Source organism: Corvus moneduloides, chromosome 16 (genome assembly GCF_009650955.1).
Source record: "Corvus moneduloides isolate bCorMon1 chromosome 16, bCorMon1.pri, whole genome shotgun sequence".
Lineage (NCBI taxonomy): Eukaryota > Metazoa > Chordata > Aves > Passeriformes > Corvidae > Corvus > Corvus moneduloides.
The window spans coordinates 5,280,004-5,417,708 of record NC_045491.1 but is presented as its reverse complement, the minus strand read 5'-3'; the positions used below and the strand labels follow the sequence as shown (position 1 = coordinate 5,417,708).

The 137,705-nt window shown below is 49.4% G+C and overlaps 2 protein-coding genes and 1 long non-coding RNA gene across 11 annotated transcripts; 2 read left to right on the top strand and 1 right to left on the bottom strand.

The window, feature by feature from the left end:
• Nucleotides 1-16,232: 16,232 nt before the first annotated feature.
• LOC116452176 lies at nucleotides 16,233-82,422 on the bottom strand. 3 transcript variants are annotated; one of them, XR_004243425.1, is made up of 4 exons: nucleotides 82,274-82,422; nucleotides 59,888-60,000; nucleotides 24,664-24,798; nucleotides 16,233-16,499 (listed from the first exon to the last, which is right to left on the bottom strand). It is a non-coding gene; the product is annotated as an uncharacterized LOC116452176 (long non-coding RNA). The 3 variants fall into 3 exon arrangements; XR_004243423.1 differs by lacking the exon at nucleotides 82,274-82,422 and adding an exon at nucleotides 79,148-79,405; XR_004243424.1 differs by lacking the exons at nucleotides 16,233-16,499; nucleotides 82,274-82,422 and adding exons at nucleotides 16,517-18,476; nucleotides 79,148-79,405.
• A 39,908-nt stretch (nucleotides 82,423-122,330) lies between these two features.
• On the top strand, nucleotides 122,331-125,929 carry PSMG3 (proteasome assembly chaperone 3). Of its 3 annotated transcripts, none has more exons than XM_032126518.1 (3): nucleotides 122,331-122,498; nucleotides 123,061-123,278; nucleotides 125,289-125,839. In XM_032126518.1, the coding sequence occupies exons 2-3, from the start codon at nucleotides 123,063-123,065 to the stop codon at nucleotides 125,439-125,441; spliced, it is 369 nt and encodes a 122-aa protein (XP_031982409.1). In that variant the 5' UTR covers nucleotides 122,331-122,498; nucleotides 123,061-123,062; the 3' UTR covers nucleotides 125,442-125,839. The 3 variants fall into 3 exon arrangements, with proteins under 3 accessions (XP_031982409.1, XP_031982407.1, XP_031982408.1); XM_032126516.1 differs by lacking the exon at nucleotides 122,331-122,498 and adding an exon at nucleotides 122,616-122,685 and having other exon boundaries at nucleotides 125,289-125,929; XM_032126517.1 differs by lacking the exon at nucleotides 122,331-122,498 and adding an exon at nucleotides 122,715-122,951.
• Nucleotides 125,930-126,308: 379 nt separating this feature from the next.
• On the top strand, nucleotides 126,309-137,591 carry TMEM184A (transmembrane protein 184A). Of its 5 annotated transcripts, none has more exons than XM_032126508.1 (9): nucleotides 126,309-127,509; nucleotides 130,950-131,174; nucleotides 131,819-131,984; nucleotides 132,829-132,919; nucleotides 133,007-133,082; nucleotides 133,637-133,728; nucleotides 134,121-134,290; nucleotides 134,390-134,587; nucleotides 135,014-137,591. In XM_032126508.1, the coding sequence occupies exons 2-9, from the start codon at nucleotides 130,950-130,952 to the stop codon at nucleotides 135,262-135,264; spliced, it is 1,269 nt and encodes a 422-aa protein (XP_031982399.1). In that variant the 5' UTR covers nucleotides 126,309-127,509; the 3' UTR covers nucleotides 135,265-137,591. The 5 variants fall into 5 exon arrangements, with proteins under 5 accessions (XP_031982399.1, XP_031982401.1, XP_031982400.1 ...); XM_032126510.1 differs by lacking the exon at nucleotides 126,309-127,509 and adding an exon at nucleotides 127,530-127,627; XM_032126509.1 differs by lacking the exon at nucleotides 126,309-127,509 and adding an exon at nucleotides 127,665-127,754.
• The last annotated feature ends 114 nt before the right edge of the window (nucleotides 137,592-137,705 follow it).

The window sequence follows — 137,705 nt, the reverse complement described above, 5'->3', positions numbered from 1 at the left end:
AAGAGATTCTGTGCCCTCCTGAGGAATTATTATTATCCCTGGGTTCCAAGAGCAATCCTTTCTTTTAAAAACCTGCCTTCTAATTCATTTTATATTTACCCATAGAATCTTGGCCGGGGTTTCTGAGAGTTGCGGGTTTTTGGAAAGGCCAAGTTTTAAATGGAGCTGACTCAGCAGAAGCTAACTTGATTGAAACAGTGCCTGTTTGAGTTTATTCCATTCCTGGGCAGGATTGGAAACAAAGCAGCAGAAAATGGACTCTTCCCAGCTTTGTTTTCTCCACAGGCTCTTGGCTGTGTGCAGCAAATGTTGTTGCTGACCCACAGGGCTGGGACTGAAGTGGAGGAGAACAGAAGAGAGCTGGCAGAATCCCTGCTGTATATCCCATATTCTGTTGATTTAAAGTTTAATACAGTTGAGATGAGAATCAAATAAAAAGAAGAAAAAGGAAGAAATAATGAAAAAAATTACAACCCTGTAAGCAATTAATTTTCAGCCTCACTGCCCAGTATCAGTCTCAAGGAGGGGACTGGGGATGCAACTAATACTTAGATTATTAAAATATCTCTCCAGTTTCCCCCAGGATGCTCTGGTACAGGCAAGCCCTGCCATGGGGAACATGGTGCCAGTTCTTTTCCACACTATAACGGGAGCAGGCTGGCACTTGGAATCATTTTAACACAGCCCATGGAGCCAAGCCTGCTTCTGCCTTCCTTTTCCCACGTTGTGAATCCTTGGTTGTGCCTGTGGCACAGTCTGACTTCTGGACACGATGGCAGCACCCCTTGCTTGTTCATGTTCATGGGGCAGTGCTGTCCCAAGCAGGTCTTTTTTGGGAGATGAGTGTCTCCTCCACAGCCTGGCCTTTTTCTCAGGTTCTCCTCCTCACTCAAGAGCTGGAGCTGGAAGAAGATGGATTATGGAGGATGGCCAAGCTGCCATGCCAATGTAGCACCAGGGACCGCATTTGGATCTTGTCGCAGGTCCTTCAAGGAAAAATTCATTTTAGGCTCAAGAAAAACATAAAAGTGCTGAAAGTTGAGTTGACCATCTTCTCATACCTTGGAGAGTGCCTGCTTCTGATGTCGTCACTGTGATGAGGTGCCTGAGTGACAGCCAGGCTATGAAATATGGCCAAGAGTTTTTGAGCTGACAGCTCATTCCATGTACAAGCAAAGCCTGAAAGACAGTCCAGAGCTGCTTAGCAAGAGCAGGCTAATAGCTCAGCACACAGCAGAGACCTAATGAGAACACCAGTATCTCCTAACTCCAGCTTCATTCAGAAAGCCAAGAATATGGAAGCTGTCACTTGGTGTCCAATAGCCATAACGAATGTGCCAGTGGAGATGCCCAGAAAGAATAATACCATAAATTGGCAAGGTGGCAGCTGCATTCATCATCTCAAACAAGAGCTGGTCATCCATAAAATCCAGCAGGATCAAAGACCATTTCTTCAACTCCAATGGTATTTCCACCCTTAGAGTGTGGACAGAAACATGCCTGCTATTTGCCAGCAGCCCCAACAGATGTGTCACTTCTGCTGAGAGCCAATGCTGGATGGTGATCCAGGCTATAAAATGCTATTAATTTATTACAGCAAATGCTGAGAATCATCAGGGCATTCAAAACTCCTCAACCCCAAGTCCTCTGGAGAAGGCAGCGAGCGTGTGCCCGGGACGTGTATCAGTAACGATGACCGATGGCCTGGTGAAGCTGTGTGCCCCACACCTGGGCTGGAGCTGGGAAGCAGCCTGCCCTGGGCAGTGATTTGGAGACACCTCCAGCACACGCTGAAATGTGGTGCCTGCTGAGCTTGTGCTGCAGGGACAACACACAGGACCCCACTGTCCCCTCCTCGGTGACAGCGTTGGTCTCCAACCCGCAACACGAGCATGAAGCTGCAAGGCAGCCTGCCAGCTGACACCCTTCCCCTGGGAGCTGGGAAGGAGAGTGAGAAACGTGCTGCAAGTCCCCAGTAACTCATGCCCCCCCTGGGCCGCCTGTGACCGCGATGGGGATCGCCACCACCGCGGCCATCCCGGGAGAGCGAGCGCGCTGTTATCTGCACCGCTGCTGCTGTGTTTGCCAGGCAGCGACTGGTGCAGGGAGGTAACTTCCCTCCAGGATCGCATCCTGCCTTCCCCTGGGCAAAGTGGTGGGACTCTGCTTTGATATCCTTGGCCAGGGGGAACTGCAGGGTGCAGTCGCTTGCTCCAGGGTGGCTCACAGTGCTGGGAGAGGAGCAGAGTCCCTGGTGAGGATTTTCTGGAGTTTCTTCCCCTTTGCAGGGAATACGGGTGATTTAAAGCCCCTGGGCCACCAAGAGTTGTGTGGTGTTATCCATGTGACAGCTAATGAAGATCACTCAACCCATAAAGATTTTAAGTCAAGGGTTTGATGTTAATTATGGACCAAAACATTTAATAGCCCGTTTCACTTCCACAAGGCATTTTTTTAATTAAAAAATGATATATTGCACAAAAGGGGGCAAAAAAAAAGGAGAGAAATAATTGAAGATTGTTTTATTCCAGAACAACCTGAGGCAGGGAAGGCAGTAAAGAGAAAACGTGTTGAGGAGTGTGATGGCAGCACCACAAGCCATCACACTGGGGGAGGAAGCCAGGGAGGGAGCAGTCTCATCACACTCAGAGAAGGTGCCCAGGGAAAGGGAGAACAGCCAGAGGCAGCTAGGTGGAAATCCAGGTCAATCTTTTGGCCATCACATTGGTCTACCCTTACCCGTGGAATCTTCAGTTTGTGCTGCTGAGGACTTGGTTTCAAATCCCTCTTTCTGACTCTCTATCCGCTGTCTCTCAAGAAAAACAGCTAAACCCCCAGGGTGGAAATTAGTCTGGAATAGGTCAGGGATGAAGAAAATCTGACATGCCTGGCTCTGACGTTACTCTGTTTTTCATTCAATATTTAAAGATGCATTTGAACAGGGGGTTGGCCTGAGACGCATTCAAATAGTCTGTGCAAAGGAAAAGTCTTCAGCAGAGAAAACCAACACTTCCCTTGCCTTGGGCAGTGCCCATCAGCTGCTGGTGCACAGGGCAAAGGGGCAGCAGGAGGGAGCAGCTCCAGGTGGGAGGCTGGTATTGGACTAACTCAAGGAAGGAGGAAGAGAAGAGGGATGGAAATGTGGCCCGTGGCTGACATGGGAAAGTTAGTGTGACTGCTTAAAACTGGAAGTAGCAGGAGTATGACACCCCAGTCCCTGGCCATGGATGGACTCAAGTCCTCCTGTGTCTGCAGCTCTGAGCCTTGCTGTTCTCTTCCCTCAACTCTACAAGGGGAATAATATTATTCCCTCCTCACAGGGTTTTGAGATGCTCAGTTACTATGGTGATGGGGCCATAAAAGTACCAAAGATAGCAAGAACAATAATAATATCAGACATGGTAGGAGCCAAATAATTGCATTTAGGGCACACACACAACACAAAAGGGAGAGCCACCTCCATTCACCATGGCTCTCAAACCCTGAAGACAAAACTTTTGTTGTACCAATGGGCTCTCAGCCTACTTAAAGGGCTAATTCCCAATTCCTGCAATATCCCCTCAATGCTAGGAGTGGTCACCAAAGGCTGCAGCTCCAGGACTGGTCCTACCTCTCCACAACTCCAGCCAGGGAGAGGGGAGAGCAGCGGGGCCGGGCAGCCTTTGCCAGTGGAGAAATCAAATGTTCCTCGCACCACTTGTGTAACACGAAGTCCCCACAGGTGTTTGGCCACTGCACTGTGTGACCAGCTGAGCATTCTTTGCCCAGAGTGGCAAGTGTGCCCAGCACAATGCCACTGACAGCTTGTTCCTTTGTCTGTGCTGAGCACAAAGCCTGCCTCATTATTTTTTTTAATTTATGGGGTTTTAATTGAAAAAATTGTATAACATCTGTGGCTGCTTCATAACACCTGTGCGCGACAAGGCTGATTTCCAGCAGCGATTGTCACAGCGTTCTCATCTGGGCAATGCTGAGTCAGTGCTGTGTGGCCTCCTCTGAACTGCTCAGGCAAGAACGATCCTTGGACAGCACGTAATTAACATGTGATGGCAAACAAGATTCCGAGGAAAAAAGGTGAAAGACATCCCTTTTAAAAGGGGAAAGCTTGGGATGAGCAGGTGATGAGTTTGCAATGGTTCACCTGAACAAATGCTGCTGACACTCAGATGGAGACCTGGGCTGCCAACCCAGCTCTGGTGTTGGGTAAGAGGAGGTGGCAGAGGGGATTTGGCCTTTCCATCAGCATTTTGGGCAGCGTTTGCACCCCAGTTCTTGCTGAGCATCCACCTTGTGGCTGCCCCCAGCTCTAGCCCAGGAGCTGCCTGCTCCCTGAGGGGGGCACGGGCAAGGCTTGTCCTCCTCTTACAGCAGCACTTTACAGCAGCGTGTGCCACAGCAGGGACTTACTGCTGCGGGATTTGCTGAGCCCGAGGGGGCTGCTGGCAGCGGGAATACAAACTGCCCTTCTGCCACTTACACAGCCACCGTGGGACCTGCCCTGCTCATCGCTGCTCTGACAAACATGTGCACATTTGCAGCATCCCAGATGTGGCTGGGAAATGCCACCACCTGTGCTGTGGCACGAGGCACGAGGAGCTGCTGCAGCCCTGGCCTTGCCAGCTGTGGACAGTGAACCCAGAAGGCAACGAACACCCCCAGATGGCTGAAAGCCCAGAATCCTTCTCCTTCATCATTAGGTCTGGAGGCCCAGCACCACCCAGGTAGTTTTTATCAGGAGTAAAAGGATCCTGAAGCTCACTGCTGGTGTTGCCACCCAAATCCTCGTGGTTTTGACAGCCTTGAGTGCTCCCTACCGAAAGCTGCCTGCTTGCAGCATCTCCCAGGGCTTGCTGTGCAGGTGCTGGCTGTAACAGTCGGGCTGTTCAGGAAGCACAGAGCAGCCTGGGAAGCTTACAGGTGCCTCTCACATTTCTACATGCTCATGACAGAGCTGCTTGGTAGCACAAGTGAGCAAGGAGCAGCAGGGACACAGCTCCGGCTGTGCACAGGCTGAGGTTTCTTCCTTGCAGGAGCCTTCCTGTACAAAGCTGGAGGAGGTTTTATCCACTACTCACAGCTCTGGGAAGCTCAGGCTGCCCTGAAATCCCTCTTCCCACTGTGACTTGGTAAATAAATAAAACCCTGTTCCCTGCTGAGCTCGGTAATGGCAACAAGGCTGCCAGGGCTGCAGACAACCAGGGCCGGCAGGTAGAAAGCAGGGGCTGGCTGAGCGGTTTGGGCAGGGAATAAAGGAGCAGCAGTGCAAACATTTCCGTGCCCTTGCCCCTTGTCACTGCAGCTTGGCAACACCCCCGTGTAATATGGGCTTTTTGAGCAGATTCCCCCTTGCACATCCTCGGAGCAGCCCCCGCTGCTCTCCCCTTCAGCACAGCGTCAGCGTCACGCCCCCTCCTCCCTCACATGTTCGGGCTAAGAATTCCCCTCGTCTCTCAGAGCACATTAAAAAAATCAATGTAATCACACAGGAAACATTAGCTATGTTCAGAAAACGCAACTGAGAGAGATTGATCTGGAGGAGGGTGGCAGCAAGCCACCAAATTACCAAACACCAAATCAGTGAGGCTGGTCCGGACAGTGAAGCATCCTTAGTGGCATGTGGCTTGACCATCTCAGTCTCTGGTTTCTTTTATTGGCTCTTCCAGTTTGTGGTGTAAGGCAACCAGAGAAGTGAATAAATGTATATATATATATTATACATATATATATGTATATATATCTAGGTGCCCCTGGTATGGCTGCTAAAAGGATATGAGACAAGAGAAAGCAAATTGTCTCAACCTGGTAATCCCAAGGACATGGCTGATCCTGCTTGGGGTGAAACTTCATCCCTGCTGTGGAGGTGACCTCCACACAGATGCTTCCTCAGTTGGTTGTTGAAGCTCTCCTGGGTACAGGGCTCCTACAACACCCCATTTACAGCCTGTACAGGCTCTCAGCCAACCTTGTCCTTAGGAAGTTTTTCCTGAGCATCTAACCCAAGACCTCTTGGCTGCAGTTTAAGCCTATTACAGCTTGTCCAACCCTTGACCAATTGATCAGCATCATTTTTATAACTGCTTTTTTCTGCACTGATGAATGTTACACATCCTACCTCCAGTTGTCTCAGTCCTGGAGCACAAGCCAGCTCTCTCAGTCCATCTTCCCTGGGGCATGTTTTCAAAACTCTGTGAACTCACTCAATTTGTCTGAATCTTTCTTAGAGTTATGATGCCAAAGCCTGGAGATATGTGTCTCCAGCTGATGCATCACTAGCACTAAACAGAGCCAAATAAATTACCTCTCTGCCTTCTATCTGAAGCTATTAATACATCTGTGGGCAACATGAGCCTTTGCTCTCCTTTTCTCAAGCACCAGGTTATTGTCTGATGCTCAGTTTGAGGGCTACTCCACTGCTTGAGCCACTCTCCTGCTGGCTTACCAGTCCTTCCTCATCTTGTATCTGCGATTTTGGTATCACTTTCGTAAGTGCAACACTTTGCACTTGACTTTATTGAATTTCAGTGTATTGATTTCAGGCCATTTCTCCAATTTATCAAGATCATTTTGCTCTGAGGAATCTGGCAGCAGCTTGTCTTATATCTGCTCTGTCGACAAAAGGTCTTTAGACCTCAGGGCTATCAAGCCAGAGCTTTGCATTAGTCCTGAAAACAGTCAGAAAGAACCACATGGGAGGCATGGGGACAGTGGCAGGTGGAGGTGACAGCCTGCCTCACCCAGAAACACCCCCACGCTGCCATCTCAGCCAGGCAAGGAGCAGAAGCAAGAGGAGGAGACAGAAGGAGCGAGACGGAAATGCTAATGGGTCCCCACGGGTGAGAGCAGGGATACCTGCTGAGAGATGCTGGGACCCTGCTGCAGCCCTGGGGACAGCCCTGGAGCAGGAGGATGGAGGGGAGATGAGCACTGGGATTTAATGGTCCCTCTTTCAGGTCAGCGTGTGAAGAGCTGCCCTGTTCCCACCTGAGGGCTCGCCAGCAGACCAGGAGAAGCCCTGCAGCACCAGGCATTAATGGCATTATTTGGGGACAGCAAAACTGGAGTAAGATGGAGAAAGAAACCCACCCTGGTGCGCACAAACCAGGTCAGATGCTTTTATTGTTATTCCTATTATTGCTATTATTATTATTACTATTATTATTATTGTTACTATTATTACCCAGAGGTTGAGTTCTCCATTCTTTAAGGTAGAGAAACAGTCTTGGGGAGCTGCTGCTTGTCCTGGGGTGGAAGGAGCAGCTCCCAACCCTTCTGCTTGGGCACACTGCAGGAGCACGAGGCTTTGGACAAACATTATGGAAATACAACAGCATCCACCTTCCCACCACACTGTCCTCCCTCTGCTTCTCCCACCAGCTTGCCAACAGCCCCTTCCTCTGCCTCCTCTTCCTGCCCCTTAGGAGGGCTGAAGTTCAGTCAACAATTACCCACATGCTGGCAGGAATTTCCTAGAAAACTCTGCAAAAAAGTACCTCCTGCAGAGCTGCTTCCTGATAAGTCCCCATTCTCCTGTGGAGGGCAGGTGAAACAGCTGCTGGCACAGTGGGAAGGCTGGGAAAGCATCGGGAGAGAGCTGCCAACAACCCTGGGGAGGAGGCAAAGCAGAGGCGTAATGGAGGGACTGGAACAGCTTGGGAGAGGGCAGTGGAAATGGTTTCCTTGGGAAAAGGCTGGCAAGCCTCAACTGGAAAAAGGATAGCAAGGAAGAGATAGGAGAGCTCCTCTGAGTGCAGAGGTCATGAGGACAGAAGAGGAGCAAGGTTTGGGTGAAGCCCTGGCAGCCACAGGAGCTCACCTTGGCTCTTGCCATGGTAATGATGCAGACACAGACGTGTGATAAGCCCTACTCTGCACACACGTTAAAATCTAAGTAGCTTATGAATAAGTAATTATCCCTCATTTCCAGAGCCATAATCTATATTTAATTAAGAAAATAACTAAATGGTGGCAGTAAGAGGGGCAGTGTGGGGAAATGGAGAGAGGAACACTGTCAGATAAGCTGCAGTATGAAAGGGAACAAACAGCGGCCTCAGCATGGTGGAGGCAGCAGAGCCGTGGCCTCCAGCTTGGCTGCAAACCCAAGGTAACCTGGCCTTCAGAACACCTGTCTGCAGCAAAGTCTGCCTCAAGAGGCTTCTTGGCTCAACAGGTGAGCTGCAGTTGGCCAAGAGGGACTCAGTCATTCACATGCAGGGGTGAAATTTCCTGCTGTTCAGTGATGCTGGATTGTGCACAGAGAGCAGGGCACCAAAGCAGCCCTCACGTCCTGTACGGGAGCATTCAACAGACACCTTCAACACTGCCACAACAAACTGTCTTACAACAGTGTCCAATGTCCCCTAATGTCTGGCACTGGCAAACCCAAGCAAGCCCTGCAGCTGAGTAGCACGCAGGGCTGGCGAGCTGTTAGCCTGGAAGGGGCCATGCCAGCCCAATGCTGGGCCAATGCCCAAAGCACGTAGAGGTGCTCATATAATGTCTGCAGGAGCTTGTCAGCCCAGGCCAGAGCTCATGACAGTGCTCTGCTGGATCCCTTAATGCACCCCTGGGACCACCATCCTTCTCAGTATCACCCCAGCACCCACAGGCATTGGCTACTTTTCAGGGGTCTCTGCCAACTTGGAGCCAGTGCCAGGCCAAGGCTGGAGCTTGGCTTTTCCCCCGGTCTCTGTGCTGCGAGCGCTGGGGATGGTGCTGATGTCAGCTTTGATCACTCCTGCTCTGGGCAAGAGAGATAAAGATGGACAGCAATGTGGCCGTAAGATAGTCCAAATACTCAGCACCTGTGTCCAGAGCTCTTCCAACCCCACCAAAAGCACATCCCAGCTACATCCGAGACCTTTCCCTCCTGGCACCTGTCACCGGTTCCCCAAAGCATTGCCACAGCCTTGCTCTGTTAGCTATGTTTTACTTCTCATTCCACTCATGGGGTCTGCAGGTGACAGATACCCCTCTGCTTCCTTGGATTGTAGCAGTGGAAATGACAGCACGTTTTAAAGGCTGGGTTAAAGAGAAGAAAAAAATCTCAGTCCACATACTATGCATTATAAATAGACCGTCTGGTTTCTAAATTGAAAAACAACAATAATCACTGCTAAGAGCCTGCTGAACAAAACCAGCCTTATTACCACTGGGACAAATTCATATTTACTAAAAGAACACAAGTATTTTTTTAGCTACTCTTGAGCTCCTTATGTTGCTAATGTCCTGCTGCTTCCCCTCGCTGAGCTCCCTGGGAGTGGTAACAGAGAGCCACAGCAGGGACCCGTGGGCAGTGCAAAGTGGGGACAATCCTTTCAGCTGTGGGCAAGAGAGAGGAAGGTGATTTGAGGCAGGCTCAGCTATGCCAGGCTACAAAGAGAGATGCCATCAGGTTTTTTAGCTGCACTCTTTAACTGCTGTTTTATGGCAGGGAGACGGGAGGTCTGGAGAAACGTGGGCGGAGAAACCTGGTTACGCCTGGGTGGAGATGAGGCGCAGGCATGGGACAGGCTGTGTTTCAAGGGGCACAGCCATTCAGGCAAGCCTGTCTTTCTGTTCCTTTAAGGAACAGAGGAAAGCACAACTTTCAGAGGACATGGTGTGCACAGAGCCCACCAGCACACAGTGGGCCGCTGTCCCTGTGAAGGCACTGCTGAAAGGTGAAGGAATGGTCCAGGGCAGCTGGGTGGGCAGGTGTATGAGCTGCAGGGACTCCTTGGATTTGGATTAGCAAGGGGGATAACAGAGATAACTACCTCACTTTTCCATCACAGCTGTCACACTGCTGATAGCAAGGTCAGGAGGAGGGCAATGAATGCACTGAGGGAAGTGACGGGATGGGATCCCCAAAACTTCCTGTCCTCCACTCCTTGACCAGAACTAGTGACCGGGGCAGGGAGGTGGGTCTGCAGAAACTGTGCCATCGGGAACAGGGTGCATCTCAGTGGGATGAAGGGCACTGCTGCCAGGCATCCCTGATGGGACGTCCTGAGGGTGCGGAGCAGGCTGAGTTCTCATACAGCACAGACACAGGAAAGGAAAACTAAAGCAGCCCCATGCCAAGGTCCTGAGATTTTCCCTTCCTCTCTTCCCAGGCCATAGTACAGTGAGATCACTAGAAGCTGGCTGCTAAATCTGACCTGTGCTGTACGTTGGGAACAGCATGGTACCACAGAAATCATCAATGAGCTGCAAAGGTGGCTGCCAACCCAGAGCCAGGAGCATGGCTCAAGCAAGTGGAGGACTGGAACTGGTGGAGGCAACGCTCTTCCATCTGGGTTCTGGTCCCTGAATCAGAGGGCTGGACAGCATTAGCCATCACTGATCTGGAGCCAGCGTCTGAATGACTGCAGAAGAAACTGACCCTTGCTGGAGCCCTGCCTGGGCACTGTTTCAGGCACAGCTGCCAGCGGGCTCAGGCAGTTGGCCTGTCCTGTGTACTGATCAGCACAAGTGATGTGGGACTGACAGCGTTCCACAGCCCTGGCCACAGCAGCAGCTACCCTGAGCAGAGCTCTGGAGCAGCCATTCCCTGGGAGATGGGGCTAAGTGGGGCTCTCTGCTGGAGCCTGACTGTGGCCACTGGTGAGGAAGCACAGACTTGTAAGGCTGATCTACCAAGTGATGCCAACTGCTCCAAGTTGTCTTTCTGAGTGCAGAATGCAGGTTCAAATGTTACAGAGAAATAAGAAAGGTGTAGCCTTGGAGGTGGAGGAGAAAGGAAAGGAACAAAACCACTTTAATAATGAATATATTATGTAGACATGTCATGCCTCTTGCCTGCTGGCATGGCTTAATATCCATAAAGCAAAGAGGAAGGAACTGCTTTTAATGCTGGAGATGGATGCTGGTCCTCAGAAAATTGCTAAGGGGGCATTAATGAGGAGAGATATCTGGGAAAGGCTCCAGGTGCATTGGCTGCATGCACAGGAAATGCTGCAGTAGTGCTGTAAGCTAAATATTATTCCTGTGTTGTGGACACATGTGGTCCATGAGGACAAAAGCTTGGGAACCACGGGTCCCCATGTGGAGGCATCAGCCAACCTTAGGAGGAAGGTGGATGATCCCTTGGTTCTCTGCTCCACAAGGCAGCTCCTTCCCTCCTCTTGCACCCCAGGACAGTTGGCCCCATCCTTTGACTTTGCTCAGCAGCTCCACACAGTCTAAGGGATGGGACAGTCTTGGTCTGTGGAAGCCAGGAGCCAAAACTGCGGTGGGACGTGCCATTACATCCATCCTGCCTCTGCTGGGCATGCTGTCACCAGAGACAGGAGTCAGGGACAGTGTCACCTCACAGCCACCACCACTGCCATGACACAGATAGCACCTCTTCCTGCTGTTCTGTGAAGCATTGGATCAAGCAGAAATAAGGATTGCCCTTTGGGGCTAGAAGGAGCCCTCCATTGTGAAAGAAGGAGCTCTGAGGTTACATGGAAAGGACAGAGGGCAGAGGCTCAAAGCATGGAGCATCTCTCTGCAGTGTTTCCCGAGCCCACCCTGAGGTGGCTGCTGGGTGTCTGGGCAGGAGGCACAAGCCCTAATGCATTGATCAGGGATGACCTCCTTGGGATGTTTCCCTTTCAGCAGCACAAGGCCCCTCCCAGGACTTCAGAGGGGTGTTAAACCCAGGGGGGATGGCACAGTGAGACCTTTCACATCCCCAGGAGGGCTCTGTGTGCTGGGGGCTGCTATTGGGAAAGGGGGGGGTCACTTCTGCTGTCACCACTTTTTCCTAAGGAGAGGGTATTGAGTGCCAGGATTTAGTTAATCACATTTTATGTGCATTTTAAAAACCCTTGAAATCTTCACTTTTTAAGAGCATCTGCTCCTCTCCCACCCGCCCTCTAATCTGTCAGGGGCTGCCTCTCATGTCTGCTCTCCCTCTGCCCTTCCCGGGACCACCTCCTTCCACTTGCACTGACCCACTTTAGGCATCAGATTTGCAGCCCAGCAGCTCACCCGGGGGAAGAGGCTGAATTCACAGAATAAATTTGCAGAGCCAGGGAGCCAGCCAGGGCCAGGTGAGCAGGAACAGGCTCTCCAGGAGAGAGAGAGACACCCACAGCCACACACACGTGGAGAGGCGAGAAACCTGCCAGGGAGAAGGCTGGGAGCAAAGGATGCTAAGAAAGCATAAGTTCACAGTATGAACGGATTAGAGGGGAAAAGGGGGAAGAAAAGGCAGGAAGGAGGTGAGTGAGGGGAAGGCAGGACAGAGAGGGGCACGGAGCAAGCCGTGGAAGGGAAGCTCACCAGGGGCAAAGCCCTGCACAGCACAGCTGCTACTTTCCAGGTTGCACTGCAAAGGAAAGGTGTGATGTGGGAGAAAGCCTGGTCCTAGCATAGGGGGAATCTGCCACCCCAGAGGGGTAGGGCAGGATGGGGGGTAGGGAATTTGCTGGCTTGGTGGATCTTGAGGGCTGCCAGGACTGAGCTGTAGAGAGAGAAAGGAGGGATGGAGGAGGCTGAGTATTTGGAGATGCCTCAGCATTTCAGGGCTTATTTAAAATGAACAGTCGGCTCCTTCAAGGTTCACCTCATGTGATGGAGCAGCCCTAGCTCCTGACAGCACAGCAGAAGCAGCTGCTGTCCCAGGGTCCCGGCAGAGGGATGGAAACCCCGAGCATGAGATCCAGAGAGCTGCTACAAGCAAATCCATGTGGCAACATCAGAAAGCCATGCTGGGGCCGAGCTCACAGGCAGACAAGCTTAGCCCTCAGAGAGCAGGGAATTGCTATCTGTCTGTGTCTCCCTCTGTTTTCCCTGATTTTATTGTGTTTTCCTTAATTGAATCACACACACACATGCACACAAAGCCCCAACTCGTGGTGTAAAGTCTGTAAGGAAATGAGCAGCAAATTAACGTTCCAGGAGGAGCGATGCTGAGCAAACACATGACACCCAGCACGAGCTGCGAGCAGGAGCGAGGCAGCAGGAGGAGACAACACAAACTGGCAGAGAGGGAAGAGGGAGCTGCAAAAAGGGTTTTCCAAGGGGAAATGGGGCCCAAAGAAAGCAGAACAAAGGAAGGAGGAAAACCTGGGAGGAAGAGGGAGAGGACAGCGTGGATGATGCTTGTAAGATGGTTCCTATAAGGTCACTGTGCCCAAACTGTCAGTGATCCCTGTGTGGAGCAGTTCAGAGCACAGGGAGAGAAAGCTCACACAGCTTGTGGCCAGGGGATGTCTGGGCTGAAGGGACATGGTTCAAAGTCCAAGGGGTCCTTCACTGCCCCAGGGCTCTCCTGCCCAAATATGAACAAAACGCTCCTCTGGACCCAGTATCCAAGTCCACCAGGGCCACTGTCACGACCATCTCAGCCTCTCTCCTCTGGCCCGGCAATCACACCCCTCCCTCAGCTCTGAGCTCAGCCAGGACCCCCACTCCCCTTCCTCTTGTACCATCTGGTGTACCTGCAGCTCCACACAAGATGCACATCCTCAGGAAAATATTGGATACTGAGGAATGATGGACACATGGGGTGAGACCATCATATGCTGGGGCATCTGCTCCAGCACTCCCCAGGCTCCTCATCCCCACAGAGCTGCACCCCAATGGCACCATCCAAACCCTGGATGAGCAGTGCAACCCTCAGCAGTCTGTGACCACAGTGCAGAGGGCAGGGACACAGAGGGGAAGGAACATCTCCCAGACAGAGGGGTGTCTGTGCAGTCAGGCAGCACTCTGGCCCCTCCTCACCTCCCAGATCACCCCTGCTCATGAGGGGCTGGGAGGCAGCGCAGCACTGATCAGCCACTCCATAAGATGAGGTGCTCTTCAGAACTGGAGAAGTGCAGGGTTAAAGGATGTTGATTATCCTGCCCAGGCTCGCTGTGACAGGCCTCACATGTGTTCAGTCACATCCAGATATGAAGCCACTCTGGAAACCAAGACATTTATTCAAAGGAGCAGCAGCACTGCACACACATCTGCCTGTGTAAAGGAGAACTTCAAAAGGGCTGACAGTCAGAGAGCCCAGCAGTAACCTTTGGCTAATTAGCTGTCTTGATTTTCTTGCAGTTTATTTTTATACTTCTTGGGCTCTGAAATGCATTTACTGTAATGTCAGAAAGGCCATAGTAAATATAAAGCTTTCTAGCAATAAGTATATCCACCCCACTGAGCTTTTGGGACTGACAGCTCCAACTTGGCATGGGCCAGCTGGAGTGACAACGCTTTGCTGAGGTTTTTGTCTTGCACATGATTTACTGAGACCGTGCTGGTGGAAATGATAAAGGCACCTGGGGCAAAGCAGGTATGGGCATGGAGCACAATGAGCACAGAGCAGAGGGCACCTGTAACGGTGCTTTCCTGAGGTCAAATCACAAATGAGCAGAAAAGACAGAGGGGTGAGGAAGTCTGCAGGATGCAAAGCCATGAGCCAGATCAGCAAGGAGAGGTGAGGTCAAGAAAAGCAGGCAGCCAGAAAGCTGGGAGTTATGCTGAACCTGCAGAGAGAAGCAGGTGGGACCGATTCTAAGCATTAAGGATATCCTCAATGGGAGCTGCACTGCTCAGAGAGCCTGTAGGAGCCACAGAGCCTTCCTACTCCTGGGCAGAGGAGAAAGAAGCCTGGAGAGATGCTCTGGTTAGATCTCAGTCAAGAAGGGATTCTCAAGTCCCACCGGGCTGGAAGATGACAGTGCCTATTGAAGCAGGTCACTCTGCTCCCCACCCCAGCAGCGCTCCCCGTATCACTGCACAGTGCCACAGACACCCTGTGACCTTTGTCAGAGGGGCTGTGACTCTCACTGACACCCCAGGGCTTCCCTAACAAAGCCAACCTCTCCATTCCTGGCTGACACCCCCTCCATCCCAGCAGCTCCTGCACTCCACAGACTCTGCATGTCAGCACTGCTGAATTCCACTTGGCCAAGGTGCTGGGGTTAAGGTGAGGGTGTGCACAGCCTGAGATGCTCCTGCTTCTCTCTGTAGGGACATGCAGCCCACTCTTGCAGGGCATCTGCCTCCTGCAGCCCTGGGGCTGGGCACAGAGATGGGACTGGGTTGAGCCGCGCTGTGAGGAAACACGAAGGGTAAGAAAACAGCTTCGTTATCTCCACGCTGTGATCTCCAGCACAAACCACTCAACATGTGGCTCTCCCTGGAACTGTGCACAGAGAAGATCAGTGGGAAGAACACAGAAAAGAGACCAATGCATTAATGATCAGAAATGAAGCAGCGCTCCTCTTCCCCCAGATCTAGCAAGGAGACTTCTGAGTCCCTGCAGATGGGTGGCAGGCACCCAGGACTTCAAACAGCCTCCCCCCCTCGGCTGCTGCTCCTCCTGCCTGGCTGGGTGTCAGTCTCAGGACTGCCCTGTGTACCAGCTGGGGGAACTTGCTGCCAATTAAAAACCAGGCCCTTCTATCCTTTGAACTGCAGAGAAACAAAATGCGTGAATTCAACCTTTGCCTTTTTTTTTTTCCCCAAATGATGTCAGGAGTTGAGGAGACAGGACAGTGCTGAGTGCAGTTGCTGTTGAAAGCTGCTGGCTGTTTCAGTGTGGTTCTTGAACTCCACCAGCGCAGCTGTGCTGGAGTTGGTAACTGCAAATCTTTAAGGGTCAAATCATTATAGACTCTCTCAGGGAAGTTAATAGGAAGTTTACCTTTGACTCAGCTATGTAAAATCAACAAGAAATTCCCAGCTGATCATAGTGACACATGGTTCCATCTCCAGTCCCAAGCATCCCTTCCTACAAGTCAAACTCATATTTTCATTTTTAAACCCATCCTTACAATTAGAGCTTGTGCTGCCTGATCAGAACCAAAATGTCTTAGATGGCTGGGCTGGATTTTGGGACTGACTTCAGCCAGCACTCTAATCTGAGTCTCCTCACTTCTGCTGAGGTCCAAGTGTTTCAGGACTGAGCTCTCAGCTGGGATAATGCATCTGCAAGGCACAGCACAGCTCTGTTCAGGCCGTTGGTATGCAGTTGGTTGGGCCCTGGCTGCTCCTGAAAATCCCTTTGGCCTCACCCAGGCACTTTAAAAGCCCTTAGTACCAACAACCTGCACCTGGGTTGCTTTAAATGATGAATTCCATAGGGGCAGTTTCAAAGCATCTTAATTAGCATCAGGTTTGTGAGCAGAGCAAGGCACTGTGGTACCCACAGTCCTAAAACCCCACACAGGGTGATGGTGAGCAGCAAGCACTGAAGGTTTCAATGACAAGGAAGGAGTTATTTCATTGCTCCAAGTGGAAAAGGAGAGACATGCAGCACCAAGCCCTCACCCCTATGAGCCCTTTTATTGCCCATTTACCTCGGATCCAGGTAAATGGATCCAGCCCTCTGGCATGGCCAGGGCATGGTGCAGGGATCTTTTAAAGGAGTTGGTACCATTCAGGGAGGGAAGGTCCTGAGCTCGTGGGTCATGCATATATACCTGCATATACATTATTAATGCCCTCCACATGACAGCTGCTGGCTGCATCTACAGACTCTCTCCACTGATGCCTCTCTCTGAGCCACGGCTGCGTAAAGCTCCTTGACAGACCTGGAGGATGAGAGATGTGGTAAAATCCCAAACATGAGTATTGCATCAAAGGTTCTGTGGTTATCAGAGCACAAACAACATCTCCCTCACAATTTCAGGGGCAGGGTAGTGCTAGGGCTGTCTAACCATCCTCCCAGAGCACAGAGTCCATACTCAGGGGCACAGTGAGTCAGGGCCAGTCCGAGATGCTCCACGGGGGTGCAGTGAGGTGGTCTGTCCATGCTGCTGGCAGAGGAGCTGGGGAACTCAGTGAGCATCTGGTGGGTGGACTTGAGTGGGATTTCTCCTGCATGGAGAGCTCGGCAGTCCTCCACGCATGCCTGGCTGTGTCAGTCACTCTTGGTTTAGCTGACACACAGGAGAGAGCCTCATGTGAGACTTTCAGAGGATGCTGCACACTAATGGTGGGAGATTGCCCCACGTACCTTCAGGGGTGGGCAGAACCCGAGGCACTATGTAGTGCAAAATGAAGAGGGATGGCTGGGACAGTCTCCCCTCTCCCAAAGATCTTTCTTTTCTCATTACCATCTTTCTTATTCTCCCCAGGCCTTTCACCTGCTCTGAAGCTGCTGCTGCCTCAGCTACCCAAGATGAGTGAAGGACACGTGAGCATCCTGATGGACACAACAGCCACTTCCAGGTACCCTGCACTGCCACGGGCATTCATTTACAGACACTATTCCAACCAATCCTTGAGGCTGGGCAGGAGGTTTTCCACACATATCTTGCTGAAGCTCTGCTCTGGGGGATAGCTGTGGCACTGAGGAGTCAGCACTGAGCTCCAAGGCAGGGGGACCTGCATGGGGAAAAGACCCCGTCCCACTCTGGGAACAGACAAGAAGCGAGACATCAGGGAGGATCACTACTTCTGTAGTGGGTTTATTAGCAGAGAACTCTGCTCCTTCCACCTCCATCTCTCTGCAGAGTCAGTGACTCCCCCACCATGTATTACATTTTATTCTATAAGTGCAAAGCAATTTCCATTGACGGTAGGGACAGTGAAGCACAGAGAAAGAGGAGAATAATAACTCATCTTTCTTTAATCCCTACCATCCCAAAGGATCCTGGTGCCGTTTGCTTTACTTTCTATATGTATGCACAGTTAATTAGCATTACCACAGAACTGCAGGTATTCTCAGACTTAGTAGAGGGAATATCTTGTAATAGAAGGGTAAGCAAATTGTTTCTGCTGTTTCCATTACAGCCAACTTTGATTATCCAGGGTAATGGGATAACAGGGACAAAGCAAAAACATAGATAACATGAGACCGATGCAAATTAAGCTGGTGGGGGAAAAAAAGTGATGCTGAGAGTAATGCAGGAAAGAAAGGTCAGTGATACTGATTAAGGAGCATGGAGATCCCTGCGTTAGCACTGCCCTCAACTCACAGATCCATACACAGTGGTACCTGGGCACAGCAGTTAGGGAGCAAATCTATAGGGCCTGTCACTGTGAGAGGGAAGCAGAGACATCTTCTGCACAGCAAAGCCAAGCTGCAGCAGAGGGAGGCAAATTGCATTAATGCCGAGCATTTCAAAGCCTCTCTGTGAGGGATTTGCCATTAAAAGGAATAAGATTTGGGCACTCAACCCACCTCCTCCCTACACGAGCAGGAAGAAGCCCAATTTAAAGGTCAGCATCTTAATGGTTTTCGCTGTGTATATACCAGGATAATTCCTCTCCAAACAGAAATCCAGCACCTCCTTGGTGAGCCACAGCCTCTGTTTGAAGGAGCACAAGAGCATCCATAGCTGAGAAGGTACAGGAGTACAGACAGCTACATCTTCTATGTTAAAACAGGAGGGAAGAGGCTCCAACTTCATCTCCTTGCAATACAGCCCAAGATGAGGAAAGGGAACAGCGCTGGAGTTCCTCTGTAGTCCCTCATCTCAGCAAAGATCGGATTCACTCCACTCTGTCAAAGGGGATGTTCAAATCCTTGGCACCAACATCGTGGAGGCAGCTCTGAAAAATCTCTGGTGGTGGGTGGATAAAAAGGGCACCAGTGGAGATGAGAAAGAAAGAAGAGAGGGAGGAATCTTAGAGGAAGAAGAATCTTCTTAATAGGTTTTATTGATTTAACCCAAAGAGAGAACAGTAGGGGGAAATATATGCCATTTAAATGTAAACCAGTAATAAAAATAATCATTAGAGTCATAATCTCAATCTGTTAGCATTTTATGTAGAAATGATCTTAGTGGGAAATATTTTCTGAGTAAACTACTTGCATTTACTTAGTATGAAGGAGACTTAAATATAACTCAATCATTATCATGGACTTTTTTTCAGGGGTTGTTTTCAGTACTCAGTTCTTGCAAGTGCTTGATGATTTCACAGCCCTGGCAGAGCCTGACTTGGAGAAGCTGCTGGCCCACCCCAGTTGGGATCTCCTGTCCATATCCCTGTGGATGTTCCTGTTTCCATACTGGAAATACCTGTGGATTTCAATGGCAGCTAGAATCATCACTCTCCACCCACACGATGATGAGACTTTGTGAATGGCCAAGGAGGCTGCATCACTTGCTCAGATCTTTTGAGCTGTAACTGAGGAACAGTAACTTCAGAGCATGTCTCCAGGCCCTGCATATTCCAGAAGAAGCGAGAACCACCTGACCATCTCTTTCAGCTTTCTCTCTTGTAAAAGAAGAGGAAAATTAGGGATTTTCCCTTTGCGGAGGAGCTGCAGGGCTGGCAGTGAAGATCCAGGGCAGGGAGCCCTTTCCTGGTGCAGGAGGGGAGATCGGATGTGTCCACCCATATCTCAGAAGGAGCTTTTCCAGTCAGGGCCTTGTCCCCAAGATCAGTCCCCGTGGGGACACGGCGCTGCCCACGTGCAGCTGCTCCGGGGAGGTCACTGTCCCCATGACTCCCACGCCATGCACATCTCAGCCACAAAGAAAGGAATAAATACCCTCTTCTGCCTGGGGACACCTTTTAATCTTCTTGCTAGATTTTCATACCCTAGTCCAGACTCCCAGCTGGGCCAGGCGTGATCTCATTTAGCATTCCATGCACAGAGGCAGCTAAACCAAAGCTGCTGTTTTATCCCATGCACTGGTAGGGGCTGGGGATGCTCTCACTGATGGCACTGGGGGTTCTCACCACCCTGCAGCAGCCATACCTTGCCCCAGAAGGGAGAACATCCCATGGAGGTAGGCAACTGGGCCAGCATCCCCAGTGCTGAGAAGCTCATCAGCCCCTTGCAGACCTGCTGGTGGCAGGACACTTGTGGGTAGCAGGTGCCAGAGCAGCAGCTCTCCAGGGGCCAGACAACTGCCAGGGTGCCATGCCAGCAGCTGCCACTGGCAGAAGCCACTGCAGCTCCTCGAGTGGGTCTGGCCCTGTGTCCACAGCCTGTGGAGCTGGTCTGGCCTTGTGTCCACAGCCTGGGGAGCTGGTCTGGCCCCAGACCTCTCCAGGTCTCCAAATTCACAGTGGCCCTCACGCTGTGTGGGTAATTCAGGCTCGTAAGGGGGTTATTAAAATCCATTCAAAGCTAATGTCAGCCAGTTCAGTGTTAATGTCAGTGGCTGAGAGGCACAGCAGGAGTGGGTGGAGAAGGACTTTGATTTCCCCACTCTAATTTCCAAGCGGGGTGGGCTTGGCAGGCAGTGACGGGGAACGGGGACGGTGGCGGGTGGGAGCATGCCGTGCCGCGTGTCACACAGCAGACAGGTGGGACTCGCAGTTTAATCCCAGCAGCCAAACATTTCACTCCATGTTTTGCTTGACAGCATCCCTCCCTGGCTGGCCATTTCAGAGGCATGTTATCTGCCAGGATCCCAGCAGGTGAGTCTGCCTGAGCAATCAGCTCTGCACAGAGGCTGGGAAGGGGCTGTTGGTGCTGCTCCACACGGGGCTCCATCAGGTATTTCAGGACTGGGCATCACACCCAGGCACTTCCCATCTGGTGCATTTGGAGGTTGAAACTACATGACCCAACTTCTGCACTGACCCACAGCCCCTCAAACCTGCCAGGGCTGAAAGCAGGGCTGGAGTTTGCTCACGTCGCTCGGGTGAGTCCAAACCATCCCCTGGGTTTTGAAAAAATCAGGGTAATTTCAGGATGTGGCTAGCATCATGCAGGCTAAGATAAGAGTAATCGGAGCTCCAGGCCATAAGCTGATTCCTTGCATATGACAGGAAGGAATTAGCCCTGTGTCTCCACCTGGCAGCATTTGTACACATGGGCACACACCTGGTGGGATCTGAGCCACGGGGACACGTGTGTCCTGATGCTTGCCAGGGACAGGGTGACAAGGATCCAGTGCAGAAGTCCCATGGGCAGAAGAAGGGGCATGGACAGCAGAGGAAATCTGCTCCAAGCATCGTTCACAGGCCAGGTATTGCCCCACCTCCTCGCACTGGCACAGCAGTGCTGGGAACCCCCAGGTCTCCTTCCCAAGAGGTCCTGCCCTGGTTCTCCCCCAGTTTCAGCATCTGTTTGCAGCGGGGATTCCTCCACGTTGGCTGGGAAATGCATTGCAGTCTCTTTAATAGCTCATCCTGGCTTTTCCTCGTATGTAAATACAAAGTGTAGAACAGTGGCCTCATTTCACACTATAGGAGTGCATCAGATGCAGATAAAGGTACTGAAGATGCCTTAAATGATCCAAATTTAACATTTGGTTATGTAGGCTGAATATTTCAGTGAGTTTTTAGGGCAGAAGGTGCTGTAAATGGAGCCTGACCTCCTAGACAGTGAATTTTACCCTGGGATTTAAATCAAGTCTGACCATTAAGCTTCATCCTTCTGACAAACAAAAATTAGTCTGGCTCATAAGCAAGGGGGGCAGCTGCTGGAGGCAGACTGGTCACAAGCCACAAGATCAAAGAGTCGAACAACATCTCTGAAGGTCAGCAGGTCCTGCCTGATGATATGGCCACAATCCAGGTTATTTTGCTTTAGCTTGTCTGATGTGTGAAATGAGGGTAACGAACAGTTCTGGGGTCAAAGCCAGGGTTCAAAAGCAGTATTTGGTGCTGCTGTTTTCACCTAGAAAATAGCTGCCATTCAAAAATCAACGGTATTAGAGAAAAGTGAAACTCTAGTGGTTGCCAGCAATCGGCCAGATGGGTCAATGAGGTGGTTTAGGGTGGCAGGACCATCGAGGAGATGTGTGGCACTAGCAGACCCAAGTCCCATCCCGTGTCCCTGGGGAGAGAGGCCAGGGAGGTGGGAAGGAGCTGCACCTCCCTGCAGCCGGCATCCCATGCCACATGGCAGGTTACCAAGCAGCTGAGAGATGATTTCTTTTGCCAGTTTTCTAATTTATCTAATGAGCAAGAAAATAAATCAAGCTGACAGTCACCCAGGTGGTTTTGAGCCTCAGCTCCTCACAGTCCCCTTGTTCTCCCAGCCCATTTTATAACAGGGGTACAACCCGAGGACACAGCACTAACTCCTGCTATAATCTTTTCTTTACCAACATCACTTAGCAGATGGAGTCATTTAGATGTGCTCACGTTTAAATGAGTGGCTTGCCCTGAAAGGGACAGAGCTGGGGCTGCTGGCAAGGTTTTCGGGATCGTTAGCCTAGAAAATGCTTAGCAGGGGAAGCAGTTGGCAGGCAGATTTCACGGACATGGCACCGCTGTCCTCTGCCAGCAAAATTACAAGGCTGAAATCCTGGAGCTGGATGAGGCCAAAACGTTCACAGCAAACAATTTAATTGATGAATGAAGTGAATTGCCCAGGAGACGGGTTTTAGTCATCTGCTCACCACATGAAGCTGCTTGGAGAAGGGTTTGCACAGTCGAGTGTCGCCTGGGATGGGCTGGCTGGGGCTCCCCATGGTGGGAACCCTCACCAGAGCCCCCTGGGCGCCTCTTCCCTGGCTGAGCAGCCCAGTGCTGCGAGCCTGGCTACCTCCAGGCTTGCCAATCCAAGGTGCTTACAGATGCTACTGCTCCTAAGCCTTCGTGGCTGGACCAGTGCTGGGACCACTCGGATCTCAGCACTCGGTGCTGGAAACAGAGCCAGCACAATGTAAGGAGGAACAGCACCAATCTAAACAGCAAAAGCTACTTTTCAGCTCCTGCAAGAAATTCCATAGCAGTCTCAGAGGTCTTTCCTCTCCAGCTCCCTGACCTCCTACACCAGGTTACCTCCATAAGCTCCTTTCATTTGGTCTAATAAAGTAAATTAGTTCTTGAGCTCTTCCAAGGAGAATAGGCATAAAAACGTACATTGAGATGAATGCTTACAACCCTTGAAAATACCTCTTGCTTGTGAAAAGGCTCCTGAAGAATGAATAGAAGGGACAATGATTACCAAAAAAGGAGGAAATATTGTTCATGCTGCCCGGGCAGCATTTGACCCAGTCCTTGCAAAGGCTGGAGAGAAAAAGGAGGAAGAAGGCAGGGAGCTGAGACACTAATGGCAATCATTGCTCTGTTGGGAGCAATATCTCACAGTGTCCATGGAGATCAATTGCAAATTATTCAGCCTAATAGTTCTCAAAACAAACTCTTATTCTGCTCCTTTGTGGCAGGCATGAAGCTTTCTCTGCAAAGGCCCATTTTACATCTTAGGTAACTCAGTGCTGGATGGTGTAACGCTCCATTGTGAAATCCCTGCAGGAGCCTTTGATGCCGGCATCTTCCAGACGAGACGCAGAGCTTATCAGCTCAAATAACAGAACTGTCTTTTATCCTTTGTGTCCCAAGCCTGCTGTTTTGGCACTTATATTTGTAATTCATTGCCTGGCTCTGGGTCTGGATTCATCTGGACAGGCAAACTGTCTATCTGTCTGCATTGCTGAGTTATTTGTGTCTGCCCCGAGGGACCTGAGCACCTAAGCTTTGCTTATCTTCATTGATGTTTAGGTTCCTAATTGGTTAAAAGTCATTTTGGAAAGGTGGTCTTAAGGGCTGTAGGCTTGAAGATGCTTTCAAAATGACTACCCCCAGGCCAGGCTGTCCATCTTTCCCTGGGACTGCAACCCCAGTCTGGTCTGGTCTGGCTTCCAGAGATGCCCGTGCACCTCCAGCTCTGCTATCCCTCCATTCCAGATCAGTGCCAGCCCATGGACCTGCCCGCCTTTCACCAGCACTACATTTTCTTCAAAAAAGGACAAATGAGATGGAAGAAGAAAAGGTGAAAACATGATAATGGCTGTGGGAAAAGGCCGCCGCTAAAGATTTGACAATGCTGGAAATAGAGGCTCAGAGAAAAGTTTTTCTCCAAAAATTATTCTTTTCAATCTCAACAGCACACTGAAGAGAAGTTTAAGCACACTTTTTAGCACCTTTTGTACTCAAATTCGAAATTCACCTGTCTAACCAAGCAATAACAGAAATAATCTTTTTTTATCCAGCTGCACATTTTGCTACAGAAATTTGTTTCCATTAAGCTTTTCCCTTTTGTCCTCTTAGAAAGCATATTTTAAATAATAACAGTGTAAAAAAAAAAATTACATACTACCCAAAAAACTCAACCCTGTCAACCGCGCACTTTTATACAAAAGTTATCTCCTTCTTTCAATGGATTGATGAAAACCCTTTTCATAATGTCAAGGTGGAGATGAGGAAGAGGGAGAAAATTTCTAAGTGCCCAGCACAGCTAGTCATTTGAACAGGGAACACGAGGCAAAATCTGGTCTTAGAAAACTGAGCTACAGCTCCAACATGAACTCGATGTTCTTTTTCTGCTTTGTAAAACAGAATTTTGTAGAAGTTGGGGTGGAGGCACACACTGCACTTCTCATCTGCGGGGAAGAAATAATGTCCTCTTTCCACACTCCTTAAATCTCAATAGAAGAATGTGAATTCAGTCTTTAAAAAAATAAAAATTAAAGACGCAACCATGATAACTTTCATTGCTACCACACTTTCAGGAGTGCAGCAGCCGCAGCTCAGCCACTCAGGGATTCCCCAGGAAGGTCAGCACTCTGAGATGAGTGCCACCAGGAGCCACCCTAAGAACAGCAGCGGGAGAAACACAACCCTGGCTCGCTCTCCATGTCTGCACCAGACTCTTTCCTACTGGCAATGAATGCCATGAGGCTCCCCTTCACCATCCACTCCTGGGGAGGATTCCCAGCACTGGAGCCCTCTCCAGAAAAACTTGCCCTGTCCCTGCCAGCTCTCTCCCATGGGCAGCTGTTTCACACCAGCTGCTCCTCCCACTCCAGAGATGCCATGGACAAGGCCACCCCTCACCTCTGAGCCTCAGTGTCACTGCTGGTTCCAGCCACAGTCCTGAATGTCTCCTAGTTGTTGTCCTCAGGGGCCGGGAGGCACACTGGACACGGCATTCGGGATCCCACGAGGAGGTCACCAAGCCCAGTATTTGAACTGCAAGGATAAAAGAGAAAGCATAAGAGGGAGTTTCATCAGAGGGGATAAAAGCCTGACTGATGGCTTGACTAACACCAAGCCATCCCAGGGACAGAACAGCTGCTTAAGCCATGGATCAAACACAGAGACACAGGGACCAAAGGGGAAGGGGAAGAAGACCACAGGGAGGTCCAAATGACAGCAGCTGCTCAACAGAGTAACTAAAAGGGAAAAGAAATCCACTTGCCAGTGGAAGAGGGACTGTGAGAAATGCTGGAAGGGGACCTGGGACTGAAGTAGAAAGAATGGGACAAATGCCAGACAGGGATGGAAAAAGATGCAAGGAAGATGGACAGCTCTGGGCATGCCCAGGGCAGATGGTACAAAACATCAATGCAGAGCTCCTGGAGGAGTGAGGAGCCACTGCCACCAGCAGCACCAGCCACCCAGCACGTGCAGGTTTTAACAAGCTTAATAATCCTTTTTACACCTGAAGATTGGTCTCATAAACGTCTTTTTAAATCTTAGGTGCGATTTTATTGCTCTCAGTGGTCAGTTCCCACACCCTTGTTGTTTTTCTATTACTTTTGGATGCCTGGCTGGCCAAGGCTCTCTCTGCTTCCCACTGCTGTCAGTTCCTGCTCACCTGTGCTGCCAAACAACCAGTACAGCAAGAAGAAGTGACACTGAGTGTAACAGTGCTCATCTTTATGATATTCAATGTCTTGTTTTATTATCATCTACACAGTAACAATAATAGCAATATTAGTGACAACCATTTTGTTACTCCTCCTGTTAGTAATATTCAGACATGACCTAAGAGGTATTTCAGAAAGACAGCACAAATCCAGTGCAAGATCCAGGAGAATGGGGCAGTTAATTAAATGTCAGAGTGATGGGCAGAGCTGGGACAAGCCTGGAACAATATCAGAGAGCTGGACAACCTCTGACAAGCACAGGGAGATGGATGGATCTGGGACATGTCCCAGACCTCTCCCTCAGCAGAGGCAGAACCCTCCTACCCACACACATCTTTAAACACAACATTGTTCCCTCTCTGTCACTGCTTCATTGACTTATGCAGGTGAGGAAATTTGCTGGGGAAAGCTGCCTTCCAAGCCATCACTGATCACAGCCTGATCTAGTGACATTTTAATACCTCCAAATGGTGCAAAGGGAATAAAGAGCCCCATTGAAAACGACAGTGTCTTAGAAGTGTGTTTTACCAGCATATGTGTGAACTCACAGAAGGTAGGGGTTTATTTTGCAAAAGATTTCTTCTCCTTTTTCCAAACTAGACATTCATAAGAGAGGCAGGTGGTGGCCAGGGAATATGGAGAGAGAATGGCAGCCGGAGGGTGTTCCAAAACTCCAAGAATATTAGAGAAAAAAAGGAAGCCTGTGACAGATACCGGGCAATCTGTAAGCCATCAGGAAGAGTGGAGAGCATAACAGACTAATCAATCAGGCAGACAAGGGTGAAGTGTCACAGGGAGGCAATAGGTAGCTGGAGGTCAGTTATGAAATATAATCTCTAAATTGGAAGGAGAAGGGCAGCAGCACAAGAACAGTGACAGGTGTTTGAACGCAGGTAGGTGAACGTTGGATTGGTGATTTCAAGGAGAGTGAATGTCGGATGGGAATATTATGGGAGTAAGGAAAAATAACCTGGTATTTTAGAGACAGGCACATATTCTGTGAAGTGAAAGGCTGAGCTGGCGAGACTTTAAAGTGTTGTTCGATTTCAGAAAATGCTGCTGGAAGACAGACGGTGGGGCTCCCTGGTGCTTGTTTCTCTGGGTTTCCAGACAAAGTTTGTCAGGTTAGAAGCAAAAAAAAAAAAAAAAAAAAGTAATGCTTTTCCTAAACCTAAGTCCTGCAAATAACAGCTGGGATCTGAAAGCCAGGCCAGATCCTTTCTAGTTGATGCTTTCTCATCAGCATGCGTAATCTCTAATCTAGTTAGCAGAGATGCAGGGAAGTTGCACACTGCCACGCATGAGAAGACGGGGATTCTGCAGGTGAATTTAATTACTCCTTCCACAGAGAAAGTGGGAGTCAATAAGGCACCACTCACCCTCCATTAGCTACCTGGGCTGCACAGGCCCGACAGGAAACCAGACAGCATCATTTACTGCTCTTTCTAAGCAAAGCAGGAACAGCAGCATTACACCCAAACATGAAGTAATTTCTACCAACACTTTTCTGACATTACAAAGATGTCACGAAGTCCTTCTAAGAACAGTTAGACCCAAGCAATTAGAGCTAAATGAACAATTTCTAATGAATAATCGTTTGACAAACTTCACCTCATTTTATGCTCACAAAACATTCACACACAGATTGCAAAGTCCTCACATTTCTTTGTCAATGGATATAACTTGCTGGTTTTTTCCACTGAGCAAATAGCAACGTAACAGTTCATTGAAAAATCAACGTTCAAGCACAGGCTGGGTGGATGGGTTGTGCCAGACGTGTGGTGCCGTTCCTCCAGTTCTTCCACTGGGTGAGGGATTGGAGCAGCTCCAAAAAATGCAAATCAGGACTGTTCCCTCTCGTGTTTGAAATTCCCTTTTGTCAAATCTGTCAGTGCTGGAGCACATTGACTGGACTGAGCCATGGATATGGGCAGTGTGGGAAGGGAGCCAGCTGCGGTTCCTCTACAACTGATGGCGAGGGCCAGGTATCATCAAAGCCACTGGAGAGGTAGACACCAAGGGCACACTGGAGAAGCTGGAGACCTTAAGATGATGACCCCAACTCCCTTAAACCCTTAAAACCACCTGCTTAACTCTCCACGCCCAGTGCTGGCCAGGGCACAGGTGAGCAGCCCAGGAGGTGGAAGCACCGGTGAGGCTGGACCAAGGCTGGCAGCTGAGCTGCTGGTGGGCTGGAGAAGCTGAGAACAATGTGTGCTGTAACATGCAGGGGCATAAGAGAATGTGGGGCAATAAATCAGGCTCTCAAAGCAGAGCATATTAAGAGATCAATGGGACAGACATTAGACCAAAGGAGCAAACTCCAGAGAGACAGGAGCAATTCTTTTCCTCCTCCTTCTCCTCCATCGCTAAGGACTTTTTTTCCCCATTTAATACCATTCTCATTGTTTTTAAATGAACAGCAAAGACGGTGGGTTCCACGTGGCATTAGCAATGTGTTTGTGAAAAGAAAAATGACTGGCTCCTAGCAGGATTTGATAAAAGCCTCTCCAAGTTCTGAGTGATTTACAGCTGGAGAAAACAAACACGGACTGATACAAATGCAGAGAGAGGCAGAGCCGGCACCGACATCCAGGTACACTCAATTACCAATTCATCAGCCCAAGTGAACTTGAAGGGCTTTTCAAACTCTACACGGCTCGAAATTAAAGGAAATCTTTAGATGGATAACGTTCTGCAGTGGGGGAGAAGAAGACTAATTTGTTGATCCTCAGCTCAGGAGCCCTGGCCTTTCATGGGCAAAGGGCCACGGGAAAGGGGTGCAGGTGGCAGCTCCCACTCCCCACGTGGGACCAGGGAATGGTCCAAACATCAGGATGATCTTCACACACTGTTGCAAAGCTGTCAGCACACAGCTCTACCTCTCTCCTTACCGTGCCAGTCCCCAAACACCCTTTTTTTCCTTGTCTCTACTAAAAACTTTGCTTTCACCTGCCCTGGGGGGTAATCATGGCAAAGCTGTGAAAGAAACCAGTTTTTTGTTCACTGGCTGAACTAAAAAAAAAAAAGGAAAAAAATCACAGTGACCCCAAACTGGAATTGTCCAGGCTTTCCACAGGAGAAAAAAAAAAAAATCTATATATAAAAAGATAAATATCTATGGTCAAACAATAGTTTAATTCAATCTGAAACTAAGTCATAGGGATTGTCAGTTTTCCCTCCATCCCCTGCCCAGAAACCCGTCTTTTCACAAGAAGAGATGATTTACAGCTTCCCAGCTCCATGCTCCAGCAGCACTGACACAGCCACAGTGTTTGATATCCTCCCCTGTTCCATGAAGCTCCTCCGTGCTGGGGCACGGGGCCCTTCAGTGCTATTCTGATACAAACTCCGAGGCAGCTGGGGGTAGGAACAGAGGGAGTCTGGCTGCTGAGAGACTGCAGGGATCTCTTTGTTAGTTGTTCATGCAGAAACTGTTTTGATTTCAGTGTCTAATTGATATCTTGGGGAAATCTTAGCAAAAGACAGTGCAGCCTGCCCAGACCCCACCTGTGTGTGCTCAGTTGAGGGGCCCCGCGCTGCCAGTGCTGATGGAGCCCCAAGGCTGTGGGGCTGTCCCTGTTCCCATGCTCCACATCCTCGTCCCACAGGTTTGGAGAGCTGAACCAGCATGGGAGCCCTGGGGCAGCTGGAAGGGTGGGTGCTGAGCTCCACTGCTGCTCAAATTTTTGGCAGAGAGGAGACTTTGGAGAGTTCTGTGCCGTGATATCTGCTCATCAGCAAGGAGAGCTGTGTCAGCCTCCAGTCTCACTGGGGAGTAGGGACTGCCTGCATCCCTGTGGAAGCTGCCAGCATCATGCCTCCTCCTGCCAGAAGCAGCACCAAGCCCTTAATTTTCCACTGGATATCAGCCCTCCTCTTTCCTCTGGCCTCCTCCAAAGACAGCAGCCATCGCTCACACACGCAGCTCCAAGGCTGGCTCTGCACTATTTAAAAGCACAGCAGGTATTTTAATTATTCACGTCAAGCGCGCCTTGCTTGCTAACGACTCTCTGAAGCTGTCATAGCTGCACGGGCTGGAGCAGAGCCCTGCCAGCAGCTTCCCATGGCCTGGCCTTGGGGCAAAGCCTGGGTCTGCAAAACAACCAGGATCCAGTGCTGTCACTGAGGGCAGAGGTGGCACGGGGACGCTTGGGTGAGGAGCACCCTGGCAGACCTGTCCGGTCCCATGGGCACTTGCCCACTCAGGCCATTGTCCAACCTCCTGCCCGGCACCTTGCATCCTCCAGACCAGGGGTATCAGCCAAATGCTTTGCTATTACTGTGAGCTGCTGTGCCCCACAGTGATAGATTAGCTCTTGTCATATTTTAAGGGCACTGGAATTACCAAAATGCAAGGAAACTGAGGGGTACTTGTACAGCACAGCTGGGAGGCTTCAGATGAAGACACTGGAGGGGATGACACACTTCCTTGTTGCCTTGAGCTGCTCCCAGGGTTTGATGCAAGGAGCTGCTTTGGAAATCAAGCCCTTGCCACCCTGCAGCAATGTCTTTATTTGCTTCTTCCTTCCCAGTACCACCAAAATTATTTGCTGCAATAGCATCACTCTAATTCTTAGAGACATTAGGAAAAGGTTCTTTGCCTGGAGGGTGTTTGGGCACTGGAACAGGCTCCCCCAGGGAAGTGATTGCAGCTCCAAGCCTACCAGAGTTCAAGAAAAGTTTGGACGATGCACTCAGGTGCCTGGTGTGATTCTTGGGGTTGGTTGTCTTTAGCAGGGCCAGGAGCTGGACTCAATGACCCTTTTGGACCCCTGCCAACTCAGGATATTCTATGATTCTGTGATTCTGACCCACCTCCCTCCTTGGCAGAACAAGCTCAGCTTTTTCGAGGTAAATAGGTGCAGAAAGAAGGATGGTGTCCCACCCTCACAGCTGGAAGGAAGATAACTTGTGTTGAAGGAAGCCAGGTTCACCCCAGGCTCACAGAGGCTTTTCTCAGCTCTAGAGTGCAGGTGAGGGGCAGAGACAGGCATCCCACGTGCAGAAGCATCAGGGCTGTGGGTCCCTTCATTTCTACCCCACTGAGTCTCAATTAAATGTGAGCTTCCTTTAGGGACCTCAGGATTTCTATCTGAAGTTGATCTGTTTTCTTGGATGTTCCTCTCAGTTATTTCTCTTATTTCTGGTAATTAAGAGGCTTTTCTTCCCTGCCTTTGCTCACCATTACCTCAAGGCAAATTTGGAGGATTTCCAGGAATATTCAGGACCTGCTTTCCCCCACCTCAAGGTGAGCAAGAGCCTCATCATGGGTAACCCTGAGCTCCAAGACTCTTCTCTAGCAGGAACTCCCCATGGGCAAAGCCTGAGAGCAGAGAGGGCCCCACAAAAGCACATCCCCTGGCTGAAGAGCCGGGCTCTTCAAGCCTTCTGGACCATCAGAACCAGCCCCTCTCTTTTAAACTGTGTTTTTTAATGCTAATTTCCACCACATGCCCAATTCGAAGCTCTAATAATGAACAACTGCTTTCTTCCTTTCCTTCTGATTTCATATTCATGAGTCAGGGTTTCCTGGCACTAAACGTAAATGCTAAACGGAAATCGCAGCACAGTGACACGTCTGTGTAGCTTCACTGTCCATTTATTTGCCTTTTCAAAGAGCTGCTGTGTTAAGCAAACATCTCTGCCTGGATTCTATCTGGAGGAGTTTGTCTGGTACGGCATGGTGCCTGCCGGGGTGGGGGAAGCGACTCGGTGTGATGGTGTCTCACAGCTCTGTTTTTGCTTCAGGGTACTTCTCGTACAATGGTTTGAGCTCGGTGAATATCTCAACCTTTTCTGGAATATTTGCTTGAATCTTGGCAGGATGTGTTCAGCTCTGACACAGCGAGGGATGAAGCAGGGAACTCCCCGAGAGAAACACATCCATTGCTTTGGCTTGGACTCCACCAAGGGCTCCTGCAGGCAGCAGTGGGCAGATGTCTTGGCAGGGGAAGCAAAGAGGCACCTGTAACATCACTGGGCAAATTATTTTTTCTGGCAACTGGAAAATCCACATACAAATGAAAAAAAAAACCTAAAACCCAAACATTTCAGGATTCATCCAAACTTACTGCCGTCTTCCAAAAGACATCTTGAAAAAGGGAATGTTTTCTATTAGCAATATTGGTCACTCTGTTTTTCAAGAACTTTCCTTGAAGACTGTGCTTCCATGTTGAATTGAATTTTTAAAACCGCAAGGTCAAAAATAATCTAAAAAAAGTCAAAGGAATTGAATCTTTATCTATTTCAAGGCAAGCAGAGATGTTCTTCTCTGCAGAGATGCCAAAGGTGTGTCATTTCCAAACTTTTTAACCTGCTTGGGATGGAAGCTTTAGGCACACACATTGGCACCCTGAAGTCTCCTCTCCACCAGCTCACCCTGTCCGTGGAGTAACACATCTGCCCACCTCTGCCAGGGAACCATTTGTCCCCTTGGAGACATCATCATCCCCACATATCTGCTCTGCAATCAAATAGGAACAGGAATCACTGTCCCTGGAGCAAGGACAACCACTTGGGGCTGGAGCTGGGCTATGCTGGCCACTGCTCACTGTCTGGTCTCTTCATGGGAACACCAGCTGAAAGTGGCTTTGCCCTAAGTTCTGGGCTGGGAAGTGGAGCAGCCAATATCCAAGTACTCTGGATTGTTCTGCCAGCTTTGCTCCTGCATTGGTCACCTCCATGGGGCAAGGTGGGCAGTGAGGAACTGCAGCAGTGGATGTGGGAACTGGCAACTCCAGCTCTTTGGTTGTCCAATGCTAGAAGCTTTCCCTCCTCTCAGCTGCCTCCACTGTGGTTTCCTTCTCCAAGGCTCTGTGGATGCTCCTTATGGTCTTGGTGCTCTGTTGCCTTCTGCAGTCATCCATTGCCTTTCCATGTCTGCCTTTCCCCAAATGCTTTAACAAATGAGCTCACAGGAAGGCAAGGGAGAAGAGAGATGAATTTCAGACCATGACAAATGAACTCACAAATGGGAGTGTTTGCAACCACCATCTGAAGAGCTGTGCTCCTGCTCATGGAGAATATCATGTGTGGCATATGTTCAATCAAAGTAATCAATGGGGACCACATTTTGAATATTATCTACATGCAACAGACTCCTTGGGAGGAAATTATGCAGCAATATTTAATGGTGGCAATGATTCAGCAAGTAATAGAAAGAAATATTCCTCAAAACACCATCAACTTCTCATGGATAACTCCCAGATGGGACTGAGGGTAAAAACCCTTTCATTAAAAAGCTATTCAGTTATGGTAAAACTGCCATATGTGGCTCACTGAGATTCTGATTGTCAGTGACTTCAGCTTGAAAGCTGCTGTGAAATCAGAAAACTACTTCCCATTTGAACAGGGGGGTGGAAATCGGTCCTTAGGGACCTGAAAGCACGGCTCGATCTCACGCAGCTGAAGGTGTCTTACAGCTGGATGTCTAGGTTAAGGTAATTGTCTAGACTTCTTTTATCATCAGTGAACAGAGAGACGTGCACCAACCCCCAGAGAGTGATTCATTCTTCCTGTCTTAAACATCTATTTTTGGATGGGATGAATTACACTCTGGAGGTGTTCAACTTTCTCCACTGACTGTGGAGTCCAGATGATGAACTTGGCCAGGACACTTCACCTTTCTAGTGCTAAAACAGGGAGTGCTCCACCAGAGAAGACAACTCAAGTTGTGCCAGTAGTGGTGGTAGGTTGGGAGCACTTAACACCTTGTGAACAGACACAAGAGAAGCAGTTCCCTCAGCAGACAGGAGATGGAGGAGGAGAAATCATCATAAGCACAGTTATGGTAGTGATCTCAGTATTTGAAAAAGACCTGAGGACATGAGGGTGCCTGATTATCTCATCTAGTTCTTTTACGTCATGTAAAAGGTACAGATTACATCCAATTGCTTTCTAAGTGTGACCTGAAAGTTGTAATTTTGCAGCCCTGGGAGGAAAGCAGGGACTGGTGTCTCAACTGAGAGCAGCCTTTCTAAAAGACCAAGCCTTTTAGTGATCTTGGGTTTTCCTGAGATTAGCAATTCCAAACTTCTACAAACCAACAATTTATTTCTGAGACATCAGCTGTATCCTTGTACCCACCTTCCCAGTTTTGAACAGCCATGTCTTGCAATTTTAAGTGTTTGGTTACAACCTTGAGAGCTATTTTGCGGACAGAAGGTTTCATGTCTCTGTTTTGCTGTAGTCCAGGGTCAACGCTAATAACCTGCACTGCAAAAATAATCCTACTGTGTTCTAGGAGGCTTCTTGCCATATGTCTTCCATAAATAAATGAGATTATTACCTTCCATGACTTCACTGGGAGCCAGTTTTGGTCCTCTCAGAAGACCAAGTTCTTAGTGCCATCTAAGCTTTTAGATTTTAGAGCCATCTAAGCCACCACTTCGAGCCATCCTGCCAAAACCTCTCCAGATTCCACCTCTGCTATATAACATGGGGCAGGTTATCTGTGCAAAACCCAGGACTCGGGATCCAGCAACTCTACAGAAAAACCAGACACTGCCATTTCAAAGATCAACATGAGAAAACCAAACAGGGAACTAAATGGCAGGAGAAGTCACCAGAGGAAGGCCAGGCTGCCATCCGTAAACAGCTTTCCAAAGGAAATGTTTGCAAATGGTTCTGAGCGGGGCACACAAATTGCAAAAAGCATATCAGAACCCTACTCCAAAGCCATCCAGTGTGGGGGAAGAGTTGGGAGTGCTAATTCACCAGGAGAAAGAGATTTGTGCTCTTTCCTGGGGCGTGCTACTGCAGGAATAGGATGCAGCTGATGGCAAAAAGCCAATGGCCAGAAGCCAAAGGGTTCCTTGGGGGCCAGGGAAATGCCTTGGAGACTTCAGTTCCCTGCAACAATTGGCTTACACCTGTCAAAAAAAAATTCCCAGTATTTTTTCCTGACTCATCTGGAAAATCAAGATGGATCATCCATATTTAGCAGGCTATTCACTGTGCTCATGGGAACGTGTTCAAGGCAAGGTAGAGTAGGACCTTCAGTTCACAGTGTGATACCAAAAGTAACGCAGACATGTGAAGGGAGCATCCATCTGTCTATCCAGAAACATGGAACACACAGGATTCTTAGAGCCTAAGAGATATAAATTAGCCTCCTGTCAATTGAACAGATTCACTTAACAATATCAGTCCAGCAGGACAGATACCAATGCTTGGTTTCTCCTTTTTGACTTGTTTTCTCTTTTCCTGCCTGCTTCAACCACTGAGTTTCCTGGGGCAAATCTCTACATCTCTGCCTCAATTTTCCTCTACTTAAGAACAGATTAATGTGACAGCAAAGTGTTGGAGATCTCTTAAGGAAAGCCACTGCATGAGAGATTTTTCTATTTTAAATTGTGAAAAGTGCTAGCCAAATGCTGGTTCTTAAATACAGCTGGTGAATATATAAGGAAAATTGATTTTTGCAGAAGACTACATCATTTAAGTGAAAAATCAATAATCATTTTCCATACTAGCATTTAAATATCAGAGCAAAAACAATCAAATAATGGCATCTTTTGGGTTCAGATTGTTCACTGGAAAGAAGGGAACACAAAATATTAGACTCAATATTATGTTGACAGAGAACACAAATGTCAGTTTGACCATCTTAGATAAGACATTTTAAAAGATATGAAATTAAATGACTCAGGATTACTCATGATGAAATCTTACATTAAGCAGTGAAAACTCTTATTTCAGGAGAATGTTTGGGATTGCTAACAATGCAAAGAAAATGCAGTTATAAAAAACCTGCCTCCCTTGATAAAGAAACACAGAGACAACAGGCTCCAAAGATGAACACTGTAACCCAAAAGCAGGACAGAATGCTAAAGAGTCTAACAGAAATCTCAATACATAATCAAGGGAAAAGGCAAAATCACAAATAAAAGTGGCCAAAGGAGACTTCCATGAAAGGGACAGCAACATAAAAGGGTTTGTCTTGCCTTATTACAAGGGAGTTTATACAAAGTACAAAAATATGGAAATTTTTCAGAACAAATGCAAAATTATTTTAATAAGAAGATGTAGCTCAGTTTGGAAAAAGACAAAAACAAAAAAGCCCAGCATTACAGTATCATACCAATGGTCAGTGGGTTAAAACCCATGTAATTTCTGACAAAGGAATTAAATCTAACAGCAGGCTCTATAGTCAAGCAGCCCTGGTCAGGTGTTGGTTCACTTTCCCAGCAGAAAATTAAATTTCAACAAAGCTGAAATTTCTCATTACATGAATTAGTTCTGGGAAAATCACATTTTAAAAGAATTAGGAAATGTTTTGATGAATCAAACATTTCATTTGCAAGACTTCAGGAGAATTTTTCATTTCTATTTTTGTCATATAACAAAATCTTTAAACATTCATATCTAAATGACATTTATATTAACCTGAATTATATTTTAATAATAACTTAATATTCTATCTCGAATGCAACCAAATGTCAAAATCTTGTATTTTCCTGCAAGGTACAAATTTTTCTATTACTTCATTGCTAAATTTTCAGCCTTTCCAGCTATTTATTCCAGAACTTGTACTGTAACATACCAAAAAGGCAGACTCTTGAAACCCTTAGGAAAGCTGTTGTTATTCTAATGTGAAACAAAAGGAAATCTGTAAGCAAACATATCTGCAGCCCACAGCATCAGACCAAAATATGAGCATCAGGACTGTAAGTCTGCTAAACACCCTCCGAGTGCAGTGAACTGCATTCACTCAGCTTAGGTGAAGAAACAGCAATTTAAAAATACTTTTGGGTACAGGGACAGCACCTGACCTTGTAGAGCAGCCATTCTTTGTGAACCTTCCTCCTTTTCACCTCAGTTTGGTTTATATTTAGAAATGCTATAAATATCATCTGTTCAATCGAATGAAAAAAAATGTTTTGATAGATCATTCACTCATTTATTCTCCCCAAAAGAAAGGCTGCCGATAAGACTCTCTGTTTTCACTGCATCTGTTCACTTGGCAGGAGAAAACAATTTCAATGGAAACATTGCAAAAACCTACCCTTTCTACCCAGATGCTCTATTTCCATATTTCTGATGCCATCCTGCCTGCAACCACTTCTTTAGATTTACATGAATTAACCAGCGTAGGACAGATAGCAGACTACAAAGTGTTCACGGAGTAACGATCGCTTTTGATGATGACTTTGGAAGTTCAATGGAAAAGCTGTAATCTCTTGTCCATATACAAAAATAAACATTATGGGATGGGTTTAATACACCTAAAAGTTTCATCCCATACGGCGCTTTTACATAAGTTTCAGAATGAAACTGCAATGTAGAACAAAGTACACAGGTTCCAGCCAGGCAGCATTTGTATGAACTTCTTTCTTCATCATTTCCACTCATCCTCTTGGTTACTTCTGCGGCTATCCAACATTATTTTGGCACTTTAAAAAAATAGTGCAACCATAGCTACACAGGCCTTTTTTAATAATAAAACTTAATGAGTTAAAAATCAACCTCTCAACTCTATTTTTAGAGAAAACCAATATTAAGCTTCATGTGAAAGTATGGACCAGAAGAACAACAGATATCTGGGAGGTAAATTAGGAATAATTTGTATCTAATGCAAACTGGAGATTCTTTCAACTTCTTTAGGTCTTTCCACAACCAAGCTAAAGGAATAAACCCACAAGGAAAATCTGCAGTACAAGCCCTGTTCTGGTTCATCAGAGTTAATTGTACAGATTCAAAGTTTGTACAAAGCAAGGGAAATTAACCCTTTTGATCTCAGGGAACTGGCAAAAGATGCAACAAAATGCAATTTTCCACAATTATGATCCGTCTATTTTCTCCTAAAGCACAGTACTAGGAACACAGTCTTGAAGATTACACAAAGTACTTCAGATTTGTAAGATAATAATGATTATATGGTGCAGCCAGGGAGTAGGATTTTACCTATTATTACCGAGCTTAAAAGAGAGGTTCCAGCTCTGCAGATGTTTGATGGTAAATTCACAGTCTTCTGGAGCACAGTGGCAGGCAGGAGAGCAAAAAAAAAATATTTGTCGTTGTTTCTAGCCTGTTTTATAGCATCAAGTTCTAACTGCTGTCAAGATTTTTATAGACATCAAGGAATAGACGTAAAAGACAAAAAAAAAAAAAAATCAGAAAAACAATGAAAATTAACTACAGTGAGAGTGTCCTTTTTGCCAATACCCCTTACCATGCAACTGTGCACTAACAGTCATGCTGTACTAAACCATGTGACCAGGAGAATTCTGCAGTCACTAGATAAAAACTCCTGGTAAAATCCTTGCAAGATCTGAATTTAAAAATAAGCCATCAAGACAAAAGCAATTGCTTTCCAAATGGCCAGGCAAAAACGGATTGATACAACGTGATCAAGTAGCTATTGCATGTAATTTGATGGCAAGTCTGTATAAAACTTAATATAGCCTCTATTGTGCCTCCTCCAGATTGTGGTCTTGATGTAACTGGCTTGTGAGTAGTGCTGGAGAAACTGCAGTGGGGAAAGGAGCTCCCAACATGTAATTTGGTTTTGTCCTAAAATACAGACATATTGTCAGGAAATAGTAACTGTTACCAAAAATACTGCTGGAATGAAAAAGACTGTGTTTTTTCCAGTGGAAATAATCTTAGGAGAAGAAAATACCAAAATAGCCCACACTAAAGCACAAAGTCCCTGTAAGAAGAACGTGCCCTGATTCAGCAAAACAGGTAAGAATGTGTTCACGTCAAGGGAGTTCTGCCTTGAAATCACTCATCTGTTACAATTTGAAGTATGTTTATGTCCCCTTGAAGTCAGCTCAATGCAAAATGCTCCACTAAATTGGGTTGTAGCAGGGAACCTTCCCCTTCCCATGGCAGTTTGGAAGCTATGGCACCAAGTATTGGGAAAACAAAGACCTGAAAACGTAGTTCATCTGCAAAAAAACCCAAACTGAAGAGCTGTAAAGCTCTGCAACACCTTTTCCCTGCATAATTCACAGCAAGAGAGGAGCAGAGGAATGGATCATTTAAGATGGATCTGCTCTCTTGCGTATGTTGATAACCCAAAGGGATGTTTTGGGTTTTTCCTTGTCCTGGAGCCAGCAGGGGGGACCAGAACCTCTTTGGACCCTCCTAGACACGGAAAACTGAAGTGTAGGGGCAGAATTAAAGGAATCAATTCTACTCCAACTCATGATCTTGTGTAGCCTTGACGCAGTTTGGAGGTCCCATGCACTTTGTGTCATTCAGGTCTGAACTTCCACCAGTGGCCTCAGTGTGAGTGACTCTCCTGCCTCAAGGCAGCAGTTTGTGACCCTTCCTCAAACAGAAGTAGAACTGCTCTCACTGCGAGTCTTTAAAGACAGGTCCTTAAATATTTACCTCAGAATCTGGATTTTCATTTTTGGCTCTTTGATCTTTTCGTTCCTTTTTTTTTTCCCCTCTTTACTCATTCTGGAGTATTTAGTCTCATCCCACAACTCCTGAGTGGATGTGTTAAGAACAAAATAACAACAAGGGGTGGGATTTTCCAAAGCACTCCGAATCGGCCTGACTCTATTCTCTTTGAAGTCAGCAGGAGTTTTATTACCAACTTCAGTGGGAGCAGTTAAGCCAATGCTACACATTGTGAACGTGCATATTCATGAAGCAAGTAGGATTTGCTAATGGGACATGGATTCAAAGGGCTGATAAGATTTTAGTGAAAAAGCTACTTGAAAAAGAAAACAAGTAGTTCCATGAGCACCAGAACTATGAAATCCTGCTTTCCTTGAGTTTGATTGACTTGGGCACCGAGAAGGGGCATGTGCTGATTGAAGTCCTTCCTGTGGGTGGGGTGCTGAGATTTGTGCTCTCTCCCAGATGGATTCACCGGCACCAAATAAAGGCTCAGTACAACATGGCAGCTTTTTCCTCAGTAGAAGTAGGGCATCTCTCGTCTACCTCTGCCTGCCTGCTCAAACCTTGAGGGAACTTGCTATTTTTGAGACTGCTACCCTCTATCAAATTCAGCTGGAGTTGGATAATGCACTTAAAAGTTGTGAGGCATATACACACAGGTATAAATACACTCCATGTGAGCATGAAATCCACGCTTTTGCAGGATCTGCAGGAAGGCATGTTAAGACTGCTCAGAATCAAGTTCTGAGGGAATGAAAAGATGGGTTCAGAGCAGCTGGTCAGCAAACAGCCTCAGATGGATGAACCACAACCCTCTGAGAATCTCAGCTATGGAGAAGGTGCTAAGAGAAGGGCAATCCTTGAGAAAAGAAGGAGAGAACAATATGGTCCTTCAGAGGAATTAGAAAAATGGTTGCTGAGATAAAAATACCTTCCAGATAAGAAATTGACATATATAAATGTGACCAATTTGCTCAAAGTACTCAAAACGTCTCAAAAAATACAGAACTTGAAAGGGTGTCGAGTTTTTGAGCAATGGAGGCACTGCACTTCTGGAATGCCAGGGCGTTTCCATTCTGGAAAGCCAAAGCAGCTCTGACTGCACAAAGAAGATGAAAGGAAGCGGCAACACTGACTGGTCCCTTTGGCATCTGGGCTAAAACAACCCAAGAGGAAGACAGGGAGAGTTGGATACAGTCCCCAAACTCCTTTCATATGGGAATCCAGACTCCCAGGAACAAAGCCTGGCAATGGACCTTCCCTGCCAAGAGCAGCCCGTTGCCAGCCCAGGTGCTCACATGCACTGTCATTGCCTTTGGCACCAGGGATGTCCAAAGAAGAGGATCAATTCTCTCTCCACCCCACAATTTCCACACCGCTGACAACTCAGAAAACAATTCAAAAGGGAATTCAAAGGATCTGTTGAAATTCCAACGAGGAAATCTGAGTGAGTGAGCATATGTAAATAGAAAGAATGAGTAGCACATAATTACATCAAATTGTTACTTAGCAAGGGAAGTAAATAACCCAAAATATGCAGAGCAAAAAATGGCAATGAATTAGAACTAATTACTTAAGGCTAATTAAAATAAGAATGACTTGAATTGAAATATGGTAATAGCGTTGAACCTGCCTTCTACCAGGGAATTTCAATAAAAGTGATAATGTCACTTCAACCTTCACCTGATGGGGGGTGGAAATTTGGGATTTGGAGCTCATGGCTGCTTGGGGGTACTGACCACAGCAATGCATTATTTATGATGGAATGGGCTGGATTTTTCTGGCAGGTGCAGGTGTCCTGGTCATGGGAAGAAAGAGGTTTTCTTGGATAATGGATGTGAAGTGGAGAAAATACTGTGACAGGCAAAAGCTAAATCCCTCAAAGACGAATAGATCCTGAGGTACCTCTCCATGCTGGGATATGCTACGGTTGAAGAGAGTAAAAGAGAAAGGCATGGAGATAATGAGATCACAAAGAAGGAAAGAGAAAGAGGGAACAAGAGAGACGGAGGGAGCGAGGAATGAAATAGATAGGGAAAGCTTAGAGCCATGACAAATCATCACCAGCTTCAATTACACGAGCCTGCTGGGCTATGAAATCTGCCGAAGGTCACTGGGTTCCTGTCTTTGCAACTAAAAACCAAGTGGCTTCGCTGGTTCCACCCCACGGCCCGACTGTCTGGTGGGAATGCCCAGGGACCAGCGGCCTTGCTGATGGCTGAAAATACCTGCACAGCCTGCAGGGCACTAACAAGCTGGTCCAGAGGGCACAGACAGCCCCAGTTAGGAGATTAACATGTCAGAGCCATGCACCGAGTCCCAGCACTTTGCCAGCACGCCAAAGTGCTCCTGTGCCAGCAACTCAAGCCCTGCCAGAGAGCAAAGGGAAACCTCAAGCAGCAGCAAAGCCTGGTTCAGCATCTTCTTGCCACGCCACAGAGCCCAGTTTGTGCTCCACCACCACCTTGTGCAGGCTTATGCCCCAAGACCCCCTCAACCACAGCCACTGACCCCAGTAGGCTTGGATCCCTGCTGGGCACAGACACAACTGGTTCAGTGGCAGCGTCTACACATGGAGAAATCCTGATCTTCTGCCACAAGCAGAGAGTGCCCTGGCTGTGCACCACGCTCTGGGCTCATCCCCTGGTGCTGAGCTGGGCACAAAGCTCCCCCTGCTCCTCCAGGAGCCAAGCTGTTAGTTGTGTTTACTGCCTCATTCTTTCCAGTCCCTCTGGTTCACACTGGAGATGAAAACCTCTTCACCCTCTCACGGCCCTGGGATTCCCATAAAAACCATGAGCTCCTCATCCCAGCACTCTGCATGAACAGGCATCACAGAGAGGATGGAGGATGGGATACAGCAGCAATGCAGCCTTTCCACTCTCATTCCATCTCCTGGGCCAGCTTTTGAGCCTTTGTGCCAGGCTTGCTGCCAGCTGATGAATCCAACTGGATTCATCTTGGAGCTGTGCATCTGAGAAAACTCTAAAGCCAAAGCACGGCTGGGTTCTGCCCAGCAGGTATGGGATGCTGTGAAATATCAGAGAGGTGCTGCAGCTCCAGAGGGGCTGCTCCATCCGTGACAGCCTTCCCAGCATGGACCAGCTTCTGAGACTGGACAGCAAAGCCAGTCAGTACCAAGAGTACAGACTGACTCTGAGGTGATGGTAACGAGCCTTGGATTGACTGCCTGAACTACAGGCTGTGACCAACTGATGACCACCTCCTCAGAGCTCCATTTATACCGAATGCCAGCTGGGATGGGTGACAGTGGGACACACCCTCAGAAAATGTCACTGTACTGAGTACCAGGGCTCTACTTTAAGCATGCTGGTGGCTGTAATGTTATTTCTATTTCTCCAGTCTCCTTCAGAAGGAAAAACATCCCTTAGAAAACCAGAGTTCAGACTTGCTGCTCCTCCTGTGCATGGAGGAGCTGTGGCAGGCCAGGAACAGGTTCCCAGAGCCTGCTGCCAAGATCCTGGCATCACTGTCACTGCCCTGCCTGACCGTCCGCCTTCCAGGGAGGGAAGCCCTGGCACTGGTGAGGATGCTGCCTCGGCAGACACAAGCAGTCGGCTGAAAGACATTTCCTCTTTGTTCCTCTGCTCGGTGTAATGAATCCTGCCTCCCACTCAGATCTGCTAAGTAAGAGGAGTTACTGTGAGTAATCCCCACTTCGGCATCTTCGGCTGTAATCGCAGAGAAATCACATTAGCTTTTTTTTCTAGGACAAGGAGAAATTCATCAAATTGCAATCCGGGAAGAGCACACACAGGAGAGAGAGAAAGCCAACAACACACACATACCCTGCAAAAAAATCCCAAAGTTGACATTTACATTTCAAACACTTATAACAGCTAAACAAATAACAGTAATTATACTATTTGCATACTTTGTTAAATAATTGTTTGTTAGGTAAAGGCAGCGTGTGTGGTGTGTGTGTGTGTGTGCAAGGAGCAGATGCCTGAAACCCCGGGAAGCAGAACAGCTGCTGCTTCCCTTCCCAGGTGACCTGTTTGCTTTACAAAACGGTGACAAGTGACCCAAAGCTCTGGCTGAGGGGGTTGGATGTGCTGATATATGGGGCACAGAGGCATGGGGCAGCAGAGGCTTGGCTGAAGAGGATGAGGACCATGAGCTGTAATCCTGCTGCTCAGCACCCACATCACCCTCCTGGGCACACAGACATGAGTGTCCCGGACATGAGCACCAGCACTTGACGAGGTGAAGCTCCCCTGCTCTGAGCACGAATCTAGGATTGCAGAAACACTGCCAAGAAGGAGAGCTGTGGAAGAAACCAGGGGAAGGCACAAAAGCTGGACAGAGAGAGGCTCCCCAGTTTGCAGCACCACATGCTGAACACCCCTCTGACGATGATGCCTGACTCAGAGCCCACAAATCATCTCCTGGCTGGCGATTTCCCATTGCTCCTGCAAAAGCATCTCAGCTTTCATCCCTTTCTGCTCAGCTCCTCGGGCAGACAGCTAATTGAAGGGTTTTTCTTTCATTTCTAGTACAGAAAACCCAGTAAATGCCTTTTAATCTACCCAGCTTTCCCCATGATTGGCTCTGTCTATCTGCTCACCATCCCTATCCTGTTTTGTTGTTTCGTTTTTTTTAAATAGACTTGAATGATGCAAACTGGTGGAGAGAGGAGAAGCCTTCTGCCTCTCCTCACATGGTCAGAAAAGGTGGAGCCGAGCCAGAGCCACTGCATCTTTTCACACCTGGCTGGAACCAGGTCAGGCAGCTAATGCATTTCTCAGGCTCAGTGGCTACTTGTTGGAGACACACAAATGCCACTCGGCTGCTTGAGTGCTGGAGGCTGGGAGAAAAATTCCAGCAAGAGACATATGTGTCGGAAGGCTGAGAGGGATGTGGTGCTGGGAAAGAGAAAAGTGATGCATCCACAGAGCTCGGCTCTGTGCAACAGAAAGAGATGCAGGTTGAATAAAAGGCTCCATGACTTTGAGACTGCCCCTCACAGCACCAGTTAAGAGTGGAGGGTTCATTAACCATAAGAGCGAGTGCTCGCGCCCTGTTCATGGGTGAAATCCCAGCTCCAGAGGTTAAAACCATCCATGCAGGTCCCCTAGTCTGGGAGCAAACCCGTGCTCACTCTGAGCCCCCCACCCAGCTTATCCCCCCAAGCAACAGCAGGAAAGTCACAGTCCCAAGGAGGAACCCAGGCATTCGCTGGCTCTGATGTGTGCAGCTCAGATTTTTAAGTGTAAAACTAAGGGCATCCCATGGGGCTGGGGAAGAGAAATGCTCCAAAATAACCATTCTCCCCTCAGAACATTTTCACTGGAAACGTTTATATTTACCCTTCAGAAAAAAACTTTTTCCTGATTTTTTTCTTTAAGTTGAAAGAACGTTTTCCAGTTCAACTCTTGTTCTTTCAAGTAGAAATGTTCAGTTTTCTTTAATGACTCCTTTCTCCCCCACTACTCTGCTTTTTACTTCGAGTTTAAAAAAAAAGGAGATGAGGAAAGGAAAACTAATAAAACCAGAGTGAAATTTTTTACATGAGTTTCAAATAACTTGAAAAATATTACTTTTTTTTTTAAGTTTTATGAGTGAATTTGAAGGATGCAAGAGCTTTAAGCAAACTTTTTTATGTAGGTCAAAAGAACTTTTTCCCAGGATTAAAAAAAAAAGCCTAAACAAAAACCCTTAATGTGGGTGAAACACTGTGGACCAGCTCTATATAAAACCTTTGCCCCAACTGCCTGTGCAAAAAGCCCATAGAATTATAAAATCATAGAAGACTTTGGGTTGCAAGGGACCTTTAAAGGTCACCTCATCCAAACCCCCTGTCACAGGCAGGGACACCTTCCACTGTCCCAGGTTGCTCAAAGCCCCTCCAGCCTGGCCTTGGACACTTCCAACAATGGGGCAGCCACAGCTGCTCTGGGCAAGCTGTGCCAGGGCCTCACCACCCTCATTCTAAAAAACTTCCTTTTATCTAATCCAAATTGACCCTCTTTTAGTTTAAAACCATCACCCCTTGCCCTATCTCAACAGATCCTGCTAAAACATTTGTCCCCATCTTTCCCATAAAAAATACCAATGAGCCACTAAGGTAATTTTTTTTTTTTTTTAAGCTTTTTGCCTCGATGGACTTGCTGGGCAACGCTGCCCTCAGCATGAGACAAGGTCCCCGTGAAGGCAGCAGCAGGTGGAGAGGATTTAGGCTGCCAGGGACAGCGAGGCAGAGCTCAGAGCTGCTCGGGCGGCTGAGCGCGGCGCTGACCGAAGGCAGCCGGCTGCAGCCATGGTTTGACAGCAGGACCCTGTGTGTGCCTGCTGCTCTGGGATGCCACCACCACAGCTGGGGGAAGCAAGGGAGCCCAAGCTGACAAAAACACAAGGAGCAGCGTTGGGAGCTGAGTGGGGACACGGCTGCAGGTCACTGATGCTGCAGAGAGCAGGGCTGGCCTCAAGCAGGGCTAGAAGTGTTGATCCTGATGCTTGGCCCCAACACCATCGCCTCGAGGGAGATTTGGCAAGGTGAGCTTGGTCAAGGCAAGAGTAAGAACCATTCCCACAGTGCACAGCATAAGGGGCATGTGTCAGCCAGGGCAGAGCAGGGAGCCTGGGGAAGCATGCTTGATTTAGGACAAAATGGCAAAAAATCAGAGAGAAAAGAAGCGCGATTCCTGTCTCCTTTTAAATAATAATTACAAAAAAGAGCTCATGGAAACGGACACATTTTCCCTCAAAAGATATTTAACACTTCATTTTGCTTTGTCCTTTTTTGAATACTTCTTACAAAACACAAAGGCTTTAAACAAAAGGTCATTAAGAGATAAAGAACTGAAGCTCTTCTTGCAAGAATGAAAGGAGAAGGCATCGTGACATTTTTAACGGGTTTTTTCCCCCCTCTTTTCCAAACTGAAAATTAATCAACATTGATTTGATTTCACACACATAAGCCTGTTTCGTGGAAGTGGCATTTGCTGATAGAGAGCTGTTTCGACAAGAAAATTCCAGCCAGAGGAGCACACAATATGCTGCACACCATTAGGGTACACAAGCTGCAAGGACACTGGTCTCCCAGGGTTCATAACAAATCCTATCCTTTTTCTGGGTCAAGAAACTCATAGCTGTCTGGAGGCTATGCTAACACACCAGGGTCTGGAGACTGATGTTGAGATCTGAGGAATTCCTGTTGCCTGGAATAGAAACAATGAAATTGTTCCAAGGCACCATTTATTCCCAGGTGCCTGCAAGCTATCATTCCTGGGGAAGATGAACAATTTGAGAAGATCTAATGTCTTCAGAAATAATTCAGGGAGACAGAATTCATTCAGGTCTCCGGGTCAGTAATGAATGGGACTCGTGTGAGTCAGACGAGGACAGAGGGGACCTGACCAGCAGCTCTCCAAAACCAGGTGAGCTTGTGCAGAGACAAAGGCTTTGAGCAGCTGGGACTGGAGGCCACACGTGCTCCAGAGGGGCTGGGTGGGAGCAGTGAGTTCCAAGGGATGCAGTAGCCCTGGGGCTGGCAGGTACAGGCCAACAGTGCCATATGGCTGCTCTGCCAGCACATTAAGGACCAACACAGTCTTGAGCCTTGTGCTGCTCCAGCACCCCAGTTCCTCCCAGTAAATGCCTGGTTTATCTTGCCTCCTTTCGCCTGTCAGTCAGTTCCAGTCTAAGGACTAGATGGGAATTCTCTAACTGGGAACAAACGAGCAATGCTATGAACAGCAGGGTATTGCCCCTGAGGGATTTGACAAAGAGCTGTGAGACATCCTGAATGTGCCACAGCCTCCACCTACAATGAAGGGTCAGAAGTGGGATGAGGAAGGTACAGCATGGAAAGAATCACAGGATTATTAAGGCTGGAAAAGACCACCAGGCCCACTAAGCAATATCCCAAAGAAGCTACCCACTTCCCCATATGACACAGTAAGCCTGCTTCCCTGCAGCACTGCCCTGCATCCTGTCCTGGCTGGCATTCACTTTCCTGCTGGCATTCCACCACTTTGGAATGCTGTGGGTCCCTGTGTCTGTGTCAGGGAGCAGAGAAAATGGCAAGGGAAAAGCAAACAAAGTGAATGAGAAAAGCATAACAAACCCAGCAGAAAAGTCTTCCCACGCCACTCTGTGCTTTCAAGTAAATGAGGCTAATTAACTAATTGCCTAAATTATTAGGGCTATTTTTACCCTTGTATGAAAGCTTGGCATTATTGCCAACTTCTTAAGACTCAGCACTCTCAACTTAACAGGAAGTTAATGAAGCAAAGCCCCTGGAGAGGGGACCCTCAGGGCAGAGCAGCTGCCAGGCCAGGGCTGGGTCTGGGCTCAGGTGGGCACCTCTGCAGCGGGGAGGGAGCATCTGCAGCAAAAAATGGTGCTGTTTAACACAGAGGTTCAGAGCTATTTGCTGAAATCTCACCTGCACCTGAATCTGCCCCCAGTAAAGGATTTCTCTCCATCAGTTTCCCACTGCAATCAAGATGATAGAGGCTGATTTGGAAAGGGTTTCACAACTGGGTGAGAGAAGGGGAAGACTGATGGCTGCATGCCAGTCCTGGCTCCATGGAAGTCCATCAGATCTCCTGGGCAGATCCAGAGTAACCCTGGACAACTGGACCACCCTCCAAAAAACGAAAGGGCTGATCCACCTACTGTCATCTTGACTGACCACACTCATCACCCCAGACCTGCAGCCTCCAGGAAGGAATCTGATGTGGCAGGAGCTCCTTCCTTCTGCTTTGAGAAAATGCTATTTTCCTGGGGTTTGAGGGATTTTCTCTGCAAAGAAAACTAGATGTTTTCTCCTCTTCAGCTAAATGCCAACATCTTAGCTCCCTGGTGGCAGTCTCAGTTAACTCCATTACAACCCCCCAGCCATTCTGGCTGAAGGACTCATCCCCTCAGGAGCCAGGAGATGGATAGCCCTCCTTTTCTGTAACAAATCTCACCTATCAGCTCTAATGAGGTGACATTTCAAGCCTGGCTCTTCTCTCAGCACACAAGTACACAACAGTTTGGGGTGCCAAGTCTCTTCCAGGCATGTCACTGAGGAGAAGGGCAGGTGACATTTTGCTGTCCTTTGGATGCAGAAGTGAGCTCCCTTCTGAGTTATCTCCAAGATTATCTTCAATGCTGGATCAGCCACCGCTTGGTGTGGCTGAGACCTTCAAGGATGGAGAGCTCATGGCCTCTCTGGCCATCTGTTGTGGAGCTGTGCCACATTCTTAGCGCACATCTCCTTCCAAGTGCCCAGCCTGAGCCTCCCAAGCTGCCTGTATGCCCTCTGCCCTCCTGTGAGGCTGCCTGCTGCTCTTGGGAAGAGTTTGGCTCTATCACCTTTGCAAGCTCTGCCCAAGCAGCTGTAGTTGTTTGATGCTGCCTTTCCAACCTGGATCCTGAGGTCTGGCAGGGTGAGGAGTCTTTGGATGCCCTGAAATGCTGGTCTGACAGTGCTGGTGAAGGGAGCCAGCAGTTCACACCAAACCATATCAAGTAAGCCACAGACTTCCTTGGGTCAGCTCCACCAGCACTTGTGCCTCCAAACAGGGCTCCTGGGCCCCTCACAACTGTTTTGGTCAGGGTCAGTAAGATGATGAAGGAGGACCAGATGGCAGCCACTGCTCTGCTCAGCAATGCACGAAGGGCACCTCACAACTCTGTTTTCAAGGAAAACTCGTCACAATTTTTTTTGTATCTGTCCTTCTACCTGCAGGCCCTCTCCCCAAACTCTGGTCACCTTTCTTGCTGAAAATCCCATTCTGGTTGGAGCTAGCCAGCTTTTGCTGTTGAAAAATACCATGTTTGCCTAGTCCAGAGTGGGACCTCTGTTAGATCAGGCTCTTTTCTCTTAGAAAAGATGAATACTTTCTCCTGTCTTGTCAGGGAAGCACAGAGAGCCATTGTCCCAATGTTTTGTAAATATAAAACAAAGATTGTGGCCCCTGGGGTGACTTGGCAGGAAACTTCATCATTTTCGAGGGCCTTCCTGCATGTGAAATGGAAAAAGCAGTGCTGCCCTGTAGCTCCCTGTTTGCAACGTACTTAGAAATTCTTGAATATCTGGCACAAGACACGCTGTATTATCTCCTACCTCATCTCCTGTGTACAAAGCTGGCAGCCTGGTCAGGGGAATTGTTCCAGGTTTGTGCTGTCCAGAAAACAGCCTGGCAGGAAGATTTGCAAGTCACATCTCCCTGCTCAGTGCCATCTCCTGCCCCACTGCTCGGGAACCCACTAGGGATGATGAAATTTGGGCTCTCCACCCTGGGAGAGGGTTGGCAATCCCAAACCAGGAGCTGGCAGGCAGTTCTCACTGCCTGCTGCCAGCTCCAAGGGCTGCTCACTGCCTGTTCCCATCACCCTCAATGTTCCCATCAAGACCTCAGCCACTACTGAAGAGAAACCAAATGCTGCCCATTCCACCCACACTTAGGGACCAGCAGGGAAACTGGGAGCCCAAGAGAGGTCAGTCCTGCTGCAATATTTACAATACAGGAGAATATCCTGGTTTCTTCATTACCCCCAAGCCCATATAACAGTGCAGAGGATGTTAGGACACAGCTATTTCCCTACTGCTCTAGGGCAGGTCCTGCTGGAGGTGTAGGGACAAAAGCAGTGAAAGTCTGATTTCAATTTACCAAGTGCCTCTTCCCAGCACATTTGTGAGTCAGATTAAATTTCCCAGGTTTGCCTTCTGCATATTTTATCCACTAACATATTTGCATCGATTTAAATACAATACAAAGCTGCAGGCACCATCAAAAGAGGCTAGAGAGGAAAGGGTAGGAGAAGCTTGTCCTTTTTCTTTAGGCTTATGAAAGATTCTGTTCTGAGAGGTTGGAGAAGGGGCACTGCCAGGCTGGAGCTGTGCCAGTCCTTCACTTGAGCAAGCACAGCCTGGAGGGAAAGGCAGGAGCCATGGGAGACTTCCACAGGTGGGTTCAGGGCAGTGATTGGCACTGGTGATGCTGGGACAGAGCATTCAGTGACCTCAACCCATGCCAGCAGCACCTGAGAGAGCAGGATGTCAGCTCCAAACTTGCTACCTGGCATCTCTCCACAAAGTGGAGAAATCCCTTGGAAAATGCAAAGGTTTCATGGGAATGCCCCACTGGTGAAAGAGGGCATTCCCCAGGAGGTCTCTGCACAGATACAGGTAAGGCACAGTTTAAACACACTCTGGACAAAGAGAAGCACCACGTTGGATGATTAAATCCGCCATGTACCCGCAGGAAGTGGAGAATAGATCCTGCTCACCAGAGCTATGAAACATACTCACCTGTTGCAGGAATTAATCCTTTTTTTTTTTTTTTTAATAACAGAGAGGGGCAGAGCTGCGCACACAGAAATCCCATCTGAAGTGAATCCCTGATAAAGAGGAAGCCAAGCTAAAAGGTGAGTTTTACTAGCTGCCAAGGCTTTAGGTTTCTAAAGGGTCTCTTGTGGAATTACTGTATTAGGAGGCTATTACAGGTATAGATACCAAACTGCTATGCACAGCAAGAAAAATCATGAAAGTTTTGAGATGGGAAGGAAACACACGGAAAAAATGAGGCAGAAGAGGGCAAGAGGGGGAGAGAGGAGAAGCAGTGACCTGCAGAGAGGAGGAAGGCTGGTAAATGATGGAGGAGATAGTGGAAAGGGGGTGAAGAAGACAGCAATGAGCAGTAGTGGTGGAAGAATAGAGCAAGATAAAAAGAGGAGGAGAAAGGAAAAAAGAGATAAATGAGGGCAAAGACCAACTCATCATTTTGCAATTCCACCCTGGTGGAGAGGAAAATTGATGTCTGGAGCTTTTTTATGGCCAACCTCCTGGGCATGGGACAAAAGACAAGTTATTACCCAGCCCCAGGTCAGGTCTGTAGCCTGCCAGCTGCCTGACACATTCAGAGAGCCCAGGAGAGCTGTAAATCAAGGGTGCCAAAGAGATCACAGGGAAGCTGGGACCAGGCACAGCAGTGAGCTCAATACAGCCACAGGAGAGGAGCAAACCCAGGAGCAACAGGGGCAGACAAGGAGTGCCCAGCTCAGAGGGCTTTGCTCATCTCTCCTTCATGCCATTCCTAAGGACAGCGCTCCTCCAGAGATGCAAGTCCCCCTGCACTTCCTCCTGATTTCTCTTCCTATTGATTTCCAAGCCCTGAATACCATTTATTTTTGCTTGCTTGATTCACTCATTCATTGAATAAAGGCTTCATCACTATTATTATTATTATCCCCGTCATTGGGCTCCTCATCACACATTATATTATTTGCATTGCAGAGCTGGAAGATTTCAGGTTGAGGCAGGAAATTTGTGCGAGTTGTTATTACTGCAATCAGATGAAGTGAGAATTGGATCGGCGGAGGCTGCCAGAGCACAGCTCTCCCAGCAGGACACCGAGGCTCTGCCCAATCAGGGGAAGCTGCTGTCTCAATGTGCAGGTCCCACCAGCAATTTTGGACTTGCCTTTGGTGTCCCACCTCTCCCTCCCACCCCACCTCCCAGCCCCACCAGCTGCCAGCAGAGAACGGGGAAACGCATCAGTACAGGAGGGCGAGGAATCAGAAAGGACTTGGCGAGATTGCACATTTTCTGCCTTGCTGATGGTATTTATTAGACAACAGAAAATAGCTATTTTACCATCTGCCTCGTAAAAAAAAAAAAAAAAAATTCCTCATTAAATTAATGGAATGTGCAGCTGCTGAACAGAGTGTTCCTCTCACGGCCGCCTCCCCATCAGCCCAGCACTTGCTGGAGCAGGGAATCGGGCTGCCAAACGGAGCTGTGGCTAACTCGGGCTCGTGTGGTGGGGGAGGACGGACAGACAGACAGCCCCCTGCTCCTCCCAGCCCTGAGGCTGTGCCAGGGGACCTACAAGTGCCCTGTTGCTGCAGACAAGGTGCGAGGGCTGCTTTGCTTGTCATGTTATGGAGCAGAGGGTCTACCCCCTTCCTGCACACACCCCTGCTGGGCCTCAGCCTGTGAAGGGAACTAAAGGGGTCTGCTCAGCAGGCTCAAAATGCCTCCTTTTGCCTAAACAGAGCATGATCCAGACTCCAGCTTGAGGAGGTCAGTGTTGCCCAATGTCATTTGTAGAGCATGGCAGGGTTTGCAGGCAAGTAAAGTCCCAATTTCCCGGCCTCTGCCACCTCAACATGACCTCGTCAGTCCATCCCCATCATCCATCTCTACACCTCAGAGTTCCACTCAGCTGATGTTTGCCCTGTGGAGATGTTCAGCTGGGTTCACCAAACCAAGGAAGCCTCAAGCCTGGCTGACTGCACAGCCCAGAGGAGCTCCTACACATAAGCCTTTGTTTTGGCCCAGAACAGACCAAAAATCATGAGCCCAGTCCCTTCCCAATCCCAGCAAGACAGGCACACCATAAACCCAAGGTCCTGAATGATTTTAGTGATGCTGACGGAGAGAGAACAGCAGGCAGTGTTACCCATTCACTTCTACTGAACAGCAACTGCAGGGATTTACGTGAACCTTTTCCTCTGATACTTGGTGGAGCCTGGGCAGTGTTTGATAGCGAAGTGATTTCCAAAATCCAATATTACATGGCGCTTTGAGGAGCAGATCCACCAGTCTGCATTGCCAAAGTATCCCAGAGGTACCAGACACCAAAACTCGCTGCCTTGGCTCACCACTTCACCCCGAGTAACACCTGAAGAGTTTTATCTACGACTGCTTTGGGCCCAGCAGTTCTTCTCCTAGGGAAATCAAGTCCTTCGTTGGTTGCCTCAGCACTGACAATGTTTCAGGATCGCTGCAGCATAATCCACATTTAATCCTCAGCTGTGTTTTCTGCTGCTAACCCTTCTGCTAATGCCAGGGAGCTCCCGGTGCCTGCACTGCTCCTCTGAAGCTGCAATCCCTTCCCTGTTGCCCTCTTCTCCTCTTTCTAGGAGGATTTTCTATCTAGATTTTTCACCTAGGTGAGTTTTCACCTGTCTTTTGCAGGAAATTTGTTCTCTTAAACTTGCTCCTTCAGCATTTACAAAGCAACTGGGGGAAAGCTGACCTTGGGAGACAGGTCCAGCTGCAAAGAGGTTGCCCCCATTGTGTCTGTGGTGGGAGCAGGAGATGGCCCCCTGAATTTCAGCATGCAAAGGGAAGTTACAGGACTGCAGCATGTCGAATCACCTCACGCCAAAATAAATCCTGACATAATAAGCCCTAATGCTGCCAAAGAAACTCTTACAGTCAGTTACAGAAATAATCCACATTGAAAATCAGTGAAAATACCTCTCCCTGGTGGAATAACATGGCTCTAGAGGATCAGTTCCAGTCAAAGATGATCATTTCATGTTTACCCAACAGATGAGGGCAGCTCCAAAAGTCAAATGTTGCCGAAAAAGCTCTGCTTAAGTGAGATTTGCCACCTCTCATCAGAGTTGCTTTTAAAAGTGATGAGCAAGTACAAAAGGGAAGACCATGAAAGGCAGAGATCAAATCAAAGTCCAGAAGGCTGCTGTGACTCTCTCTTATATCTCTGCCTTCAGTCCTATCAATCCAATCAATTCGCAGCAGCAAGGGCAGAACAAACACCCACCTGATTGCTTCTCCAGCAAAAATTTTCAGATTTTCAGAGCCTAATGGCAAAATTTCCCCTAGCCTTTGCCTGTGTTGCTGCTGGTCTTGGGGATTTTAAGGCAGAACCATGTCTGCAAGTCACTGATTTTATCTACAGCTTCAGTTGGTTGTGTTTTCAGGGCTGTAGGTGTCTTGACACGTGTGGATCTGGCCAGTGGTGTGTGCACGCTGCCTCGGGCAATCATGGCAGTGCTACTCTCTAAGAGGAACCTCTGAGACAGGACTGCCAGGCTGCTGAGCTTCCTGCTGGAGAGGCTGGTTTAGAAAGCAGGTTAGCCAGAAAGACATGGCAGATTAGCAAAAAAAACAGGGGCTGTCATTTTTTCCTTGGAAAAACATTAGCTTTCTTAGAAAAAAAACCACACTAATTTCATGGAAACAAACAAACAAACAAACAAACATACACCCCCAAGTTCCTTTAATTAAAACTTGAAGCCTGTCACAGGGAATTTCGATAAAAACGTTGACATTTTGCAAAGTTGCCCTTGGACAAATCATGAGCACTGAAAGCTCTGAGACAGGGACACTGTGGGAAGCGACTCTGCGCATGCCAGAGCGTTTTGGGAAGGACATTCATCTTCCTGCAGTCAGGTGTGCTGGTAATTCCGTGATGTTCCTCATGTGTTTGTCCTTCCCGTATCCACGTGCAATCTGCATTGCATGGGGGCTGTGGCAGCACCATGAGAAGGCCAAGAGAAGGTCGTGTGGTTGCACACAGGGAAAATGCAGCGCGCCCCGGGCAGGGCTGCGCACACACGGCTCTGCAGGCTCCGGGTGCTGTTCGGAAAGGAGGGACTTTGTGCCCGTGTGTCTCCTGCTGCTGGCACAGACACGGAGCTGCATCACTTCACAGAGCCCAGCACACATTTTTGCAGTGGCCCAGGGTCAGGGATGCTGGCTGGGACAGCGAGGGGTGAAGCACAGCTCCAAGATTTCGGGTTGCTGGTTTGTTCCATGGGAATTTGTGGAGCCACAGGTTGATGCAGCGCCCACAGGTCTCCAGGACACCTCCAGTGCTCAGGGCCTCACACAGCAGGATGCTTCCACCTCGTGAGTCAGAAATGCGGGTGCTGAGGCTCTCTCCTGTGTATGAACATTTTGATACATCACCCCTGGCTCAGGTCTCAGCTGCAGACAGCAGCCCTTCCGCGGGCCCTGCTCATGCACACACGGACCCAGGGCCACCTCCATCATCCACGGAGGAAAACCTGAAGAGACAGATGGGGAGGAAGGACCTCACCCTCCAGGTCTGCCCTGGGGCTGATGCACGTGTGAGAGGAGTCGCTGCTTTTGAATACCATAGGTCTCATCTCAGCATCATTTCCCGTTGCTCCGTCCCCCTGCTTCTCCCGGGCTTACGGGAGCACTCAGCTCACACTAACAGATCTGAGCATCCCCGGATGATTAAAGGAAGCGCTGCCTTTTAAATCGCTCTGATTGGGGTTGACGGCTGTATGGAATTGGACACTTGGCTCTAACGATGTGTGAAAATCTCCCTGCTGTGACCTGTCGTTCCAGCTGTGGAAAATAAGGAGAAAGGCGGAGGAGGGGCATTAAAAAACCCCTTCAGTGGGAGTTCAAGATCAGACAGAGGTTTGTCACTCAGGACAGTCTCTCTGGGGCTCTGCTCAATGCCTGTATGTGGCTGGGAGAGGTGGCCCTGCTTCACAGAACTGTGGGGATGTGTGTATATGTGGCACCAGTGGCAGCAGACAAACTGGGGACCTGCTCTGGTGCAGGCCAGCATGACCAAAGCATCTGAGCCACATCGGAAACTCACTCTCAGGCAAGGAATGCCTGCCAGTTTCATGGGTGGGCTCCATCCTGGCTCCGGCTGGTCCCCCAATATTCCCATGATGGCGCTGGGGGGTATTATCCGAGACTGAGGTGCTGCTGGTGTGTGCAGGCTGCCACAGCACAGCTGTGCTGCTGGAGCGTTGCTCTGGGCTGTGGCTCCTCTGCATGAGACTGTGGCGAGCTGGCTCCAGCCCCAGGGGCAGGCAGGCATGGCCCAGCCTGTAGCACAGCACGGTGGCTTCACTTGAGTCCCACGAGCATGGTAAGAATCGCCTCAGCGAGCAAACCCCGCTGTCCCTGACGCACAGGAGACACCAGCTGACACCTTCTGGGGTTGGTCTCCAGCACTGCTGCTGCCAGGGGACCAGCCAGCAGATCTCTGCACCAAGGCAATGTCAGCCCAGCCCGTTCAATGCCTTCTGTCCCCACCACCTTCCCCCGTTATTAAATCCCTAATGACACCTGAATTCAAAGCAAATCTGGCCATACGCAGTGTAATCCTTCCTCTCCAGACAAATTGGCTTCTTAGAGGCCCTCCTCACTGAGATTCACTGTTCTGTGGCAGAGGGGAATGTCTAAGTGGGCTCTGAAACAAAGGATGAGTTTCCTCAGGCTCGGCTGGGGCTAAACAGAGGCACTGGGGGAGGCTGGGCACCGGCTGGAGGTGTCCTGCAGCGAGTGACCCTCAATGTGACATTGATGGCTCTTAATTCCTAAGCCTGCTTTGGAAGGATTTCAGTAGATCCTATTTAATCACTGCAGCCTCTTCATCTCCCCTGTTCTCAGCTCAGGGTAATGTTATGCATTCTCCTCCACCAGTTTCCTCCAAGAACTGGCCACCCTCCTCTCCCTCTGGGGATCCCCAGCACGGGGCCACCGAGCCCTTCACCTGCTGCACGGTGCGGGGCTGCCAAAGCCACAGCTGCCCTTGGCCTGTTTGCTGCCACACAGCTCAAGCAGCATTTGCTTCATTTCCTGTGTCCGTGGGAGGACTCGCTGTCGCGCTGACGAGGGGCACAGCTCCCTGCAGGTGCACTCACCACCTCCCCACAACTGGGCTACGCCGTGCATAGCATTAAACATTTAAGCACTTGTCAAAATGTTGTAACTGTTTTTTTGTCTTGTTCCATTAGCTCCATTTCCAAAGGCCACCACCGGAACTACTGAACATTTATTTCTATTGAATCCAGCTTAGAAGTTATGATCTGAGAAAGCAGGAGACAGGACAGTATGTTCCGTGGCACCGGCTCTTCCCCACCAGCGCTCAGCTGAGACACGCTGGCCTTTGAAATATCATCTTTATTCCTATCTTAGAAGAACTAAAATAAAGAGATTGACTCTTCCACCTGCTTGATTTGCTTCTGCTGTTTAAATAAGGTACATAAATATCAGTCAGGTGGCTGCCCTGTGTAAGTTTTGGGGCTGTGTGTTTAAACACCCTGCACTGTTTGTGCTACCGGCTGTGGGAGCTGAATTTCCTCCCCAGGTGCAAAATAAAGTGCTGCTATTACATGATTTTCCTGTTGCTAGAGAGGCACACACATGAATCTTCCTCCCTCGCTGCCTGTGCATGAACACTGTCTTATTATGCAAATACTATGAGTATTAGACAAAAAGCACTGAAGAAAGCCAGTGGAGCCAGCAGTCTAGATGGAGTGAAGCATATGCAGCAGGGGCTGTGGGGATTGATGGTCCCCAGGTTTGCTTTAGGTTCACTTTATCAGCAAGAAGTACCGAGCAAGAGGGAGTTGCATGGGGCTGGGGACAGCTGCAGCCCCCAGGGACATCGGGGAGATGCCCAACACACCAGCCCTTGGCTACAGAATCCTGCACCAGGGTCACTGCACAGCTGAGCTCCCCCAAGCAAACCCCAAGCTTGCACAAGGGAGCTGGGCTTGCTCCGGGACAGGGGACGGGACTGCTGGTGGCAGCCCTGCAGCCAACAGCCTCCCCTCCTTCAGGGTAAAAAAAGGGAAATCTAAAGCCTTCTTAAAAGACTTCCCTGCGTTTTAGTTCCTTGCTATTTAAAGACATGTGAAAGCCCAAGAGTTCCAGCCCGGCTGCCTGTGCCTGGATGCTTTGCAAAGTTGTAATCCCCGCTAGTGACATCACGGGCCGTTGCCATGGGGATGTCACAAACTCAGAGCTGTGACTTCACCACGGCAGAGATGGGCAGCAAGGGAGGCAGTGCTTCCCAGCCACCAGTGCCTCTGGTAATCAGCAAACTGGCATGGAAAATGAGGATGAAACACACAGGATAGGGACATAAAACCATTTTGCAAGTATGATCTATTGGAAAGCATTCCCTCATGAGAAAGCGCCTCCTTAATGTACCCTACGCTCTTAAATAACCCGCAAAAGGCAGGGAATAAAATAGAAATTATAGTGATTTGTTTTATTGGGCAATTCATTGAGTAATTAAGAGGATAATTATGAGAAGGAACATTAAAAGGCATTACTCCTAGCCTTCATCCTGCTTTAGAGGAGCATCCTCATATTGAATGTGCAGCGTCATCCGACGTTGTCCTGTGCCAACGCGGGTTTCCCTGCAGGGAGGAAGGCGTGCATGGATGTGGGAAGGGGTGAAAAACATCTCCCCCGTGGCCTGACAGGACGCCAGAGTTCTGCCAACGAATGCAGGGTGGGAACAGCTTGCAGGGAGCAAACCCCACCTTCATGGTGTCTCTTGGCACGTGGTGTCAGGCCCCTGTGCATGGCATGTCATGCAGAGGAGGCTAAAGCAAAAACTGAGGAGAGATCAGTGTGGTGCAAAGTACTGCTGGAGCACCACAGCCAAGGCAGAAGCTGGAAAACCAGCTGGAAGCTCAGCACAATGGTCACCCTGTGATGGGAGGGCAGCTCTCACCCACCCCCCTTCTAACACCTATCCCCCATTTTGTCTCCTCACCTTTGCAAAGTCCATATGGAACTACCTGTTTAACTAATCCAGATGCAGACAGGACCCAGCACCATTCCAGGAGCCCTCCACAGTTACAACTCAGTCCAAGCTGCCTCTCTAAGATTGCCAGTATTTCCCACAGATGAGGAAGCCTTGGTGCTGGCCAACACATCCATGAAACACATCAGTGAAACAAAGGCCTACTCAAGTCCCGAAATCTGCAGCTCCTTTCTGACCCCAGCACATCTCACTCCACCCCATTTACCCACTGGCATAGACACACTCCAACAGAAATGTCAGGACATCAGGTCCCACCACAGGCTTCCTCTGGAGCCCACATCACGTGCTGGGGACCCCAATGCTCACATACTGCCACCTCCTGAGAGGCCCCAGTCGAAAGCCAGCCCCAGTGATGGCAATTTGTCCACTGCAAGTCCCCAGTGATCACTGCAGGGAGCAAACGTGGCTATAGGGAAATGCAAACAGGAGTGATGGACACGATGAAGAGAAAGAACTTTACTGGAAGCAACGAGTCCCACTGGACAAGCATCTATAAACACTGAGATGAGCTAATTCCCATTATTTCCTCAAACCACTTGCACAGGTGGCAAAACAAGCAACCAGCCCACCCAGAAAAAGGAGAAGCTCCAACCTGCAACGTGACAGTGCTGACCAGTTGCCAAGAATTAAGTAGCTCTTAGGTCCTTGTTTGCTGCAAAACATATATTTGGGGAAGCACACTGGAGAAGGCTGGCATGTTTTAAACTGGCCTCTGTGGCTGGAAACCCCTTTTGTCTCCCTAGGGAGATGGATGTGACAGCTATAATCCAGTTGCTATGCTGGATTTCAGTGACAGTGGCTCATCCATGTTGAGCTCAAAGCATCAGACAACTGCCAGAAAAACCCACGTTCAGAAAGTCACCAACCCTCCTTTTTCTTGTCCTGGGAACCACAACTCCCCTCCGTACTCCCCTGCTCAGGGAGAGCAACTTCCATCCTCTTCAAAAGAGACTAAAACTGGCTCTTTGGCTTCTGGCTGGCCCTTCTGGGCACGAGAGCAGCTTGCTGGGAGACTCGAGCGCTCAGCACAGTCCTAAAACAAGGCTCCTATTTGAAGTGCATGGATTGAGGCTGGATTAAGAAAACCCAGGAGGAGTGCTTAGCTCTGCTCCTGCTCTAAAAGGGCTGCTCGGCAGCAGCAGCCAGCGCAGCTTCATCCTCCTCAGCGCTTCGTGTGATCCCCACGAAGCGCCGGGGAAGCGGCGATTTCGTATGCGCTGTTCGAGATCCGGGAGCAAGGAATGGCAGGGCATGTGCTCTGCTTCCCGACGCTGCGGGAGCACCCAGAGGGGAGCTGATCCTCCCTGAACCGGGAGCAGGGAATGGCCGAGCCCGTGCTCTGCTTCCCAGTGCTGCAGGAGCACCCAGAGCGCAGCTGCTCCTGCCGGGGGCTGCGGGAGCACCCAGCGCTGCGCTGATCTGGTTCTCACCAAGAGGAGCAGGATCAGTAACCTCCACAGGGGCAGGAAAAGAACAACAGCAAACGCAGGACAAAACGCCACCCTTAAACCCCAGAAAAGCCTGGAGAGCCTTGCACTGCTCGGGTGCAGAGCGGGTCCCAGGCAGACACCTATCTGTGGCTGAGACAAGTTTAGAGAATCCCTTCTGAAGTTTGCCTCTTGCAAACGCCTTTATTTCCCCCCCTCTAATCAATGCAGCGAGCAGGCTTAGTGCAACACAAATAGGGAACAGAGGATGAAACGATTTTCCAGCCCATACCTGAAGGTGCATCCTTCTTTTCTCACCAAGCAGCGGGGAGGACGTTGCTGTCTCTCGGTAATTTTCCAACATCCTGTGTTGCAGGTAGATTTATGCACTGATCATAGTTGAAGCTGTTAATAAAAAAGTGCAAAGAAAACGGATTTTACTGTGAAGTGTAGGGCTGCTTTTCTCCCGGCTTTGCATTATCATGACTTCCTCCTTTTTTAATCTTTTTTTCTATGATTGACCATGTTTGGGGTTCAAAGCTTTAAAAATAAATCGCGGATCGTCTTTCATCTACTATGCATGAGAGAGTCAGAATCATTACATGGTTTAAATGGATATTTTGGGAGCAACTCTGGACCAAGCAGTTCCTGCTTTAACTGGAAGCCAGAGGGATGAAGCTAATTTGCAAATAATGTTACATGCTGGCTTTGCTTGAACTCAGGGAAAAGCTGCAGTGGCTACTTGTCATGCTTTGTGAGAAATTGAACAAAATGGAAATCAGTTCACTAGTTAAAAAAAAAAAAATATATATATTAAAAAAAAAAGTCTGCAGCAGACCAATTTCTCCCACATCAGGGGAACATCCCAGGACTGCAATTAAGCTGTGGCTCAGCACGAGCCCTACTGCTGCCCGAGCACTGAGGACAAACACACCGGCCGTCCTTTTCCTGGGAGCAGATTTTTAACTCTGTGAGCTGAGAGCTTTTCCACAGCTCCACTTGAGCCACTTTTTCCTCACGCAGTTCAAAAGCCAACTTTCCCCTTTAGCATCACTCACGCCTTCCCCCAGGTGCAGCGAGCTCCGGATTCTGCAGCGCTGCACCTTCCCAGGGAATCGCCTATCGATGACTTTGTGGCTAATGTATACAATGGGAAGCAGAGGAGCTAATATAATGTAATTTTCCATGTTTACTGCCTTATTACAGTGGTTGAATCTGCTGATTAGTTCCTTTTTTTTTTTTTTTTTGGCCATCTCGTCCTAAGCATCCCTTTTATTTTTGCCCTGCTTATCTGCATAGAGTCATTTATTCACACGGCTGCTGTAACAGCAAGCAGGGCCAAAGCTATCATTTCTCCTCCCTTTCACATTTTAATCTTGCAGACCTCAATCTCTGCGATACCGCTATTACTTTGTCCATATCTGATCTAACGGGAACCGGCCATTTTTTTTTTTTCCCTTAAAAAGAGAAAACTAATCTGAGCAAAAGATCGTGGTGGCTGTGGCACTAATGATCCCTGGCATATCTCCTTGCAATGAATCCGGTGCTAGAACAGAGAACGTTTGTTTCCCTTCTCTCTACAGAACTGCAGGACTGACCCCTCATGCACAGGCAGCTCCCACAAATAAACAACATTGCCCCGATCTCCCAGGGGATTCATTTCTCTGCCAACTATCTCAGCAGCTCTTCTTATTGTCTTATTTATCCAAACAGTGGAAAAACAACTCAAGTGGAGCCACTCTCCAACAACATGACTGTTACTGGTTTATTCAGATTTGCTCCCCTACAAGCTACAAAAGCCTCTTGTCCCAGTGGTTATTAACTGAAAGGGAGTGGGGAAATTTCCTGTATTATGAACAATAACAGAAAAAATGCTCTTCCTTCCTGTTCTTTGAAAATCATGGCAAGACATTTTGCCCCCTGGGCTCCCTAACGCTCCCCAGCTCCCAGCTCTGAACCATCACCCCAACTGGAGACCATCCACTGAAGCACCACGCCAAGATGCTCTGCATATGCCAACCACATCAGCCAGAAAGGATTTACTTGGGATAGGCAGGGAGACAAACTGAGGAATCCCTCTACTCCCTTCTCCTGCATCCCGAGGTTTTTCAAACAGCAGTTGCTCACTCAACATTCTCATTTCATGTCCACACTCTGCACCATCACCGTGGTTTCTACCTATGCCTTGCTCTTCACCTCTGCTCGCCATCCAGAGACCTCCCCGTGCCCCCCCTTCTGCCAGGAATATTATAAATAAATAAATCAGGGGCCATGTTCAGCTCTTGGTCTGTGATGCGAGCAGGGATGTGGAACTGCTTCAAAGACACAGGGCACTGGCAGGGCACAGGATCCTGCCTGTCCCCTGTCCAGATTTCACAGATGAGACTTGTGAAAATCAGAACAAGCCCTTCCCTCTGCTGATTTGGAGAACCCCTTGCTCACAGAGCTCCCAGCTGCCCAAGCTGTAGCACTGCAGGAACCTGAGTGTTTCTTGGTCTAGATGCACCCCAGTGTGTATTGTAGTCACTATTAATGAAAGATTAAATGTTCTAAAGAGCATTATTGATTTTAAAGCTACTAACAATCATCAGCTTTCCCTCACTTCACTCCACAAGCCTGAGAGCTGTAATGAAAGAGCAAATTCCAGCTCAGAGCATCTGTAAGCTGTGATCCACAGCCCAGCTCCGCAGCTCAGGGCCCACAGGCATTTTCTGCAAGAAGTGAGGACCCTCAAAGATCTTCTAATGTGAGCAACCATAAAAAGCCAGAAATGGCAAAAAAACCCCTCTCTGTTATGCTTGTCTTTGAAAGTAAGGACTCACACAAACCTCCCAGCTCTGCAACACCGATCTGACTTCTCTTGTGCCGGTCTGCACCCCTGTTATCATCCCAAGAGCCCAGGTTTGCTCAGCAGCAGTCATTAGATGGTGAGAACCCATTTTAGTTCCAAGCAAAAGTCTGCCTTTCCAAATGTGTTTCTTGCCCTTCTCCTCCTTGGGAAAATGCACCTCCCTGCAAGAGCAAGAGCCAAACAAGAGTCACAGCGGCCCCATCCCAAATGAGTTCTCATGGGACAGGACTGTCCACATGACCACATAACACCCACCTCGCCTCCCAAATGTACCATTTGCTCCCATCAGAGGTGCTCCATCAGCACCAGGAGCAGGGCCATTTCTGCCCTGAATCCTCCAGCTACTCAGTAGGACAAGCAGAGCAGGAAGCCACCAGCCCCAGCAGGGAATCCGTGTGTCAGAAGGGCACATGTGCAGGTACAAAGCATCCTTTGCACACCAGCAGCTTTCCTGCTGCCTTGGCACATCAGCACTGGTGGTGAATCACATCTCCTTTGTATTTCACTAGGAGGAACAGGGAGAAAGACGTATTTCACAGAAGAGAGTCACAAAGAGGCCCACCTTGGAAAATAGGCTATTTTTGGCGTTATAATCCCTTTCCTGTGAAGAAGAGAGGGAGGCCCAAGAGACTGAAGGAGCTGCTGAAACCCAGAGAGGAATCTGCTAGCAGAGCCTGGGGCATAATTCAGATATCAGGGACCAACAACCAGGACTAAGACCCATGTTTAAAGACTGTAGCAGCCTCAGGACTGAGATCTGTGCTTCACCACCTGCCTGCCCACCAATCCAGCCAAGCCAGTGTGGGATGCAGCAGAGCAAGAAGGTGAGCACTCTGTTTGCTTCCACAGACCTTTCCCAAGCATGCAAAGACCTGGCTCTTCATTTGAGTGCTAATTCTCACTCTCTTTCATCCCAGTTTTTTGCAGCTTTTCTACAAATCCAGAATACATTTGAGCGATCAGCACAATGTTTAGTGAGAAAATCGTATGCTACATTTCCGCTTGGCATGATTTTGAAATGGTTAAGCTGTTAAGCCCTGAAAGGGAAGTTTTAAGAATACCGTGAATAAAAGAAGCCAAAAACAAAAATAAACCAACAGCAGCAAAATTAGAGCATGACATAAAGGAACCGTTTGGATGGATCCTTTCTTCCAGTGAAATGGTGCATGCTGGCTGCTCCAATGTCAGGATCTCTGCAGTTGTGTAGCACTCGGACTTTCATTACAACGGCAGAGAAATAAATGGAGAGTCATCACTAGCACAGAGGAGAGGGAGAAAGTTTTTCTAAGCTGTGATCAAATCCCTTACAAACTTCTCTAAACCATGGCCACATCGCCCCTGAGGCTCCCTTTGCCCCACTCTGTCCCAGCAAGGGAGGTGCAATCAGAGCAGGAGGGGACTGCTCGACACACAGATAAGGACAGGCAACAGTCCAGGGTGGGCTACCCCGGGAGGTACCCTAGAAATGCTGGAATGCCCACATTTTGCAGATAAATTCTTCCAAAGAGAAGCAAATTCTGCCCCAATGTGTGTCTCACACAACACAACCCCAGTGATGCTGGTCCCTCTAAGGACAGCAGGTTCTGCCCAGAGTGTTCTGGCACAGGGGGGACTCCCCACTTTCACCCAGCCAACTTGATTCACACAACAAAGCGACAGCTGTGTGGCCCCTCTGTCCCCTGTGTCACTCTGAGGTGCCTCCTGAATTATGCATTGCTTTGCTGCTGCTGTGCACACTGACTCAGTGACTTACTTGTGCAGCCAGTTACTGGGCTGAAGGACACAGCTCCAACCACAACCATTTTACACTGATTTTTGCCATAAAATGTGATACAATGCTGGATCAAAAGGCCTCCCAGAATCCATACATGTGACAATGTCCCACTCCAGCTGTGACACAAAGCATTAAGGTAATGACAGTTGCATTCATACCTGCTACTTTTAGGTCCACCCAACCCCGAGCAGCTGAGAGGAACAAGGGCTCTCTTCCTCCCACTCCAGCCTCCCCTGAGCCACTGAAGTGTTTGCTAGTCAAAGAGTTCCTGCAAGAGAGCTCTCTCACCTGGGAGGGCCTGGATCAGAGACATCAGGTCAGGTCATCTACAAAGGTAATGGCAGGGAAAACATCATTCCCAAGCACATTCATGTCTGTGCACATCTCTGCAGAGGTCAGGCATGCTCTGGATGAGGGCATCTCCTGTCCAGTTCTGTACCCTGACCCACCTTCAGCTGGGAGTGATGAAGAGGATGAACAAACAGCCAAAACCAGCCTTTTCCTCCATCCCCTACAACTTCTCCAGGTCAGGTCCTCCCTTGTCTTTTTGAAGTGCCAAAAGGATCTCACACAGTCACAGGATGAACCCATGACCTGTACCCCTAAATACCTCTGCTCCCCCAGGGAGGCAGGGACCTGAGCAGTCAACCCACCACCTGTATCCACCCTGGGAGGAGTTCTAAGACTTGCCTAGACAAAGTCAACACCAACCTGAGTCACTGCTGGCAAAAGTCCTGCTTCAAAAGAGAAACTGGGCTGCAGAGTCCCAGAGGTCCCTTGTGCCAGCATTTCTGAGCCCCACTTGGGACCTCCCCTCCTGGTCCACCCTCCTCCACAATCTTGAAACTGCAGTTCCTCTGAAAAGCTCTCTGTCTCCACAAGCAGAGACTCTCATACCCAAAGCACGGACAAAACGCTGGGATTTCATTTTTACTGGGAAAACAAAGCCCCCTCTGCACATGCCCCTTCCCTGATGACAAACAGCATCTCTGCAGCTGTTGATTACCCCTGAAGCACAGCACACACAGGAATGGGCCACGAGATGGGGTAGAGCATATGGTGACCTGCAGAGGACTTGGGCTGAGAAAACAGCACAATAAATGCTTTCCTGCAAGTCAAGGGCCAGCACTTCCACAAGGAGGAGAATTTTACTCTGCACTGGTTTTTATATCACAAACTGCTTCTATGGTGTGGTCTCAAGGAGCCCTTGCTTCTCCTCCCTCTGGGAGGGAGCCTGGCAGCCTCATCCCAGGATACTGCTTACACTTCAGGCAGGGGGAATAATTCCTCTGGATAAGGTGGGTAAGAGCACAGTGCTGCTCGTGCTCAGGGATGCACTCACCTCCCACCAACCACTAGTGCGTGTGGGCTCCACGTTACCTTTTATTATTTCAAACTTCCTCCCATTTCCAAGTGAGCTAGTGGGATTCAGGGCAGGCTGGAGGTGGATCTTTAGATGTTGTATAGAATAATACTTAAACAAGTACACACCTCTTTCTTCCCCCACCTTAAGTGCCATGTTACCAAGTGCTAAAATCCTTTAAATAAATTACTGGGCAAGTGTCCCTACTACTGCAGCACCACAGAATAAACGAGCAGAGGGCAAAAGTAAACCTGTGTCTGTGGAGGAGGACTCCTGCCCATGGGTGTTTCTCCACACTGGCAGCCTGGTGACTCTCAGCACAGTACACAGCTTCATGAAAAGATGCTGAGAAGGTGCTGGTGAAGAAGGGAAACCCTTTTTCCCTCCCTTTAGTTTTACAGGTGCTTCTGCTGGCACTGGCTCCTGGACATGCATTTCACCATGCCCAGCTGAGCAGGTTAACACAGCAGCACAGACCCAGGCACTGCTGCTGATGAGGACAAGGTTTGTTTGCATTGCTGGCATTTGGTATCTGCAGCATGCCCAGAGCACAGGATGGCCACGGGAGTTAACCTTCACACCACACACCTTCCTGAATGCAAAATCCTCCTATCAGCCCTCTGTGCCATCCCAGGATGGCTGGGCAACGTCACAGCACCCAGCTCTGCCCCCCAAGCAGGCAAGGCTCCTGTGACACTGCTCAAGCCACCGGAGGCCGAAGGAGCCCTCAGGCTCCTCTCAAACACATCAAGTATTCAGTCCTCAGCTACGGAGCTGGGAAACACCAGGAGAGCCTGGAAGACAAGCAGTTGTGTTATCAGGCATTCATCATCAGGAATGAGAGCACACAACTCAACACGAGTGTCCTCCACTGGCTTCAAGGGCACACATGCATTGAAATTCCCAGCAGATTCAGGGCTCTTTTTTGCACTTCCATCACAGCCAGAAGCTCTGAAGGCTTTCCAGGCAAACCCAAGAGTTCCACCAGGACTGGTAGCCTTGTTTTGTACCTGTGCAGTGCTTTGTGGATGCTCCTGGGAGAGAGATGGAGGGATTTTAACTATTTATTAATTAGAAGAGTGGTTTACATATTTTAAATGAAAAGTTAGGGGAGATATTGTTTTGGTTTTTTTCCTTCATTTATTTCTAAATTGTTCTAATCATCAGTGCTTCTTGCCACAATGAACAACTAGACAGTTGTGGTGTTACCTTAGACATATCATGTCAGGCAGCTAATCCTGTTGGTCATAAATCATGTCCCTTTCAATCTCCATTATATAGCAAGAGCAAATTTGTTATGATGCATGTGTCATTACACACCAATGCCTTTCCATTATCATATAACTGGATACCCCCAAGGTTTGTAATTTGCAGTATAATAGTAATTTTTAAAGAACCATTGGTAATCAATAGCTCTCAGCATCACTGTCAGGATCATTTGCAAAACAAATAACAACACTGATCTCAACCAACTTTACAGGAGGGATATTTAATCCCCGTGAACTGCATTATATGATGGATAAGCGAGGAATCCTAGACTATGTATCATGTATTTTCCTTGGATTAAATATCACTTCAATCAATGTTGCTCCCAGCTGTACAATGCCGTCTGTGTTTTCACTGGGTAATGCTGAAGTATTGTTTTACAAATTGACATTAGCTACGTGCTGGGCAACAAAACCCCAGGGTGGGGTGTGAGGAGGGGGCACGGCCGAGGGCAAGGCCGGTGTGACGCTCAGGGGAGCACCCAGCAGCAGCAAGGCTGGGGGCACAGCGGGCTGCAGGGACCCCACAAACAGGGCACCAAGGGGGCACAGCAGAGGTTTGACCACAACCACTGCTGCGCTGGGGTGAGCACAGATGGTTCTCAGCCCTGAGAGACCGAGCAGGGCAGAGGTGATGCTCCCTCCCAGCGTGGGTTTGCTCTGCACAGCTCTCCGAGGCACGGACCTGCCCTCCACGCCAGGATGCCCAGCAGAGCCTCAGTGCCAGGACGGAACGAGCGGCAGGAGGAGGTGCAGTTCTCAGCCCTGTGTCCATACAGAGCTGGGGTTTAACCAAGTTACCCTGTAACCCTACAGAAGTGCTGTGTAGTGTCATCTAAGAGGTTCAGCCATTGCCTCACCAGCTAACAAGGCAACAGAGGCTTGATTTTACTTACTGCTTTTCCTTTTCCTTCAGCATGCACAGGCAGAGGCCAGAATTAGGATGGCAACTGCACCCCAAGTGCCCTGCCCTGGCTGTGGTCAGTCTGTCCATCTGCATCCCAGGCCCTTCAAATGCAGCTTTTCCATGTAAAAACGGAGACAGAAGCAGCTGATCCAGCAGGACCCTGTACAAGCAGTGCATGGAGAGCACTCACAGGGACAGCACCAGCCTTGGGCTGTGCTGCAGCCCTGAGACAGCTCAGGGCTCCCTAATGAACATCTCCCAAGTCAGATTAAAGCCACCAGACCTGTGCCTCAGCAGCCTCACAATCAGCCAGCCCGAGTGACCTGTTGCACGGTCAAGAGCCAGCCAGCACCTGCACCTTCCCTTACAGATGGCTTTCTGAGGCATTAAATCCACATTTAAATTTTCTACTCAGTTCTGCCTCTCTGGAGCTCTCCAGCAGAGCCGTATCTCGCTCCTTCCAGCTGGAGACACCTTTAGCAAAATCTCCAGCTCCTACTGATGTGGAAAAATTCATGCATTTCTCTCCTTGTGTAAGCACGGGTCTGGCATTCACGGCACTTCCCAGAGATAAGCCCCAAATCACTCATGGTTAGAAACCCTGCACTTTGGTAAGGATGGACAGAGTTGGGATAAAAAAAACCACCCTTGGACCCTAACTAAACACTTCAGCTGCTGGAGATTACAGAATCCTATTTAGTTATACCAGAGAGCATTTCCCACAGAGGAAACATCTTCAACCTAGCTCTAGGAAGCCAGTTGAATTAAAAATTTTGGAAGGAAGAAAAATCTGGAGTTTTGCTTGGTTTGGTTCATTTTTAGAGACAAATGTGGTTTACAAATGGGATTAACTGGGGTGTCCTGGCACCCCTTCCTGCTCAGCAGCACCTCAAATGGGCTGTGCACTCCTGCGAGCTCCTGGCTGCCCCAAGGAAAATGCCATTAAAGAAAATACAGCTATTTTTAAAGCTAGAAGGACAAATTCTCCTCCCAGTTACACCAGTGACCTCGTGACTCTCCACAAGGTTGGGCAGGCACAGCTCTGATTTGGGGCTATTTTGAGCATCCTCCAGAGTCACCAGGCACCCAGCAGGCAGAAAGCACCGAGGAGCAGGATGAGGCCCTTATCTCCAGATCCAACCCAACCTGTTAAGACAGCAACAACTTTCACCAACTAAAGGGTAAAATACACATTCCCTTTTAAAATAAAACACTTTAACCAACACAACCACTTCCCCCACATGCACATGGGCCTGAGCAGGGCTGGTGCTCGCTGCTGCTCCTGCTGCCATCCCCACTCATTCATCACACATGCACATGTAGTGCAAACTCATTCAGGGCCCTTCTGCAGATGAAATATTTAAATGGTTTATAATCTGCTATCCCTTTTAAATAAAATGGAACTGCCATAAACAGACTTGGGATGACTTGCTCTCTCCACCACTCTTTTTCTCCTTTAATATTCTCCCTGCAGTTTCATCAGGCTGCATCCAGCATGATTCAAGAGCTTCATGGGCACAATCCATGCTGGTAAATGGATGGAGACCCCTTGGATGTTGCAGACATTGCAGAGGGATGAGGAAGCAGTTTTTGTTCTCTTGAGCAAGCACATGGGCTATGGCGTGACTGAGGGGATACCACACATGAGGAGAGATGCAGAGCCTGGGCTTTCCAGTCTGCATTTGACCAGCTGGGATGAACACAACCTGCCTTGCCATCTGACCCACCTGTTTGTGCTACCCTTTTCAGGAGCTGCTGCTCCCACCCCAAGGCAGCAGCTGCATTTTTGCTGCTGGTGACACCAGCAAAAGCAAGATCCTGGGCAAACTCTGGCAGACAAGACATGGCCAACATGTAATTCTCTGCTGATATGCTGACACACCACCCAAAATCTCCAAAATCTCAGGCTTGGAGGAACTTCCCAGCTTGTGTGGTCCAAGGAAGATGTTACCACGACACAGAGGCCTTCCCTCCACTGCCATGGCCAGCTCCCAAGTGTCCCAGGAGGCTGCACACACGCACTGGCTTCACCAGGAAACTTGATGGACAATGATTGAGCCAAGCAACCCGCGATTCTACCCCAACTCACTCCCATGGTCCCCTGGTGCAAGGGGAGAGGGGACACATCCATGGGCAGGGAGGGAAGATCTCTCCCTTCCCTGCAGAAGCCTTGAGATGGAAAACGCTTACAGCTGTGTCCACATCCATATGCATAAGAGAACAGGCCCTGATCCAGCACAGGCTTACGTCAATCTGCCGTCACCAAGATTCAGGAGAACATTTAAAATTAAACAAAAATTTCCTTGCACTGCAAAACTAAGGACAAAGAAAGGAAGTAAGTCTTGTGGGTAGTGCAGAAGCAGGTGTCAAAGGACCTGGTCCCAGCAAGGCTCTGGTACTGGCATCCCAGATAACCCTGGACATGTCACTTCACCTCCAGGTTTACCCACTGAATGCAGGTGCCAGCTCTCTGGATATCATTCTGATGACAGATAAGGGGCTCTCAGGTGGTCACAGAAAACCTGACCAGCTCAGAAGGTTATTTCCCATCTGGTCCCCATGCCTGGCTCCTTACACTCTGTGTGCAGAACAGGTTACCTGTAACTCAGCACCTCCAAGGACCCCACAAGCCCTGGCTCTGAGGAGCTGCTTGCAATCTAAACCACAGAAATAAGCCAGCAATTGCAACAACACTTCAGATTTTACCTGCTGAAAACAAAGACAACAGCTTTTCAAAATAAATGGGGAGAAAAAGCAAGATCAATAAGTGACACACACTTAATTCCCAAGCCAGCCTCATTAAAATGAAGTGTGTTACTCTGTTTACTCCCACACATAAAGAATTCCAGTGCGAAAGAGAGTGTGCTGTCCTAAGGCCTATATAAGCTGATGCTGTTTTATGGCTTTGTTAAGATTGGGACTGGAATGGACAAAAAAAAAAAATATACCATAACATGAATTATCCATTCTTTATTGACAGAGAGGCAGGAAAGCCATGCAGAAATTTTGGGGCTTTTTCTTAAAGCCAATGTGGTATTAGAGAACTTCCAAGCTAGTTCACAACTGGAAAGGATTTTAACATAGAAGAGGACTTTTCTGCAAAACTGTTGGAGAATCACAGAATCATTAATATTGGAAAATACCTCCAAGATCATCAAGTCCATTAGTGAAGCTCAAGATTAACAAACTGACCCACACAGTAAACAATGAGACTGAACTGGGATGGGGCAGTGATGTTCACTTTGCTTGTAAGCATTATGGCTGGACTTTGTCTTTTAGGGTATTTTCCAATCTAATGATTATATGGTTTCTAACAAAGCTGTAAGAATCTCATCCCACCGATTTATTTCCCCTTTTTTCTTTACACATGCAGCAGTTACACAAACTCCACAGCCTGATTCCTGCTCCTTTGTGAACTGGGACAGAGGCTGAAATGTGTTGATTTATTGAAGTTTTCCCCTTACTCCTCTGTGGCACATGTTCTCCAGAAGCAGTTGCTGTATTCCTGAGCCCAGGCTTCAGCATTTCCCCGGAAAATGTAAAAATAGGAGCCAGGGCAGGTGAGGAACACCAGAGGGGCTCAGCGAGGTGTCCATCCCACATCCCTGTGTGCAGCCCTCATTCCTAGCCCCGCCTGCCTGCTCAGCAGAGCTGGGCTGAGGCAGAGCTCCACTCCATTCCCCCTCAGAGTCCTGCTCTGCTGCACAGCTTGCAAAGCACAGCCTGTTCCTCACACAGGCCAAGTCCCTGCAGCCCCCACGGACAAAGGCTCAAACCCAGGCAGCATAGAAATTCAATGGTGCCAGAAAACACAAGAGACCGCCTTGAACTCCCAGATTTTAAGCACAGAGAGATTTCCAGCAGCTCTCCATCCCCCTTGGGCCACACACCAGACCTTGCAATTCATTGCTCAGCACCACCTTCCCCAAGAGACAGCGGCTGGAAGCGACATTACTGCCGTGCCTCTCTCCAGCCCCAGGAGACAATCACCTCGGTGCCACCAGCAGTGCCACCCCTCATCCCACTGGTCCCTGTGGATGCCATGTCTGTCACACTCCTGATGTCTGCCCCCATCAGCCTTTGTACCTGCCCCACCCTGAGAAGGTGCAGACCAGCATGAGGGTTACAGGGTTTGCTTTCCAGCCCCATCCTTTGGCAGGAGTAAAGCAAAAACAGGTATTTTTACACCACAAATCAGATATTCAATACCTTTTTTTAATCATTGCCTTTTTTTGCACTGCTTTAACAAATCTACCTTTGGGGGGGGGGGCACAGTGAGAGCTCAGAAGGGTAAGTGGAAAGTGCCCCTCCAGTGCTGCTCCACACACCCCTGCTTTTACTCTAGCCAGGCCAGGCACAAATTTCTCAGCACAACGATGAAAAGAAACTACTTCAACTTCTCAAGTGGCCTAGACTTTTTCTGGGTAACCAGACTGACCAACTGTTTAGCCTGGAGAGGGAAGGGTTAATTAATAATGCCACAAGATGAGCCCCTGGGCCACACAACTACCATCTCCTGCTTGGTGAACTGCCAGCATTAAAGGAACCAGCACCGAGCTGAAGTCAAGACATTTATCCTTTGACAATACTCTATTGCAACAACTTTATTTTGATGATACAGGATGATTAATGCTCACAGCCACTGTCATTTCCTTCGATAGATTTTGGGGCTGTGGAGTGACATTTGCTCAATGCACCGTTCCTGAAAAGCTGCACTCATCATAGCGTGGAGGAGACAGATGCTCCATGCATCAACCATCAGTAACCTGCCTCCGCCAGCTGCAGGTGGTCAGGAGAGATACTGTGAGGAACTGGGGGACGTTTATGGGAAGCCTTGACTGGTAAAGGCTGTGGAGTGAGAGTAAGATGTGTTAAACAGCCAGCATTGTAAGAAATGGTGAGAGTTTGTCTTTCCCAGTAGAAAGAAAAGAGACTGTTGGTTGCAAACCACAGCCAAGAGTTGCAGCAGACTTTGCTGTTTTGCCACGAACACGCTGGAAGATCAGATCCTGGGAGAGACTCTCCAGGGCTGAGTTGCAGTCACAGCAATGTCTCACAACTGCTCTTGAAGGCAAAACACATCCAAAAAATCAGACTGATCAATCAGTAAAACAAGACACAGACAAATGTCTCAGCTGTAGCCTTCACTAATGGCAAAAAAAACCCAACCCAACTTGGAAACCTTAATCTTAACCTCTGCACCTCTGAGTTCCTCCCACCTGTAGCATGAGGACAAGAATCATTCCCCTCACCCGGCTGCTGCAAGGTTCTCCTAATCAATCAGCTCATTAATTCATGCAAAGCATTAGACAGGCAGCAGATGGATGGCTTTGCACAACAGTGTTTTCTACAGTGAAATATTTCTACTTAATTCTCCACCAGCAGCCACCTGCCCACTCCCATCACACCAGCACGGAGTGGCCCAGGCTCACGCAGGGACACCCGTCAGGTCCAGAGCAGTGGAGTCTCCTCTGGATCCAAACAGCACCTGGTCCCACACAGAATTCCCTGGCTGGAGACACCCTTTTCACAAGGCTTCTTAACAGACTTGATTTTCCTCATACTTAAAAGCTGTCTCAGGAGCGTAATGATTTTAAATTCACTCCCCGCTGCAGTCAATCAATGGAGCGGCGGCTGCCGGTGCCTGGCGAGCAGGCGGTGATGAATGGGGCTTGGGAGCCTGCACCGCTCGCCTCCGAGTGAGAGCAGAGCATGGGCAGAGGGTGGGGAAGAGAAGCAAAGCCAGGAACAAAAATTAAAAGGGAGAAGTGGGGCAGGGGGTAGAAAAGCTCTCTGCAAAGCTGGGCCAAGTGTTGGTCTGGAAGGCGCCGCTTGGAGGGAGCAGGGTGGGCTTGCATTCATCTCCCTGATCAGCTACCATCCTATAACTTGAATAAACCAGGTAATATGTTTGCTGCAAGCAAGTGCTAACCCCAAGCCTGGCTTGTGGCAAGGACCAGAGCCCTGGCACCAGCACCCACCCTGCACATGGGCCACTGACCCGGCTCTGCTTTCCAGGAGGTGCCAAAGAACAAATGCCTGAGAGCAGCTCTCAGGAGCACACCTTCCCTCTGGACAGAGCAGTGAAGAGCACAGCAGCAAAGGTGTTGTCCCTCAACCTTTCCCGTCCAGAAGCAGGCAGACAAGCCCCACAGGGTGACAGAGAGTACCCTGGGCCTCCCCATCCCTGTGCAGCTCCAGGTGCCGGGAGGAGCAGCCCTGTGTGTCGCAGTCACCCCAGAGGGACAGGGAGCACCCATCCCTGCAAGTACCATGAGTTGCCAGAGAGGAAAAAAATCAAATAACCCCATTTGGGGGAGCCCAAAGGGCCAATTCCTGCCCCAGCATGCTGCAGATCGCCCTGCTCTACGGAGAACAGATGCTGCTCAGCATTCAAAAGGAGCTGCTTCAGATCTGGGCTCTTTTTCTCCCTCTTCCTCCTATTACGGGGTCAGGTCAGTGCTGTGCAGCCTGTCAGTGTAAAAAAAAAATAATAAAAAAAAAATCATAATACAGAAAACTGGTACTCTCAAAGAAGCTGCAGCTTGTGGCACGAGCATCACAGTTAAGTGTTACGAGCCTCACGAGTCTCACAAAGCAGAGAGGGGAAAGATTCAAAAATGAAACTCATCACACCAGCAAAATAAAAATATGACACAGTAAATTAATTATGTTGCTCCAAATTGAGAAAACACTAATTAAGAATGTGTAATTGAATTAATGTATTATTTAGAAACCCCAGCAAATCCTGAGGGTTCCTTTGACATCAAGTCTCTCTCATACCTCACTACCCACATTTTACTTTAATGTCACCAGAACCCCCAGATTTATTTATGTCCTTGTCATTGACCACTGCCTTACATTTATCCCACATATCAATATCCTCTCCCCTCAATTCCACCCACTCAAGTGCTTCATATGGGGTGGTGATGACCATTTGATAAGTCATAAGTAAGTGTAATTAATTAGCTCAGCTCATCAACCACTTCCCCTCCCAATGCCCTGCAGCCACAGATCTGGGTCTAATTTGTTTAGAGCCTGGAAAAGCATCAAATACCTCATTAGAAAATAAATCCATCTCCTAGAAATATATTTTCTCTACAGCTTCAAGCGTCAGTTTGCTCCATGTTACACTGGGAAAGGCCCTGCACAAGCAGGATCTAAACCCAGCCTAGAGTAGGTCAAGAAACTGATATCATCACATCGTGAAAAGAAAAGAAAACAGAATCTCAGTAAGAAGGGGGAAAAAAGTCAGCCCCTCAAAGGTATCACAGCAGATGTTTGTACCTGTGAAAGGTCCTGAGATCATGCATTTGCAGCTGGGACAGTTTAGGAGTGCTTTGGGTATTTAGCAAGAGGCTTTATAAACATTATTCTTCCCTCGTTTTGAGCCCTTCATAGCAAAGGTTAGGGTTCTGACTACCATTTCTAGGAAGAGATAGAAATACACTAAAAAGAAATAAAGAAATCCAGTTAAATTGTTTAAAATTGCTAAAGACACTTTTAAGGAAAGCAGCACGAGAAAATAATGCAGGGAAATCCGAGTTCACATACATACACATAGCTCTGGGAGAGGGGAAAAAAGAAGCAGCTCTAAAGTGCCTTGTGTTAGGTATGAGCATACACTGTAGCAAAATATGCATGCTGTTTATAAAACATATTGGAAGACTTTTCCCTAAAAGATGCCATGGAGAGTATAAAATTTTATGATCTCTGCCTGTCCATTTAACAAAGATATACACAAACAAGTAGCCAAATCTGCCTGCAGTTTAACTCCATTAAATCCAGTGAATGAGTTTGGCCCACGAAAAACTCCGCACTTACTGTAATAAAGTTAAAAGCTGATAGCAGCTGATACAGTAAAACACATACATTTCCATACACTTATTCCTGCAGATTTAAAAATACGAATGAGCTTCAGAGATTGTCCTTGTCCAGCTCATAAAGAAATGCTGGAATAGGAAAGAAAAAAACCCCAGATCTTGGAGATTTTCCCACCCGTTCCCTCTAAGCACCAAGGAGAGAGGGGTAGGGGAAGCCAGTGGAGTTGTGGTCATTTGTCTTTCCTGAGAGCCCTGAACACACAAATTTTGTGTGTTTGAACAAACACCTGATGGCTCAGTCCCCAAGTGGGGCAGGGCCCCACCCAGCAGGAACAGGGAGTCACAGCTCTGGGACCCCACTTCTCCCTCATCAGCCCCTAGAGAGGACACCGAGCTCTGCTCTGAGGGCAGAGCTGTGGGATGCTCTGCTCCCTCAGGGAGCTGGCCACACTTCCATTAGCAGGAGGGCTTTCCTCATGAGCAGTGGTTCTACGGCCTGTGGGTCATCTTGAGTTGTGCCTTCAACCTCACACTGCACGGGAGACCAGACCAGATAGTGCAGAGGCCAAGCCCAAACAACAGATTTAAGCCTTCCCTGATTGATAGGCGTTTTGGGTTGGTCTGTTGAGGTGTTTTTTTACACACACGCAGCTTTCTCACGAGCTGCTGCCACAGCCACATCAACTCCCATCTCCGCCTCCCCAGCCTCCTGCTGGGTCCTCCCAGCTCCCTTACCCAGGCTCATACAGCCCTTGCCCCCTCAGTGCCACCTCCCTCAGACCCTCCTGCCCCAGCTCCTCATGGTGCATGGAGGCTCTGGGCCCCCTCACCTGGAGCTAACTCTCACAGCTCCTTTCTTTCAGATTTATTATTATTTGTTCCTATTACAGGGATATCTCAGGGACCCAGATAACCCTTGTGCAGGGTACATACACTCCCCACTCCAGCAGCCAAACACCACCACACAAATAATTTCATGCTCTTTATCCTCTTTTTCCCCACCCAGCCCCTGGCACCACTCTGCTGGGGGTTTAGCACACATGGGACCAAGGCTCAGGGTCTGCCTTCACCCCAAGGTCCTCACAGACCTTCTGCCTCCCTCCTCACCCACAGTTTGGGCTCTGTCTGGCTCCATAGCTGTCCTATCAAGCTCCACACAGTTCCTCTCCTCCCCACCAGCCTCCTCTGGGCCCAGTTTACTGCTGACCATCACATCTCCATCTCCCCATACCCAGATACTCAGCCCCAATGCTGTCCTGCCATTGGGCTCACTCAAACCCTCCCCAAGCCCTGGGTTTGCAACACCAAGAAAATCCAGCAGCTGCACCAAATCATGCCAAACACTGCTCAAGGCTGTGCTCCCTGCTCATATCCCCTTTACAGCCTCCACAGTAGCTTCCCACCTCCTCAACCCTGCACCTCACAGCCTTGTTGGTGACTGCACAGCTGCATCCCCACAGCCCAGAACAGCACAGCTTACCTGCAGCGAGCCTCCAGCCCCACATCCTCTCCTCCTGAGGCTCCTCACCATCCTGCAACAGCTCCTCCACAAGTCCCTCTGCTCCACCAGCCTTCCCAGTGCCCTTTGCTGAGAAACCACATAATCCCAAGTTTTTGCTTCACCTGGAGCTAACACCAATTCACAGCAAGGCCGGCAGCTGGGATGCTGCAGGCGATGCTGTGCTGCTGTGGCTTTTCTTGGCATGAAATCCTGGCCCTGGAGCAGCCAGACGGGAAGAGCACCCTAACCAGCGTGGCTGGGATGCTCCTGGGTGCTGCTTTCCGGGTCCCTCTGGAATGTAGGGCTTCACTGACATAACCCACTCACTTATCCCCAGCACACACATGGAGAAATAACTATTGGAAAAAATTGCCCAAGGATGGGGCTGAGACTTGACAAACAGGCTCTGGGCTCTCCAGAACACAGACCTCGTGTCCCGTCCCCATTGCAGTTCCTCCAACCCCAGCGTTACACCCAGAGCTCGACTCGTAAACCTCGGAAGCACTGACCGCGTCCCTCTGTTTGCAGGCATCGGGCACTCCTGTGTTTAGCATACGACGGGAGAACAGGAATACATAAACCACAGCTCACAATAACAAACCTTGCACCTAGCACAAGCCAAAAAGCCTGACCTTTCATAGTTAAGCATCCTGGTGAGAGGTTAGATCTTGTGTTTTGTGATCATCCAACAGGGAAGCATTAGCCAAGCGGGGAGAACAAGCTCTTATCTAGACTGATTTCTCTCCCCTCCAGGGGATCTTGTAGGATATTTCAGTTCTCTCTCGCTTGCTGTATGATTCTTCCCTCCCCCAGTATCTTGAAATCAGCCAAATTCACAATCTAATCTGGCCAGGAGTCAAAGGGGAGAAAAATCAAGTCTTAATGCAGTGACTACTTTGAATGGGGAATTGAAGCCAATCAGAAAAGCATTATTGATCCCTGCTCGGAGCACCTCGGTCAGGGAGGGGAAAGCTGCGGGCAGCCGCAGAGCTGCCCACCGCAGCCAGCCAGGGCTGCCCTGCCAGGCCTGCAGCGTTCCCAGCAGAGCTCCCAGCGCCCGCCTGGGCTGGGAGCCGGCCCCGTCCGGCGCGGGGAGAGCACCCACCGCCCCCGTGCCGGCACTGGCGAGCACCAGCCCGTGGCGAGCACCAGCCCACGTGTGCGCGAGAGCGTGACCCGTGTGCCGCCTGCAGCGCTGTGTTTGTGTGCAAACACTTCCAGTGTGCACCGCCTTGGCGTGGGCCCGTCTGCGGGAGCCAGGCTGCTCCACGGGACGAGGTGTGCGTGCGGCTGTGCGCTCCAAGGGCTCCGCGCATTCCAGCGCCGCTAGTGCGGGCAGCTCTGCGGGAGAGCCAAGGGCAGCGGCAGGGCAGGGTGTGTGTGTAGGGGTGTGTAGGGGTGTGTAGGGGTGTGTAGGGGTGTACCTGTGCCGCACAGTCCCCGCAGCAGTCGGGGACAGGCAGTGGGTTGCTCAGCGCGGGCAGCGGGGCAGAGGATGGGGAGCAGCCGGACAAGGCTGAGCTCAGCTCTGGGCATCCCTGGGTGCGATCCCGATGATCCGGCCCGCGTCAGCGCTGGCTACGGGCTCCTCTGCCTTATGTAACCACAGCAGGGACGGAGCTCCGAAGGGGGATGGAGACCGGGGGGAGAGGAGCTCCCCACTGATCCCCCAAAGCAAAGGGGCCGCGGCAGAAGCTGGATACCCCCGGCAGGGTAACTCTAAACGCCCGGCCGAGTTGCGTTGCCGGGCAGGCTGGCCCGGCTCAGGGCTGCCCCGGTGCGGGGCAGATCCAGCCGCCGGGGCCGGTCCCCGCCGGGAGCTGCCGCCGGGCTCAGCCCGGAACCCTCCAAAGCCGGCAGGCGCAGGGCAGCAGTACCGGAGGAGGAAAGGAGTCCTGCGAAGTTTAGGGACTCCACATTTTGCAAGGAGTCAGGGGAAAAACATGCTCCCTGAAAAAAAAAACCCAAACCCATGCAGGGTCCCGGTAGCTCCTGTCCCCCTTTGGCTGTGTCCCCCAACCTGCCATCCCGGGCACCGCGGGGCCGTGCGGCACCGGCACCCCCTTACCTGCCGGCGTCACGTCTGCTGCTGCCTGCCCTGCTCCCGCTCTTCCTCCTCCTCTCCTTCCTCCTCCTCTCTCCCTCTCCCTGCTGCTTGGGGCTCTTTATGGAGATTCATTCATTCATGCCTTCCCATCGGTCCCTCAGCCTTTCCCTGCCTCCCGGAGGCAGAGCGTGTGACGCCTCGCCCCTTTCCAGCCACTTTCTGTTGTCACAGAGCGGCGCTGCCCCAGCCCGGAGCGGCGGCCGGGCTGGGACACGCGTGGGCAGAGCCGGACCGGGGGAGCGTCCCCCAGCGCGGGGTGAGGGGCGTGGGCGGGCGTGGGCACGGCACCGACCCGCCCTGGGGGGTACAGACGGTCTCTGGAACCGGTAGCAGGGGCATCGGGTCGGCCCCAGGGCTTTCCGCTCTGCCCTCCGCTTTCCCCATCCCCACGCCAAGCCGCTGCCCATCGCCGCTGGCTCCCACCGAGCAGCGGTTCTGCGGAGAGGGCACGGGTGGGCCCGCACCCCCCGCCGCTCCCCGGGCAACCCTCGCCCTTTCTTTTCCTCTCTGCTCGCCCTTCCATCCTATCCCAGCTCGTCTTTCTTTCCCCTCTCCCGCTGCCTCCGCACCCGCGCCAGGACCGCATCCCGCTCCGCCGAGCGCTGCCCCATCCCCGCCGCTGACAGAAGCGCTGACTCAAGCTCGGAGCGGGGCTGCGGAGCCCGGCGTGGCGAGCCAGGGCTCACCGGCCACCCGGTGTGTGTGTGTCCTTCCCCACTGCCCACCCTGGGAGGCCGCCCTCCTTCCGGGGCCGCTCGCTCCTCCAGGTCATCGGGCAAACTTCATCCCTGCCTTCCCCAGGACGGGGGTCCCCCCACTGCCCAGCGCTGCACTTCTTGGAGCTGGGGCCACGCTCCCGGTCCCTACTGGCCCCCGCTTCCCACTGGCCCCCGCTGCCATGGCAAACCCGGAGGGTCTGGGGGAGTGTGAGCCCTGCATGGTGTCAGGCAGCACGGCGGGAGATGCTGACGGGGGATTTTAGGTGCTAAATTCGAGCGGACTGCCTCGTCTCTGAGAAGGTACGGGGTTATTCTTTCCAGGCAGGCAGGGCGGAAAAAACACGCTTTTTAAAGACATCATCCGAAATGTGAAGAGCAGCTCCCGGGTTTTGGCGCTGCCACAGCATTCGGAGTGATAAACCCTTAACTTGGGGTGAAACCCCTTAAAAACCCTCCCAGGAGAGCCCCGCCCGCTACCGCTGAGCCGCGCCGTTCCTGCCGCCGGTGCCACCCCCTTTGCATCGGTGCCATCAATTTCTATTAACGATCGCTTTATTCACCGCTGCAAACTTCTAAATATTTAATCCAGAGCGAACCGGCGGCAGAACGCGCGAAGCTGACGGGAGGAGGCGAGTCCCCGGCCGGAGAGGCGGCTCTGCCCTGGGGGAGCCTGGTGATGCCAGTCCCCCCACGTCCCCTCCCTCCGCGGGGCTTTCCCGAGGCTGCAAATCACAGCCCGGACGTGGGCAGCACCGCAGGTCCCTTGGGCTGCCCGGCCCGGAGGGCAGGGATGAGCGGGGGTGCGGAGGATGCTGTCCAGGGAGAGCTGGAGGAGGAAAGGACTGCGCGGGGGGCACCCCGGCAGGCCGGCATCTCCCCAGCACCGGGACGCCGCTGCCCGTCGGGTCCCGCCGCGCACGGGAGGAGTAGCCACGCTCCACATGGAACGGGACGAGGACTGGGTACCGGCGGGGTTTTGGGCTGGTTGGAGGGGTCCTGCCCAGGGAGCGGGGACTGTCCCCACCTCCTTGGCACCCCCGGGTTCCACGCACCGCCCCGCCGCCGCCCCGAGGACCCGCAGACCCGGCCGAGCCTCATTTATAACGCAACCAAGAAAATTCTTTGGCAACTCCGCTGCGCCGACGGGCGAGTGCCCGGTCCGACGGGCGAGTACCCCAAACCGACGGGAGAGTTTCCCGGTGCTCCGTGCTCTGCCTGCATTCAGGAACCGAGACGGAACTTTACGGCAACATTTGTCATTATAATTAAAACTGCAACACACCCTCCGGGAAGGAACACCTTCCCGCGTCGTCGTGTGTCCGTACCACCCCCCACCACCGCCCTTTTCTTAAAAAAAAAAAAAAAAAACAACCAAGCGAAAGCGGCTCAAACTCTCAGGCGGGCACTTGTCCCCCGCCTCCCCCGAGCCATCAGCGACGGCAGCGATCATCAGTCGCACCCGGCGAGGTCCCGGGGACCGTCCCCCTCCCCAGAGCACGGACACCCCCCCTCCCTCCTCCACTAATTTTCTTTAATTAAAGCTCTATGTGCGGCGCGTTTGGCGAGGACAGAAATAGCCGCTGAAGGAGCGCGTGTGGGGGGAGGCAGGTCCCAACTGCCGGCGTGGGAATGCAGAAGGGATTGGGGGGGCGGGGGGAGCGGAGCCGGAGAGCGGCTCTTCCACAGCTCCCACCCCAAGGCTCGCAGGCTCCAGGGTTATTTGGGGTGAGGGCGGCAGCCTCCCCTGTCCGAGCGCTCCGTGCGGCGCTGTGGCGAGCCGGGCGGGAGACCCCGGCCCCCGGGGCGACGCTACTGCCCGCGGCACCGGCTCTTCCCCCGGAGCACCGGAGCTTCCTGCAGGCAACAGTTGCAGGGGCTCCCCCGGGGATGCTCCGGCTCGGGCGCACCCGCCGGCGGAGGGAGACCCCGAAGCGGGGATCCCCCATGGGCGGGGGAGGGAGCACGGCCCGAGCGGCCGGAGGGGTTCCCGGCTCCGCGCCCCCGGCCCGGCCGTGGGGAGCTGCTCCGGTCCCGATCTCCCGCTCGCCCTAGGGAGAGGGACAGCGGGAGCAGCCCCGGCCGAGCCCGGGGACCCCCCGCCCGTGAAGGGGAGGGCGCCCCGCTCCCGCCGCCGCCGGCCCCGCGGTCCCCTCCCGCCGGAGCCCCAACCTGGGCTGCAGCCGCCAAAAGTTTGGCGACACGGAGCGGCCACCGGGGGCTGCGCGGGGCTCCCGGGCAGCGCGGGGCGCCGCGGCGGGGCGACACTGGGAGCGGGGCCGGAGCGGAGCAGGGCGGGGGGCTCCGCTCGGGGCCGGGGGCGGCGGGGGGGGCCCGGGCGGGCTGCGGCGGGGGCTGCGGGAGCACCTACCTGCTCCGGAGGCGGCTCCCGGCGCTCGGCGGCGCGCCCAGCCCCGAAGCGCGGTGATGGGCGGCGGACGCACCCGCGGCTGCGGCTCCCCGCGCCCTTCCAAGCGGGCGGGCCGGGGGCAGGAGGCGGGCAGGGAAACGCAGCCGGAGCCGAGCAAATCCCAGCGCTGGAGCCCGGCCTCCGAGAAGAGAAGGGCTGCAGCTCCTCACTGCGTCAGGCGGAGAGCCCTGCCCGTGCAGGCGGCGCCGGGCAGCGCTGCCAGGCCCGGGAGGCTCCACCGGCACCGCTCGACACGGCTCGGCTCGACGCGGCTCGGGTGGGATGGGATGGGCACGGCGCAGCTCGGCTCGCTGCGGGCCGGGCAAAGGGGTGCGATGGGGCACGGCACGGTTCGGCTCGGTACGGCCTAGCACGGTCCGGTACGGCTCGGCACGGCCGGTTCGGCTCGGTTCCGGCTCGGCATGGCACGGTTCGGTAGAGCTCTCCGGGGCTCGGTCACGGCCCGGAGCGATAAGCGGCTTGGCCGGCAGACTTGGGCTGGCACCGGGGAGATGGGGGCTGTGTGTGGGTGACACGGGGTGTGTGACACTGTGACACTGGGGGTGTGACACTGCATGACACTGTGCGGTACCGTATGTACATGAATGACACTGTATTTGTGCCACTTGCATGTGTGTGACACTGCGTGAGTGTGACACCTTTTGAGAGTGGGGTTGTGAGCGTGCAGGGCTTGTGAAGGTGTGAGTGTCCGTGTCGGGGACATCTGCTTTTGTGTGTGTGGGTGTGCCTCTGTGCTTGTGGTGTGCCTGTGGTGACATCCTGAGGGGGTGCGGGGATGATAGGGGTGTGTGTCTGTATGCTGGGGTGTATCTGTGCAGTGGCGGGGTGCAGGGTCCGGGGTGTGTCTGTGTGTTTGTATTTACACACTTGTCTGTCTCTGTGAGCCTGTGTGAACGTCTCTGTGTGTCCCCATGTGTGCATGACAGCCACCCTACCCCTCACACCAAATCTGGACCTCCATGGGACAAACTGGTCCCAGCTGGGCAGCGCCAGGTGATGCTGGGAGCACGGGGACTGGGATGAGCCATGACGTGAATGGGGCTGGACCACGACCTCTGCCCACAGCTCCCAGGGGTCCCCATCCCCTGTGCTCAGCACTTCCCAGGCATCCTCCTGCCTCAGACCACCCTTCACCTGTCCCAGAGACTGCCATCCTGCCTCCCCGTTTTGGGGAGGGTTTTTCTTTATGCTGTTTTAGCAACACAACGCACCTTTAATCAGGATAATTAAAGTGTGGCTGGCACTGAGCCGGCCCTTGGAACAGAAGTGCTCTTCTCTCTCCCCAGGCACTGTCATTTGAGGTAAGGACTGGCCCGTGTGTTTTTTGTGATGGTTCGAGGTGTCTCAAACAATCTCCAAAACCACCTCCTAGCCAGCGATTTCCTTTTGCAGCCCTGCAAGAAGGTGGCAGGGAAGAGAGAGAAAAGGGTGGGTACAGGAGAGAAATTTTACTCCTTTCAATTTAATAGCAACAACACCAACACCACCACAGCCAAAAAACCTGAAGCGTGGAATAATAGAGCTGGGAGACAGCCTGGGAAGAGGCAAGCAATGGCCCCTCTCCAAACGGCAGCTGGCAACCTGGCACGGCACTCAGCTGCATTAGACACACAGCCCAGGGAAAGTGCCCATGGGAATGCAGGAGATACCCTGCATGATGGAGAGGATGGGCATGGAGAATGGATCCGGCATCCTCTCTTCTGCAGCTGTGACCCACTCTCCAGGGTCTTGGTCTCTGGGTGAGCAGGTTGCTCTGAGGTTCTTCCATTCCTCTTCCCCATCACCACCTGTGCTCATGCCCTTGAAGCATGGAAGACCACTTCCTCCCTGGAGCAGGGATATCCCATTCTCCCATGTCCCATGGGATGCCCTGAAGTCAAGGAATTCCCATTGAAATTGCTTTGGACCGTTTTGCATAGGCAATGATATGAAATAGCGGGGGACACAATAAGGGTGGCCCTGGGGTCAAACGTCTTCCTGGGGAGATGAGGGATAAGAGGTCCCATCCCTCCCCTGTCTTTGCTGGAGGAGGAACAGACTGGTTTTCCTGGGCAGGGAACAGACACTGCCAGGTGCCTCCTGGTGCCAGGAGCAGGCTGTTCTAGGGTTCGGTCCCCACATCAGTGCCACACAAACCCTGGGGCAGCCACAAACACTGCGGGTTCATGCCAGCCCTGGAGCTGCAGCTGATACCTGGCAGCTGGCAGAAGAGTCACCCAGAGGGGACATGGATGCCACTGGCACTCCATTAAAGATCTTCACCCATGGAGATCAGCCGTGAGGAGAGGGAAGATTAGCCAAAGGCTCTCTGCAAATTTTCTGCCGGCTGGCACACAGTGCCCCTGTTCCTCAGGGTTGCTTTTGGAGACGCAGCACCAAAAACTTCAGGCCTCACCCATGGATCAAGGACAGGCTTTAAGCAGCATCATTTCTTCCAGCTGCCAGGTCAACGGGGGGTGGAAAGACTTGGTGCAATCAAACAACTTTGCAAACCAAGATAAATTAATAAAAGGAGTAAGTACTTCTGAGCAAGCTGTTCCAGTTCTTCTGGGAGGCAGTGACGCCAGTCCAGACTCTGGCCCCTATATTTAGTAAAAATCTAAACCAGACATTGATAATATTATTAAAGACAGGAAGGAGTAAAAGAAGACGTAGCCGTGCTGGGATGACTGATCTATTTATGCGAGATGGCGGGAGGAGTGCTGTGAGAAAGGTGTCTGGGGTCAGGAGAGCTTCTGTGAGCCCTTCCCCTCCACCAGCAGAAGATGTCTAACACAGCAGGCTCGAGCAGTCCTAACCCAGTTTAACAAGTGGTACAGGAGGGAGAGGTGGTTAATAAAAGCCTGGCTGCTTCCCACGATGTGGAGGGGGTATGGGAATGAGAGCTGTTCTGCTGCCTTTTTGAGAATCACCTGAAAAGAAATGCTGGCCAAGGGACAAAGTGTTGGCTGGGCACTGCTCCATTTGCCCAAGCAGAACGGGGAGGTGTTGAGTAAGAGAAGGAAACAAAATGTGACCTTGGGTAGGCGATGTCTCTTCTGCCCTTGCTCAGGGCAGGGACTGAGTTGTTCCCCTGCAGTGCCCACAGCAGCAGGGCTTGACTCTGGATCCTCCTTGTGTCACAGTGAGTGTGACAACCTGGTGCCCTTGTAGGGAAGTGCTCACCAAAGTAGGGGAGTCTGGAGGGAAAGGTGGTGATGTGACAGCCGTGTGACTGCCTCTGTGCAGAGCCTAGGGGAGAGTCAGATGTCCCCACCAGGCCTTCATGGGACCCCATGTGGGCAAGGGATGGAGGTCTGGTGTACTTTGCTTGGTTATACTATTCATCCCCCCCAAAAAGCAGTGTCTTCCACTGTCTCAGAAATCCTAAGCACCTGAACCCCTACAGTGAGACCCTTAACAGCAACAACCCCCCTTATACAGAAGGTGAAAATCCAACCAGCCTTGCTCCACCTGGGACCCCTGTGAGGACTCTGCCTCCAGCTCCCCTCTCTGCTGTGGGCATCTGAAAAATGCACCACGACAGGGAGCTCTCACCAGAGAAAAGGGAGGAAGATCCTTGCAGGAAGGGTGTGATCTCCCCCTTCGCATCTCTACGAGACTGGCTGGTGTCCCCTGGCTTGGAGGGTGAGTAGATCTGCCCCACCATGAGTCACCATCCAGCAGGATGAGGGGATGCTGCTGTGCAGTTCCCAGCGATGTACCAGCATGGCTGTGGGTGACTTGACATCCAAGGGATAATTTTTTTCAGCCTTAAATGCTTTTTCACTGCTGTTGTCAAATCCTATCTAAAAATCATCAGATTAATTAGAAAACAAAAAATGACATTTTATGGGCTGTTAGTGCTGTAAGTGGACTAAGGCCTTATGGTATTTAGAGAATGTTTGGAAAACAACTGCAGTATTTACATCTGGGAAAGTTACCAGGCCCAGGCAGAAGCTGCATTTCAGAACATTTTTGTTTAACGTACTCAGCCTTGGTGATGACAAATATTACTGCACATCATTACTCCAATTTTTCAGGGCATTAATACCTCATCCATTGCAAATCACATCTGCTGTAGACTTGGCAGCTTGGACGTGTTTTTATAGGTCCCCATTTGTTCTGAGTTTCTTTTTCAGTTTTGACTTTGAAACTCTCAAGAAGTCAATGAAAGTCAGTGAAAGGTGACAGCACTGGGAACAGAGGACTCCTGCCAGCCCACAGCCCAGGTGCAGAGTGATTGTGCACCATGAGTTGCTCTGCTCACCACCTGGAGCTGCTGGGGACATCCAGGACTGGCTTGGTCTCAAGTTCTACCTTTACTTGCAGGGCCTGGCAGCTGAGGGGATGTCCATGAGGACAGTGCAGTTCCCATTACACATCCCTGCTCAAAGCAGAGACACTTCCCTATACTGTGTGCTGCTTGTATTGACCACTAAGTCTGAAAAAGGGATTCATTTGCTCCTCTTCATCCTTGTTGATGCTGATCATTGCCTCCCTGCTGTGCTTGCATCCCTGTGGAGCCTACATCTGTAACTCTGGATTCAGTACGGCACAGCTGGATGTCCTTCACCAAGGCCCCAGGGGACTCATTCCATTGTTGATGGTTTCTTTTGGACCTTCTGGATACCTTGATATGCTATTGTAATGCAGATTGCACAGTGCCTTCCTCCTCAGGACTCCAAGAAAGTAGACAGAGTAAATAATTCAAAATGAGCAAATTCTTTAAAGATTTTTGTCTTTTTTTTTCTTTCTCTGTCACACACACATTGTCCATGGAGAGAATGAGGAATTCTCCAGTGCACTTGTTAGGTGCTATTCACAAGTTTCCTTGGAGAATAACTCTCAGCTTGTGGGTGCTTTCAAACCAAGGAGTCTGTCACCAAATCTTCAAGTTGCAATTTGGGTTATGGCCCAGCAAAACACACATTTCAAACCATGCGTCCCAGGGCAGTATCCAACATCCACCTTGCATGCTTAGCCACGTCCAAACACCAGTGTATGGAGAGGAAAGTCTTGTCTCTGCCCTGCTGGCACTGCACAGATTCAAGCACAGACATCATGAACCCCATTTTTACAAGTGGTCACTGATTTGGGGGCTTCATTCAAGACATCAAAGTCATGCCGTGGGTACCCGAGGTTCAGTCTCCTTTGGGGTGGTGATGGAGGAAAGTCAGCCTGAGTGTGAAGCTCTTCACAGCAAAACCTTTCCTTTGTTGCTCTGCCTTTGGTTCTCCCACACTCCCACACTCCTGATGTCCATGAGGATATCTCCAGTGACCCTTTGCCTGAGGAGTCTCACCTTGTCATGTGTGAGGGGCATCATCTGTCCCTCAAAAGGCAGAGCCGGTTCAAGGCTTGTTGGTGGCACTGGCCAAACCAAGTGATGCTATTCCAGGGCTGTCATCAAAATGAAGCTCTTCAGTTTTGCCAAAGCCATCCCTGAAGCTGGTTCCAGCAAGAAAGGTTGACAGGGAGCACACGCCTGCCTTGGAGACATGTAGGTGCAGCATGACTTTCTTTTTATTTACAGAGCATCAGATTGCACATTCCCTAAGAGCTCTGATTCATCCCTCTCAAACCCTAGAACAAATATTCCAAAATCAGTCTACGGCATGGGGACAGGCTTTGTTCAGTGCTTTGAAAGAGAGCAGGTAAAGTCATTACCCTCACTTTGCATAGCAAAAAATGATATGCATAAAGCTGCATAGAACAGCCCTGCAAAGCTCAAAGGAAACAAATGGGCGACTTGCACCATGAATTTCAATGGGACTTTGTGCCGCCAGGATAATAGCCAGGGAGACAGTGAAATATTGCATGGAGAGACACTGGGCAGTAAAAACATGTTCGACTTGCTAATGCAGTGGAATATCCCACAATATCACACGGGGGGAGATTGCAGAGCGATTGTGTGGGGACACGTGGATCAGCCTGGGAGATAATGGAGCGCACACGGGCCCAGGACGGGAATCATTTGGGATGGTAACTGCAGGGGTCTTTTAAACACAGGGAATCGCCCTGTGGCTTCTCTCTGGAGCTGCCCCCGTGGCTTGGAGAGCTATTTAGCCAGCTTGCCTTGGAGGCAGAACCTGGTTTGCAGGGAGGTCTCCAGCCAATTTCTCACATGGGGTAACTACAGCCCTTGCAACGCCTGACCTGGAATGGAGATCTGTAGCCAAGATTCTTATTACTATTCCCAGCAACTGCCTTCCCCCTGATCCCTGGCTGCCAAACACAGCCTGCCTCAGGTTCTCACCGACCTGTGGTCCCAAGCAGGAAAGAGAAAGCAGAGCTTTCAGAAGGGGCTGGCCCCAGGGAGCCCCAGCAAGGGCTACAGCATCCCAGAAACATCCCAGCTCCATTGGGATAGTTCCCCAAAGCATCTCTGCCTTCTGCGAGCTCCCTGCTCCTCCAGCTGTCCTTGTGGGATGCCCTGTGGGCCACGGGCTCAGCAAAGTCTCTAAATATAGACTGAAGAAAATCATCCTCCTATTTGACACCCGGAGAAAAGGAGGTTTGCACGTGGCTGGATAACTCACCCGAGGAGGGAGTGGAGTGAATTAGCATCCTTTAAATTAAAGAGCTTTAAACAGCATCTTCTCCCCAAATTGCCACTATATCCATTTCAATAGTTATAGCAAACACTTTGCAAGTACACCCAGAGGAAGAGGAAGGAGGAGGGAGAAAGCCAAGAAAGAGAGGGTGGGCGATGCTGCGACGTGGTGGGGAGGGGGCCGGGAGAAGCCCATTTGCACCAGGAGTAGCAGCACAGTTACCAAGGAAAAGATGCTAAAGCCAGGAATTCCCTAAGGCACCCTAAACTTCTACAGACAGCTGATGGTGAAAGCAGTAAGTGAAAGGACACCTCTGAGTGAGCACTCGTGTATGAAGCAGACTTGGAGGTTGTCCCCATGCAAAACAGAGTGTGCCTTTCAAAGCTGTGTAACTCCTCAGCGGAGACAACAGGTGAGGGGTGAGAAATCCAGAGAGGGAAACCTCATCAGGACCTTCAAGCTGCATTTTGAAGATGTCCATGACAAGGGGAAATGGCAGTACCGTGTCTGACTGCCACCATGGAGACTGGCTGCTGGTTCCTGTGCATGGCCACCTGCACTATTTAAGGCTGTTTAAGGGTCATTTTTGTTTTGGGCCAAAACAAGATGGGGAGAAAGGAGCGAATAGCTGAGATGTGTAGGTGAAGCTACAAACAGGACCGGTTATGGCTCAGCTGTGGACATTTAAACTCTTTGGCTCTGAAAAGCAGAAAAAACCTAAGATGGGTGAAAGCAGTGAACTAATTAGAAATTCAGATGGGAATCCAGCTATTCAAGCCACAAAATCTGGGATTAATGACACCATCTCAGCTTCTCCTCCTATTTTAAGGCTGACTGGAGATCCAGGAGAACATGAGCGCTTTTAGGAAGGGAAGGGAAATGGGCTCAGAATGAGTCGTGTGGTGCATCTCCTTTCTCCAGGACTCCAGGAGCAGAGACCTTCAAATCCATCACCTTCTTTAGCTGGTCCAGGCAGGCTGAAATAAGAGTGTGGGAAGCAATTCTCCTCCATCCACACCAACCCAGCACCAGGACTCCAAAGGCAGCGCTCTGGTAATGTCACTTTTATTGACATGACATTCAAAATAGGGCAGCACTGGGGCTGCTGACTCAGAGGTCCCCAGGTAAGGAAGGAGCTGCTGTGAGGGCTCCAAAGCTGTGAGCAGATCCTGTGAGCAGATCCCACGACGAGCCCCGGCCGTGCAGTGACTACAGCCATCCAAATAGCATTTGTCTCTGCTGAGACTCACAAGCCCCTGGGAAGGGAAGGACCAGCTATTCAGCAGTGCCGTCAGATCCCAGGGGAATATTTTGCTCAGAGAATGGGAGTTTGGAGGTTTTCTGCAGCTTCCCCTCCCAGTCTCAATTTACCTCACCAAATTAAAGGCAGTGTGGGCTGGAAACGACGTTAAAAGGAAAACGATGACAGAAAAATCACACTGAGAGTATTGTTCTGGATAAATAAGACAGAGGCATGTTGTGGAAGGTAGCTAAACCCAGCCCACAAATGGTCTTCTCCTGCCAGGAAGATGTGACAAAAATAATTACTTGGGCTATACATAATTATTGTGCTGCTTTGAGCAGCTGCCTGCCCTTGGCACAGTTAAGGGAGCCTTCCCCTGATATTGATTGGTGACATTAACCAGGAGCCCATTAAAGTCTCCTGATCTGCTGAAGGAGCTGGGATGTCCCCAGTGATGGTGCTGGGTGCCCACCTGAGTGTCTGCCCATGCTGAGGCAGGAGCACCCTGTGCCTGTTGCAGGAGAAATGCTCCCAGTTGCCATTCCCAGTTGCACCAGTGTCTGGAGCTGGATGAAACCCAGTGCAATCCTGCATTAAGATCTCCACTCAGGAGATGCTGGTTGCCACTAGCAGGACCAGGATGGCACCACAGTTGCCAAAGATGGTTTGTGGTACTCATGGGAGGTAGGATCAATGCTGGAAAACACAGAATTGGTTTAATGATAAAAAAAAGCAAGGGAAAAGGTAATGAAATCACTTTTTTTTCTCCTTTGGGTGAAGAAAGATCCAAATCCCTCCAGATCTGGCCCAGCTGCCAGAAAGAGACCTGTTACATGGGTCACTTGGGGAAACCTCCATGGAATAAATTAAATGTTCTTCATTTAATTCTCTCAAAGGAGGAAATAAGAGTTTTACAACCAGCTGTCAAATGCTCGGCAGCTAAAATATCAACAAAGAATGACAGATGCAAGACTGAAAAAGCCTCTGAGGTTTCCTTTTATTGACTGGGAAGTCTCTGGTTTCTATCTTATTATCTTTCAAGCTAAACTGATATGAGCTGAACAATCAGGAAACTGAATAGCATCATTGGCAAAGACCATCCTCTCCCAAAATAGCTGACAGTGATGAATACCTGAGAAGATCCATTACTTCAGCATGGTGGGATCTAACAAAGCAATGCTTGATCTTATCCCATACAACCATTTGGCAAGAGGTGATGGAGAGCCAAACGTCCTGCATCTCCTTTATCTGGGAATAATCAAACATCTGGGTCACATGGAGCCAGGTTGCAGATTGATAATGGCATACTTGAAGATCACAGGCTATGAAAATTATTGCTGTGCTGGCTGGAATAAATTATGCAAAGCAATGCGTTATCTGGAAGGCTGCAACGCACAGGCACACGCGCACACGCACACTTTGGTGATCTATCGCTCTCCATGCAGATGTTCTGCTGCAAAGACATTTTAATTAATACATTGAAAATACGTTTCCTGCCTTGTCTGAGCCGGAGATGAGCAGGGAAATGACGCTGAGTGGGGTAAAGCCCCCACTGCAAAAGAAATGGAGAAGGGAAACGCAGTGATTTAAAACCAGTCAGAACTAAGAGGTGTCTGAACTGGGGCCCAGTCGTGCATTGAGCAGGTGTTGGCAGGAGGGTGAGCTGCAGGGACTGAAGATGCTCTCCTGAAGGCACTACAGGGCTGTAGCACAACTCAATCTTTACTTCTTTACTATCCCTGTTCCTCCTGCTGAGGACATCCCTTCAGCCACTCCTCATCCCTGGCATTCCCACTGCCTTCATGTGCACCACCAGGGATGACCCAGGTTAAGGCTCAGTGAGTCAGTGTTCAAAGCAGACACCAAACCTAATGCATGAAAACGTCCAGAAGGGCCATGGAAATGAAAAGGCCCAGTCAAGACACCAACCACACCAGCAACATTTGGATACAAATATCTTTCCAGACTGAGAAATAATCTGAAAAAGCAATTTCCATCCCTCAGTACAAACTGAAAGGGTGGAACATCTGCCTTGATTATGAAAAGGATTTTTGCCTTTCATGCTCTTCTCCTTTTTTATTTTACTTTTACTGACTCTTCTGCCTCACCTCTGAGACTCTCCCACACAGACCAGCCAAGGACCACAGTGGCAGCAATAAAGAGAAAGGGGAAATTTGCCCAGCTGTCCCCAGTGCCCACCCTGGGCAGCACATTCATAGGGACACCACTCAGCAAGCATGTGCTGCCCAGCTCACAGCTGATTTGGCCTCAGTGGGGGTGATGCAACCATCTGACATGTTCTTCTCTATCATGTTCCATCAGAACTCAAGGAGAACGATAACCAAAACCCCTGACTCAATCTAGTCACTGTGGAGGCCTCCTGCCTCAAACAGGGAGAACCCCAAATATATTCCCTGGAGAAAAAAAGATGTGAAATTAGCCTTGCCCGGCTAGGGAGTGCTTTTAAATTGCAGCAGAAGTGTTTGAGAGATAGCTCTGCTCTCCAGGAGCTTCTCCCCATCCTTGGGATTTAAGTGTGTTAATAGTGGAATATGATGATATTATCTGCTTGTATTGCACTTTTTATCATAAACAGTCCCCAAAGTGATTTGCTATCATGTCTTCTGAGAGCTGCTGAAACACAGGCCCTGGTGGGAAGCAGCAGCAAAGCAGCCACCACCTTGTTTATAGGGGAGAGGAAAAGGGAATTTGGACCACAAAAAACACATCCTTGATTCCTCAGACCTTCACAAACCAGCAAGGATGTGGGATTTTTGATCCTACCCAAGAGATCTGTGTACAAGAAAGTCCACTCTGTGTGATGATAAACAGGTGGGATGACAGAGCAAACTCTGACCTTGGCCAGGTTGGGACACAGCTCCTGGGAAAAGCAGTGGCTCCAGCCTCAAGCCCAACACATCCCTTGCTGCTCCACACTGGGCACACGTTCCCCTCAAGGAACACAGCCTGTGTTCACCTCAGCTGCCAGGCCTGAGCCACCATCCTGGGTCCTCAGTCAAGAACACATGGAAATGCATTTCTCTTGCCCTCCTTTTGGATAGACTTTCCCAGAGCAAAACCTGGGGTTGTTTCTGAAACCTCTGCTCAAAAACTGACCCACCAATATTAAAGCATGGACATAGGGAAGGCAGTGTTAGAGGAAAAGGTAGAGAAATGAAAGGTGGAGGGGCAGGGGAGTGGGAGGAGATAAGGAGTGCAACTGGGAGAGGAAAAGCAAAGGGAAGATTTATCCTCAATGAGCAACAGCCAGGAAGGGTGGAAGAGGGAGAGACTTGCTGCAGCCATGCAGTCCCAGCCACTGTGCAGTCCCACAGGATGCATGCCATGTCTCTCCCCAAGGATTTCTGTCTTTGCAGAAGCTGCAGATGAGATCCCAGCAGCTGAGAGCAGCCTCCGGGTCACAACCAAATAATCCACCCCACTCACTGAGGCCCAGAGACCCTGGCTGCAGAATTAACCTGGCTGCCCTGACCTCTGCCCTGGTCTTTGTGCGGGGATGCCAGGAGCCACTGGCAAACTGCACTCAAGGTCTGGCAGTCCTCCAGCTCCACATGCCACTGTCCCTGGCCACCGTGCATTTGTCACAGCAGGAGGAATGGAAAGAGATGTCCCAGACCCCCCTGTGCAAGCACGAGGGAGGCAGCATGCCACAGCCAGTGGTGCAGGCAGAGTGTCCTGGGAGCACCACCGAGGCTCTACCTGGGGCTGTGGTGAGGGTGGCTGCACGTACAGCTCAGTGCTTGCCAGGACCAGCAAAGGCAGGACCAGCTTCTACCCAAACCACTTGGCCATCCAGGTTGGAGACTGCAGTGCAGTGGCCTGTGAGCATCACCTGGGGATGCACAACATTAGAACCAGGACTTCTGTGTGCTTTCCTTTGACACAGGAAGCTGGACAGACACTTGCAGAAGCATTTCCTTCCCCAAAGACCAAGCACAGGGGCTGTGCCCAGTTCTCCTTCCTGCAGCCACGTTTTAATGAGACATCCTGGGCACAGGCACGCAGAGCTCCAGAAGCATCGTGGAGCACACAGCTCCGTGCTGGGAATATCAGTGGAGACACAAAGAGATTTCACTCGCAGCTACATCATTGCTTGATTGACACCCTCTAATAAAGAGATTCGCCACATAATTACTGTGCATTTGGGATGCAGCACCAGGGATTATTTTAACCCAGTAACAGCCTTAAATGGTAGTTAAAGTATATGTTTATATTAATGCCACTAGTTATTTTTGTGTCTTTTACACAAAAGGCTTTTCCTTGAAATGGCAATACAGTAAACAACAGCTCAGGTGTCTTCCAGAGACATCTCTGCCTCTACTTTCTGATGAGCTGTTGAAGCAAGCAGGAGGGGAAGGATCTGAGCTGAGAGTCAACGAGCAGCACCTTGACTCGAGGACAGCAAGGGGTGCAGATCAGGCACTGCTGTCAGGAGCCTCTCACCTCTCACCACTACGGGCAAATGCAGGAGCCTGAAAACAAATCTCTTCCATACTCAGTGTTCCAGCTGTGGCAGCAAGGAACTGCCACGCGTGACACACTGCCAGTGGCTGAGACCTGACCTCTGTCACCTCTGCAACTGGGTGCAGCCAGGAAGGGGACACGACTGCAGTTATATTCAGGTATCTATTCCAGCCTTGCCACAAAAGATGTTAATCTAGACTTATAACAAATGAGAGAAGGAGCTGAGCATTTACTGGTAGAGAATAACAATAATAAATGATGGTTTTTATTAAGAAATATTACTTAGAAAACTCATTTCTTTTTAAGGGCCTCCAACAGCCAGCAATGTAATAAAAAGGAAAAACAATATGGGAAGGGGAAAATTAGAGAAACGAAGGTGATCAAATAAAAACACACGCCTATATATGCTCTAAGTCAATAATACCTAGACATCACAGTTGGGTTTGTGTTCTTCTGCAATGAAACTGATAAACATAAACTGATACAAATTATCCCGGAATCAAAATGAAAATGGGTACAAAAGAGGTGGTGACGTACTATCAGTCAGCAATGGGAACACAGGTCCTTCCATCACTGTCACCATGAAGTTGTGACACCAGCAGATGCACAGAGCCTGGCACAGCTCCTGGTGCTGCCCCTGTGTGCCATGGGGTCACACACCACCTGGGAATACTCCTCCTTTATTTGACTTACATCCACTTCTTGCTGTGATGCTGAGATGGACACAACAGGCCCGTCCTGGGGCTGGGTTGCATCTCTGCAGTGTGGTCACCCACCATTAACTACGTGACTCAGGCATTTTTCCCGAGCTGCTGCTCAGTTCCCAGCTGGTAGCAGAAGTTCTCCTCATCTGCCCTTATGTGAGCGACCTTGCACTGCTGGCACTCTTAGATTTAATCACTTCCACTCATGTCGAGATCACCCAGGTCTTCTGGTATGACATTATGTGCCTCTGTATTGAGGATATTTCACAGCATTGCATCTCTAGAGCATTTCATTAGCATAAGACTAATTTTTGTACCAAGGTCATTAATTAAAACATTAAATGATGAAAACATTGGCATTCCTGAAACCTGCCCTTGAGAAACTTGGTCAGCCCTTTGCTTAGCGCTTCCCTGCTCCCTACCGCCCCCACATTTTATCCCACTAATTCCCACCTCCTCTGGTTTAAGTAATAGGACATGAGACAGGTGAGGCAGCCAGGCTGTGAAACTGCCAAAGAAGTGAGTTTTGGGGTAATGATGAAAAAAAGGACACAGCTCAGGGAGGAGACTGGTCTGCACACACACAGCTTGCAAAGGTGACCCAACCCTGAAGTGTGCACCTCAGCAGCCTCGTCTCTGAGGGAGGAGGGGACCACACAGGTGCTCTTAGGGACAGCCTGAGTCCCTCTGCGGTCACAGTGACAGCCTGTTGCTGTCACTGCCTTCTCAGAAGGTGGAAGCAATGTGGGGATTTAAAGGTCTGCATCTGAATTTAGTTAGAGAACACCCCAAAACCTTCCTCTTTGCATACATCCTTCCACAGTGACGCCTGCACTCCTTAGCAGGAGCCTCAGCCTGCTCCTGGAGCACCACAAACCTGTCTCAGCAGACCTTGCCATGGAAAAGAGCAGCCTTACAGCATTGCCACATCACAGAGGGATGTCACTGTTAGCAGTCACTGCACGTGCATCACCAAAGTTACTCTGTGTGTGTGTGTAAAAAAACAGGAGACCTGCAGAGAGGACACTGAAGTGCAAGGGACAAGAAAGAGAAGGTCCCCAGTGGATGGAGGAAGCCACAGTATCCACAAGGAGCCACTCCAGAGCTCAGCCAATGGGAAGGTCAGTGCACACATCCTCATGGCCCAAAGCCGTCTTAACTCTTCTCTCCAGCTGACTGTCAGGCAAGAAGTAACCTCAGTGATTGCGTTTCTTTGTATGACCCCATCGAAAACTTTCTGCATCAGATAAACAACTCCCAAGGGTCAATTAACATGTCTTGAGATGATTAGAGTCTGACACTGATGAAACCCAGCAGTAATTAGCAAATTAAAAAAAAAAACAACCCTTTTGATTAGTACTCAGCATAATTCCCTCCAATTATTCAAAGTTCATGACTACAGGGGGTGGAATATCTCCAGGAATATTTATTTATATCCCTATTTTTTTCCAATCAACTTTGTGAATCTAGTTAATCATCAGCACTTGAACTTGTTAACTTGGAGAGTTTCAGAGCTGTCACTCTGTCTGATTGCTGGAGACAGCCCGGGGAAGAGTTTGGGGAGCACAGAGAATCCAAATACCTGTCTCAGGCAAAGAAAAAAAAAAACAAAAACAAGAAGAAAGAAAAAACTCCAACTGAGTGCAGCAGCAGAGAAAATAAAAATACAGTGTTTTCCCTCTCTTTGTTTCAAGTCACAGCTTGGTGCTGGCATGTTTTGCATTAGCCTGTCAGGCGGTGCTTTGCAAAGGCATTACATCTCCTTCTGCACATGGACAAAATCCTCTCCGAAGGGATGCTCCCGCTTGCAAAGCCCAAATATCTGGGCAGGAGCAGCCCAGGCAGCCAAGCTTCCCTGAAAATGTGCTCCATGGTAATGCAGGCAAAGAACGGCCTTAAGCCATGAAGCTCCTTGTCTGCAGGTGCAGTAAATCAGCTCCCCAGCCAGCCCCCCGCTGCGGCTGGGGCAGGGCTGACCTGCCCACCACTCACGGGAAGGGCAAGCCACAAAAAAGCTGGAATTGCTCTTGAAGTCGCTGTTGCCTGCAGGGAAGCTTTGCTAAAGCATTTCATGCCTGTCTTCAGATGGTATGAGAACAGTTTTCCTGCCCTAAATCCTCCCACGTCCTTTCCAGCAGGAGGGAAGGGACTGGGAACCATGAAACCACTCCTTCACTGTCCCTCCCCAAAGGGAGGTCACTGCTCCAGTGACCAGTGCTCCTGGCTGGCTGAGCATGGGACCAGCATCCCCACACTGCTGTCAGAGGGGGGTGTGTGACCCCATCTGCTCCAGAACTAGTTCTGTGTCCTTGCTCTCAGAGATGGCTCCAGACCTATGGGAGAGGTAGATGGAGAGCGAGTTAGAGATTACAGCACTTCAAAGGGTCACAGTGGTCAGAGCACCAGGAGGCTTTATTGGGAAACTGCTCCAGTGGAGTCAGATAAAAGCTACACTTTACAGAGAGGACAGGCACTCTCTCATCTCCTGGCACAGGCTCTCAGCACGCCCATCTCTGCTGGCCCTTGCCTCCCACTAGCCACGTTGTTTGGGCAGAGACACTGTCCACCCCGGTGGCCTGCAGGGACTGCCCTTGTTGATCTACATGGGGAAGTGCCAGGGGCATGGGGAAGGGGCCACATCCAAAGCAGGCTTGTCAGGCTCTGAGCTGCAACTCCTCCACCCTCTGCTTCATTAAAAACTTCTTCCCTGCCTGACTGAGCCCTGAGGGATGGAGAAGTCTAGTCCTAGATAGGAAGACATACACTTAAACCTTTCAAAGCCATTTTTCATTGGACTTTTCTATATTCATCACTGCAGACTAACAGAGATTTTCTGTCTAGTTTAGATGATTTTTTTTTAATTTAATCCTATCCAGTGAGAGCCCTCTAGGGAGCTCCTAACCCTGCTTTAATAACATGCTCATTAGCAAGGTTATTCAGGGAGTGGTTTCTATTTGACACTCCAGCATCTTTCCAATTAATGTTGCTTTAAAACAAGCAAACCTTAAAAAAGGGAGAATATCAAACAGCTCAGAGTCAGCACTGCGGGAAGCCAGCAATTTCCTCTGGATTTTCATCTCCCTCCTCTCCAAAACTTGGTTCTTAGCATCGCAGCCATTTGACGAGACAGAAGTAAATTGAAAGACTACAAGGCTCTGCCATCTCCGTAGCTCAGGGATGTCAAACGAGGAGCCACAACTCCGAGTGGGACAATAAGGGTGGTTTTGTTGAGCTGCATTAGGTCCTGCATGATGCATTCTCTGGGTCATGCCAGGTTCTACCAACGCACACAGGCACTCCCATGGGCCAAGGGACAACCGAGTGACATTTCCTGACATCTCTGCAACTGGAAATCCCTCCCAGCACAGGAGGTCTTTCCCTTGGTCCCTCACTTGAGGCTCCCAAAGGGAGGTTGCTGCTGCAGTGACCAGTGCTCCTGGCTGAACGTGGGACCAGCATCCCCTCACTGCTGGGATGGGGGTGGGTGTGCGACCCCATCCCACAGCTCTGTCTGCTCCAGGTGCTGCAGAAGGTGAAGCATTGCACTACCAGGACATTTCAAAACATGTTCAATTTGCTCAAGATAAGCAGGACCGAAGCACTTCCTCCACTGCCCACCACTTCCCCTGCTGCAGTAACAGGACCTTTTAATTTCATTTTAGGTGTAGAAAATTGAAATCTGGGTCGGAAGCGTGGAAAGCAGAGGCACACAAGGTACACAGCCACTGCAAAGAAATACCACCCCTGGCAAGTCAGCAGCTACGAAGGGAGCAGAACAGGGAGAAATTCTGCACTGTTGGAGGGTCAGCACCAGTCCAGTGGCCAAAGGGAACCGAAGCAATTTGTAGCCAGCTGAGCTTGGCCCCAGAGGGCTGAGGGCAAGTACTGCTTGAGCCAGGAATGAAATCAAAGAGGTGAAACAGCAAGAGAAAAGAGTGTTCAGAGCCTGTGAGTTCCTAGCTAGAGCTGGTTACAACACCAAGAAGGGACTTGTTACCCTTTGTGTTGTCTTCAAGTCATTCCCCACAACTTGGACTGAAGTAAGTGCACAACCGTGTTGCCTACCACAGCTCGCCTTGCACACCTTGCTGCCTGTGATGCAGGGAATGTCAGCGTTACCTGGTTGTGGGAACAGATAAACTCTCAGTAAGTCTGCTGGCATCCTCCGCTCTCTATTATCACAGGTCCCCCTCAGGCTCTTCTCTTTGCCTTCCCCAGTCTTACACAGAATTTTGGCTCTTTCCATGTTAATTAAATGACAGCCGTCTGCAGCCAGAGCATGAATTACACCTGCCTAAAGCGATCAGCAGTGATTGGAATTGTCGTATCATTTTGATGGCAAAGATTCCCACACAAGTCAAAACAGGCAGGGAGGGCAGGCAGTATGAGAGCTCTTAAGAGGCTGAGACAAGTTCCCTTCTGCTGACACACACCCAAGGCCTATCCCAAGCTCTTCTCTGCAAGAGTTTAAGAGCAAGGCTGAGTAGAGTGGTTTCTTTTCCCTTAGGTTGCAACTCCTTGCAATGGTTTGCAGTGGGAGCATATGATGCTGCTGCTGGCCAGAGCTGTTTGTGGGACCCGAGGTAGTGCTAGAGATGAGGCACAGCCCACAAACATCCTGCTCTGCTGTTTCAGGATTATTTCTTCACATCAGGCTTGCAGCAGTTGATGTTTCCCCGGCTTGTTTTACAGCTGTGGTGGAAGGAGAAAAGCCAATGAAAAGGATATAACTGAATCAGGGCAACTTAGAAGCAGGCACATAAAGATGAAAGAGTACAGATCAGTGAGGCTCTATGGAAGCTCTCCCCAGCAAGCCAGGATTTCCCCAGGGATCGCCCACTCCTCTCTGTGCAAACACCAGCCCTCCCCTGCAGTTGTCCTCCACTCCCCCATAAAGACCATGCACACAACAAATGGGATGCCCAAGACTTCCCAGTACATCAGAAAAAGTCTGTCCCAGAGCTCATGGGAGGCTGTGATGGCACAGAAATGCTGGAAGTGCTGGGAGGGGACCTGTGAGTAGCTTGGGGAGAGGAGGGTCAGGCTGAACGCCTGATCCCCTACTTCCATCAGCTCTCACATTGAACCACGCCCATGTAAAACGTTTTCAGTAAATATCAAACCAGCCAGGAAACGGACAATCCAAGAATTCAAACTCGTTGGTGAAATCAGGCTGAATTTGGGAAAATTGCAATGAAAATCCTTGGGGGAAGGAGGCAGTGGAAAGACATTGCCCTCTGTAAATGAAACTTCTAACTGTGGTTTCAAAGGACAATTTTCTTTAAGACCAGACCTCATTTTTAAAGTGAAGCAGGGAGAAGGCAGGAAAAGAGCATGTCAGGTCAAATAACCTAAAGCAAAATATTTCAGTTCAGGTCTAGTGAGACAGCTGGGGTCCCCAGCTGAAAGACAAAGCGGGGGGAAAATGAACCAAATGTTTCCCCCTGATTTATTGGATCAGATACCAGCCAAAAGCCCTCTGACTTGCCAGCTCTGCTCTCCAGCCCAGGGGCACCCACAGGACACTGCTGGGGGAATGTCTCCCTCCTGCTCAATCCCGCTCAGGAATTGCAGTGCCCCTTTCTGTTGCTACAGAAACAGCCATGATGTCATCCCCGCAGATGAGGAGGTAGCGCAGGAGCTCCTGGGAAGGGCAGAGAGGTCACACAGGATTGTGTCCTCCCTGTGCCAAACGCCAGGCACTCCGTCCCCCGGCATGCAAAGGTGTGCCGGGGAACACAAGAGCTGCAGGAGAAGAGGTGAACAGATTTGTGTCCTCAGGAAGCACATTTTAAGCATTTTAAGTACTGAAAACTCACATTTTTTGGAGACCTGGAATAGATTTTTCAATGTATTGGTTTGGAGCAATAATGACATCCAGTGGCGGGTTAGCTTAGTTCTCAAGGGGAATTGTGCATGAGCATCCCCCATCCTGTTGCTGCTCAAGGGTGTTAGAGAGGGACAGGATGGAGCGGTTTGCAGGTCACTCCACACTCTTCTTGCACTGGAAGGAGCAGCACTAGGACGAGTGCTCCAGCAGCTAAAGAACCTGCTCCCAGGACATGCTGCTCCTGCATCCTCCCCAGCAAACCCCAAGCCTGCTTCTTTTGAAGTTAAAAGTCTCTTGATATCAGGGAGAGAGCAGAAGGAGAGCCAAGAACTCTGCTGCTTCCGGCAACCCCAGGCTTGCTGGAGAAGCACGTTCAGTGAACACCAACCTACAGCAGCCAGTCAGCAGCGTGGGCACCGAACGCTGACAGCGTTTGTGGCATTGAGTGACAAGAGCCGAGACACCTGAGGCCAGGCTGAGCAATTTCTGTGCCCAGGGAAACCAGGAAACCCTGAAACACTGGGACACCACATAAGGTACATGGGCCACAGGATGCCAACACAGAGCAACTCCACTGGATGTCACTGTGCCCATGCCAAGGGTGACACTGACTGCTGTGCCCCACTGCTTTCTCAGCAATTGCCCTGAAAGGGGTCCCCAGGCACCATGGGGGAGGGGCCAAGGCCTGGGGCACATCGCAACCTGTGCATAGAAGAAACACTTTTGTCTGCATGGTGGGCAGGAGCACATTTCCTTGGTGTCAGGCAGATGGTCTGGAGTCAGTATCTCCTCCCAGCCGTGCTGTCCCTCCCTCAGTCCCAGCCAGGCTGCGTGTGTGGCATTTGGAGAGGCAGTGGCTGGAGATCCTCTTGGCAGACCTCCCCCTGCAAGGTCAGGCTCCCAGGCAGGCACAAAGCCAACCCAAAAAAGCCAAGCAGCATCTCAGGGCCTTCAGCAAGATGTAGAGTTGTGTCCCTGTTGCCCCAACCAGGGACTGGGACAGCAGCATTTGGGAATCTGAGGTGCAGAATATCAGCAGATTTACATGGGATGAAATGAGACTCAGCATCTGGGAGGATGGCTTCATCACATCCCCTAATGACAGCAAAGGCAGGAGAATGATTTATTTGAAGCCAGAGCCCAGTCGCTGGGTTTTTAAGGTCTCTGAATGCATCCCTTGCAAAAAGCCAGGTTGGCAAAGCCTGTCAGGAGTGGTTTCTCTGCTCATCCCTGCCAATGATTACTGGGTCAGGCAGAGGTTTCACTCTGGAGCTGATGGCTTTACATGCATGGATGTTCCCTGTTCCCCTCAAGGCTCCAGCAGCAAACACAGCTCGGCTCACGTGCGCCTGCCCAGACCCCAACCAAGCCACTGAGACGTGAAGGATGCAGTTATGCAAGCAGAGAGTGAGCTCCAGTGCCTCTGCCCCTGAAGCTCAAAAATGGGCTGAGCTGGCAGAGGGGCTGGCACAGCATGCCCCCACTGGGATCATCCCTCATAGGGATCAATGTGGGTGCAGACCATGGCCATGGCACTGTCCCAGGAGCCTCTCACTCCTTGATGAAAGCCTTAAAGCTCGCCCTCACCTGTGCTAGGAGAGTGAGGTTTGCCCCATGTCTGCTTCTCATTTGTAACCGCATCTCAGGGAGAGCCACCTTTGTCCTGGATGAGCAGATGGAGACATTCATCTCTGAGGAACCTGGCAGAATGCTGAAGTCAATTAAGCCAGGGTACTAATTGCAGAGGGTCAACAGGCATCTCTCACTGCCCTGGAAAATGTGCAAAGACCCATGAACAATCAGGGACACAGAAGATTCGTTGGTTTGGGGAATCATCTCTTTACAAAGCCACTTTAACTGCAAGACCACCACCTTATAGAATGATCTGTGCTCTCTGCAGTGACATTTTCCCAGCAGGGATTGCACCGGTTTCTATCACAGCCTGCAAGCTCACAAACACCTTCATTTCAGTGCTGTGAGAGCCTTGCTCACACTTCCCACTTCTTGGGGAGGCTTACTGTGTGTACCCAGCACCCAAACACAACTGCAGGAGGAAAGTGCCTCCTGGCACTGCTGTTAGCAGGAAAAGTGCTTGCTTTAACAGCTGTATGGGCCTCAAAACTGCCTGTCTCCAGCTCCCAGGGGAAAGGGACTCTGCCAACACGATGCTTCTCCATGGGATGTTTCACCCAGGCAATGAATGAACAGGCTTCTTGTTCTTTTCTCCTTTTAAAATTAAAAGCAAATGCTCAGAGTCACATCTGCATGGGAGATGCACTCCAGAGTCCACCGTGTCCCTCTCCTACTGTTTGTGACAGGCCACCAGAGTCTCAGCAGTGTCAGGAGACGAGAAGCCCTGAGGCTCTTCCCTTGAAGTGCCATGTGCTACTGTGACAGGAAACCTCTGCTGAAGTGAGGGAGAGATCAGCCACAGCTGGTCCAGGTGTTACCTTGGCCAACACATTGTCTGGATGGGATGTCTTTGTCTTTGCAGAGCCTGGGCTCAGGAGCCTGGTGCTCTCAGCCAGCTCTTCTTGGCCAGCTGCTGGCGCACAGAGAGCAGGAAGCAATCCAGGAGAGGCCTGCTGTGGAGGTCTCTCAAGCAAGGAGCAGAATAAAGAGATCATTGCACAAATGCAGGAAAACTCTTCAAATGTTTGGTAGGGAGTTTTTCTGAGGGAGACATGAGGGACAGCCAGCCTTTGAGAGGGCAGGGAAACAGAACACAGGTCTGTCTTCCCTGCCTTCATTTCAGAATCACAGAAATTATGGAGTTGGAAGGAGCTCACAAGGATCATCAAGTCCAGCTCCTAAGTGAACAGCCCATATAGGGATCAAATCCACCACCTTGGCGTTATTAGCACCATGTCCTAACCAATGGAGCTAATCTCATTGCTGTTGCTCATTTCTGGTCTGAGGTGAAAGGAAAAAGAGGAAAGAAATGGAAAGGAAGGGTGAAAAGGGAGAAAAAAAGAAAAGAAAGAAAAATGAAAGGGAAAGAGAAAAAGGAAAGGGAAACAAAAAAAGAAAGAAAAAGAGAAGCTATTCCAGACCCAAAGGACCCTTCCAGGCCAACACCTAATAGGTTTTCTCCTGTTATATTAGCACTAGACAATCAAACTGTTCAGCACAAGGTTATTTCCCTCTAGGATAGACCAGTGACCTGCTGAATGCATAAGAAGATCTAACAAACATGTTATTGTGTTCCTGAAGGATGCAGGATCACCAACAGCTCGTGCTGGTCTCTGATGGCCTCGTGCTGCTGGGCATGATGGGTTTGGAATGAGACAAACTGGATGTCTCAGCTGAAGGAAGTCATCCCAAGCTCTGTCTTTTGTCCCAGGGAGGAAGGGTCCCCATTCCCTGGCCAGCCTCAGCCATGTGGCAGTTCTCTCCCAGCTCACCTGGGCAGACACGTGGCTTTGCTGGGCTTCCCAATGCGCTGTTGCCAGCTGCCATGGAACAGCTGCCACTTGGCCCCCTGAGAGGTTTCCTCATGCCGGCATCCAATCCTCCACCACCTCACAAAACGTTGTGGAAACAAACACACATCCTACCCACAGCATCCACCAGTCACTGCCACAGCCCCTCCTGCCTGCACTGGGGACACGTGTGCTGTGCACTGAGTGATCTGCTGCCCAGCTGCACTGCGGGGCCCAAACCCCAGCCAGTGTCACGGCCAAAAAGTGGCTTTCAGTTATGTAAATGGAATTGTTTTTTCTCTCGCAGCTCATGCCCACCAGGTACAGTTTCGTCAGTCACTAATTAAGCAAAATCATGTATTTCCTTCCTTCAGGCAGGGCTCCTTTCATCCTTATACCTTTGCCTGAATATCCCCTACTTTCCTCTACAGATTTAATTTCCTTAACCTTTTGTCCTGTAACTCCTCCCTGCAACTTCCCATGCTGGTGCCTTATTGCCATGCCCCAGTCTAGGTGGGATTCCTCTGTAGCATCCCCTGTGCTGGACAATGCAAAACGGATCCTGGGTCTTATGCACAGAACCACCAAGTGGTACAACACCTGCCACAGGATCTTCCCTTCCCTTCCCTTCCCTTCCCTTCCCTTCCCTTCCCTTCCCTTCCCTTCCCTTCCCTTCCCTTCCCTTCCCTTCCCTTCCCTTCCCTTCCCTTCCCTTCCCTTCCCTTCCCTCTCACACCTCATTTCCTTTGAGAGCTCTGATTTCATCCCACATTCACCATTTCTGTCGTATTCCCGCTCATTACATCTCATTTTAGGCCTCTAGTTTATGAGGATCAAATTATATTACGAAGACTAGAAATGTCCATGTAGTTAAAGCTCTGGGGCTGAGACAGGGGTTTAACTCCCATCCCTGCCACACTCTATTTGTACAGTAAGGTGCTTAGATATGACAGCAATGAGATCCATACCAAATCCCTCTGAGGCTTATTTATGGAGAATGGTAAAGTGCATTTGAACATCTAGTCCCCACAGGTGCAGAGTTGCTCAATCCCACTTCTCCTAGTCCATGTGACTCTTCTATGGAGTTTAGAAACCTCAGTATCTCCCCAGCCTAGCACTGCTCTGTTGCTAGCATAAATCCCAGCTCCCCTCTACAGCAGCAAGCCTTTTACAGCTCTCTTAAATGACATTACCTTTTCTTTGTATATTTTTGATCCAAAGCACAGGAGAAAGTTAACAGAGGGAAATCAGCATTTTAACTTGGTGATGTGGCAGTTCATAAGCAAGTCAGATTATACATGGGTTTGGATGATACAGAAATTGACTAGTGGGAAGAATATTTGCAGGAGTCTTTTCCCAGCTTTGGAATTAGAGAAAATAATCCTACTAAATTAAACAAAAGTGATAATAATATAAGAGAGTGCTTCTTAAACGCAACAGCATCCTTCCTTGCCAGCAACATAGAACTCAATGTTTTCAACACACGTATAATGCATTTTTAATGTAAACAGCATGAGGCAAGATTCCAGCATAGGATGTGAAATAGAAATTGTTCAGGAAGGGAGCTGGGGAAATTGCTAACACAGAATGAAACTTTCTCTAAATCCCAAGTTCTGTCTGGGCATTACAGCATTAATACCATTATTGCTGCACACCATGGGTCGCTTATTGCTTTTAATTATGTTAGCAAAATAAAGGATCCTTTCTGGCCGGACTGGATGGACAATATTAAGCCATGCTGGCAAAGCTGGATCAACCTCATTAAGGAGAATTTGGCAAAGGGAGAGATAAGGCTGCACGCTCACCAAGTTGAGGATACTTCAAAGAGAAAAAAGGCTTTTGATAATGGATTTCTCGGGAGTCACAACATGACTGGGCACCTTACTCATCCTGCAGCCAACAGCTACAGAGGGGAAGTCCTCCTGGGAAAAGGCCCTCTGCTTGCCTTGCCACCTCCGCAGCCACGTGATGTAATGGTGCTGCATCATAACCAAATTGTGGGGTGACAGGACTCTGCCCCGTTGTTTTAGTGCCCCTGAAACCACAGAGCATGCAGTGAAAGGGCTGTGGCCCCAGGCATGCACAAAAGGGGATGGCAGATCCCTGCAGATCTGCTGCATCCAGTGGTTCCCAGGCTGTATGGACAGCTGGGCTGCACGTTCTCCTGTCTTTGCTCCATTTTGTTTGCATGGAAGACACGGTGAGGGATGAAGGAGCAGGGTTATTATGCATGCAGACAAGAGTGATTAGGGAGAAATGGCAAGGACACTTTGGGGACAACATTAGAATTCAAAATTATTTAGACAAGTTGGATGAAACGGGCCCAAATACTGAGGTGAAATGTGAATGGGAGACAACAGCAAGGCACTGCATTTCAGCAGGAGGCACAGACTGCTCACATCCAGGGTGAGAATGAACTTTTCTTCCAGAAAAGAACTCAGATAATGGCAGTTACAGGGTAATGGTCTGTCCCGCAGCTCTCCTCCAGAGGAATGGTTCCTCTCCTTGCATAGCTTAACAAGTGGCAGAGAAGAGATGTTTACCTTGTCTCCCCCTCAGCTTAACTATTCAGTTCTTAAGGCCTTTAAAAGATAACCTTCTGAGGAAGGAAACAGTCTGTGCTCCACAGCTGCAGCAGACAGGACAAGATGACACGGGTTTAAATTGCAGTGAGAGCAAATCAGGTTAGACACGGAGGACTGTTTACAGGGTCTGGAGCAGACAACTTTGGGATGCTGGGGAGTCTCCATGTCGAGAGTTATAAACTTTTCTTTCCTGTTAGTCTACAGGTTTTTCTCCCTTCTGTGATGTCTAAAATGCCATCTGTGTGGCAAAGGAATTTGGGAATTTTACCCATCCTTGAGGAGTGATGCTTGTCTGGGTTTCCCTGAAGCATTTTCCCTAGCACAAGGGAGGCAAGGCCACCTCATCATCCTATGTACTAGCACTGCCCTGAATATTGGGAAAAGATAGAAGTGATGCTATTTTTGAAGGCAATATTGAATATAAATAGACATGGCAAGGTGCCAGCTTCAAAACAGAACTGTCTGAAATAGAGCTGGGCAAGGCACTCAAAGAGTCTTTTGAAAAATCCATTAAGGCTCCATCAAAACAAGGAGCTTTTCAGGATGACAGACACATAGGTGCCTCCTTCAGCTCATTCATTGAAATAGAAAAATCAGGCATGTTTTCTCCTTATTTCCTTTCATTCAGATTCAGCCCCTTCAGAGGAAAAAAAAAAAAGTAAATTAAAGTTTCTGTTGCGGAGAAGAAGGCAGCAGTGTTTCAAGTTTTAACAGATCTTCTATTGATCAGGCTTAAATCAGATCTTCTACTGATCAGGCTTAAATCAGCTGCACACTGCCTGCAGTCAAACTCTCAGCTCCGCTGCACTGCTGCTGACATGGAAAGGACTTAGCAGGCAAGCAGAGAGCTCCTGAGTCTGCAACCCTCATCCGGTGCTCAAAGCTTCAATATGCAGAAACTTTAAAGACTGAAAAGCCCAGGCTTTTGCCTTTCCACTGGTAGGTCTTTGAACACCTCTGGGTCTTTGTAATAGGAGCATCTGCTTCATCATTTCAATTTCTGCATGAGTCACAGTTCCCCTCATGTACTACTTTTCCTTTCCCACTCTGCCTCAGAGATAAGAATTCAGTGTCCCAGAGCAGAGATTTGAGAAACGTCAGGCAGTGGATGCATGTCCAGAAAAAAATGAATCTTATCTATGACAAAGAGGGAAAAGGAAGGGGGCGAAATGTGTTTGTAGTAAAATTGTTAAGAGACCAAATCTGTGCTTCCTTAGGAAGTTCCTGGGTTGTAAAGCACCAATTAACGTGCACATGATGTGAAATATGAATAGGCCAGGGCTTTGACTCATCCCCCAGAGCAAACCAAGTGAAGAGCTTGAGTCGGCAACACAAGCAGCAATTTGAAGAGGGAAGAGGGAAGAGGGAAGAGGGAAGAGGGAAGAGGGAAGAGGGAAGAGGGAAGCCTTTCATTTGAACTGGATGTGCCTCCAGCCACAGCAGAGGGACAGAGGAAGTAATACAAGTTAGGAAGTGCCAAGACACAGAGATGTGAGAAAAGGGTGCCTGGAGTCTGCCCTGGCCATATGCCAGGTGACAGCCCCAGGTCCTCACAATTATTTCCATCATGAATCCAACAACCACTGCAAATTTGCACACATAAGCAAGAACCTCAAATTCCAAAGGAACAATAAACACTTCAGCTGTGGATCCCCGAGCACTGGGTCACACTAATCAACCAACTCACTCAGTGCCTCTGGCAGCAGAGTATTTTTAAAATATTTTAGGAGACAGGACAAGGATCAAGTTGTTGAGAAAGCCACCAGAACTGATAATTTGATTCTTTAGAAGATGCTTGTTCTACATTACTTCAGCTGAATGCTGGGGACGTGAGGAGACAGATGGGTGAAACGTCCTTGGTTGTGACCTCCAACTGTCCCAGGCAAGACAGCCCTCGTGCCCCTTGATTGATATTTGGGACCCAGCAGAGTTGGTGCTCAGATGCTGAGGACAAATCAAAGCCATTTTTGGTGCACTCTCTATTTACAGCTGCAGCAGAACCAAATCCATCAAACGGGAAGAGGAGTTCAGTTGTCATTGTCACATCCTGGAGGAAGACTGGGCCAACTCAATTAGAAGACATACATGAGTATTGATTATTTCCAAGTACAAATTATCTCTTCCTCTCAACTATGGGGTATACTGTTAGTTTATTTTCCCCCTCCAGGTTATTCTTAATTTCAAAATAACGTGATTGTTGTTGTTCCCAATTTACAATACAAATTGACAATATAATATAGCTTGTATTACCACAATTCCTACTGGCCTCTGATGAGTTAGTAACTCAGACATTTGATTTCCTCATATTTTTTTTCCCTTTTTGCTTGTGGATTCCAAGTACTCTGAAAATACATTTCTTGTTTACGTTCAAAGTAAAGCCACCTCACAGCCATAGGATGTCTGAAAGATCTTTCTTGCCCTTCGACTCTACTATAGAGGGGGCTGGCTCTGTTCCAAAGATCTCACCTTGTAATTGCAGCCATCAGTCACTTATTCCCAGTGAAACTTACATCCAGGGCATCAGTGTGGGGTGAGGGCAGGTCCCTGGGAGACAACCCTCTCTGTATTCTGGGACAACTATTTTGGAGGGGACAGTAGAGGCTGTGAGCTCACTACCTCAGCTTACAGGCTGGGACTGAGCAAGGAATGGATGTAGCAAGCTATGGTCTCCCAGGATAAATGAAGCGTGAGATCCCACCAAACACATCTCCTACAGACCTGTTTCTTCAAGTGTGAGTCCATCATCCCTGCCTCTGGAAATAAAGCCATTGGAGTGCCTTGCTATAAATTCATGAGCCTAAAAAAGAGTCTCCCTCATCTGAAAGTGGAGATCTCATGGTCCTGTACAAACCAAACAGAGAAGTCCAACTTTCTACACAAGCATCATCACTCTCCTGCCCTTACAGGGGAGTCTGGGAGCCCAGCATCTCCCAAACCTGCAGTTTCCTGCATGGAACTGGCAAAATGCACTGACTGCATTGAATAAGCCTAGGGACTCAGAGGTCCCATGATCTCACCAGGAGATATTAAAATTCTTCATCTTCCTCTCGCCTGATGAAAGAGGGATGAACTGTGCTTGGGCCAGTTAGAAATTAAACTATTTCCAGTGTATAACATCTATTGCTCTCCTTGGGGATGACTCAGGATGTGAGCTACACATTTCTGGTGGAATGGTACTGGAGAGGAGAGCAGGGCCAGCACTTCAACTCTGGATTTATGGCTATCATCAGAAAAGTTTTATTGGATACATATTTTGCATCCCTCTCTCTGGAGGATCTTGCTTACTTTCATAGTAGTTTTGTTCTCCTGCTTTCAGTAACTGATTTTATACATGTATGTATACACAGGGGATTCGGGTAAGAATTCCTCAAAGTATGGACAAACACTGGGTGTTTCCTACTTTATATAAGGAAGCAACATGGAACTCCAGCCTTGACTAAAAGTCCAAAGGGGCTGGAGTGTGTCTGGTCCTTCTACCTGTTACCACATCACATCTCCCTCCTCTAAAGGAGAACTGCCCTGCACTTGCCTTGAGCAAAGGCCATCTGCCTTTTTCTTCTGGCTCCCCAACAAGATGCGCTGCTTTCTCCATTTAAGTCACCTGTCAAGGGCACTCGAGTGCCCCCCTTGAGGGCTAATCCCACTGGTGACCCCCCCCAAGGAGCACTGGGTTGTGTTTCAGAGAGTGTAAGTCTTCAGCACATGGCCCCAAAAGCCTTCCTGCCAAGCCCTGAGCCCAGCTTTCCCCAGGGACAGTGTGCACATGGTGGCATGACTGATACATGGGATCACTGTGTAGCTAAAGACAAAACCCGTGAGCATTCAGATGCACCAGAGAGTGAGTCAGTACCAGTCCTGGTTTAGCACCTTGGCCAAGGTACCACATGCCCTCATTGGAGTGTGTTGTCCTTTCTCCAAAAGGTGAGACATCCTAAGATTTTCACCCAAATAGGGAAAAAGGAAGAAATATTTTAAAGGTTTTCACAAAACCAGCATGTCCTGCAGCTAGTTTGGGTTAATCGAATGTTTTCTTTTGCTTACTTTTCCCATGTAAGATAAAATGTGGATTAAAAATCGACATGAAATTACTGCAATTTTGTTTGAAAAACCATCAAAGCAGAACACTGTAACCTAAAAGTTACTTTCGAAAAGGGAATGATCAAACAATATGGCCTGATGTGTCGAAATAACATTTCCAACAAAAATTCCTTTAACAACATTTTCTCAAAAGCTCTTCATTGCACCATTCCTAAAAGGACCATTCCTAGTAATAGCATGAAGAGATCACCCAGGAATTTTCTCCTCTTACGCTCCCTTTTAAGGCAGTGACAACATGCATTGGTCTCTCCTTCTCTCTTCATGTGCTGTCTTTGAGACTTTTAGTCTTTTGTACCAAGTCTTGTTATTAATGTTGGCCAGGGGGAGCAGGTGCGTGAGATGCACAGCACCACAGACCCTGCACAGCTGTATCGTATTTGCCTACAATAACGGGGTATTACCCCAGCCCTAAGCCCTAGGGTATATCACTGTGTCCCGCAGCCGTAGGGAGGAGGAGGAGGAGAGAAGATCCAGCAGGCAGGAATTGTGCAGCAAGATTGATTTATTTAATTATTTTACAAACTCTTTTATAGACTTTTTTTCTTCATAGTCTAATTGGACAAAGAATCAGCCACCCCTTGGGGGTGATTGGCTAAAATCCTAAAACATCCATTGTCAAAATATTTTCCTACTGTACTATAAACAAGACTTTTCAAGGCTGCAGGTGTTTGGTTGTTTACTGAACTCTGCTACCTCTTCCGTGAGAGAGAAAAGTCTCTCACGGGCTTAGAAAATAGCAAGAAAATCCTTGCTAGCAGCATTTTTATATCTACAATGGGGGACTGGCTGGACTGACACTGATGTCCCCAAGACAGCGGTGATCTTTCAGAAGGAAAGCCAGCCCCACATGAAGGTCACACCCCATGTTTTGCCCCATTCATATTGGTCCAACATGCTTCTGTTTGCTGCTGTGAATGTACAGAGCAGATATGTAGATAAGAGGGTGTGTGCTCATACACTTGCCAGCAGAGCATTGAGATGTCCAGCACGTAGTAGAAATATATATAGGAGATGATCGTTGGAGCATGATTGTGTGATCCCTCAGCCCAAGATAGTACATGCTGAACTCTGTCCACACGAGTGGGCTGGTGCAGACCTGAACAGAGCATAATGAATTCTCTTCTTCATCATGCAGGTGTCACTTCTCCTGACTCAGATTCAATTACACTCGTGGAGCTGATTGCAGATTTCAGCCTACTCTTGCATATCAAGCACATATTCAATGTTCCAGGGACTCAATGAAACAAAAATTCAGCACGTGGTCTTCCTTACAGCCCCTGAGGCTTGTTCATCCCTTGTGGAGCCACGTAAAGAATGAGTTTGGCCTATTTTGTCAGATGCAGGGATTTCTGTGGGATAGTATGTTCAATCCTTTATGTCAGGTCATCTATCTCTTCTCAGCAAAATGTATCTGTGAATACTTCTCTGTTTGCTGTTTTTTTTTAAATGCAGAATTACATAATAACTCTCAAACTGTAGGAGAGGGCAATAAAAATGTTTAATTTAAAAGTTTAACTAGTCAAAGCAAGGTTAGGGAAGGCACTGAGCATCTCAGGCACTGGTCAACCTATAAATGAAAAATTATGAAGACCGGAAAAAGGAATATTAAATGAAGTATATTCTTAGAGGAATCATATCTTGGCTCATATACAAGTCCTCAGTGCTGCAGGAAGGGAATGGGAAGACTGAGCTGGAGGAAAAGGGACAATCTGTGTCTTTTCATAGAAAACAAGGGAAAACATCAGTGGAGCTTGGTAAATGGAAAATAGCTCCACTTACAAAACAGCTTAAGTCACATTCATACCACATAACAGCAGTAATGTGTTTTGCCCTCAAAAAAAAATAGCAAAGCAAGCCTCAAGCTCACATACAGCTTATCCATGCATGGAGCTGACACACAGCCCTGTAAGGATTGTTCCCATTGCATGGAGCTCCTGCCTCATCGTAAAGAAGCAGTTGTAGTGTCAGGAGAGCACCCAGAGATGGAGCTGCACACTACTCTTTCTCCTCCAGACAGGGATACACCTGTATCCCAAGGGATACATTCCCTTGGGAACACACATTGGCTGTTCGTAGCCCCCTTCATAATTCATGGCAAGTTGCCTCAACATCTTCCCTGGCTGCCTTCCTTTCCCCCGTGCAGGCATGTGGGACCCGGGATCCGAGCAAGAGCCATCACCTCCTGCCGCAGGCTGGGGACAAGGATGGCTACAGGCACACCAGTCCTGCCGTCTCCAGCTTCTCTGTGGGAGCTGATGCTGTAAGATCCATGTTGCATTGCTGTGTAGAAAAGCAGAAACTCCTCTCCAAAGCTCTACCATGCCTTCCAAGTCAACAGCAAATAAACTTCTGTAAAGAATGCTGAGTTGTAATGCTGGTCCCAGCTGGTTTGGGGAACACTGTTCTGTTGGAAACCATATTTCATGGTCTGTAACTGCGACAGGGTTTTCTGAAGATGGCCAAGCATGTGGGAACATTTCTCACTCCCTTGAAGCTAATGGTTGTTCCTCAGCACAGATTTACAATTTAATAGAAAAAGAATGAGAGAAAGAGAAAAAAATTTTGATTAAAGCTACTCTTAATCATCAAAGCTTTAGCTGGAAACCATCTGGTTTTGCCAGCCCAAGCCATAACATGTATTGGAGAACTGACAGTAGAAACATCCAGGAAGGAGAAAAAAACAAGAATGGGGCAAATGATGATCTCACTTGCTCAGGAACAACTCCATGACATAAATAACTACTCCACATTTATGTGGCTGCAGAAGCTCAGCTTGTCCCAGTACCTTCTTGACATTCAACATTTGTCCTGCCTTCTAACCTTCAGGAACTTTCCCCCAGCAAGTCTCCCATCACGCTCCTATTTGTACTGTTTGTATGATATATCAGGAAACATCTCTAAAAAGAGATATCAGTCTGTGGCATGGAATTCTCTCTGGGAAGTAATCTGTGCTGCAGGCTGCGTAGGGGAGATCTGTTACCACTCATGAGCTGTCCCATTCAAAAACTGCTGAAGCAAAGAGCAAAAATTCTCTGAGTCAACCCTGAATCAAAGTCCCAGCCAACATCAGGGAGCCCTTTTCTGTTAGAAGAGCCTCTTTTCAATTAAGACTTTCATCCAAGGTTATCCGAACACTTGCAATCAAATGGCATTTTGTGCTAACATTAATCCTGGTATCCTGGCCACATTCCAGTTCGAGTAACAACATTCTGCCTACCTAAATTCCTCCAGAGGTTTCAGTAGGATGGAATTTTCTTCTTCCTTTTTGTCTTCCATTTCTGGGTAGTTAATTCTGGACAGTGCAAAAGACTGACCATGTTCCAACCCAGCACTGGCAGCACCTCCATCAGGAGGAAAGTGGATCTTGAAGTGAGAAGGACCAAAATCCTGCACGAAAATACGTAATTAATAATAAATGGCTTTTAAAACACTTCTGTGCTTTTCTTTTAAATTCTGGTATCAGCGAAAATGTAGAGCTGGAATACTACTGACATCTCTGAGAAAGTTTATCAGCAATCCCAGCAACCAGAACAGAGAAGTGCCTTTTAAGTTGTAATCAATACACTTGTGACACAAATGAAAGGGAGATGTTACATAAGGACTTTTTTTCCACTGGAGAGAGCCCTGACAGCCAGTTATTGCACTGAGGAAAGGAAGTCACCCAGATGGACTCTCCGTCACACTAATGAAGCCATCTCATAACTGAAACAGAGACCTCATGTATCTGCTGTGACACTCAGCAAATCTGGGCATGAATAAATAACCGAAGTCCAATTGAATTAACCTCCAGCTGATCAGGCCTACTAAACAAATTATCCTAAACTCTGAACAAGATTAGAAGGACTGGCACAGGCCAGAATCATGTGGCAGGAGTGTTAATTCAGTTTAACAAGTTTAAACCTAATCCTCCAGTGTTCTCAGGTCTCAGGGTTTCAGGGCAAACTAGTTCCAAAATGCTCTTGGAAGGGTTAGAAAAGGAGGCTCACGTGAAGTTCAGAACAAAAACATGAGCTCAGCCTAGAGTCACCTAAAGATACAGAAGAAGAATTGTAAATGCTGAGCAAAGAAGGATTTAGGCAGAGCATTTCTTACAGAGACAGAAGAGAGCAGGAAAAAGACATTGATTTCCTCATGGAATATTCCAATCTCATTTCCAGGATGAAACTTAAAAAGTTGATAGCGTATCTGCCTTTCTTAATTATCATGTTTCTTGTGCAGAAACAGGAGATAAGCACCTATGAAATAAGGGACAATACCTCATTTTAATGCCATTTTCCCCAGTATATAATTGTATTTTCTTCTAAGAGTACATTTGTACAGTCCATCAAAAGCACAATTAAATTATCACAAACTTCAGCTCATTACTTAGAATGGCACTAACAAACAATTTCAGTACTTGTTTCTTTTTATGTTGATTCATAAAAGAATTTATGTGGTCAGTTAAAATTAACTTTGAACTTCAACTTTAACAGACTCAATATTTTTCAGGGCTTTGAAATATTAAATCTGCTTCCAAGAGGAAATATTTATTTGATTACTCTCTAGGCACAGGGGGGGATGTAGTAAACTCTACAAGTTTTCTGAAATGGAGACAACCAGGATTTGAAACACTTCCAAAAACAAATTCCTGCAGTATAATGCACATGCCTCACAAAATCTTTCAAATAGCAATATTCTTCACAAATATATTTCCAATCTTCTGTCATAGGTAAGTCCTTCAATACAGCTCCCAGTTTCCTAAAATCTCACACCTTTTCAGTGAGTCTGCTTAGTACATGCAGATGAAGACAGAAAGCTGAGAGTCTCTACAGCCCACTAAAGGACACCTGCCTGCACTCTCCTGCCTTCTCATGAAACGTCATTTATACAAGTCTGACTTGGATTCTTTACTGAGACTTACAGCATAAGTTCGGTTCTATGTGCTAAACTTAAGCACCAGAGAGGATGATAATTTTGACTAGATGGCAAAAAAATTTAATGTATCAAAAAAGAGACATTCAGACACCAGGCATCTCCACCATCTTCAACATCTTCAACACCTATAAAGAACTTAAAAATCAGATGAGGCCAATCTTCACCTAATATTCAGAAGTAATTCATAATATCCAGAAATCATTTTGGTATTGTTTCATTGACAAGGCGTTGTTGCCCATTTTGTTGAGAACTGCCTGAATGCTTCCACATATTTGAGTGTTGCAAAATTAATACCTCCTGTAATTCTGAAACTTTTGTTACACAACACTCAAAATGGAATCATGACTTGTCTACTGTGTACTTTGCTGTTATTTATGCAGCATAAAAATGTATTACTGCAGCCCTATGCCCTAGGGTATATCACTGTGTCCCGCAGCCGTAGGGAGGAGGAGGAGGAGAGAAGATCCAGCAGGCAGGAATTGTGCAGCAAGATTGATTTATTTAATTATTTTACAAACTCTTTCATAGACTTTTTTCTTCATAGTCTAATTGGACAAAGAATCAGCCACCCCTTGGGGGTGATTGGCTAAAATCCTAAAACATCCATTGTCAAAATATTTTTCTACTATACTATAATCAACACTTCTCAAGGCTGCAGGTGTTTGGCTGTTTACATAACTCTGCTACCTCTTCTGTGAGAGAGAAAAGTCTCTCACGGGCTTAGAAAATAGCAAGAAAATCCTTGCTAGCAGCATTTTTGTATCCAAATAAATGCAAGGTAAATATTTATTCTCATTTTCCACTGTGTGCATTGACTGATATCTCCAAAAGTTAACAGCAGCATTATGAACTGCAAATGATGACACATTGTCAAAGTTGAAACCATTTGGTTAGATGCCTCTTACATTTTCAAATATTCCCAATGCAATTTCATAACTGTCTTGAACATAATGAGGCAATGGATTTTCCCTCTTTCAACTGTGTAACAATGAACAACTATTAGAACCACTTTATTATTTCCAGAGTTTGAGGGATCAATGGCCACAGAGAAAGTACGCCCTTTTCAACCAAGTTTTTAATTGTTTTCTCACTTGAAAGAGGAGCTAATTTATTACTGGCAGCACAGAAGGCATTTGTCTCATCAAGATGTATCATTTTAACTGTGGGTGAATCTAGACAACAACACTACTTAATTTGCTGTCACAACTAAGTGATTTACAGGACTGACTATACTATTAGCATCATACTAATACTCTGACATTCTCATTACATCTGCAAGAGCCATGGCGTTATTTTCTGTGTTTCACACTTCTCAGGAACAGAGAGGTATGAGCTTTACTCTTAGAAGCTATACCACAATAATTTTTACCATCAATTTGCATGTTGTCTTTCATCTGACAGACCACCACAAGCACCTGAAAATCTCCTCCATGAACTATAGTGAGCTTTAAGGCAATTACTGCTGTCTTTACTGATCCATGGAAATAATTCCTTCAGCCACTGCAGCAATACAAAGCCTCTGCTGCTCACAGGGTAGATCTGCTGATGGATGATACCATCCACAGGCGCTGTCATGGTTGTGATCTATGTAGGGCTGTTACTTGACAAATGAAAATTATGTAAACAGTACTCAAACTCAATCTTGCCTCATGATGACTCTGTCTGTTCCGTACCCCCTGCCTACAGTGCCCAGAACAGCCAGCTGTTATCTCATGATAAATATCGAGGATAAAATTATCATCACACAGCACCAGGTTGACTGCATGATGTAATCCTGACTCTTTTAGGTAGCTGGAGCTCTTTTAGCTCTCTTAGGTAGTCTGGAGTGTTTCTGGATGAGTATCTCACACATTTCCAGAATGTCATTTTCATTTCAATGGTTGTTGAAATAATTTCTGGAGAAATTTTTGCAAAGAAATTTAAGATGTGCTGGTTTAAAGGATACTGAATATATGAAAACTATTGCTGTTTGAAATCAAGCACCCCAGAAACTGTTTTCAGCAAAGTCCTTCTTCAGATATGACTTGCTTCACTCTTGCCAGGCTCCGCAATCTCAGAAGGAGCCCCTTCCCAAAATTTGCCCCCAGCACCAAGGTTGCTCCTTTCTCCTCTCAGCCCCATGGATCTGTAATCCTCCTCCCCCAGCCTGCACAGCAGCTCAGAAAACACCAATGACACAGCACAAAAAAGTCCTACAAGGGCTGGAGTACTCCTCTATTTATAGGTCGCTAAATCTGACTAAAAAAATTTCCACAGAGCGCCAGTCAAATTGCTACCTAGATGTTTCCAGACCCAGCCAGGGCATGCTGGCTTACTGCCATGTTTTTAAATCCTACCCTGTGCATTGAGCTTTCTCAGGAAAATCTGCTAGTGCTCATATGTGGGCAGTTACTATTGACACAAACATTAATGAACATTCCCATATTGCTTCCTTCTAAGCTGCAAGTGCAAGAAACCAAAACAACAGCGTGACCTGACAGTCTCAGGCATGTAAAGACATCCAGCACTTCTAGTTCAGATGTGCAGCTGGGTGCAGCTCACACAGAAAGGGAACAATTTGGGTTTAAGTGTTATGTTTGTTTTTTCTTGTAAGACTGTGGTTTTTGCTGGCTGAATTCAACACTGGGAAAAAAAAAACATTTCATCAACAACAAAATAGGTTGGAGTGGTTCTGCAATGCCTAATGGATTGGCTGAGCCCTCCTCTTACACAATCAATGGAATAAGAGATGTTCCATACAATAAGAGGCACGGGGACAACTTCAGAACAAAGCAAACCTCTTAGAATTGTCTCTCAGAATAAGAACTGATAATCTTGTTATCCTAAGGAACACAGAAAAGGGACCAACACACAACAGAGCCAGAATCCCCTCATCTTCCTTCAAGATACAAGCACTTAAACTGAGAGCCTCAGAGCTTTAACTCTCAGATGCTATTCAGGTATCACCTAATCCTGGACACATCTGAACTCCTCAGCAGCTCACACTCCAGCCTCAGGCTCCCCTGCACACCTGATGTCCCATTTCTGCTCATGTGCAGAAGGGGCTGCGCTGTGGTCATGTTAAGCAGGCTCATTCTAGAGGAACTCTAGAAACCCAGAGATAAATCAGCCAACTTCAGGTGCAGCAGGGGTGACTCCTGACTGCAGACAGCTGGGTTCAAAGCCATGTTTCCACTCTGCACCGAAGGCCAAGGCCTCTCTCCACTGACTGCAGAGAGCCAGCCAGGGAGACCCAACTGCTGGGGCTAAACAACCCTAGGTGTGCTCCTCTCCCTGCCTCCCCCAGGGCCTCAACTCACATTTTCTGAACACCGTATCTGACAGACTCTAATTAATTGCAGTGGGGATGGCTTGAAAGGAGAAATCCAGGAGGTGAATTTCTGCCATTCCTCCTACTACTTTTACAATGGCCCCATAGAGAAAGCCCTCACACAGCCCCACACCACCCACACCCCCGACCTTGCTGTGACAGTAATAAGGGGAAGAGGAGCACTCTGATATTGTCTGGCCCAAGGAATGTACTCACAGGCAGCTCCACTTCATGTACCTGATTTATAACAAGGGTCAAAATAATTCCCAAGCAGCTCCTGCATCAGGGAGCAAACTAATTCCTTTCCTCTCTCCTTGGCTGCGCAGCCCAGAGCCCAGGTGCACCTGAGGTTCCAGCTCACAGTCTATATTCTGCATCATAAAAGATACAAGAGAGAAATCTAAACTAGAGAAGTAATAACCTGTAAACTAATAAACCAACCCAGCACTTTGACAGTGAGGCACTCCCCAGAGCAGGGATTATTAATGGATGTCCTGAAACACTGTGTGTCTGTGTTTGAGAGAAGTGGGAAACATTTCTGATGCTCTGTGGATCTCACGCATTTGTTCTTATGAAATCAGTTCAGATAAATGCAAAGACTAGTATTAAAGCAGCCCCTTTCCAATCTACACACACAGAGGCACTTAAGCAGTTTTAAAAAAAAAAGCAGTACAAAACTGCTCAAATAAATAATAATAAAGGTACAAAGCTGCAATATTAGGAGTAGTTTTGCTTGTCAAAGTATGGGGCTGCACAGTCATTGATTTTCTCTTATAATTGAGATAGTGACATGCACGACTTATGTTTCTTCAGCAGTGAGTGCATGGGAATGGAAGAAGGGATCGCGAAATCCTGCAGAATCTCCAGCTGAGGATTTGATGGCTCTGAACCGCTGTCAGTCTCGATTCTTTATTTCCCTTGAACCATAAAATGGGTTATATTAACAATCTGTTATGTTGAAAGACAGTTTATGAAGCTAAATGCAATAACGTTTGTGATGTGATTAAGGATCTGTGGAGGAAAAGTGTTACAGAAACCAGGAGTGTGAGTAGGGATACAGATCCTTCTCAGCCAGAAAATGCTGGGAAGCAGATGACAGGCAGACAGACCCCCTCAGGAAGGGTCCCATCACCTGTCAGGTGTGTATTCTCAAACCCCCATTCCCTGCCTCAGTCACACAGACAACAGGAGTCCTCTCGTTAGTTCATTTCTTTAATGTAGACACTTTCAGTGATGAAGATTCAGTGCTCAGTTACCTCAGTTTGCTGTATCCCACCTCAGCTAAATGCCAAAATGAGAAATCCAATTGACTGAAACTATGAAAAACAACATTTTTTTGTCCCAAAAGAATGCAAAACAGCAAAGAATGGTGTTTCCATGTAAATCTGAACTACAGTGGACTCTCTCTGTCCTCCTGTCCTGTAAAAAATAAAATGAAGTCTGGCAAGGATGGCAGGAAGAATCCAGTCCTTTGTGTCCTGAAGTAAAGTTACTCTCTGGAGAAGGCAGAGCAGGAATAAACTTCTCTATGAGTCAGGAGGTTTTACTGACAATAGCTGCTATTATCTCTGTCAAACAGGCAAAGCCTCGAGTGATTGTGGTAAGCAAGAAAGAGGAATGCTGTTTATTCAGTGCTGGAAAACAGACTATTTGCCAGACTGCAAAGAGTACCGAAAAGGTATCAAGTCTCTCTGTTTGAATTAACCACAAAAATAACCTGCTGAATTAAGAAGCTTTTCCACGGACCTCTGCTGCTCTCTAACGGTGCCTTTAAGAATTCTCAGCACAAAGTCTATGTTCTCTTCCTGTAATCAAGATTTGGTAAAACTTTTCATGCAAAACAAACTAAAGAAGTATTCATGAGGTCCTTAAGAGATGTCACCAGAACAGATAACCCACAGGTCAGGTAGCTATTGCTGCACCCGTGGTCAAGATATTTGCAGTGTGATGAGAATGCCAATAAAGGACAGCTAAAATATGGGAATGAAGGTTTTGATTATAATTTAGATGCAGCAATTGCAGGAGCCTGGGAGGTTGCAAACCTCTGAGAAATGCCAATTTTCAGGTCTTTGTATAAATTAGAATACAAAATTTTTATTCATGAGTACCAGTATTTCCAAGAAAAAAAAAATAGCACTGTATTAAATAGAAACTAATGTTTGCATCTGGGACAGACACGTTTGGTTTCATGCTCCTCACACAGATGTCTTTATTTTATCCCCCAGTACAGCTCCTTCGGGCATCTGCCAATGCTTCCTCAGGCAGTGGCAAGGCTGCTTCCACGACCAAAACCAGCCTCGTTTTCATGGAATCACAGAATGGTTTGGGTTGGAGAAGACCTTAAAGCTCATCTCGTTTCACCCTCTGTGGGCAGGGACACCTTCCACTATCCCAGGCTGCTCCAAGCCCTGTCCAGCCTGGCCTTGGACACTTCCAGGGATGGGGCAAACGCAGTTTCTCTGCACAACCTGTGCCAGGGCTTCACCACCCTCACAGGGAAGTTCTTCCTAATACCCAATATAAACTTCCTCTCTTTTATTTTAAAATCATTCACCTTGTCCTAGCTCTGTCTGCCTAAGTAAAACGTTGTTCTCCCTGTTTTACACAAGCCCCTTTTATAAACCGCTTTTATTTAGATGGGCAAGTATGCTCAGGAGCTTACAGTGTGGCCTAACAACACCCAGTAGTGGGAGCGACCGCATCCCATGGGGAAACGGAGGGGAAAAGAAAAACAACAATATTCACATCCCTTCTCGGGCCCCCAGGGTCACCTGTCCCCTCACGGCGCAGGGGGGTTCTGCCCTGTGACTCCTCCCCACCTCACGGTGTGAAACGGGGAGAAACCAGGCGTGGAGACTGGATAGGGGGAAGGGGTTCATTCCCGGGAGAAGGGGATCATCCCCGGGAGAAGGGAATCATCCCCGGGAGAAGGGACCGGGTGCGGCAGCACTGCCCGGGGCCGGCGAGGGACCACGGCCGTGAGGAGAGCGGCGCGGGGGGGGCTGGAGATGGCGCCTTCCCGCGCCCGAGCGCGGCGGGTAATGGCGGCGGCGCTGAGGGAAGGGGAGGGGACGGGCTCGTGAGGGCAGCGGCTGCCCTGCGCCATCGCCCCCCGCCGGCTGCCGGAGGGAGGGAGGAAGGGAAGGGAAAGGAAAAGAAAGGAGCCGCTTCCGCCACGGCGGGGCGGGCCTGGGCAGAGAGCGGCGGCGCGGCGGGCCGGCAAGGGTAGGGGCGGTGAGGGCGGCTGGACGGGGGGGTGGCTGTCTCCTTGTCTCCCTCAGGAAAAGCCTGGTGGAGCTGGGGTGGAAATCAGGGCTCGGGGTTTCCCCTTCGGTACCAGCTACCCTCGTTAGCGGGGACCCTATCAGGGGGGGCATTGATGCCATCGCTGCGGGGCTGCGAAATCCTCCCCACTCAGGGATTCGGGTGTGCACCGCTGGCCTGCGGACACCCACCTCCGGATGCTCCTGTGCGCTGAAATTAACTTAACCGTGGGTATTTCAAATTATGGGAAGGATTCGGTCTTTGTGTAGCCCGTAGCGCATGTTTTTAATCTAATGTTGTTTTACTGTTGTTGTCGTTTTTGTTCTTTTTCGGAAGCGATGGAGGCGAGTCCCATCGTGACGTCCAAGCAGCGAGAGGAGGTGGTGCACGGGGTGCCGACGGAGGTGGTGTGCACGGCCTTCTCCAATTCGGTCCTCGTGGTGGTCACACAGTACGGCAAGATGGGGACCATCGTCTACGTGGACCCCAACACCATCGGCGACAACGTGGGCAGGCCCTCGCTCACCACGAAGGTGCTGCTGGGCAAGGATGAGGTGAGAGCGGATGCGAAGCGCAGAGGCAGCAAGGATAAGGGGGAAATGTGGTAGGTGGGGCTGTGCAAGTTGCCAGGGAGTTGATGAATCACAGCAGTTAAGCAGTGTTTGAACAGTGATAAGATTAATTTTAAAATGAGGAAAGAGGGGCTCATCAGAAAAATATGTGCGCTCATCTGCTCTTGGGCATAAAAGTTTAACTAACCGTGAGTGGTTTGGGGATCTGTTACTTTGTGTCCTACAGGATATGGATTGCTTCTGCGTGTTTATGGAAAGTTAGATAAAGCTCTGTTGATTTAAGGGTTGCAAGATTAAATATGCAGCGATTGATAACCTTTTTGGGTTTCTGTTCCAGTGAGTTTGTTTTCCTTTTCAGGTCTGTTTTCCCACCCCCATCCTCCCCAGTCTATGCCAGCCCCATAATGGACTTTAGTTGCCCACTCCCAAGTGTGCCTGCCAGCACCTTCCCTTGATAAAGTTTAATTTGTTTTGCTTCAACAAAATGAGGTTTTTATCGACCATTTCACAAAGCTAGAGAGAAAGCAGAAGAAAATGTGTTTCTCAAAGCGCCAACTGGTCAAACATTAAAACAGAAACTTACAGAGCTACAAGATTATGAGGCTTTCCATCAGGGTTGAAGCTATCAAATATTACTTGCTAGAAAAGCTGTAGCAACACAAGTTCCTGATTCTATCCATGACTTCCCCTTGTGGAGTTCTTTCTCTTGAGCAATAGCCTTCCCTTTCTGGATGGGAGATATTTTGCTTTATCTACTGTGATATCTGCTAAGTCTGACAACCTCCACACCCAAGCTGATTTTATGTTATATTTGGAAATGGGAAGTGCTATGTTTACTTCGTTACAATCTATTTTAAAATAATTTTAACTAAGTTAACCAATCTAAACTTCAAGAAAAGGCTTTCACTAGTTTGCTGTTTTCCTGCTTGTCACTGCTAACGTCCTTCTTTGGGATGGTGCACACTTCCAAACAGCAGTGGCAGCTAAAGTCAAGCAAACTCATCCTTCTGACAGATACACAGCTGTGGGTATAAATAAAACCTCAACAAGCTGGATGGTTCAAAGCTGTGCTGGGTGAGACTGCACATTAGGAAACTTTTCTGTACCAAGAGGGTGGTCAGACACTGGAACAAGCTTGAGGTGGTCGATGCTCTGAGCCTGCCAGTGTTTAAGAGCCATCTGGACAATGCCCTGAATAATGTTTTAACCTGGGGCTCTGAGTTGGTCAGGCAGTTGGACTAGATGTTGTTGTAGGTCCCTTCCAAGTGAAATTGTCAATGCTGTTCTAATCTATCCTTGTTAAAGAAACCTCATGGGAAGGGCTATATCCCTTTTCTTGCCTCCTTCAGCCTCACTACTTATTTCTGATTTTCATTATTCTATTAAAATGAAAAACAATGTCTGTTACACCAGGCATACAAAAATTGTGTACATAACACCATTTGGGGGTCTCTAGGAATGGCAAAAATAACAGCTTTTTTCCAGAGTTTGTCAGTGGAACATCCCCTCTTCAGAACAAGTTTTTAAACAAAAAAACTATACTTGCAAACTTCTTCAGAAACCTGGCTGTGAAGGAAATAAAGGCATTTTCATCCACAGCATTTCATGTAATTTAATTCTGGTGCCATAGTTCAGGTGGGAGGATTATGGAAGGAAAGATTCTCTGTACTGAGTTTCCAAGTTTTCCAGACAGTGCTGAACTCAATTCAAGTGCAGCTCCAGTAAGGTTGTTTCAGGGTGGTGTGGGTGGCTGTCACACTCACGGCACAAAACTCTTCCCTTTTAAGCTGGTTGAGAAAGTGCTTTCTAAAGTTCCCTGTCCCATGGCTTGGCTTTGCTGACCACGTTGGAACTGCTCAGCAAACAGCAAGTTCAGTCTGAGTCCAGGATCAACAAGTCCTGCACATCGTTCTGGGACTCTTCCTCCCGTAACTCCTGTGGGAGGGCTCTCCCATCTGTAGGAATGTACATCTGTATCCCTTTTCTTTTCAGCCACTCGTTCACGTTTGTGCCAAAAACCTGGTGGCATTTGTGTCGCAGGAAGCTGGGAACAAACCTGTTCTCCTCGCCATGGCTTTAAAGGACAAGACCATGGAAGGAATACAGGCTCTACGAGAAGTGATCCGGAGTTGCCAAGTATGGTGAAGTTGTGCCATCTGGATTCAAGGAAATGATCTTGAGTCCATGACTCATCACCACCTATTTAAAAGGACTAGAAATGAAAATGATGGAATGTCTTTGTGGTGGTTTTGGACGTACTGAGGAATTTCATGAATTTTTCTCTACTGTGTAGAACATTTGTGGGTTTTGTTACTGAGACAGGTTTGCAAGTCCGTATAGACAGTGGTGAGACAAGAGCAATTGTCTCAACATACGAGAGAAGTGTTACTTTTATCCCATTGGGTGGGTCATTTATTTGGGAAAGGGCTCGGCTCTGCACATGTGTCCTGAGGAGCAGCAGATGCCAAGCTCTGTAGCTGCGCCGTACCGCAAAGGGGGAACACCCAGTGCAGGGAGAATAAAAGAAACATTGTCAAATCCAATTTTACCTGCTTGCTTTTTTTGCTCTGTGAGAATCACTTCAATTGAAATACAAGCCTTGGTAAAAAAATCAACAATTGTATAATGGGAAAGATTTTCTTGCCTTTTTTAAGGAAATGAGTCCTAGACAGCTGCTTTTGTCCTTATGTCCATTCCTTTCTGGATGTAGTCTGAATTAACTTCCCACTTTCACTCTGATTTTAAAGAGAGGCAGATAATTATGCTCTGTAAATTTCATGAAAGCTGATGTCAGGGTGAAAAACAGGAACCCAAAATAGTGGTAAGAAAAAGACAAAATAACCTCTGCCACTGGATTACATGGTACCAAGACATCGGAGAGACAGAACATCCAAATGCTGATCACCTGCAATGAGCATGTGTCTTAGGAGATGTGGGGACAGGGTTACACAGGGTTGTTTCTACCAAGTCATTGACAAAAAGTTCAGATGAAGTTGTATGAGCCGATGCAAAGCTTAATAGCCAAACTTTTGCCTTTTGCTTGGAAAGCACACTTGTTTTTACCTCTTCTTGTAATAAACAACAACAAGTAGTAAATTTTTAAGTGAGCTGTTCCACACTTTTGTCACTTATGAACTTGACAGCACAGACAGAGGCCAGGTCTTAGATTCTGGGCAGGGAGGAGCTGTGCTAAGACCAGTTAGTGCAGCAGAATCACACAGAGCCCGTGCCTTGCCCCATGGTGATCTAGCTGCCAGGTCATTTCTGTTGCTAAAAAATCCCCTAGAAGTAGAAAAGCAGAAAATGGATTTCGAAAGGACTCTTTTCTCTGAAGTAAGGGTTATTTACAGCATTTAAAGGGATTATGAGAAATGAAACTTTTAAAAATACATTCAAGCACTGCAGGCTTCCAGCTGCCCTTGACAAGAAATTTCATCTAAAAATAATTTTCCAAACTGTGCTTCCAAGAATCAAAGATTCGCATCTGTCAGAACTATAAATTTTTCCTCTTTTACACTTCCCTTTTTTTTGTCTAGGAAGGCTGAGAGAGGCGTGTGGAATTAGTTATTGTCAGTCTTGGTTTGCTAGTAGGGATTCTCTCCTGACACAAAACTGGTGCTTACTGTGTCCATAGCTCCAGCAGCTTGTGGAGAACGTACATGAATTAGCAAATTGGATGGAATTTGCATCTTCCTCTGTGGTGATACAGAGGCATACCACTGCTGTGCGCCAAAGACCTGAGTGTTACTACATAAAAGCCAGGCACAAGTTAAGCACCTTCATTCCCTGGCTCTGTATATGCCACCAGGTCTGCACAGGGCAGTGGGTGAGGAAAGGATGTGGAAACCTCTCTGATTTGACGCTCGGAGCCAGGACGGACTTACCTTGCTGCCTTTCCACGTGCGATAAAAAGAGCACGAACAATTGGTCCTTCGACTTTGCTCCTCTCTGCTCCGCAGTAAACCAAGGGGAAGGCCTGCCCTAGCAACAGGCACGAGGTGCCACCAGCTGCCTGCCGTTTAGTCAGCGGTCTCCTCCAGCTAGGGATTAATTCCCAATTGCAGGGAAAGCTTCGTTTGCCACCCAGGCAGAGCTCTTGCCCTCGGCCGCAGGACGTGTGCTGGGTGGGGGGCAGCGGCGTCGGGCAACACCGCGGCTGTTCCATCCGTGTTTGCTTTCCGGGCGTGGGTGCCGAGCGCGACGGACTGGAAAGGTAAGTTGGGTAGCTTTTCTGCGAGAGACAAAGCCCGACCTGCTGCTCCAGCTCCCGCGGGGCCCGGGGCGCAGGGAGGGCGCTGGCAGGGTGAGCCGGGCACAGCGAGGGGGTGCTGGTAAGATAAGCGGGGCGCCGGTGGGGCCCGGGGCACAGCAAGGGAGAATGAGGCGCTGGTGGGACCCGGGCAGCAGCGAGGGCGAGTGGGGTGATGGCAGGGAGAGTGGGACCCTGACGGGGCCCAGGTGAGTGGGGCACTGGTGTGACCCGGGGAGCAGCGAGGGTGACTGGGGCGGTGGCAGGGCCCGTGGCCAGCAGGCAGGCAGGGCTGGGAGGGTGTCCGGAGGAGGAGTCTCTAGCGGGGGCAGGTGGAGGAGGGCACGGGGGATGCAGAGGCAGGTGCACGGCAGCCAGACTCCCTCCCGGAGGAGCCCCAAAGGGTGAGTGGGGCCCTGGGGGGTGCACAGCAGCTGGGAGAAACCCCACAGATCGGGGGCTGACCCAGCCATTGGTTCTGAGCACCTGTGGGAGCCGCTGGGAGGGCAGAGCCTCCTCTAAGAGCCCTGTGCCTGCGTCATCCACTCCTCCAGATGGGCTTCAAGGAGGGCTCGATGCTGCCCTGCTGCGATTTGTAGCTGTGTGCTGTAGGTCCTTCCTCCTGAGTGGCCTGATGGTGGTGTGGAGAGGCTGGTCCCGTAAATAACCCGAGTGTCCTGGCTTTATCTGAAAGCAATCCGGAGGAAAGGCATGTCTCCTGCGCTGGTGAGGCTAAGCCTGGATGCTCCCCTCCCCGGGATGTGGGTCAGGGATGTCAGAGGCACTGTTGGGGGGCTGTGAGAGCTCACCTTTCCCTGCTGATTCGCTTCACCACACAGGGGGCTGACGCTGAGATGGGGATTTGTCCTAGGTCCTTCAGGACACAGGGAGGGATGTGAGCTGGGAGTCTTGGCTCTGGCAGCCTGCAGATGAGGGAGAATCCCTGGCAAGGTGAAAAGCCCCATTTGCAGGTGGCCTGCCTGAACACAAGCTTCACTGCTCAGTTTATCTTCTCAGTTCTCACTTAGCATCTCTAATATCCCAGGGAGTGTGTGTAACAGGTAGACACTGTATGGCAGGTACCTGCAAGGTGTCTGAAAACAGACAGATTGGATATGGCTCAGGCCCATCGAGGAGCTGAGTTTTGCAGCTGATATTATTCCTGGTGTCTCCTTGATGCCTTTGTTTTGGAAGCAAATGGCTCTCTAACTGCATTGAATTGCCTGACTACCTTGCACGGCCGGGATCTAATTACCTGTGGAGCTGGGAGCTCTGTCTCCGAGCGGCACCGAGGCTTTTGCTTTTAATGACTTGCTCTGCCATGTTCAGAGTGTGACAATGTCGGGGAGGCTGCCAGGACTGGCTGTTGGTGCCACCGTGCTCACACTTCGATGCCTGGGAAAGTTAATAGGAGATGGGGTATCTTGGGCCAAGCATCTGCGGCACAGCACTGGCTTGAAAACAGAATAAATGAGTCTAGTGAAGAGCACAGCTCTCTGCCATGTCTTGGGGAGTGAGCTGGATCACTAGAAAATTAACTAGAAAAACACAGGTAGAAAGAATGAGCTTTCATCCTGCTCTGTTATGATGCTCTGGCAGAGGGGAGAACGTGGCCAAATCCAGCCAGTTTAGCCCCAGCCAGCAGCAGGGCAGCCCCCAGAGAGAGTGAGGAGTGATTGGGGAAGGGGGCACAGCCGGGCTCTCATCTCCCTCCCTGTGCCACGAGCTATCTCCGTCCTCCTGTTAATGTTTACAAGGCAGGTCCGGCCGCATCGAAGTCCATCCAAAGACCAGATCCCGCCCCGGCTTTCCCGGGATCCTTCTTCCTGCTGGCCGGGGCAAGGCCACAGGACGGTGGCAGTGGGGAAGAAGGCGGCTCCCTGCCGCCTGTGTAACACTATCGGCCCCGCTGTGCCCGCAGCCAGCCCCAGCTCCGCTTCCCCGCTCGCCGCGCAGGTACTGCGGGGTGAGCTCCTGGGGCCCCGCCAGCTGCCGCCCCGGCATCTCCGCTTACAGGCGACTCCTGCCAGGCGGAGCCGGGGAAAGGTATTTTTAGGGCTGTTGATCTGACAGCAGCTGAGTTTCCTCTCCTGTGAGGTTGGGGTTCGGAGAGAGGGCAGGACAGGGAGTCGCAGTGTGAGCTCTTGCTTTGGTTTGTTTTCAGTGTCTAATTTGAGGTCATTCCCTACCACTCTTATCTATGGCAGATATTTTCACGCTTCTCTCCAGTTCATGCTTACAGTTTTACCCCAGGCGATAGTTACCCAGCAGCTAAAATACTTGTTTATTAATGCACTGAGAAACATCTATATTGTTAGAGTTCAGCTTGCAGGTTGTTGGTTTTCTTCAACCGCTATTGTTATACTTGGGAAAAAGCAGCTTTCCGTAGATTAGCAGAAAGAGAACCCAAACATGGCAGTTTATGCATCTGGTGGCCTTGAGATATGAAGCTGGCCTATAAATAATTGCTTATTATTAGGTTGGTCCTTGCTGTCTGGAGCCGCAGGGTACACGGTGTCCGTATGCCCAGCCACCCTCTGCACCAGCAGTGCTCAGTGCCTTGGGGCAGCCAGCTTCGAGGAGCACACACTGACCAGGGAGATGCCATAGCACTCCAGCATCCCCAAAGGGCAGCAGCTCTGCCTCTGGCATGGCAGGCTTGCTCCCTTGTGCTTAATTTGGGTGTAGGAGGGACCGCTGGCTGCCCTTCAGGTCTTGGGGTTGGCACTGCTGGCACACTGACACCCCCACAATCCCAAAATAGCTGGGTGAAGAACCTGGGTGACACCAAAAGTCTGGTTTCTTGGGGAGCCTCAGGCTTTGCCCCGAGCAAGGCACACATGATGAAAGGAGACAAACTGTGGGGGGACCCGGTGTTTTCTGGGCTCCCAAGCAAGAGGACACAAGTGTCCTAATGGCTTGTTGGTAAGGGATTCTTATTATCCTGGGTGAGGGATGGGTTTAACCCTTAAGTCTCTGCTTTCTGATGGAAAAGTGTCCTGAGCCACAAGTGTGAACTCACAGGGGCACAAATATACCCAGATCATTCCTTTTCAAGCGGGAGTGATTCCTGAGAAAGCAAGGAGCAAAGCTGTGAAGGAGAAGTGTGTGTTTTGGGAGACATGGGAACTGCGTAGACCTCCTCAGGGAAAAGAGGGTCTGCTCTTGAAGGACATTTGCATTTTCCCGCTGGGAGAAGCAGACCCAACATGGCAAATGGGCTGGTTTGGGTGGGGGACACCCTGGAAAAACCCTGGGGAAGAGATAAACCTTACATGGTACAAACCTCACAGGAGGTTTGCACATGCTGTGTGGGCTAGGAAATCTGCTGAGACCTTCCCTGTCACCAGCCTACCTCACTCCTGCCTTCCTGCACCACTCCCCTTCCCTCTCTCTCCCTGCAGATGAGTAATGCCACACGTGCTGTGCCCTCTCCCGTGGCACCTGGCACGCCGGGGCCTGGCACAGCAGCCAGGCTGGCTTCAGCCCCCCCATTCTCAGCTGTTGCCCTGCTTACGGCTGCCCACAACAACTCCCAGGACGGCCAGCAGCTTTTCCTGACCACGATAGCGGCGCGGGCCATCTCTGGCATCTTCGTGTGGTCAGCACTCATCGTCACCTTCCACCAGGTATGGGCTGGAGCAGAGATGGGGCTCAGCACAGGGGTTGACATGAGAGCAAAACTATTGATTGCCCCCAGGTCCACTGCAAATCACTCAGCTCCGGATAAGTATTTCTTCCTGTTGCTGCTCCTGTCAGGAGCCTGGTGCTGGCAGCTCGTAAGGATGGACTTTGCCCACACTCTCCCCAGGTGGTTGCCAGAGCCAGGAGAGGCTGCAGGGCATTGGCACTGCCCAGAGGCAACACCCAGCAGGGCATTTGGGATGTTTGGAGTGCACAGCACCAGCTGCCTTGAGGCATACCCTGAGTGGGCATGGTTTAGGGGCTGTGCAGGTCCGTGCTGCTGAAGGCAGCCCTGGGGCAAGCTGCTGTCTCCAAGCACTGGGATGGAGCTGCACAGGGGAGGGCACGTTCTTCACACAGCCCACAGAAGAAACCTGATTTCCACATGTTTTCATGCAAGGGATTGGCCCCGGGAGTGGGATGGAGGTGGTCTTGTGTGCGTTCACTGTGATGGGTCTGTGGTGGAAAGCTGGCAGAGCTCTCACCCCCGAGACAAGGGTTAACACAGCACCCCTGTGGGCTTGGGGGTACCTCTGTTTCCCATCATGACCTGTGGCAGCCACAACTCTGCATGCTGGGCACTTTGCAGATCTACACACACCTGAGGAATTACACCATCCCCAAGGAGCAGCGCTACATCATCCGCATCCTCTTCATTGTGCCCGTCTATGCCTTCGACTCCTGGCTCAGCCTCCTCCTCCTCGGCAGCCACCAGTACTACGTCTACTTCGACTCAGTGCGTGACTGCTACGAAGGTGAGCACAGCATCTGCTCAGCAGGGAGGCTGAAGGCAAAGCGAGGCTCTCATCCTGCTGACCTGTCTCTGGAGCGTCTTGGATTGCAAAGTGGCAAATCTCCATTGCTTTCACTTCCCACTCTCCCTTGCTCCATGCAGAAGTTTTCCTGCTCCTTCTCCATTGGCAGCAGAGAGGGGATGCCCCACAGACAAACATGAGCTGGTGCCTTTCAGACACAGGCTTGGAGGGACCCCAGCACCACAGTCCTGGGGAAAGAGGTTTTCTGGCTGCCTGGGGGGGGCGGGGGGGGAGAAGTGCAGCTTCTCTAAAACATGAGGCAGATGTACCCAAGAAATTGGGGAGTCGGGGTGTTTTGAAGTGCAAGGGAAACTTGTCAGGATTGAGGCTGCTTCTCTACCTTGTTCCTCTCTTCCTCAGGAACTAAGTTGTGTGGGCATTTGCATTACTTCAGGTTTGGAGTAAATGAAAAATAAGTGGTGGAGATGTCCAAGAAAACTGTTCAGGACCTGCTCCTTGGTGGCCACCAGCCATTCGTGCTGCCCATTAGCAATTTTGAGGTCCCTCCATGCAGATGGTCCCTGGATGGACTGTGTGTGCCCAGAGGAGCTGCTGTGTCTGTAATGAACTCTGTGCACATAGTGCGATGTATCTGACTCCACTTGGAAGTCGGATGGATTTGACCTGCTGCACCTCTCCCTGGGCTCCCACCCACCAGCATCCCAAATCTTGATGCAGTGCCAGATTGGATGAGGAAACAACTGAGCAGGAAGGAATGTGAGATGAAAATCCCCACCAGGACTTCCATCAGTCCTGCTGATCATGTCTGCCCTTGCCTTGGCAGCTTTTGTGATTTACAGCTTCCTGAGCCTGTGCTTCGAGTACCTGGGAGGGGAGAGCACCATCATGACAGAGATCCGAGGGAAGCCCATTGCGTAAGTCCCAGCATCCTGAGAGTTCCTTCTCCACCCACTTTTCCCATCCAGCACCCCCAATGGCATCCCCTCGCCTTCTGCTTCCAGGTCCAGCTGCTTTTATGGGACCTGCTGCCTTCAGGGTATGTCCTACTCCATCGGGTTCCTGCGCTTCTGCAAGCAGGTGGGTACCCGATGGGGAGCATTGACTCCACTTCCCTCAGAGGAGGGCTCTCTGGGTGGCAGGTCCCTTCCCCACTGCCCTGCCAAGGGGGCTTCACTTTGTCACTCTCCTAAGATGCTGGGTTTGGAGGTTTTTTTCCTCTGAGGGAGGCAGGTCACCAGTTCACCGGCACTTGGCCAGCAGCAGGGCTGCTCGATGTCCTTGCCTCTGACTCACTGCTGAGTCAGGGTCTCCTCCCACTGCAGAGCTCAGATTGCCATCTCTGTCCAGTCCCAGGTTAGCCTGGATGCTCTGTCACTCTCCAGCACTGCACTGTGGGCTGAATCCTGACACCCCAAGCTACCCGGTCCCCCACCTTGGAGTGGCTGTGCTGCCTTTCGGGAGCTGCCTTCTGGAAGCCCCACTCCCTCCCATCTGCAGACCTTGCGCTGTTCACATTTCACCCCTCAGCACTGCTCTCTCCCCTGTGTGTCTATCCTGGGAGCAGAGGGGTGTGATGTGGGGAGTGGGATGTCCCTGCTGCCCGTGGTACACCATGTCTCTCCCTTGTGCAGGCCACACTGCAGTTCTGCATCGTGAAACCCCTCATGGCAATCGTCACCATCATCCTGCAGGCATTCGGCAAGTACCACGATGGAGACTTCAAGTGAGGATGCTGGGTCAGGCTGGGGAGGGTGAATGGGAGAGGATGGATCCCTGCTCCATCACCAGTGTGTCCTGCCAGTCTCCCCAGGAAGCTGCTCCATGGACAGTGAGAGCCCAAAGTGCCAGGGAACAGAGACTCACTGCCCCCAAACAATAAAGGGACAAAACTCCTGTGAGCCATAATAAATAAAATAATAAATAAAAAGAGGTCCCACCAACAGAGGAAAAGCTGCTACCTCTGCCCTCCTCCCCCTCCTGGGCTGTGTTCTCCCCCATAGCAAAGCTATGCGCTCTCCCCTTCCCCGTTTGATCCCTCCTTACCCCCAGTTGCACTTGCTTTGCTCCCCACAGCCCAGGGTAGCAGCTCTCTCTCGCTCTCTTTTCTCTCCACAGTATCCACAGTGGATACCTCTACATCACCATCATCTACAACTTCTCAGTCAGCCTGGCCCTTTATGCCCTTTTCCTCTTCTACTTTGCCACCATGGACCTGCTGCGCCCGTTTGAGCCGGTCCTCAAGTTCATCACCATCAAGGCCGTCATCTTCCTCTCCTTCTGGCAAGGTGGGTCCCACCATGGATGCCCAACGCTTCTCCTCCCATAGCCCCACCTGGCTCAGGGATGCAGGAGCAGAACTGATCTCTCTCCCTTCCCCCACACAGGGACACTGCTGGCAATCCTGGAGAAATGTGGGGTGATCCCTGAAGTTCAGATCATTGATGGGAAGGAGGTGGGAGCTGGGACAGTGGCTGCTGGCTACCAGAACTTCATCATCTGCATTGAAATGCTCTTTGCTTCCATTGCCCTGCGTTACGCATTCACCTGCCAGGTGTACAGGGAGAAGAAAGAAAACTCAACAGGTAACTCTTACTCACTTCTTTTTTTCTTCAATGACTAAGGAAAGGGGAAACCTCCCTTATTCTATTAGCATCCCATTACCAATGGAATGCTAAAAGCTACAAGAGGAATTTCTTTGTCCTGTGCTCCATGCATGCCTTGTCCCTCTTCCCTCATGACACCCACAAGCTATAGCAAATAGACAGGAAGAGAGACCTTGGTGTGGATGGGCAGGATTAGGGGATTGTGGTATTACCCACATGCTGTTGGAGAGGATCCATCCTCTTTGGAACATGGAGCTGGGGTTGCCTTCCTTCTCCTTGGACCACAAGCTGATGTGGCCCACAATGAGCCCCTGATCTTGAATTTCTAAGGAAAAGTATCTTGGATCACTTGGCCTCATTGATTGTCTGCTGTCCCATCACCTTCCTGCTCTCCCTGTTTTGCAGCAAACCTTGCCCCAATGCAGAGCATCTCGAGTGGGCTGAAGGAGACCATCAGCCCCCAGGACATCGTGCAGGATGCCATCCACAACTTCTCACCTGCGTACCAGCAGTACACCCAGCAGTCGATGCAGGAGGCAGAGCACAAAGCACCAGGGGACAACGGGCACGTGGCCTCCAAGATGGATGGACAGAGCAGCAGAAAGAGCAAAAACATTGAAAAGAGAATGCTAATCCTGTCAGATGAGGAGCTGTAGGAGACGTCAGAAGAGACTCTGACACTGGAGAGGTTTTAACCCATGCAAAAGGGAGATGTCTTGAGGCTGAGACAGCCTGGGCTAATCAAGAGTACTGAGAAGCCAGGAACTCCACTCAAAAAGCCAGTCTCTCAAAGGGAAGATGCAACAACCCAGAAAAGGTTAAGTCAAATAGTGCCAGCTTCTGCTGTCATGGATGAAGCTGTGTTGGACCCTGTGTTGCAGCCTGGGCTTTGCTGCCCCACTGCTGGCATCTCTCTGCCAGCCCTGTGCCAATGCTGGGGGATGCCAGGAAGGGAGGGGAGCTGGGGTGCAGGACAGACCAGTCACCCTCACCCTCCTCTTAGCTCCAAGCAGTGCTGAGGCCTGAGAGAAATGCTTTTCTCAGCACAGTTCTGCTCTAGTTTCTCCCAATTTGAGTAAAAAATGATCTCCAAGGGCTCTATGGAGAAAACCAGCCCAGGAAGGTGACTTCACTTCACCTCAAAACCCGGTAAAGGTTGAAAGACGTCATTCCTTATTTTTACATCGTTCCCCCTCTCCTTCTCACAGCAAAGCTTATAGAGATGTGCAAAAAACCTTTACCATGGAGAAAGAGTAAGTCATCCTCTTCTCCCTCCAGATGTGGATGCAGCTGTCCAAGTAACTCCCCCAGGAGCGTGGCAGGACCTCACTGGGACTAACCAGAGGTCTGCAGCTGCATTTCTGGGAGCTGCCGGTGACAGAAGCGCTTGTTTACGTCTAAACCAGCTTATCTCTGAACGGATCAGAAGTTAAAAGGGATTCGAGCTTCCTTATCAGGATCTTTATTAGGGAACCAGACTGTGACTGGTGGTGGTAGGAATTCACTTACTGGAAACTGTCTGTTCCTCCTAACCCTTCACTATTCCCCATCCCTGGGCTTTGCCTGACCTGTGGGAAGGCAAGCAGGAGCTGAGCCCATCCAGGTGACCATGGTGAGGATAGAAAGGTGCTGAGGGATGCTGCCACTTGGGGCAAGACCACAGGCAAGGGAAGACTGTGTATGGAGAGATGCTCCTCACAGCAGTGAGCACATATATGGAGAGCGTACATCCTTCTATTAAGACTTCTCCTTTCTTCCCCAATTTCTAGTCCAATTTCTATTCTTCTGTTAATGAGATGATCCCTGGGGACTTACTTAGGCACCGATTGGGCTGTTGTCAGGGGTGGTAGCTGGTGGCAGGATGAAGGTAAATCTACAGCCTCAGATTTGCAGTCATATGGCAAACAGAACTGATGGATAAGGCTTGGAGCCCTTTTAAACACAACTAGTAGAATTTGGATCTTTTTTTTCCCCTGCTCTTAAGCTGCAAAATGTAAATCACAACACGAAATTATTTATTTTTTTTCTAATAAACAGCAATTTCTAGCACAGAGCAAGCAAGCGTTTTCACTGAGCTCAGCAAGCAAAGCCCACGATCTGCCTGTTCCTGCTATAATGCTGATGCTCTTAAGCTTAACGTCCTCCCTGCCCCTCAATGCTGGCCCAGCAGAAATACCTGCACACGCAGCATCCTGCACATTTTGGCATTCCTACAGGATTTGTGCTCATCTTTTTCACTCCACAAAGAACGTGCGTGTCTCCCGCTTCCTCTCCTTGCACAGCACCTCTTCCAACCCTCGCCTAAGCTGTGGATGCAGCGGTTCAGAGGTGCTGGATGTGGTTTAGCTAAGCTAAGCCCAGACTCCAGCACCAAGACAAGCTCTGTTTATTATTATTGGAGAAATCTTACCATGCTGAAGCCCAGACTCCACACGAGCAGCCTATAGTTCAGCCAGTCCTGCAAATCCCTCTGGTCCAAAGGAGCACTGCTCATACCTGCTGAGCTGCTGAGACTGCTGCCACTTCTGCAATAAGGTCCATAAACAAGAGCCAGATGCTCTGCACATCCAGGCATTCATCCAGGATCTTGCACATCTTGGGAGCAAGATGGAAAGTGCACGGAAAGTGCAGCCTCAGTACTCAGGGACAAGGCTGCCTGGCTTTGTAACGCAGCCAACACCAAAGCAGGGACATCTCAGCTGAACATCTTGGTCTTCACCCCTCTGGGAGAGGACGGCCACAGCTGCAGGAACAGAGGCTGCTCTGGCTCCTGGGGCGAGGACAGACTGCAAAGGTGATGATGGCACATCTGCCAGTGCACTCACAGCCGCTGAGATAAAGACTTGCACAAGAACACAGCAAGAACCGTGGTTGTACTTCATTGCACAAATGATCGACTCTGGTGCATAATGGGCTGCCTCCATTGCTCTGCCAGCAGGTGCAATTCCCACCGCAGACAATAACATTTGCCTATTTATGTCAAGCCCTGATTACTGTAGTATATGTAAAACAGATCTTTCTTGCAAGCCAAACGGGGAGAGGGGGGGAGAAAAAAAAAGTCAGCTGTGACTCATGCAAGTCAGCAGTGTGATACCAG

Bases quoted from the DNA above. Each gene is read 5' to 3' on its own strand.
- PSMG3 (XM_032126516.1), top strand. From the start codon at position 123,063: ATGGAGGCGAGTCCCATCGTGACGTCCAAGCAGCGAGAGGAGGTGGTG. The intron at 123,279-125,288 runs GTGAGAGCGGAT...TTTTCTTTTCAG, and splicing joins TGCTGCTGGGCAAGGATGAG to CCACTCGTTCACGTTTGTGC.
- TMEM184A (XM_032126506.1), top strand. The intron at 131,175-131,818 runs GTATGGGCTGGA...GGCACTTTGCAG, and splicing joins TCATCGTCACCTTCCACCAG to ATCTACACACACCTGAGGAA. The intron at 131,985-132,828 runs GTGAGCACAGCA...TTGCCTTGGCAG, and splicing joins AGTGCGTGACTGCTACGAAG to CTTTTGTGATTTACAGCTTC.